This window comes from Oenanthe melanoleuca, chromosome 10, assembly GCF_029582105.1.
Source record: "Oenanthe melanoleuca isolate GR-GAL-2019-014 chromosome 10, OMel1.0, whole genome shotgun sequence".
Classification (NCBI taxonomy): Eukaryota; Metazoa; Chordata; class Aves; order Passeriformes; family Muscicapidae; genus Oenanthe; species Oenanthe melanoleuca.
The window spans coordinates 3,371,139-3,509,895 of NC_079344.1; the positions used below are offsets into that span (position 1 = coordinate 3,371,139).

A 138,757-nucleotide genomic window follows, 5' to 3' on the forward strand; every position below is an offset into this window, starting at 1 on the left:
GAAGCCCAAGACACAAAATACCACCACTGTAAATAGTCCATGAGGTGTAATGCCAGGGTGCCTCAAGTGTGACTGACTGATTCCTTTTGTAGTGTTTCACATGGTCCTGGTTTTGAAAGGGATGGACCTAATTTTCTCCTTAGTAGGTGGCACAGTGCTGTGCTTTGAACTTCATTGCATAACTGTTGATAACACTGATGATTTAGTTTGGTTAAGCTGTGCTTACCCTAGGCCAAGGACTTTTCAGTGTCTCATGCTCTGCTAGTGAGTGAGATGAACCATGAGGAGGAATACTAACAATAGTAAGTGCATCTTCTGGGCTAAGTCATGCCTGAGAAACAAAACTTACTTGTAAGTAGAAGTACAGAAAGGAAACATCAGGGGTATGCACTGTTTCCCAGCATTTAAAAAATACCCAACTTCTAGAACTTAATTTCCCTGATAGAATAATACTAATTAGCCATGGAATACTTCAAACAAACAGGCAATGGGATGCTGTAGGCATAGTAGAGTATTACTATGTGTAAGTCTACGTGCTAGAACACTACTATGGTTTTTGGAAGATTAGGTGCCACAGGTAAACATGCCCAACACAATGACCAAAAAGAGAAGTCTACACCCCTACTTGTATTGAGTAATTCCAATGGATCCACATTGGAGTTCATAATTTCAGAAGCCCTGCTGTAGACAGCTCCAGCTGACTCCACAAAGGAGTTCTGCTGTACATACGAACATATGGCAGAATCCAGCTGTCTACTTACACAGAAGAAATAAAATCAAAATTGTGTTATGTACACATAAATGCATTTCAGAAACAATAAGGTACTACAATCATCTTTATTATTTTAAAAACAGTTTTATTCTGTATATTTAGAAACGTGTAATTTTAATAACTGCAGAGAAAAAAAAAAATATCAGCCACACCTGAATAGCTAATAACTCATTAACAGAATGCAGTGGTATATTATCTAAACAGTAGTAGTGCCATTGTGCCGTAATAAATTGTCTATTAGTAAAAAAATACATTTCAGGGCACATAGTACAGCATCCTTATGACAAATTACAGTAGGGATACTTTTCAAGAATTTAATCAAAGTAGAGAATTCCGAGTTATATTCTTTAAATGCAGCACTTTAAAAGGTAACAATTTTGTGCATTTTTAAAAAATGTCCTCTTTCATATATTGTAGAAATGCTGCTTTATTGCTGCAGATGTCAAAGTTCAAGGCTCAAAAGGTATGAGAATACAAAGATATCCTTAAGAAACTTCGTTTGTTTTTATATATATTTATATATATAAAAAGGTAAAGCTTATAAAAGTTAATTTACAAACCAAAAACAAAAGTGGTATGCACGCATTATATACAAGCAGTCTATAACATCTATAAATTTTCAAATGCATAGCAGAAAACATACCATCATTTTCTTCTGGTTCTCTTCTGGCTGATGAACACAAACAACGCTCGTTCTCTAAACCAAACTCACAATTTTTTGTTGTTGTTCCCCCCCACCCCAGTCTCTCATGATATAATATCTAAGTAAGCACAAAAGCCATACAAACTTAATACAGAGAACTATGAGAGCTAAGACTATTAAAAACATGAGGGTAAGGCATCCCTGCTGGTTAATAGGTCTGTAATAATGTGGTTAATTTACAAATCCACAGAGGCATCTGAACCATAGTCAACCCACATGCTTTTCCCCCTCCCCCCATTCTCAGGGCAATGTTTCCATATACAGCAAGTAGATGTGTTTGCATTACCTCTCAGCAGAGGAGAACATCTAAACTGTGCTACCCCAAGATGACTGCCATTTCATTGGACATGTACACCAAAAGTCACTTAAAAACCAGAGACCAAAAGGTAGTCTTGTGAGTTAAGAACATACAGTTGCAAAAACGCAGGCCAAAATCTGTTTTCAACACTGGAGTATAAAACAAATTTAGTTCCTCTGTGTATAGTTCCATTGGTACTTTCAGATAACAACAAAATATTAGTAGTGTCCTTTAACAGAGAAAAAAAAAAGAAACAAAAGGAAAAAAAAAAGAAACAAAAAAGCCAACATACAAGAACAACCAAACCAAAGCATACAGAACCTGTAAAACCCCCATCTTGTTCCCACTGTACACTCCCTGCTTGTGGCATGTATTGTGACCATGGTTCAGAGTGTACTTGCTAATTCATTGTTAGTTAAAGCAAGATGCTTAAACACTAAGATCCGTTATCACTTATAGAACAGTTAATACTTGATAGAGTGGTTCAGTTTATATGTAAGGTCCATCTCAGTTTCAGATTATTTACTCAGTCAGCTAATTTAATATTTAGAAGTGGTCAATTAGGACTGAGACACAGTTTGCTCCAACAAGATAGTTTGGATCCCCGGGAAGAGACTTGTTCTGCCAGGTTTTGGGGTCACCTGTGGGAGGAAAACACAATGCTGGTGTTTAGTATCTGCTGTCACACAGTGTACATCTTGAAACAACCAAGCTTTTGGACAGGAGCTTTTAAGTTCTGAAGCAACACCTCTTTTGTTTTTTTTTCTTTGTTGCTGTTTTGTTTGAAGGTTTTAAAAAACATTGCAGTTTGCATGTTATTAATAAAAAAAATCGCTTAATTTTCATATAACATAGAATAGGTCAGTTATTCAAAACAGATGCTGTGGCACTCAGGAACTGGTTAATATAACTCATACTACTCTACAGCACCAACATAGTGCTTTCCATTTGTTAACAGTGAATCAGATGTTCACTGGCTCCTTCCTAAACTGCCATTGACAAAAAAAAATAATTTAGAAGCTAATATGGATAAGATGCATTTGAAGTGTCTTGGAACAGCTCTGAGCACAGATGAAGCAAATCAGAAATCATGCTGTAACTAAGCACTATGACACATTGGTAGTTTTATTTTCAGTGACGAAAATAATTGTAGACAGGATTGTAGACATTTTGCAGCTACATCCAGTAGATGTGTTTAAAAGTCTGAAATACTAAAAGGTATTCCAGTTAACTGGTACATAAAAATCATTACAACAGATTTTATCTACTCATGGTCAAAGGTTCTGGGTAATCATCTGTTACAACAGAATGTTATCAGCTGCCATCTCACCAGACCAAAGGTTACATTCCCTCTGCAGTTAATTGTCTCTTAAGTGGAGAAAGTATTCTTCATTTACCCACCTAAAATCACTATCAAGTGTTGCCAAAAGGTGTGATCATTCCACTATGGCAGAAAGTGAAAAATGCATTGAAGTTCTCTTAAGCCTTTCAGATAAATGACATTAAATAGCTTGGCCAAATAAAACTGCCATGAGGAGAAATGTGCAACAAGCTAAAGAACCCAGTCACACACCTGCACAAACACCTGAGACCTCAGTATTAAGTGAGAATGATACAAATTCCATGTAATTTTCTTGAACTCATGAAAACAAAATGAAGTACACAATGCACTGAGTGATGGCAACATCTAACGCAGTGACAAAGAATTGAAGTGGCCGGTGTATAGTTAGAGAACACAAACAAATTTACTGCAACCAGCTGTGACTGCTTATTTCAGTCAAAAACCTGAATAATGCTGGAGAATTTTTCCTTTTACAGATTCAGGAAATTCCATTCATGTATTAAAGGAGCAGAACAGAACTGTAAGACGGTCGGGTCCTAGTCTTGCACATGAGACAGGCAGACTTGTTTCCAACCTTTCCTTCTAAATACATAGTAAGGATACATAGCTATTGAGGATGTTCTTCCCATATTTTCCCATACAACTGCTTTGAAAAGGAAAATAAAGAGATCACTCAGTATTTTTTATGTTCTAATCAGCATGGCCATAGAAGGCAACTTTTTTCCCAGTCAGCTTTAATACCAGAATCAGTTAAGCTTTTGCAGGGGTTTAACAGTAAAATACCAATGTATGAAGCTTAAATGTGGCAGAAAGGATGTTAGTAAGTGCAAATGAATGTCACTTTCAGGACAGAACATGGATACATTGAGGAAAGATGAGGTAGAGCAGACGACTGAAGAGAGAAAAACCCCGGAATTGTATAAATTGTTATAATAAAGCCACCCCAAGAATCAGAGTCCCATAACCAACTAATTTAGAAAGAGAGAAAACAATTATTTATTTAAGACACAGTATGGTCTACTTACATATCATAAGACAGAATTGCCTAATTTTTAAGTTTGTCTCAAAAGAGCAATGTTATGATATACATCCCATTTCAGATTAACAGAATGTGGTGTTATATTTACAGTACAGAAAGTGTTAGGGTTTAAATATACACGCTCTTGCTTTCACCCACACATGCACACACACACACATCCCACTTTGGAAAGGGAGGAAAATGTCTCAGTAACTTCAGTTATTGTTTAGATCATTTGAGTCCTCTCCCTTCACTTCAAGTAAGTTCATGAACAGGTGCTATTAGTTACAAAGGAAGTGCTGTCTTGGTTTTGTACATAGTTGTCATATCTTTTGGGACCCTATAGTTTATGAGCCCGTGTTTTAACACTGCCATGTATACACACATTGTTAAATAGATGCATGCAACACATGCATAGAATAGCTTATAAAAAACAACTAAAAATTATTGCCTTTAATACCTCTAGATTATTGATTCCCCATGAAGGGGATTGATGCTTTAATCTTTCAAAGCATCAGCGCTTTGGTGTTGACAGTGATAGATACATTAGTGACAGAAAATATGCATACATGGTGGCTTAAATGCTGTATTCAGAAATACATTTTTCACTCAGTACTCAGATCACATGTGCACATTAATGGCTTGAATCTTCCACCATAAATTTTGAAAGTAGCTGAATAAAACCTTAAGACTTTTTCCTCACATGTGCGAATGTTCCTTTATAAATCTCTGTAACCTCACAGCCGTTTCATGAAATTGCTTGAAACTTGCCCAGAATTCTCAATTAGGCTCCTCACTGACAATTTCAGCCAATACATTCTCTCCCTCATCCCAGAAAGCCACAGTGAGGTAAAAATGAACAGGTAAATAAAATTGCAACCTAGTTGCAACTTTTACTATCAACCAGAGACTTCTGGATAAAGGCAGTAGAGGAGAGATAGGTAGGAGCAAGCAAGAAAAGTCTTTTGGAAAAACCAGCTACATTAGAATAAATTGTAAATGCTTTTACTGAACACTATAGTTTTCTTAAATGACCCAATTGTTAGCATCAACTTGCACACATGGAAACAGTTAACAAGCGTTAAATCATGATTTATGAGCATGCAGATTGTTAAGATTTGCCAGAGTCCTATATGGTTAATTAAGCAACAGACAAACACCAGTTATGATACAAAGGCCAATCAGAGGTACATATTCATTTCCTCTCAATTTTAGTGCGATTATCATTTCAAGTGTATTCAGCTGCAGCAGTCCTCAAGAAAGAAGACAGAATAGAAAAATACGGTAATATTTAATAGACTAGAGATATTACTCTTTTTCTGCTATCATGGTTCTAGCTATGAATTTGCACCATGAGTAAATGTAAGAAAGACATTTGTAATGAAAGTGAAATGGGAGAGTTCGACACAAATACAATGATTGAGTTTTTATATTACACAGCATCACCTTTAGCCAAAATTACTTAAATTATACGATAGCACCCAAAAGCCCCAAAAGGACAGAGGGAGGACAGCATACCCGACGAGGAGTCGGAGGATTTTAGAGCAAAAGACCAACCATCAGGGGTCATAGACGCACAGTGTGGCAGGCGCAGCTCCACTGGCTTCAGGAATTTTAGTCCATGAGGCCCACACATTACCAAGGGGCTAAGAAGTGTTTCACCTAGAGTTAAGAGAAAGAAAAATCTGTTACTGACTTTTCGTGAAATTCACTTAAAGTATAACACAATTACACAGCAGACCGACTCAGTAACTCAATTTAGAGAAAAATATGAAAATTTAGATCTGTCCGCAAGGAAAAGCACAAGATTGTTTCTCAATCAAGTGACTTTTCAATAGAACACACTACAACCTCACAATGAAAACTACTGAAGCATATTAAGGTTACTTTCATATTATGTTTTGCTCTTGTTAGAAAATAATTGTATTACATAACAGAACAGTGTACAGCGCCAGCTGTTACCTTTCTCTTTATCCAAAGGTGGAAGTATACTGTTGTCTCTGCAGACTTTGAAATATATTTCTTGCTCTATTCCCTCTGGAATGGCTCCTTGTGGTATAATAATACTAACTCCAGTCTCTATGGAGCTCAATACACCACCATTGCTGTTAAATACACCTCTTGCTGTGGCTACAACAGTGTGTCCATCTTCCTCCTCCTCATCCTCAAGTGCTGTAGGGCTGAAAAGACAGAAGGACTAGCAGTTTTATCAGTATTTCCTTCCTGAAACTCTGTGAGGGAAAAAAAACCAAACCTAACTCCACCCCAAAAATATCCAAAACAAAGAAAGAAACCCTCCAACAAACAAAAAAACACCAAATCTCACAAACTCTGGAAACATTTAGCAAAGTAGTTAAAGGAAGAATTCAGACCACCTGAATCTTGTGTTTCCAACTGCTTCTGGCATTATACAGAAAGAGCTTACCCCAGCTACATATTCAGTTTCATAAAAGTAAATGCAACTGACATTGGAAAGTTTATTTTTTGTCCCAAAACCCCATTCTGACTTCAATAACAGAAAAACTAGTAATTCTTACTCAAGTCACATTGAACCCCTTGAACACACACACACACACACATATATATATTTATATACAGAAAACAAACCTAGTAAAAAAAAAAAATACACACGTTTTTCCAAGTTGCCAGGCTATAACTAGAGAGAAACTTGTAACTTCAAGGTACCTTGATGAAGTTTTTAGAATATGTTCAAAAGAATTTCACTCAACCAGTAACTCCAAAATATAGATGTCTACAGAGCTACCTAGCATAAAACATTTCTCAGGTGCTTAAGAACATATAGGACAAACAGCAAAATTATAAGTCTGGTTCACACATTATTATTATCTTGAAATAAATTAGTAAAATATTGTTCTGCAGAAGCAAATAGCTTAAGATTGTAACAGTGTCTGTTGCTCTTGACATAGTTCTTGTATGATAAAGCATATTAGAAAAACGTGAGCTGCAATTAAGCAGCTGCTGGTTTGTCTCACAGTAAAGAGCATCAATATGAAACTGCAAAAGTCACTTTCTCTTTGCACAAGTATTTTTAAAGTATCCCTTATTTACTTGTCCCATGAGCTCTCTCTAAGCACATAACAAATACAATTTGGTGCAATAGTTATCTTTAGAAATTAATTCCATCTTCTGGAAATAGATTGTGAGGACAAATTATTGCTATCTACTAGAAAATTCAAGAGAAATAGGAAGTAAAAGCCATGCCATTTTCTAATGACAGAATGCAAAACAGCACAGTGACACAGAATACATTTTAAGCAGAACTTAGAGTCATAACATCAATCTTTCAACTATAACATCAACAGAAACTGGAAGCAGAATAAAAAAAGCTATATTTTTCACAGATGACCTCTAGATACACAAGTGGAAAGAGAAGGAGCAGCACTTACCTTACAGGAATGGCTTTAGGCACAGCATTAACATTATTTGGTTGATATTTAGGCTTGTCGACCTGTACAGCATAGGTGTCCATTCCACTCTCAAAGTCGGAAGGCTGCGATGAGCTATGTGCTTTCAAAATTGGTTGAGGAGAATTTGAAGATTTTGATGGCAACTCTGGTTTATGCTGAGATTCATTTGGCAAGAGATTGTGGTTGAATTTTGGACTCTCAAACTTGCGCTCGAAGGGCCGCGCAGCACTCGTGTAGGGTTTGGTTGAGAAGCGGTTGTAGGAAGGAGTGACTGTTTTCTGAACCTGCTCAGTTCCATTAACAGGGCCTTTGTCAGGGAAGCTTTTCTGAGGGTAGAAAGTAGACTGCACAGTGTCCTCTCTAGAGGATCTGAAAATTGCTGACTTATTCTGAGGTGGAGGAGGGTCAGACACAGAGTTAACTGCAACAAAAATGAAAATAACCAAACTTTTCAGTAACTACCAGAAATGTCTAGTGACATACACTGAGGCATAAAAACATTTTAGTCAACCCTTAATCTTCAGTATAAAATACATACAGGTTTAGCTTAGCTCTCTTAGATCACCTTTCCATCCTACATATCCTGCATTTTATACATCTGGGCAAGTCATTAAACATGTTGGAGACAATGGTATGTTTCTTTAATAAAAAGGTTAGACTAATTTATATCATAATCAAATCCTCAGAAAAATACTACTGAAATACCATTGTGTACTTGCAGAAAATTCAATTGAACTGGGCAATCCCCTCAAAGTGAAAGTGAAAACAACTTTTTCTTTTGTTTTTAGAAGCCTACAACTATTACTCATATCAGAAGAATTCTGGTCCAAAGCACAGGGAGTTTTACTTCATCTTTGCTGAGACAACTGAGATAGTTACAGGTATTACTATTACCTGGAAGCTACCTGGTTTCAGACAGAATACCAAAATAATTTCATAAAACTCAATCTAACTACAGTAAAAAAACCTATTTTTGGTAAAAATATTTCCATGTTTCAGTTAGAGAACATAGTTACTAGTGTAGACATGCTGCAACAACCCCACAAGCAGCTGACAAACAAAAGCTGCTCCCACAAAGGGCAGCTTTTTAACTGCTCACCTTCAGAAAGTGCAGGCTTGTGGTGTGCTGGGAGAGACAGGACAGGACTATTAATTGACTGTGGCTGTGTGTACTGGACGGAAGGAGCAGGAGGAGGAGTTGTAACTTGAGGGATTGGCTCATAGCGCTTGTCACCAGCACTTCTGTCCATCGAGTCAGTATCAGTTGGTTTCCCCCTGTTGAAACAGAATTAAAAACCAAACATTTGAATGTTCATTTTCCTCAGCTCCTGCATTCACTGCTATTTTTGTCTTCTATGATCACCTGATTTCCATCTCTTCCTATAAGCATTAAAACATTATTTTCTTGAATAGCCTGTCTCAAGTATAAAAACATTTATTGATAAGCACAAGAGATTCAGACAACATTGACCTTTAGAAGATTAGTAACACAAACCAAGGCAAACAAAATGCAGATGACATTTCAGGTGTATTTGCATAATTGCCTACTAGATATTAATTTTTCAACTTCATTTGGAGTAATTCCAATGAAAAAATGTTCTCTAATTTCATGGACTTTCGAAAGAAAAATGTAAATCCACTGCTTTTTGGGGTTGTTTTTGAAAAGCATAATTAGCCAAAAGGACAATCAATTCTAGTATAACTTCTTTAAATACACCTAGTACTTGAACAATGCCATCTTAATTAGAAATGCAACCAGCTTAAGCTTCACTAGCTTTATGTGCATAGTGTATATAACTTTAAAATCTTATTTTCAAAACATTTTTCTTATGCTAGGTAAGTTTATTCACAGGTTTACTTCAGAAAATGATTGATTAATAAACATTTGTAATTTTGGACTGCAATATATTTATTGCACTTACTTCCAGAATTTGATTGTCTCAAATTTTAAGTGCACATAATGCCTGTGATGAAATGTAACAGTGAGAGGACACCTGAAAACATCCTCACATCAACAACAGTCTTACCACTTGATGTTCCTTTTCAAGTAGTCATAGCTAGTGTAAGAGCCAAGAAATCTAGGTGATGGCAAAGCAAACAGCAATAGAAGAATGAAAGAAAACAGTCATTCTATCTTGAGCATATAATTTCTTCACACTTTTTATGTTAGTCCTAGAAGCTGTCATATGACGAGGTTGTTGAAACAGAGACACTATTCACAGACTTTACCATAAGCTTGTGTTCAATGATCACATACAATATTAATATATACATAATTATATATACAAAATATGAGATTTGGTCAGTGAATTAGGAGGTAGTCAAGATCTTGTATGGGCAGATATTAAGAGCAAGAATGAGATTACATGAAGCCATTTGCTACAATCTGTATCCACACAGTTATTCAACACATTGAGAGAAATTAACAACCTCTCACATGGTCCAATTTGAAACAACTTCTTCAGTCATAACATTCACAGAATGACAGTAGTTTTGTATTGTACTGAGATCATGTACTGAGGGCACATTCATAGCAACTGGCTCTCCAGCACTATCAGCTCATCCAATAGAGAGCCCATACCACAAAATGCTTCTGGTTGTGTTCAACAGTATCTAAAAAAAGATCTTAGAACTGTTTATGAATACTAGAAGACAGAGACCCATAAGTATAATGATGGCTTCCCTTGACTTATACACTTACTTTGCTTATATGTAGCAAGAAAACTGATCCTACATGAGGACACAGTTTTCCCTTATTCCTTCACTTTCTTTATGCTCATCAATATTTAACAGCAACAATAGACATCAACCATCTCGGTGCTTCAGAGACCTATGCTATGAAACTAAGAAAAGGCTGGTAACTGTTGAAAGTTTGCTTGATAACCATATGAATCAAGAAGACCAGTAATCTGAACAGCATTTGTATGAACATACCTCTAAAACCAGAGTTGCAAAAAGATTACTTTAGATCTATCTCAAGCTTCTATTCCCACTGATTTTATCTAAAGCCATTTATCTCATAATAGGAATCATTACTGCATTCTCACTCCCTGTTGCCTTTATTCCAGGTGGCTAATAGCTGTTCTCTCAGAAAAGTGCCCACCTGAAATCACTGCTGTCCAGAGGGAGATAGTAACCAGGGGAGGGCAGCCCTGCAAAAGCTTACAGAAAAAACCCAACACACTCCACACTGATCAGAACTGCATGCCAGCATCCCAGGGAACAAATAAATGAGGAAGGGTAGTACCTTTTGATGAAGGGAGGAGAGCACAAAGTTGTGTTTAGTAGGAAGCACATGCTGTCACAGGCTCTTGACCAAGGGTCAGAGACAATCCCATCCACACTGCTCAGAACCAGTATGCAGTGAAAGTGATCCCTCACAGCTTCTAAGTGTATAAATGAAGTTACCCTAACTACTGTTTTCTAACTTGTTTCCAACTTAATCTTAATTACAAAATCGCTGCTTTAATTTGAAAGGAAGCAGAAATGAATCCCTAGAATGAACCACTGGGACCCAGGTTAAAAGCCTACGGGTGCAACAGCAACCACTTTGCTGATGTTCAACAGACTCCAGCTAGCAGACACTCAGGAGTCTGCATGCTGCTGCTCACTGCCTCCTCAGCTGAGGCTGCAGCTGCTGCTGTGAGTACTCTTAACCCCACTCAGTACAGAAATTTGCAAAGTTACCTCACTCTGCAGCATGACAAGCTAAAGCAGCTAACTACATTGAACCAAGCAGCAACAAATCCACTACTCTCAGCGACAGGGATATCTGCTTCAAATTGCTTCAACTAGAACCACTGAAACACACTCATTTACAAGTCCTACTATTTTCTCACATCAAGAGAAACCTTATTTTACAGTTATCCCTTATTTTACAATTCCTGACAACAGTAACATGCAGATACGGCATTATCTGTATAAAGCAGCTTTAGCAATGGCATAAATTTCCTAAATTATGAAAATAAGCCCCTGACAAAATAAAGGAGTAAAATAATTTGTAGCGGGAAAAATACATACCGTCACCACTTTACTCAGTGGCAAAGAACTTTACATAATTTGATGTTTCACATTAATATTTAACATTAAAAGAGTTGTAGCTATTGCTCATGAATAAATAAAATCTGTCCTCTGTACCCGAATACATTACACGGATTATTCAGAAGAAAGAGATTGCATAATCAACAGTTCCTGTATAATCCAAATTTAGTCCTGTTTATTTTTAGAAGAGTTTATTCACAGAATAGCAATTACCATACAAATTCACTGGGAAAAAAGATTAATACTGAGCAAGTAACAGGAACAACGTGAAAGCTGGTGAAAGGAGAGCACTAAACACGAATGCTTTCTCAAGACAGCAGCTGGTTTGTGTTTCCACACAAGGACACTGCAGTGTACTAGAGGCAGTACTGTTCAACTGAACAGCATCCTTGTTTATCCTTTCCACTTGTATTAATATTTCAGTACTTGTCTATTTGCATTGGACTACCCAGGGTAAATTTTCTTTCCCATGTCTGTCCCTTCCTGTCAAGGGTTACATTCTTTCACAAAGCAAAAACACAACACATTTGTCCCACGTGATACATGAAACTGTCAGCCTTAAAACCAGTATTTTCTTACTCCTCTGTGGCAGTAAGAGGTCACTTTCCCATACATACAAGTCCTGAAGTTTTACACTAACTCATGATCAAAACAAAACCATAAATGAGCAGCCAAAGAATGAACAGCAGACAGAAGCAGCAGGTAGAAATATGGAACAATCTCTCTCAACCATGAGCTGTTCTGCACCATAAATTCAACAGTTGTATCTGTCTCATGCTTTTCACCATTACAACACTGCAGAATAACAAATGTACAATGAAAGCTTTTGACACTCTCCACCTGAAGAATTTTACAATCCTCACAATTACTTGATGAAAGCTCACAACACTTCTCCCAAAGCATGACTTGCATTTTCAATGGCAACACAATCCATGTCTACAGACCAGAAAGGATCATCTGTAGGTAACACTGGGTTTTTTATGTGAAAGTGGAATTTTGAAAATTACTGCTATGAGGCCAGTCAGGACAGTTTTTTTAGGTCTGTGCCTATGATGCCCAGAGAGCAGAACAGCTAAGCTCTCATCTTTCCACCAGAAGACACCGGGCAAGTGAAAAGGAAGGATAAGAAGTATCCTTGCCCAAGAATCAGAACTAGTTACAGATACCCAATAAAGTCATCATTAGGGGGAAAAAAGGTGAAACCTTTGAAACCTATCAAGTTTTTTTGGAGTATTCCAACATTCTCAGGTCACAAAGACAGACAAAGATAACAGATAAAGACCAAACAAATAAGAACTGGATTCCCAAGTCCCACCTCAAAACCTTTAAGACAAGCACTGGAACATGGAGTATCAAGGACATGAAAGACACCTTGCACATACACTCAACATTATAAAATTTCAGCTAACTAGTTCATTATTTCATTCTAAAGATCTCATTTACATTAAGGCTGCCAGGTTTTCAGTTTGACCTGAACAGTCCATGTTTTAAGCAGAAGTACAACCAAAGCCTTCAAAAACACCCAATTTTCAGGCTGCATGCAGCAAGCCAAGGCAGCTTTTCACAGTAACAGCTACAAACATCTTGTTACAGTTTCAAAACAAATGTACAGAATCAAAACAAATTTAGGTAACTGTGGAGAGTATTCAAAAAGTTTGTGTAAGTATCCTCCAAAATAGTCAGCTCTTTACCTGAGCTAAATCTGTGTATGAGCTTTCACACAATTTCTGTATCAAAATGTTCCAAATCAAGGAAGCAATACAATACAGGAAACAGATGTTTCCATCAACAGATTAAATTCTGGCCTCAGCAATATTCCCTTAGGGCTCAGTTTCCTAATGTCAAACATGGCAAACGTGCACAAGAACAAATGCATGCAGAGCTGGAATAAATCAAAACCTTTGCTTTGAAAGATGTGTAAGCACTACTATATCAGACTAAGAAAATACTTTGTTATGGCCTGCTTATGATCATAAACAGAACATGGTCAATGACCCTGATGACCAACAGCACTCCCCAGGAAGTTTACAGGTGACTCCAAATTAAGTGGGGGTATTGGTTTGCTGCAGAGTAGGAAAGCTCTGCAGAGGAATCTGGACAGGCAGAATCAGATTTCATTTGGGTACCACAAGTCCCTGAACTCCACTGAACACAGGCAGAATTTCTGTTTTAGTCTAGATGTCTCCCTCCTTTTTCAAACTAACAAAGCCAAAGAACCCGAACTTACTTAGAATAATTGCTGAAATTCAGCTGATTCTGTGAATGTATTGGTTTGGTGGGCTCAGAGTGATGGCTGGCAGGAACCTGCGCCGATGGCTTATTTTCAAAACTCCTGCGATCGAAGTAGGAGAGCTGCTTCCGGTAATACTCCTCATCTTCCTCAGGATCATAATGATTGGAACGCACAATATCTTCAGGTGGCTTCATTTGAGGTCTCTGTGGTTCTGGGGCCCTAACCAAGAAGAATATACAGTTGCCTTGCCCAGCTGAACAAGTGTAAGCGCCCAAATTACAATTCTATGTTATAACCTAGCTAGCAATAAAGCAGTGAACATGTAGTTCTTATAATAACAATTCCTGCCTTGCAATTTCTAATTGCATGGAAATTAGACAGTTGTGACATACCATAAGGAAAGAAAATCCTTATTTCCCTTATAACTTACCTTTTCCCTTTTGTCTTGCCTTCTAATTAGCTCAATTAAAGATAGAAAAATCTACTTAAGGGATACTTAAGTTTCTTCCTCAAAAATGCTGAGAAATCATTGTATCTTTCCCCCACCTCCCAGCAATCACACCCACGAGAACTGACTTCACTCCTACTCCTCTCTGCAGATTCCAATTTGAAGCACTAAGATGTGTTTCTGATTATTCTAAACTCATCTTGAAAACGAAATTTAATCAGTTGTGCATCTACCTGTAAGTTGTTTTCTCGTGCTCATACTGGCTTTGAGAAGGTGGTTTCGAACCACTCACACTTGTGAGTGCAGGCTTAGGTGCTAGTTCTGGAGGCTGTTAAGAAAAGCACATCATATTCTCTTAAATTCTAACATTTAGAAAGATAAAGCATTTTATGATTAAGAAAACTAAGACCACCTTCCTTTCTCTTCCCCCAAAAGAAAAAACAAGTACTAGCAAAAGAATTAGAGGAGTTTCCAGTACAGCAAGACCACTGTCAGTGTTCTCTCAAGTGTTCAGGCTCTGCATTTAAAACATACCACATTTAGGTTGTGAAAAGGCAATACTTCACAAGCAGTAAAGCTTTGTTTCTGAGACAATATTTTAATTCTTGAAGTGTGGTCTCATTAGCAAAATAGCAGGACTAAAATCTTAAAATTACATACCTTGACAGTTGATGTATCACTCACATCCTTCATTTTTTCCAAAGATGGGGATCTTCTCCTTTCAAATATCTTAACCCTACTTCGCACAGATTGTGGTTTCATGGCTGGATCTTCTTCTTCCTCAGCTAGAGATGGTGGTGCAGGCAGTGGTTTACTGTTGGAAGGCAAAACTTCTGGTTTGGTTTGTGATGAAGGGGGAGGAGGAAGAGAAACACCTGAAGTGCTATGAGAAGCCTCGTATTGTCCAGCTTTAGCATTATAAGCTTGAGGAGGACCTTGTTCATAGCCCCTTATGTGTGGATCAAAGTACTGCTTGGGTTCAGGAGACCGAGATATGGCTGACTGGTATGGCTGAGCTTCTGGCTTGTATCGACCGTGGGTGTCATATCCAACCGTGTGCTGATCTTCGTATCGCACTTGTGGTAGGCTGAAGTTTTTGGGTGCGTGCTCATAGCGAGGTCTGCTGTCATAGCTCATCGCAGGGGGCTCCTCAAAACGAGGTTGTGCTGGGTAATAGCTGCGTTCTGTGCTCTCTTCTAGATTTTGTCTGGAATCAAGATCCCTAGGAGGCTGGTTTTCATAAGCTGTTCTTGTTTGATTATAGGGCTGTTTCTCCTCATAGTATGTCCAGTGCTCCTCATAGGGAGGCACGCGGTCATCATAATGTAGGCGAGGGTCATAACCACGAGAAAATTGATCTACATAGTTTGTAGAGTCATACCTATATGTTGACTGCTCATAATCCCTACTCGGTTGCTTTTCTGCATACTGAGCCTGGGATTCATAAATCAGATTTGGGTCTCTTTCCTGTCTCTGTACTGGGTGATTAATTGCTGGCTGCTTTAAGACGTAGCTTTGTCTGGATGCTTCTTCATTAATGTACGGATCCTTTCGGTACACCTGTAAGAGAGAGACACTTCTCAGCTAAAATGAAGAGTAACTTCAACTGCAGTTGAAAGGTAGTATTTGAAACAAACCCAAGTTTTAAATATAGGCCTTAATTTCGTTTAAAAGCAGAATAATTTGATGCAGATGTTTGCAACCAGAGGAAGCTGAACTTGGTGATTCAAGAGATCCCTTTTAGTCATATTTTTAAGGAAAAAAACACGTAAATAGATTAGAAGAGAAAGACAAGGTAATAGCCTCATGTCTGGGGTTTGGTGTTCAGGGGGATACACGCACTTTTTTTCAGAATGTGGAAAGAGTGGAAGTGAAATATATAAATACACTAAGAGAGTTCTAGCATTGCTGAAGAAGTATAAAAAGTCACTCAATAAATGGACATAACTTCATGATCAAAAATTTGGCATGATTTAAATTTTAGGGAAATAAGATTTTTCTCAAGGCCTCATTAACAGGAGAACATTGACAAGCTAAGGAAGTAAAGTGAAATCAAAATACAGAATGCAGCCTTTTAAAAAAAGTCATGTTTTTGAGAAGTGAAAAGGATAGAGTTTGAAGCCATGCACACAAAACATTACATGATGCTTAGCAATTCAGATGAACTGTTTTTTGCAACCTGCATGATTCTCTTAGAAGAAAAAAAATTAAAATATTAGAAGGAATTCTTCAAATAAGGGCAAAACAAAGATCATGTGCTAGCTTGATGTACAGCAGGAAATCAGCACAACAACGTGGCACAGGTACCTTTGCTGGATCTATATGCGACGATAAGGATGATGGCTCTTGGTCTCTTAGCACTACATGAGCTCCCTCAGTACTCGGTGTTCTTAAGGGGCCCGCTTGTGGTTGGTAAGAGTTGTAAGGAGCAGCAGTAGGCTCCTCCAGTCTGACATTAGTTAGGTTTACATTAGCATTTACTGCAGAGGCTGATGAGGTTGCAGGGTTTGATTCAGGCGACGGGGAAAGGTAAGGGACTGCAGGTGAGGCTTCTGCTTTCTGTGAAGTGTTTAAAATATTTTAAATATACTGCTATTGAATCAATGTATGAATTTTTGATTTATATTAAAATAATTTAAGTGATGCTCTGACTAATGCAGATAGATGTAGAATGAAATGTACTGATAGTATCATGCACTAGCACTTCCAGAAATTCATTAGGATGAAGATTATAAAAGCAAAACATTTAATCAAAGTAGAATGGTACTTCAATCCCCCTCCTGTGAATGAGTCACTAAAATAGGCAGGGCAAGCTGATTCTCCAGTTCAATGTAATGTATTGTTGATGTTGACAGATTCTTGTATGCATACACAGTACTGGTAAGCAGAATATAAATGGACATTTCTTATTCAAGAGAACCTGAATGAAGTGTATAGTAGTCATTGTATAAAATGACTTTCTTACCGGCTGAGTAGTAGTTGCTTTAAATCCTGAAGAGTCTGTTCTGAGATTTGGCTGTGGCTGAGCTTGAGATGCATAAGCAGGGTAAGTCTGAGTCTCATGATGCATTCCAGAAGAATCCTCTCGAACAGGTTCAGAGGAGCGTGTAATAGCAGATTCAGGAGGAGTCCCAACCTCATCATTCAGAGTTTCATCCAGTTCTTGATCAGTATAAGCACCCCCTTCAGTGTCTGTGTCTTCATAGTCAGACGTGTGTCTGCTGTCTGTGCTGTACATGGAATACTCACTGCCAGGAGCGGAGAGGTAAGAAAGGCGGTCATCGTGTAAATCAAGATCATCACTTGTAGCACCATCTGCCTGTGGCAAACAAAATCAGGGCATGCGTTTATTGAAATACCTCTTAAAGAACACCCTCTCTCTTGCAATGTAGAACATGGGAGTTTTGTCAAATTCAGTATCAATACCATCACAGGGGACAAGAAGTCAGGTTTCCATCACTGAATATGTTAAGCTTAGACCTAAAAGATTATCAGCAGCCTAGCTCTTTGAATCCTTTTACTGAGGGACCAGATGATTGTCAGTGTAAGGCAGGGGGAATAGTGAGGTGTCCACAAATATCAAAATGCTTGGAAAAATATAGAGCTGCACTTTAAACTGGTTTTATGATATTGGAATAATTGCTTTGCAGGTACATATAAGGAGCTAAGGTCTAATCCAGATCTAATTAAGAAACCCATTGCAATAGCTGATTCATTATTTGCTTACTTTTAGTTGGCACTTCACTTGATAATAGTTCTTCAAGAGGATGGATCTAATGTGCATAGAGTAACATGCAGCTCAAGAAAGTAAGTGGAGTTGTAGTAGAGAACACAGAATACTAACTTGTGATTTCGCATGTTTTCTTACAACTGCTCTCAGGAATGTCAGAAAGAGCATGAATACACCATTTGCTTTTATAATAATGAAAACACACTCAATCATCAGGCAATCCCAGCCCTGAGTACTCGAGCAGTGAAATTCCCAGAAGTTCTTTGACGAAAATCTATCCAATCCCAGCAAAAACTCCACAGCATTAATATATCCCCCAGATAACAATGCCAATGAGCAAATGCTCCCACACTACACTGCTACATGCATAAGGACAACTGCATAGCTCTCATTACTAGAGTAAGTACTCTAATGTAGTGACAAGCGAGTTTTGAGCAGCTCACATAGCCAGGAGGCATTACTGCTTTAGATCTCCACAGAAAACCTCTCATGAATACTGTTTTGCCATTTCCCCCCAGACATTATTTCTTACCTTTCCTTCTGAAACCCACACTAGTTGGTTCTGTTGTTGCTGAATTGCTTCCTTAAGAGCTCCATACCATCCTTCATTCATTGAATTCAAGTTAATGGTAGCTAGAAGTACAGCAGATTAGTTTGACTTATGATTTTCTCAGAACTACAAGAGGGATCTGTACCATGAGTAACAGAAGCAGTATAAATTGGTAGGTTAAAACTATGAGATTTAAATAGTGATGTAAGCATCAGTATCTGAATCAACCTTAAAGCCTGACATGGTTTGGGACGTTTTATTGCACAGGAAACGCTGAAGAACAGTAGCCTGGAATAAAGACAGGCCTGAGTTTAGCCAGATTAAAGCAGTAAAATTACATCATTTTCCTATTTATTCAAGTTTTGGTTTTGGCTGATGATCCTGCAAAGCCACAAGATCTGTTAGAAACATCATTTTGATGTTTCTGATTGCTTTACATTTGTGCAGTAATGTGTAAATGATGCACACAACAATTAACTACTGGTTATTGAATAGGGAAGCCTGAGCAAGTCTGTCACTGCTTGACCTGCTCCATTACCTGCAGAAAATTCTGGAGGTAGAAACTTCTCTTCTTGCCTCCCCTTCCCTCTCAGAAATTCTCACCCAGTCTGTCTAATTACTTACTTGTGAAGAGATGGTGATTATTTTTGCGGAGCTTGTGAGCTCTTTCATACAGTTTTCTGGCACTTTTTCGTGATTCTGGGCACAACCTCATTCTCATAGTCTTTACTCCCTGCTTAGAATCAGGATTTAGGAACACTACAATTGGATACCACTGGGCATAATTCAGACGGTCCACTGCATTGGGAGTGACATCTAATAAAGCATGTTTGTCCTGTAGTAACAAAAAGGACAGAGGCAAGAAAGTTAGTAATTTATGTCCTACATGACATGTTTTTAACATCCTCCACAAACTGATTTCATATTACCTTTACAGAATTCAATGCTTCAAAGTATTGATTTAATTCCTTCTCTTATCTGAATTAACAGGCATATATATTTTGAACTGTAAGACCATGGTGTAACTCTAGAATTTTTTACATTTAATTCTATTTTTAAAATAGAATCCTATCAGTATTCTGTAAATAGGAAAAAAACAAAGACTAAAACACATAGTCCTGTTACACGCTTCTATCTTCCTTTTTACAAAAAAAAAACCCATTGTGAATGCAGATCTTGGCTAGCTTTTATTCAATCAGGCACACAGCATGAAGCATACTGACTTTGCTGCTATAACAGCTTTTTTCCCCTCTCATACTTCAGCATCTGAAAATCTTCCAGTAAGGAAATAAATAGGTGAGCCTCATGTAATATACTAATGGTAGAAGTTTTAAGGATATTAAGGAAGAGAGATGGAAGAACCCTTTCCTAGTCCTCACACAAAAGAATTATGTCAAGTGATCAATTTGTATACTGGCATGGGGCAAAACTAACAACTCCATAAATAAAGTAACTATTTCTAGCTATGTCACACCATGGCTTTAAATGAAAGAGGTAACAGCTTAAAAGAGCCTTAATGGAGAGAGGACAACAGCCTCTGGAACAAAGCCTAGAAGTATATCCAGGCTGCACTGAAGAAGAAGGGTGGTGGGATTTTTTTTTTATTAACCAACAGAGAGACAAGAAAGTTATTTTTGAAGCAATTACAGTAAGCTACCATTCTATATTTAAAACACCCAACACTTTACTTCACGTTATCAGTTTTACTTTTCTTGTGTTGAAAGTCCAGTGGCAATACAACACTTACTCTATCGATTATCTGCTTTATAGTGTGGAGACGAATAATGCCAGAACTACGTTGGTCAGTACCAGCATCTCTTGGTTCACTTTCTGGTAAAGAGGACACAGTAAAAATCTACTGTAAGTTTACAACATATTCTACATTCCCTTATTAAGATAAAACAAGCCATTTCATAGCTCAAGCTGTCAGTTCAGCTTGAAGACACTTCTGATTACATATCACACATTGATACCCACCATTATGCCCATAAAATCACATCTTTACAAAAGCACTTAGGATAAGGTACAGAATTAAAATTAAATTTGAGATGGATAAAAATAGAACGAATATTTCTTCAGAAAATTATCAGCAGCAATGTAGTAGAAGAACTTACATTTAGTCTGCTCCTTTACATTGTCAGTGTCTTGTTAAATATGTTAACTAAAGTAATAATGTAGAAACAATCTAGCCAAAGAAAGCTGATTATTTCCTAACTGCAGAAAAATGTGATCTCACACTTACTTGCAATTTGAAAGATATCTGGTTCTTCTCTAGCAAGTTTCTCCCGTGCAACATCAGCTATTGGACCAAAAATGGTTACAGGTCTGAGAAAGCCAGCTAGAATTGAAGGAAAAACAGAAGTCAAGACATATAGATTGCTTAAACCAAATGCAAAATACACTTAACTACTTTGGCTTTTCCAAACCACGCCACACAAACCTGTAAGGAGCAGTAAGAGTAAAGCCATACCTTCCCGAAGAACAACTCTTTCATAGGCAGGAAACTTGGTCTGAACAGGCTGGGCAGAAAGATCTTCTCTGCTTTTCCGGAGATTTCTTTTTGAGCTCCGCAAGCCTCGGAATCTCCAAAAGTCTGCTCGATCTCCTCCTGCTGTCTTTGGAAGCGTGTACTGCACACTAGCCAGCTGCTCAGCTCTAGGGTGACAACAAATCCCAGTTACCAAGAGATCAGCTTCTGAAGTAATGCCTGACTAGCAAGCTTACACTCTCAAAAACCACTGCCACTGGCTGAAGCAAGCCTTTGTTGCATTATGAACTACAGGACAACTACTGAGCCTGGTATCACATTTTTAAAACTTATTACATCTTGTCTCTTGTACTGAAAAAGAAAGTTTGTGGACTGTGCAAAGTCAAAAGCAAATCAACAGTATATTTCTTCGGTATGTTTTACACTCTGTCACTTTTTCTTACTGAACCAATTCTCCTGCAAGGAAGTCCAGTCATTCATTATACAGATACCATTTAAAATTGTGGGTTTGAATTAGCAATTTAACTATTGCAATACCGTACCTGTTTTTGTTAGGTATGATACCTCTTTCCACTTCCTTATGATTCTTCCCAATTCGAATGGCCAGCCATGAACCCAGTTTGCCATTGTAGAGAGTGTCCACCACCCGGAACACTTCACCTTTATTGAAACTTAGTCCATAAGGAGATTCCTTCTCATATTCAAAATGAGTTCTGATATAGAAAGAATCCCCTACATCAGACTCAACAATGCGACGATAAACTGAAAGAAGGAAAAGAAATGCCAAAATAAAAACTGTAACATAAGCAATGTTATAATGCTCACAAGAATTACACAAAACAATGCTTCACCTTAATTCTCCTTGTTCTAAATGTACATTACTTCAAGAAGCCTTAATGTCCCAGAGCTGCTCTATTTTAAGCAGCAGAACTCTTTATAGCAAACTCTAACAAAAATTCAACTTTTGTAGTCAAAAACTTGATCCAAGTGCTAGCTTGGATTCATCCTGGAAGGAATTAATCCCAAGAAAAGAACTCTGCATGTACAAACACATTAGTATAATACTCATTTTCAATAGCATAACTACAACTGTCTCTTCTACTTCCTCTAAGGATAATGCCAAGGCATTACTTAGGTGGTAGGGGTTATTTCTGAAGAGGAATTTTTTGTTTGGGATTTTGTTTGTTTGTTTAGGGAGGGTGTGGGTGTGTATACTGGCACCATACCAGTCTCTACTCCAACTGTAGCAGCCACCAATCCCAAAGTCAAAAGGACACAGTAGTCTAAGGTGCCAATTTCCTGCAAGCCAGCAGTTAGTTACTCCTCACTAGTCATCACTAGAAAAGTCATTAGACTTCTTAATGCTGTTCTAAGCAGTCTACTACATCACTTCCAATCTACAAATACTTACCATCTTTTTTCTTCTGTGCCAAAATGGTTACTTCTTCGCCTTTAGGAAGATCAAGCAAAAAAAGAACAGCTTCTTCTCTGATGATATTTGTGAAGTCTACATTATTTACCTGATATCAATGAAGCAATCAATCAGTTTGATTTAGCATGTGACATTATTACAGAGACTTAATTATACAATAAGAAATCTGAACCTATTGCTACGATTTTTTTCTTAATTTCATACATACCAAGTGCATGTATCTCAAGACGCCCCTTGTACTTCCAAAGAGTCCCACTTTATTTCTCAATAAAGGCAGAGCTTCCAGGAAAATTGGTAACTGTTCATTTTTTACTCATTATGGAGCACCTATATACATCAGTAGCCCACAGAGCACTCTAACAACTTAATCACCCCGCATGAAATCTAACAGCCTTATCAACTGAATTAGTCCATAAAATTTAATGTAAAAAACTTACTAACCTTCCTAGTACAGTACAGTATAAGGAGAACTTGCTCCTAGTAAGTCATCTAATAAATACACACAGAAAAAAACCTGTGTATAAACTACAAAGGCAAAATATTGAATCCTACAGAAAGAAAACCTATTTTGGTACAACAAAACATTTGTAATGCTAACAGTTTTGACATACCCTGAGAATCTGGTCCCCTTCCTCTAATCCTTCTTTTGCTGCAGGGCTGTCTTCCAGAACACCAGCTACAAATATGCCAACATCATTGCCACCTGCTAGTCGCAAGCCCACACTATCTCCTTTTCTGAATTTTACCAGTTTCATGCTTGGCCTAGAAATTTAGAAAATATTCCACTTACTTGTGTAATAGCATAAAATATTTTGGTAAATTTGAAACATATGAAGAAGTAATCTGCTTGTTAGTCAATTAGTGGTATTTTGCTATACATACCATTAAATGCTTATCAACTGCAGCATTACAACATGCTTAACAGCAGCACTCCAGAAAACCTACCTGCATGTACAGGTTTAGTATGGTTTGTTTGTCTTACACTCATAGTGTTTATGTGAGACACTCTCTTCCAAAAACATTCTTCCTTTTAAAAGAGCTGTGCTGGCATACATATCTATTTTGACTCAGAAGAGATCAAGATAACTTGAGGTCAAACCAAACCAGAATCTATTCTCATGTAGACTAACATCCATAAAGGAGATCCCAGTTGAAATAGACTTATTTCCATGCTGGGACATTTCACATTTCTGCAGTAACTTTTATTCACTGCTCTCCAATTACTATGATAGGTAAAGAATTTACTACAGTAACTTTCCTCTCTTTGGAGATGGGGACAGGAAAAGAGTGAGAGTGCCCAGGAAGAGACAAACCCAGCAAATTCTTTTGTTGATTATCCTAAGAGCTAAATTCCATAGAAATGAATAGACTTTAAAATGGTATTTCATACATGTAAATGACAACAAGGCTCAGGAATAAATCTCATCTTCATCCTATTATTTGTGAACAGAAGGGTCAGGACAGGATACTGGACATGATATCAGAGCACAGAGAGAGGTTATTGACCACCCTGGAGTGAAGTTTGGTTTGCTTGAGAACCAGGCAGATACAAATAGAGTTCAGAGATACATTACCGAAGCATTCCATCTTCATGGGTTGAATTGGGTAAAGGACCATCAGATGGACTGACTGGTAAATCCACATCTGGCTGCCCTCCTTGTGCATACACTGGCTTTGGTTCTATTAAAATACCAAATATTTCCAAAGTCCATTTGGTCATTTAAAGAGGAAAATGCGAAGTTTAACTTAGTTAAGACTTAGTTAATGACTTCTTCAGTAGTCTTCCCTCTATCCCACTTAGAGGCACTTAAAAGTAAAATACTAGAAAACTTACAACAGAAGACACACTCATCATGCCATTCAGAGCAGTGTGATTACTGGCCTAATTACTACTTCAGTAAAGATTCCCAAACTTCCTTTGCACTTCATTAAGTACTCTGAACACTGCAAAAGGATAAGACTAGAAGGCTTCATGCTTCCAAGACCACCTTCAACCCTTCTGTTTTTAACCTTGATTTCTCTGACCTAACTTCTTCATTTTCCATTGGTTCTCCTAACTCAAGAATTTTGAAATGAAAAAACCATAAAACCTCAGTCTACTATACATGTCTTGAGGTCCAGCTGGTGGTTCCTAGAGCTATGCACTTACTATGGCATTGCTGTAGAGCTTCTCTAAAGCTCCTGTGAGGAAACTGCTGCTGCAGGCTTCCCTCAGCAATGAGCACTACTAGGGACTCTTCTCTGATAAAGACTTGGTCATGTCACAAGAGTTTATATGTTAGGCTCAATTTTGCACACTAGAAATATTTGATTTCAAACAAGGCTGACTTTGAACTAGTCAAATATTCCTAATCTTACCAACACCTGCACCATCTTCCTTTCAAATCACTGAACAGACTAGTTTGAAATTGGGAATTTCAGGAAACAATTGGGTAATTATGCTTTTTTCTAATATGATTCTGGTTCTTCCCATACAGTAACACAGTATTTTCCTTTAAGTCTCTAATGAACCTTTCCTAGACTAAGCCTCTGATGATCCCTCCCAACAAACATTTTCCTCCCACCCTTCTCTGACACAATCAATGATGACAGTCATCTTATCCTTGCCCTTAGCCCAAGCACCAAAGCGTCACAGATTCTGCCAATCACTTCTCTAACATTTTTATTACAGTCTTGGAAGGATCCTCATTTCCCTAGAGCTTTTGTGAGGCTGTTAAAGGATTATGCCCTTTGCTATACTTTTTTGTCTCAGTTTATTTTGGGCAAGTGAATTTTATCTGTAAACATTAATTTAAATATTAGGTTTATGTACTGGCCTGCAACTCCTCCCACCCAAACTAAGTATTTCCACGTGCCTCTTCCTATTCATGCAAGAATAGAACATTTCTCCTTCCCCACCAGTCAACAAAATCCCTACACTATTTATCACTTGTTTGCTAGCCCCTCAGACCAATTATCAGTACATTATTTTGGATTAAAAACCATCTTAAGGGTCACCTATCTGGCTGGATTGGTATTATGCCAATTATTAATCTTCAATACCTTACAGAAGTGCAGAATTTATCTTTCTAATCTCACTATCACGTATTTTGCCATCTTGGCAAACATAAATTACTTCATTTGCCTCTCTGCATAACATTGCTGTAAAAGGTCACCTCTTATCACCATCTTTTTAATAATGGCTGCTGTATCAGAAAACCTACTGCTCATATTTTCAAGATCTTTCGGAGTCTATAAACATCACAACCCTTCCAGTTCTTCATTAATCTACTGACTACTACATGCAGAAGTGTCACTACTCATCCCTTAGGTCCTCACATATTTTCAAGCTTGAATGTGATTTCTCTCATTGCACCCAGCCTTTCAGTAACAGCTCCCTCTAAACCATCTGCACAGCTTCTTTTTCCACTTGCTTATCATTCCCTTTTGGGAAAAAGGAATGAGATTTTTGTTTTGATTTGATTAGCTGTACTGCATTTGTTAACCTGCCCTCTTGGTCCATGACTGTAGTTAAGTGCTACATGAACAAAGCATTTTGGACTGTTTTGAGTTGTATATTGGGAAACTACATCAATTGTTATAAATATAGTCTGCTGCAGTAACCCATAAGAGCACATTTACTGCTGAACAATCACGAAAGAAATTTTAACCTTGCCTGAGAAATCAGTACAAAACTCTTCAACCATCACTTATAATTACAACCCTAAACACTGAAATCTGACTCCTGTATAATGACAGACCCCACAAATCAGGTTTCCAGGACCAAAATTCTTACGTTATAAATGAGATTATGGTTACAAAGACTATTAGTGTTCAGAAATAAAAATAATTAGGACTTAGGTTTGCTTTAAGACTTGAAAATCATTCCACAAATATGCAAGAGCAGTAAGTCTTTACTGGTCACCCATTCCCAACAACATGCATAATTAATATATTTTAATATTTTTACCTGGGAGTGGTGGAGTTTGTTTTTCACTTCTTTCAACTGTCACCTCTTCCACTGTTTTAGAAATATCATCTGCATTCTTTACAGTTGTAGAGACAGCTCCTGATTTAGTTATCTTCTCATCTTCTCTGCTTCGATGACTATATTAGAAAAAAAGATTTGTCTCTGCATAGAGAACTGCTTCATGATCTCAGTCTACTAAGACTAAAGAATAAATAATTTCATTCATCAAGTTGAGGGTAATGTATCACCGTTACTATTTAGGAAGGTTTTGTTCTTAGACTATCACATTTTTTATAATTTTTACCATTTCTAAATCCTAGTGTGCTGCCCCTAATAGCAGGTTAACAAAGGACTTCCCTAGATAAGGCAGTTAAGAGAGCAGCAGCACATAGTGACACAGACTGCTCTCTGCTTCAAGCACACAAGGCACACACAGGTGCTGTATATTGATAGAGAAGGAATTGAGAAGCAAAGGGAAGAAAGGAAGAAAATGCACTACAATGGTCTTTTCCTCACCCCTTCCTGTAGAAAACATGTTTTTTAAGACTTAATCCTTAGGCTTTGCTGTGACCAAGCTAATTTATCTGCTCCTTAGTGTGTCAGCTGTCCTGAAACACAAGTGCTGGTGTGGCACCTTTTATTATTGCAAAGCCCTACCAAGACCCATGGAGATATGTTCCTCATTTCTCATCTCCTCAGAGAGCATAAGGCCTTCAATTCAAAGCTATGACAAGAGGAGAGTGCTTCTCATCTATACATTTTAGTCAAAAAACAATTTGTTGCTTCTTATGCATTTCATACACACACTTGGAGTGCAAACGGTAGAAATTTATGACAAGTTCAAGCAAGTTCTTGTTTTTAAATGACAAAAGCAAAGAAAATGCTACAGAATCTAAATTCTGTTCCTTGAGTTCAAAAGATCAGATATTCTTATACTGCAGTATTAAGGTAGAGCTACCAGCTGTACCACAGCAGAAGTGAACATGTTCTGCATGTTGAAATGTTAGCCACTACACTGCTATCTGATGAACACTAAATAATTTAATAGCATTGGAACAGATGAATATTGATAATGATCTAGAAAAAGAAAGTCTTCTTCCTGGGAGTTGGCAAATAAGCAAGAATTTAAAGAATATTTGAAATAAGACAGACACAAATAGCAGCCTTCCATGTAATACCAGACTGACTTGCCAAAGAGGAGAAAAAAAGGTATTTTCTCAAGGATAACAATGACTTGGTCAGTATGTCCATCTGCTCTCATAAAGGAGATGTCTGTACTGGAGGGAAAAAAGAGAGAAGTTCTGCACTACAAGCAGCTAGATGGTGCTACTGGGCAATAATGAGCATCACTGCCCATAAAGCACAAATGGATCAAATCTCCATCATACAGAGTTAAGACTGTTAAAATCCTAATCAGAAATAATGCTTCAAGAGTTGGAAATATGACTTCAGAAAACAGATTCCAGTAAGTCTTATTATCATCTGAGATGTGCAGTCAAAAGTAAAAGAAACTACAAAAATCAAAACACAAGTAGAATGTGCTTTCCTGAAGCAAAATGAAGTTTAAAATATGAGAAACAAAGCTTAGCTATTCAGTCAAGACATACTACAACTTCTCAGTGCATTCCTCTGCCAATTTGAAAACCATGTGCCCGAAGGCAGCTAAACATAATGCAGAAAAGCACTCCAATCACCACAACAAACTGTGAAGAGAAGCACTCTTGCATTATGAACAACCATCTTGTTGTAAGTCATTGATAAAAACAAGCACAATAGTTTAATTTTTGAAATCCCTGTTTATGCCATTTTTTATCCAAATAAAGCTTCTAGTGCCAGTAGCAAGACCAGATAGCTAAGAAAGGATATGATACTTGTCCTGAGGTATTCTCCAGCTTAGGTGCAGAGAACTCTTTTGCTCATTCTAACTTTTTAAGTACAACTCTTCATAGGTTATACAAAGCACAATTAGCCCTTTCTGTTAGTAAGTTAAAAAAAAATTTTAGAATTTGAGTTTTAAAAAGACTCAAGACTTGTTCAAGACACATCTGTGAACTTTCTTTAGACTAAAGAAAATTAAAGTGCTATTTAATGTTTGACAAAATGATCAAACAGCAGTTCTTATGGAAACCCCATGTCCAGGAACTTTGCAAGGAGCCTGATGTACATCAGTGAGGAATATTGAAAGGTGGACAACACTGAAGATCCTGCCAGATCCCAAAGCAATACTGAGGTAGATCTCTTAGCAGATTTCTGTACTCTGGTGCACATGCAGAAATGTCAGTTGTACTCAAGCTTGTATGAAAGGACTAAGAGGATTCCCCTGGAATTTCCCTCCTCATTAACATACAAACACTTGGCAGAACAGTGTCTAAATAAAGACTCATTATCTTTAATACATTTTTAACCTCCTTAAGCTTAGTTGGAAGACTTTTTGCACATTTCTAGCTCAGCCCTTTCTCAAGCCTTTTTCTTCCTACAGATTTCCCACCAAATTTAAGAAAGAATAAGTAGTTAACAACTAATTTGATCTTATGGTAGATTTAAACTTGCACAAACAACCATTACAAAGAGAAGTTGCTCTCAACATGTTTTTTTTCACATGGCTCACGGCCCAGATTTTCTGATCTTGAAAGGGACATGTCGCACAGGAAGTCAAGCCATGCCAAAACAGTTCTTGCTCATAAAGAAGATGTAACGGATGCATTCGGAGTTGAGATAACTTAAAAGTTCCCTCTTGGGGAGGATTTGATTCTTCCAACAGTTTGGTCTACAGGGAGGAAGTGACCATCTACCTAAGCCACTGCAATAGGACAGGAAAGCACTAACACTAGCCTAAGTCATAGCTACAGCTCTGACAGATTTTTTTTTTTTTTTTTTTTGGTTCCTCCCTCCACAAGCCCCATCAGACTGCACTACAAATGCATGTCAAGACAAACAGTTCTGAAATATAACAGATCTCACAACCTTCACAATCAAAGCCCTGCCTCTGGGACCCTGCTTTTAAGTTTTTTCCATGAATGTGGTTCCTGCTTGAAAACAAGCTTTCATGCCTTGTGGTCCCTCAGAACAATGTACACAAAAGAGAAGCAAAAATGTCTGTAACCCATAACCCCAAGCACGTGTACATGCAGGTACACTCTCTCTTGCAGTTGTATTGATCTTTAAAAGACTCAAGGCTTTTAAAGCATTGAAGGTATGTTATTTTTTCCTTGGGCAAACCAATTTTATTAATAAGTAATCTGGCATATCTTTAATGAAATGGCCAGCTGCAAGTTGTTTTTTCAGAGTTTTTGAACATCATCTAAAAATCTTCAGATAGAGGTTCTGAATTTGGAATCTGCACAGATGAATTCTAATTTCTGCTCTATCATATTATGAGCAGTCAGAAGAGAAACATTCCTCTTTCAAATATTTAGCAGAATTTGAAATCCAGCACTGAAACGCTATTTCAATAAGTTAGAATGTCTAGTTCCAAACTGTGGAAATGCAAAACTGGGCAGATCTGTTATTCACGAGTAAAGTCTCATATGGCAGGAGAAAAAATTCCAAACCATACAGCACATCACTCGTCTCTGAATTAATATAAAATTAGACTTACATACTAAAGAATTATAACAAATGTTCCATTACCAAGTTCAGATATTGAAAAGTAGAGTGTAAAAGCTAGACCTGCTGTGCAATGCACCTGGTTTTGTAGGAACTAAATGTATTCAGAAATGTAAGATAATCCCTATGCCTAAAAAAAGCAAGATTTCAACAAGTTTACCCAGGCTGGACATGCAACAGGAACTGTGCTACAGCTCATCTCAATTCCCCTCACAGCTAACTGCTTTCTAAAATCAAAATACAACTATGCATTATTCAGTAACATACATTACTATCAAGCTTACATTGTCATTAATACAACCATGCTCTATGATTATGTTAAAGAAAGATGCAATACTAAAGAAAGGTCCAGTTTCTTCCCAAGCCTAAAATACTCAGATCATTATTATCTACATCTCTTGAGACAAAGACTGTCATATCACCTCCATAATTCTGCTTCACATTTGTTACACCATATAAATCCAAGCACTCCTACAACTTATATGTTCCATTAATTAGTTGATTTAAAAAGAAGACAATGCTGCCATCACCTGCCGTTGCTGGGCTGCTGTGGAGAATGTCTGGAATGGTCTGAAGGCTCTGACCTCTGGTCAGGAGATCGTGAACGACTGCGGCGGGGCCTGTCATGTGATCGGTTGGAATGATCTGATGCCAGCGACTGAATTTCTGAAATGTCTGTTAAATAAAAGTTGTTTTGTCATGAAATGATTGTAATTTAAATGGTGGCATGACCTGCTTAAATGGGAATAAGCTTTTGCAGAGAACTTTTATGAAGATGTTAAATCTATACTTATTATTACACACAAAAAAGCCTTAATATTCCTGAAAGAACAGCCACAAGAATAGCGACTGTAACTTTTTATCCACGGTTTTTGAAGGTGTGGATTTCAAGCACATTCAAAAAAAATTTATCCATATTACAATCTTACTCCTAATTCTTCTCCTCCCCACCCTCTCACCCACTGAGGTATTTCACATCTTGACAATACAGGGAATTCTTTCCTCTTTAGAAATCAAGTTTTTATACTCACCATCTCTTTCTGAAGCATTAGCAGAATGAATACTGTCAGAAAGATCAGGGACATTCAACAGTGTGGCTCGTTCATCTCGCTGAACAACCATCTTCAATTTGCCTTTTGACCTTTCTATTAATGTTTTGGCATCTGCTAAGGACATATTTTCCGTCACTGTGCCGTTTATCTAGAATAGAGCAAGAAAAAAGAACAGATATAAACTTACTAAAAAAGCCCTACTGAATCTCCAGCAAAAAAGAGTGGTGTTCATTTAGAAATAGTTAAACTATTTACCAAATTACCATAATACAATGGAAGACCATTTGGCTCATCCCAAAATATTGTATTACATAGAAAATTTGATCTTTGAAATAATTTAACAAAAAGTTAAACACCTTCTATTAACTATAATCATGTTACTGATGTAGCCAATTCTAGGCAGAGTTGTATCAGTGAGTTTTGCCTTTGTACAACCACAGTCACCATATACTGTACCTTCAGTACAACATCTCCTTCCTGGATATTGCCATCTCTTGCTGCCAGGCTATCCTGTGATATTTCTTTCACAAATATGTGACTTGCCAACCGCAGACCATACTCTTTATAATAAAAGAAAAAAGAAAACTGATGAAGTTACAGTAGAAAAGAGAGAGGTATCTGGAGATTTACAGTACTGCTTTATACAGCATTTACACAGGCAACACAAGAGAAGAGTGAACTTTCAACATAATGGACTGTAGCAAAATATGTTATAGCTTTACCATTATATCAGTCTCTTTTTCTAACACTGCCTATAATCAGAGCTGTTGTTCAACAGCTTAATTTAAATGCTACCTACAATTTTTCCTCTTCCAAACAAGACACCAACTAAAAACTCAGCTAAATTGTAGGTATGTAGCTGCTGACTACCAGATGTTGGCTGCAGCTGGGACTTGTTTACAATGCATAATACTTTACCTTTTACTAAGCACACAGATTTTGGAATAGGAAATACAATAGCACTTGTTAAGTTTTGAGCCAGCAACTGGTAAAATGGTTAAACTGGTAACAACACTGTTCATTCAGCCCACACAGCCTCTAACACCACACTGAGTGAAGCAGCTGGCCTTTAAAAACCAGCAAAAGTTTTAGCAAGAGACGTACACACAAGTTACCTTCATTTTTCCTGGATTTCACCAGAGTGACTTTGGTGGGTTTTGCAGGCTGGCTGGAGGCGACAGACCTCCTGTCTGACCTGGGAGACAAGCTCCTCTCCCTGCTGGCGCTGCGATCCCTGACCCAGCTCTTCTCGTGCCTCCTGCTGGCGCTGGGGGCGCCGCGGCTGCTCCGGGGGTCCCGGATCTCCTCATCGTAGCTGTCGTCCTCGTTCTCAGACACTGGCTCAGGCTCTGGGCGAGACACTGGAATCTGAATTTTCTTCATCCTTCGGATAGTCTGCAACCCAAGAGCAGATATCAGCCTCCAGCTGGGCAATGCTAATGGTGTTACTAAATGTCAGAAGCCAAGCTAATCCCAGCATTCAAAACATGCAGATGTAATTGTGAATGCTCTGAGTTGTTGCATCCTCATTATAAAATTATATCCAATTAATACATCATCAATACAGATTACTAGAAACCTGTTTTTACAGAGTCCTTTTTAATGTTTTTGCACAAGTGGCAAAAGGGTAACAACCAACAGCCTTTGTAGCACAATGCAATATTCTCTCTTCAGAATATTCAGAATGCTGAATCTGAATGCCCTCCCTTTGCTTAAAACCACAAAATCAGTTACTGGCACTGCTAAAACCCTTTTTTGCTAACATGTAATCTAGTGTATACTCAGTATGCTACTGACAGTAATTCTCCTCAACTTTGAAGTCTCCCAGTCTTCAAAAGAAATGTTTATGCAAGACCTGGATGAAGGGGAGCAGTCTCTCTGGAAGGCCATAGTTGGTATGTACAATATAGACAGCTGGTTGCAGATTAGGAGCCAGCCTTGTTCAGAGATTTGTTTGCTATGAATTACAGAACCAAACTAAGTTCTACCATAAAGTTTCCATCAAACACTTTTTTTTTTTTTTTACATAAATCTACACACCATATATTTAAGATACGAAAAGCCCAGCACAGCTTGCCACACATTGCTTTCTGTAAGCTTTAAAGAATTGCTGCCAAATCTACAAATGCAAAACATTACACTTTTTTTGCAACTGTATTAAAGCACACAAATGCACCAAAAATCTGTCAGCAGAAAAGCTTTTCTACAAGCCCTAGAAGTCTGTTTTCATTAACTAAGAAACTTCTCAACATTGTGCATTTTTTGTTCTATTTTTTATAACATAACCCCCAAACTTCTACAAAAAGTTGGATTACTACCCTTTGGTGATGACCTGTTCTGTTCTGCAAAAGTTCAAAAACCACTTACAATAAGCTTACAAAATTATAGGAATTAAGGTAATTATACTTTATTTTGGCAAACTGTTTACTGAGCACAAAAAGAACTGTGTTAGTGCCTGAACAGCTTGTCCTTTAGCATATACCAGCCTCTCAAAAAGTCAGTAAAAGTGCATCCAACAGAGTAAACAAGTATTGAACAAAGCTGACTTGTCTCAACTTGGCAATCTGAGAAGAACTTTACCATAAAGAAAAGGAGTATGAATTAACCTGTGCCACACTATGTAATCATCATTCACATTTCAAAAAACATTTTGAGTGACCCACTTGATAAACATGCTGTGATTACCACTTAAACCTGAAATATCACACTTGTTATTCAAGTACCTTGCATCATGCTTGTATTTTATAGCAGACATTACACTATTTCACTTTTGCTCCAACTATGGAACTTTAAATCTTCAAGACATTCACTTACGATTTTGGCATTCTTCCCACTTTTCCTCAGCTGCTGAACAGCGAATGCATGCTCGACATTATCCATTGAAACTCCATTAACCATTGCAACACGGTCATTTTCTCTACATGAAAAACATCACAATGTACAGTATAAATACCTTATGACAGGAAGAAAATATTGATGAACAGATGACCCTGAGCAAACTGCCTGTACTACAAACCTACTACACCAACAGTTATAGACAGACAACTTGAGACCAAAACAATTAGGAGGTTAAGCTACTGCTAACAAAGACGAACGCCCCCAAATCAGAACCCAGGTATAGTCTGGCACTTACTGTAGCAGTCCTTCTGCTGGGCCTCCTTTCAGCACATCAGAAATAACTATTGATGTCTCACCACTCTGAAAGTGAGGATTATCTCTTCCTCCAGATATTGCAATTCCAAATCCAAATCCAGGGGCCTACAATGTAACAAGAGAAATATTTTTACTTTCCAATATCTAATGGTCACAATCTGCATTCTCATGCCAAACACAAAAAGGTCCCATGAGATGAATACAAGTTTTTGAAAGAAAGCAGGATCAATGAAATAATCAATGCCATGCAACCCAGTAACAGGAGATAGATTAAAAATAAACACTTTTAGAAGGCAGAGAGTTTTGGAGTAACTACCCAGTCTCTTCTAAGAGATTAGGAGTTCTCATTTGCATTTTTATGGCCTAGAGCTCAGGTGGTCATCAGCATGACCTCAATCTTAAGTAAGCACAACAAACCATTCCACTGAGCTGCAATTCTGACTCAAACCCTTATATGACTTCCTGCAACACTTTCTTTGAGTTTTCCCATTATGTTATTTACCCAGCTCGACCTCACTTAGCTCAGGAACTGACAGGATTGCAGCACACAGTAGTATGACTGCAGGCTCAGTTCTTACGAATAATACCAAGATCACTTGTACCATTAAATACATCAAAACCTTGTCAGCACTTGCAAATCATCTGCATCTTAACAAAAGTAATTTGCTTCAATCTTTTCCCTCTAGGGTGACCTGCCTCTACAGCAAGGTCAATGCCTCTGAAAAGTTATTCCTGTTAGATATTTCAAGATACAACAATGATGCTTACATTTCTGCCTGGAAGCATCAAGGGTGGGAAATAAGCTTTCTAAATATAACTGAGCTGCAAACCATCTAGCTCTTTCATCATTGCCCAGAAAACATTTTGAGGATATTACCATTTAAAATGCTGTATTTTACTCAAGCATTTATTTTGCTATTTTCAACTATGCAAAATGCAGTCACTGGGCAGAGAAGATCAGGTTTGGGTCAATCCCACTCCTCTATTTCACAGAGCACACACTTGGTGCTGGCAGACTTCACCTTCTCTTTTTCAGACTTTTTAACAAACATGACCCAGCTTTAGCAAGGAGTTTCATAACCTTACAGTGACAGCAGAGGCAACATGGCACTCTGCATCTGGCTGCAAAGACACATGATGTTCAGCTTTTTGGACATTAATTACTGCCCAAAACCAACCTGTTTCCTATTTCCTCCCAAAACACAGGCCACAAAAAGATGTTTCAGATTTGCCTGTAGGCAGCGAATAGGAACAGTATTAAAACACAGATTTGGAGAGTCAGTGTTCAGAAATGGAGCTGAGCAGTTAGTCCATACTGTTGCCAAGAATGAAGTTGTTCTAAGTCTGGGGGACTGGGGAAGGGCACACCTACCACAGATACACAGAACTTCGCTCCAAGTAGGAAAAAAAACCCACGTGATATACAAAGTGCATGGTTCCTCCTTCAAGTGCTTTGCAATTAAGTATATGACACCAGAGGATCTCTCATTAAAAGATAAACCTGATAAAGTTTGAGCCAGTCTGAAATTCAGTTAATCTCTAAAGAGTTAAGTAGCAGTCCAGTCCAGGAAGCTGGAAGGGTGGTAAAGAAAGGCAATGAAATCTGTTGGTGAGAAATTCCAGCCTCTACTTCTCAAAAAACTTTTTAATGAGTCTTTGACAGTAGTGCTGGAATTCACCAGTAAATCCTCTTCCCAGTGTTAAGGATAATTCTAAGCACATATTTGTTTAACTAGCATAAGGGGGTTGATTTTGTTATCTGGCAGATGGAAATAACTGCTTGTTTTTAACAGACTAAATTAATGCTGTTGAAATTATTAACAGTACATATCATCAACTTTCAACACCTAAGTAAGAGCTACTTAATCAGGTAACAAAACAGTCATACCAGAAGCGCTGGCAGGATTTTGGTATACATGATCATAACCAAAATTATAATCAAGTCATACTTTCACACCAATGCTCTAAAAAAACTTCTGACTATGCTGCAAGTGCAACCAAAAACAAGATCTCTGATTTCTATCAGTTACTTAGAATTTCTTTCAAGGTAACACCATATTGCAACATTTCATAATTTCTTTGTGCACTCACTAAACCTCTCACTTCTTGTGTCACTGAAATTACTGCTCCAATTGACCAGGAAAAGATTCCCTTCAAGAGAAAATGAGCTAACAGCAAGCTTACAAGCCACCCTTGTATTACCATGGCATTTTTTTGTTTGTTTTTGACTATAAAGCAGTACTGATTTAATCAGTAATAGGCTTTAAAAACCTGAAGTTTACAGAGACTACAGGGATGACTGGAGAGCTTCAAGATGAAAACATAAAGGGCAATTAATTATATATAGATATTACACTTCTTGCTCAAAAACTTGCTGACCTAAAAATTGTTGGAAGCGTTAGAGTAGCCTAGATAAACACCACTACACATTTTAATTTTTACTTATATTTTCCTTTCAACATGTGGCTGCAGTCAGAGACAAGATACTTTGTCAGCCTTCTGGTCAAAAACTGAGTGTAACTATTCTCTTCACAAAAAGGACACCTCTCCAAACAGTTACTTCGCATCAACAACATTAAAGCCTTTAGAGTATCAACAGCTAATAGGTCTGACAGAATTAACATTTTACCTGACCAACTGACCTACACATTGGCATTTTTGTCCAAGGTCCATTCACCCACCAAAGCTACAATTTTAAAATGCCTTTATTCTATGATGAACTGAAGACAAATGGTATTACTTGCCCCCTTGAGAAAATACCTCCACATCTCCCTGTTTTTGGGATGAATATAGCTATTTGGACCATGATTCCACAGCTGCTTTAATACCAAGCTGCTGCCAGAAATGGCATCCCACCCTGCTCTGACTTTTCCTAAGCCATTAATTCCTTACTGACTCTCTTGTACAGCTTCATGATAGCTGCATCAGAACTCAAGTTCATTTAGGAGTAACTCAAACAAGAGAAGTCAGTCTAAACTCAAAAGCAGTCTTGCTGTTCTCTGGCTCCCAGCACACATTCCTTTGTGCAGGGTATGAAAGTGGCAAGCAAATAAGACCGTTTTGAATACGTTTATTTCTATGCAACTACATTGTTTTATGTCCTTGCAAATAAAGTTTTAAAACTTTCAAGCATAGTTACAGCACTACCATGAATGAACACAGATTTCTACCTCCTTTCAGTTAGGTACAGATGTAATCTAAAGCTTTATTGCTAGCATGGTTATTCGTAGGCAGGCTTATCTCTGAAACCCAACAAACAAATAGAGCTATCACATGGAGCTTTTACAACACTTCTAAATTTAAACAAGGGAATATGACAGTTTCCTTTCCTTTTACTTCCTGACATCTGGCTTTTTCCTATTGTTTTCGAAAACTACCAGTATCCTGCGTTAGGCCAATTGTATGAACTCACCCTGTGAAGAGTCACTGTGTGTTGTTCCCATATAGCTGTTTCTTCCATTGTTGTGCTCTAGGGAGAAAAAAAACCCCAAAGATTAGACTTCATTTTCAATAGTTCTGTAATACCACGAACAAAAACTTACATTCAAAAGTAATATTAATATTCATATAGAATAGCTACAGAAGAAGTTGGCCTGGCTCATTCATTACACATTTCCTGCCTTTATATGTCACAGCTGAACTTCCTGTGCTCCTGTGGAAGGGGGGAATAATAGGCAAAATAGATTACAGAGCCTGTAGTTATAAAGAAGTTTCAAGGGAAGGACTACAAGCAGCATTTATGATACAGGCTCTCTTGATTGCTCATTAAGATCATAGTAGATGTAGCTGGTCCAATCAGTTGTATTTATATCCTAACACTCATACTTACACTCTCCTTTTGCTTGTTTTAATTATATGCATATTACCACTAATTCATGAACGTCCAGCTACAGATTACAGTACCTGTGCTACTGTATTATGCACACAGGTCACATTTAATGGAGTGCATTTTAGTGTAGGCTAATTATTTTGGTGAACAGTAGCACTGCAGAAATTACAAGGTCCTCTCTAAGGTAACTAGATTAAACAGTAACATTATGACAATATTGACATACCTGCATTTCTGCTTAAAAGTGCACTATTAGTGTGCCACGACAAGCAAACATTTGGCAAGGGGAAAATAGCATGAGGGAGGAAAACCCAGCCGAGCCCAAGGCCTGAAAACAGGCAGGAAGGCAGCAGGAAATGCACAGAGAACATCCTGCTGTTACATTTTCTACCTTTCCAGAGGGAGTGTCCAGTGCTTTGCTCCATACCCACCCCCCTCATAAGCATGCAGTCTGCTAATTAAAGAACAGAATCAGAACACAAACATCTCTGCAACACAGTGAACACAAGCATCTCTGCTTTTTGGAAAATCTACTTCGCTCTAAATTTGTTTCAGTTACAGTAACTCAGTCACTACAACAAAAAGTAACCAGAACTTTTAATCCAGTCCTGTATCTCAACGAACAGCAGTAGGAGTGTTTACTCTCACAATACCTCTGAAAATTTTATCCAATTTCAGAACATCAGAATTTGCAACCAGGTTCAGAAAGAGAGTTCTTTTCATAATGCCAAAAAGCTCTGCATTTTTCTCTTGAATTTCAAGGGTTGGGATGTGCCACATGACTGCTCATTTCTCTTTCAGAGTTCACTTCTCTTGAAAGTGTTGTTGCAACTTAATTGGGATGTATTTAATTCAAACAGCTGTAATTCTCCTCAATTCAGTACCAAATGTTGCTCCTATGCATTACAAATTGAGTCAACTCTACACCAGAATTGGATTATTTCTCTCCAGCTTTTTAAACTCAGACCAAATATATACTAAAACAGTAAGAATTTACACACACAGAGCCATCTTTGAAACAAAGCAGAATGTTTTGCTGACTAAACGGTCAAGGAATACTGATTTTCTTCCTTATTTCTGATGTTCTCATTCTGTCTTAGTTTTGGCAAGAGCTTCTCAGGCTAAACATCTCATCAACAAGTGAAGACACATCTCTGCAAGCAAACTTCTAAAGCAAAAAGCTCGAAGTAGCACCTATTCAGAAGAAGGTGCAACAGGAATCCACTAAAATCCAACTCAAGTTGTAATTTACATTGTAATTGAAATAAGCTGCCTCATTTCAGCTGCAATTATCAAGAGAAGTTAACTCTGCTCATTTACTGCACTTCTCCTGGCAGCACTGTGAAGGTCCAGCCCTGTGTCAGCACAGTCTGAGCTCCTTGGCAGGCAGGGCCTCTCATTTCCACGGCTCTGGGTCCTTCTGCTCCCTGCTGGAGCTCGGTGCACAGGGCAAACACCACCACCTGGGTATGGCACAAACTGATAAAACCCAGCTCAACCAGCTCAGCATGCTCCCACTGGATCCAGGGGAACTGGCAAACCCAGAGCTGCAGCTCTGGGGCAAGATAACAGCTAAGCTTTGAGTAAGAAAAAAAAGAAATTCCCTACGTAATATGCTTCTAAGAACTGTGAGAAGACTTACCACTTCACAAAAAAATCCAAGACAAATGCAAAATCCCCAAACCAACCTCACAAACTCACCAGCCTTTCTAAACGTGGACAGGGCACTCACTGCTCAGTCAGATTGAGGCTGCCATTTTTAAAGCCCTTCCACTTTGTTCTCCATTTTTCTGCTCACACTTGCTACCATCTCTCCTAGATTTTACTAATACATCCACTTCAAATGCACAAGACTTGAAAACACCAAATATCCATTAGTTACACAGCAAAGCAAATAATATGTTATTTTAATTCTTTCTGCATGCCTGAACAGTCCAATCAAGAACAGTGAAAACAGTTCAAAGGCAGTCTGAGGTGAGTGCTGTCTTTGACACAAATGGCTTACTTAAGTTAGTTTCTCATCTGCAAAGAACTGTATTCACTCACACAAGAGCAAGGGAAGTCTGAAGAAGACTTGTGAAGGTACTCACCCCACTTAGCACTGACAACTGAGGCAGAAGAATGAGCCTGTGCTACCATCAGCTGAGGTCCCTGTTGTGATGCTGCTCTTAGGCCATACTCAAAAGTGCTCTATTTTCCATGCTACTCACCACTAATTTAAGGGAAATCAAGGTGACTCAGCAGGAACTGAGAAATATATATAGCCTAACACCCAGAAACTTGGAATATAGGAGAATACTAAAATGCCCCAGATTAGAGTTATAATAATTTAACAAAGACCCTTTAATACATTTGAAATGCAAGTGGACAACGTTGCAAACTCCTACATCTACATTACCAATGACTTTACATCACAGAATCACACAGAATCACATAATTTTTAAGTCTTGAAGGGACCTCTGGAGATCATCCAGTCCAGCCCCCCTGCCCAGGCAGGGTCACCTGGAGCAGGTGACACAGGAACATGTCCAGGTGGGTTTGGAATGGCTCCAGAGAGGGAGACTCCACACCCTCCCTGGGCAGCTCTTCCAGTGCTCTGCCACCCTCCATGAAAGGAGTTCTTCCTCATGCTGAGGTGAAACAATTCTTGTGTTTTAGTTTATGGCCATTGCTCCTCAGCCTGTCACTGGGCACCACTGACGAGACTGGCACCATCCTCTTGGCACCTGCCTGGGAGATAATTTATATACATTAATGAGATTCCCCTCTCAGTCTAGTTTTTCTCTCGTAAGAGATGCTCCAGACCCTTCATCACTTTTGTGGCCAATGCCAGACCATCTCCAGCAGCTTCTTGTCTTTCTTGTACTTGAGGAGCCCAGAACTGAGCACATATATTAAGAACAAAAAGAACAGAAAGAATAGTGGTATCATGACACCAGTTGTTTATTTTATGATTTATTTTATTTATTGCTTTTGCTTTATTAAAGTGAAAAGTTTCTTTAAGCTCATCCTAAACACCTTTTTAGAGGCAATTAGTATTCCCAGCTCTGTATATGGGAAATGGATGTCTTTGTGAGTTGGGTGTTCCATTACTATTTAAAGGATAGAGTCATACACGACGTTGCAATTCATCAATATTGAAGTTATGAAACTTATCATTTGCTCAAAATCTTTGAAACATCAATCTTGTTCAAGTCTTTCATCTTTGGAATTGCCCTGAGAAATAAACATTTCAAAGTAAACATCTTCTCAGAAAGCTCCCTCTGTGGGCTTCATACAAACATTTTGTGTCCTTCAAACAAAAACAAATATTTTTTTCTTCCCCTTTTCAACATATTTATTTCCTTCTTCTCAAGCGATGTGCTTTTTTACTTTTTTTTAGGGGGTGTGGGGGTGGGGAGTGTTGTTTCTTTGTGTTTTTTATGCCATGCCTTTTTTCATCCAACTTTTACCTTCTCACACATATCTGGGTATGTGTACACATCCACACACATGGTTTTCTTTCAAGCATCCTGAAGGAAAAAACCAGCCTAACAAAACACTGGCTTCCGAACTGAGCAATGCAGTGATGTTACAAATAGCATTGCTCAGTTTACCTGCAGTGCAGGTGAAAAAGCTGTAGCCAGCAGCAGCACTGAAACCACCCACAGGCTTAAGAAGACAGTTCCAGTTCACATTTGGAAAGCTTCAAACAACAGCCACAAAAATTAGTATTCTACCTTAAAATAATGCAAGTTCCAGAGGGCAGCTTTCTTGCAGATTAACACTTTAAATTTCTATACCTCAGTTCATATTAAGGCCAGAGCTCCTACACATTCTTGAAATCCAAACCAGAATAGTTTCCCAGTGTTTCTTTTCAAGTCTAGGGGGATTTACCAGGGGAATTTTTGTTCCCTTTTCAACTCAACTGCTTTTCATAGGAAGCGAATTGTGTTCTGAATGACAAGACAGATTTTAAGAAATTGTTTCCTCAATTGTGATCAAATTTTGACACGAGGTCAAGTGAGTTTTTAATCATGTTATTCTCAGTGAAATTTAACAGTAATTTTTGATAAATATAAGTGTTAAATGTCTACAGCTGCCATCCATTCCTCACTAAGGTCAAGGAGATTATTGCATTTTCAGAGAAAATATCTAGATATCTACCTAAAACAGATTGTCCTCTGGACTACACAAGAGGAACCTCCTGTAGGAAGCAGTAAGTTGCATTTAGCATCTTTACCAGCCTGGTTTTGCAGATCAGCACTGACAGCTGTCCTGAAGACAATAAGATGAAGCAACTGCTTCTGCTGCCTCAGGGGGCATATTGCTCTTATTCTCCACAGAACACAGTGGGAGAGGAAAGGTATCTGTGAGCTCTTTCAACCACAGCATGCAAACCACATGAAGTGAATGGTCAGATCACAAACTCAATGATGTAAAGAACATCAGGCTTTGCTTCAAGCTTGCAGTCCCATGTTGTATACACCACACTTACAATAAAACGCTCATGTCAAAAAACATTCCTATTTATCCTGAAAAAAACCCATAACAACTGTGACAGTGTTCTTATTCAAGACACAAAAAACAAGAAGGAAGAACTAGTATTGAGCTGTGTCAAAAAAGGGAAAAATACTATATTTACTCTCTATATACTAAAAAATACTATTCTACATAGAGTATTATCTGTAAAATTATATTTAGAGTGAGTTCCTCTTCAGATTGACACACCAGACATACATACACCTCACCCATCTTGCTGCATTTCTCTTTAGCTTCTAAAACTAATTTTCCATTATTCTTGGGGATGTTCAGTTCAGCAGTAGGATGTTATTGAACTTCCAAGTTCTAAAGGGTAAATGCAGAATTAGTACATTTTGATTGCACTTGTAGGAACAAGAATTAGAAGTGCTTATCAAAACGATCAGAATTTGAAACTCTTGTAAGAATTTCTTCAGTGTGCTATGTGTCTGGGGAGTGATATTTATCATTCACTTAAAAAATCAACATAATCAAAGTCAATATCCAAAACACACAGCTTCCTGAGGAAGTATAAGAAAAGAAAACAGCATCTTCCTCAGCCAGCCCAGAACAAGGAATGAGAGGTCACTTCCCAACACACAGCATCTTTCAGCACTCAGCTGCAGCACAGTGCTGTTTCCAACACTGACCAGGATGACTTCCTACGGACACTCACCTTTGTCCTTGCCTAGTTAAACTACAGCCACCTTAAATTCCAACAGATTCCCTCCAATTGTCCTATCATAAAAGCCTTCAACTGACTGGGGGCAGGGGACCCATTTTTTAACAGTTGTTCACCAGCAATTAGTGCAATGAGGTCAGAATCCCATTATCTGACTGATTTTATCAACTGAAAGGAGAGCTTTGTCTTCCATAGTCTAACACATACACAATGCACCACAGCCTCTCTACAGGGAACCTTAGAGTTACTTGAGGTATTTCAAATACTGGCAGCCAACTCCTGGAGCAAGTGCAGGCAGTCAGGAGGAGGGGAGCACTGAGGCAGGGTCACCACTGCATTGCTGCAGCTACAATCCCACCCACTGCCCTGCTATGTCTGTCCTGCACTGTGCCAACAGCCTGTATCATTAGTTTTTCACTTGATCATCATTCCTTCCAAGGAGAAGGACTGTTCCCCTGAATGTATTTTTGAGAGAAGAGTCAAGAGATCAGATTAAGACTCAGGGACTGCCACAGAGGAATGTTGTTTATTTGATTATCTCTTTTACACAGCAGTGGGAAATGCAAGAGAAAACACACACTAAAGGACTCCTTCACAGAATCACTGAAGCTGAGAAGCCAGCCTTTAGTCTCACCTTCTGTCTGAGTGTACATCCACAGAAGTGAGATCAACCATCTCTTAAAACAGAAATAATAACCTTATTCTCTGAAGCATAGGTACTAACCACTGAAAAGTAAAAGCAGCACTCATTGTAAATTTTTTCCATTTGGTATCTTGAGCTCAAAGCTCTAGTGAAGAGTTCCATTCCTCTCAAACATTCACCTATATTAAACAGCCCACCTCATGAAAGTCTGTATAAGGAAAACCACAATTAAAGCTGCTTTCCAGATGATAGTGAACAATCCAAGTTTTAAAAAAACAGAATTTTCAACACTGCATGTCGGTAAAACGAATCTACTTTGATTTAGATCACTCTGGAAGTACAAAGTCTCTATAATAGTATACACATGGACAGTTTCAACAGTACAAGTCATCTTTAAATCATAGAGAAGAAAAAGTAGGACTAAATACATACATGTAGATTTTAACAATAACTAGGCTGATTAACCATTCCATTCAATTCTCCCTGTGCTTCCAAAACCACGTGCCACTCTGCAAGACACTAGCTTACTAAACACAATTGCCACTACCTCCTGATCAAGAATTCCAATTGGATACCTTTTGAACATAAAGATACTGCATGTATCTAAAAACATTCCCTAATCACTAGTTTTCTTGACGAATTTTCCTACAAGAGAGATTTTTGGTCCAACTTCTGGGCACTGTTCTCTCCAAGCTAAAAAAGTAGTCAGCATTTAACTCACCACATCCATGTATTACCCATCGTGTTTAGCATGACTCACTTCTTGAATGGCCTTTTAAGCCCAAGCTTCACACATCACAGACAGGATCATAAAACCTTTTGCTTGGTGGTACTGCTGCTCAATGCAAAAAATGTTAAGAGTTCTCTCTAAAAAGCCCTAATCAAGAACAGTATGTACAATTTTGGAGGGATGCTGCTTTTTAGTTAAATAATTAAATACTGGATTACAGATCCAGTTAAATCTGAGTATTTATAGAAGTGTTTATGACACAGGCCTAGTAAATCACATTATCCATGAAAGGCAGAAGGCTGACACTCAGGAATAAGGCAAAACAAACCAGAGTGCAAGACCCACATGCAGATACATCTCAAATGATCTCAGGTCAAGTTACTTCAGATAAAGAATACCACTAAACACCCCGGTAACAGTATCAGCCAGCAGCTAAGCAAAGCTCACTAGCTCCTGATGGCTAAGGCGTGGGAAAACTGTGCTTCAGAGGTTGGGATCCTTGTCTGTTTTGCTTCTTTCCATTTTGCTTTCCAGCTGGCAGTGAAACCACGTAGGATCACAAACTCCAAAGTGCTGGCAGTAGTGTTTCACAGATCACTACTCCAGGCCAGTACACTAGCAAAAGATAGCAAAACCACATAGAACAGAGAAGTTAAAAAAGCAAAGTGGCAAGCCATGTTTGTCCCCCCAGCAGGGAATGCTGCCACAGAGAAGCACAGACAAGTTGCACTTTGCTTTTGCTTAAGTCATTTCTCTACCATACTGACCTAGGTCAGTACTATAAGGACCTAAAGATTCCTAATTTAGAGTACAAATTTTAACATGTAATTGAAAGGATTTATCCTCTCATTATTTACCTCAAATTTGACTTTTTTTCTGTATCGTTTCAAAACCAAGGTCTTCAAGGAACTCATGATGGCACATGCTGCCATCCTCAAAAATATCCCCTCCCTCATATTTTGGGCAAGTGTTACAAACATTTATATGGTCATTGCTGCCCATATCCCCATCAGTTCATCTCAACTCCAACAACAGCAGTTGGAAGGCAGCCCTGGGAATGTAAAAGATCAAGCTACAGCCTCCCAGCAAAGGGAAATAAGTCCAATTGAAGAGCACCAGTGGAGCTCAGCAGAGCACACAGCTGGGACCAGTTTTACATCAACTGACACAGCGTAGAGCAGCAAATCCCAGTCACACACGACCTGCCTGGTGGGTTTGTTTAAAAACCACAGTGGTGGTCACACGGTGGAGCAGACTGCCCAGGAAGGCCATAGAATATCAGCCTTGGGGGTGCTCAGAACTGATCTGGACAAGATCCTTGGCAGCCCTGTAACTAACCCAGCTCTCACTATGGGGCTGGACTAGATGATCTCCAGAGCTCTGTTGAGCTCTAGATGGTCTGACCTCACTCTTCTGCAATTATTCTATAAATCAGATTTGGTGAGAACTGCTTTGAGCACAGACTTGGACTAGCTGATCCCTAGAGTCCCTTCCAACCCTAATTACTGTGTGATTCTATGTAAGCCACATTTCCAGCACATTTCTGAAACCAAATCAAATCATCCAACTGCAGACACAACCTCCATCTCTACTCTTAAACACAGCTTGGTATTAGTGTTTTATCACTCCAGAGCATCAGCTGGAGTTACTCCAGTTTGGCTTTTCCCTTGGGGGAGGAGAACAGCACAGTACCATATCAAAGAAAGCAAAATGATACTGTATTAGCTTTATATAAGAAGCATAAATAAATCTTCTCTATGGCTTCTTGCTAAAAAAAAATACAAAGCCAAAGTAAAAGATATGTCCACCAAGAAATTACTAACATGAATGGAGACATAAGAGCAGCAATCAAAGCATTCAAGCACTTCACCTGAAGATAGAATATCTCTCAACTTGCTTTTAATCAAGAGAATCATAATCCAATCATTACCAAGAATCATTAGAGAATCATTACCAAGCACTGCACCATATAAATTTTAGATCATTATACTTTGAAGATATGTCAAATGAGAGCCTCAGGACAAGCAACAGTATCCCACTAAGACAGAGCCAGGCTGATTTGCTAAGATCAGAGCTTACAAGTATGAATAAGTGTTTAAGAGGCTTGCATTGCAATTCCAGTTACAGTAACAGCCTTGATATCTTCCATTGTGACAATAAAAGAGTAGCCTACCTAGGTTAATTTCTCTTTAAAATTCTGAGTTGGAGGGAGGGCATTGCTTGTTTTGCTTTAGCTTTTTACAGCCAACATAGCTACAGCAAAACTATGTATTCTATAGTTAATTTACCAAATTATTCTAAAATTAACATTTGCAATGCGGGTGTTCTGAACATGCACACACACTGCATTTTGCCTCATGGAAACAGCTGACAACTATTTTTGTAGTAGCAGGATTAGCAGGGTGGGAGTGTGTTTCCCTGATATTTTACCCCTTGAATCTTAGTATGAAGAAATACATCACTGGGTAGTAAGACTTTCACCCCTGCCCTGCTTTTAGGTACAGAATTTCTTTCTCTAAATCTCAACCAACCACTCTTAGTAAGAAACTTCAGGAGAAGTGTCCTTCCCTAACCTGAACAACCACACACCCAGATGGCATCTTCCCACCCTCAACTTGGGTGTCAGTTAAGAAGATTCAATTTTAGCACTCACATGGCTACTAGAGCATCTTCAGAATACAGTACAACCATGAGCTCACACTGACTTCACACATCCAAAGAAAGCAAATCTCAAATCAAGGATACAGAAATACAGGAGTTCAAAAAGGAAGAGAGGGTAAATAATGTTAAGTCTTACAGCTTCTTGAAAAAGAGTAACTTCTTGTGTTAAAAGTTGTTAGTGACTTTGGAGTAAGGACACAATGGTAACAAATAGTTTGGCTTCAAAAGCACGTTACAGGGAACACAGCAGGGTTCTGTTTTACTTTCAAATGCAGAGCTTGTGAATTGAGAGAGGAAGAGAAACAAGTCCAGGAAATCACTGGGAGAGAACAGAATGAGAACTAGAGCAGCCATACCCCCCTGGCAGGAGACGGACATGAGACTCAGATTGGGGGACAAGGTAACAAACACCACCACAGCATTCAAAAAAGGCTTATTCACCTACCAGGAAGGTAAATATTCCTAAACCTTCCTATCAGGCAAGTGTAGAAAGCAGAAAACACCCCTCCTTTTTCCTCAGCAAAAGCGACTAATCCTTCTATTAACATCTAGCTTCCATATTACTTCACAATGAAATGTATTTGTCTATTTTTTGAAAACATGTAACTTGAAGAAATATCTGTTTAAGCAGACAATCTACTTCACTTTGAGAGACAGTTGTGAAGTGTCAGTCTCTCCTTGCTTATATGCACATCAGTCTGTTCCAGGATTTTCGTGCTGAATAAACTCTTTCTAAAGCTAACACATTAATGATTAGTAGGTGTCACAGGAAAAAAAACCAGCATGCTACAATTGTCCTTGCATTCAATCTCAAAAGTGATAACATAGCTCTGACAGAACTCAAAACCAGGTAATAAGTTGAAGGTGTAGAAAGAAAAAGACACTAAGAAGTGTTAGTCAGTAAAACCAGTATTTAAATTCTGAACAATATAGTGCAGGAGAAGAGATGGGGGTGAAAAGTCGTTTGCTTTTTTATGCAAAGTCGTTCCATTGCATTCAGCAGGCCACAGACCTGCAGATGAATTCTCACATCCCAGGGAGCATCTTCCTACAGCTCAATCAACTCAATCTTAATTTCATCAGTCCTTTATACCCTTTTTGTTTAGTGTCTATGTAATATAAATGAAATTTAACCACTACTACTATGAAAAATCAAAGTGATTATGAAGGTTCAGTTTCCAACAAATGGTGCAAAGAGGTGAATGGGGTCTAAGAAAAAGCAATTCAGTTGTGTGGACCAAGTGCAGAGATGTCCTACAACATAACTGAGGCAAGGCACAGCAGCCAGGGGACTTGGAGCAAAATCTGTTGTCAGCCCGAGTATATAGAGCATCTCCTCAAAACAGCACCTGGAGGCCACTACTCAGCAACACAAAGGGTTAAGGAGCAGCAACAGCCTGAAGCTTAAGTCTACTTTCATTCTCAGCACAGAGAACCTCCTTTATTCAAAAAGCTACTCTGAACTGAAACAAGGAAAGCCTGGCACTGATGATGGCATTCTTGGGATGGAAAAGGACCAGCAGAGAAGCTAGCAAAATAAAAGCAGGTGGGTTATTCATTGACTATGAATGTAGAAACACTGCCCATACAACAACATAGCTGCAGACACTCTGATAACCCTCTCTGCTGCTTTCATGGGTAACACAATTGCTTATTCACAGCCAGTTGGAGTGGGATTTTTATTTTTAACTCTTAATCCTGGCTATACTATTAGATATTTGCAAAATACGGATGTTTCATTTCAGAAGGCAAAAGAAACCTCATTTTTACCAAAGATTTACAAGCATGTTTTATAGAAAAAACATACATATTTTTCTACCTTCCAATTCATTGATATTTTCCTTTTTTTTTTTTTTTTTTTTTCTTAGTGATCTATTCCCTTCTCTTTAGGAGTCAAGGCCACTAACAAGCAGAAGAGAACGCAAGAGCAGCTCCAGAGGAATCAGCCAGCAGGAAGAACCAGTAAGACATGTCCACACTTTTTTCCTTTTCCTTATAAGGACACACAGCAGCAATAGGGGTGACCCTGCCACCCAAAACATCTTTTTAGGTCTATCATAACTCCTCATCTTCTTAAAGAGCAGCAGTGAAACCAGCTCCACTGGGGAGCCAAGAGTGGACAAGAAGCACTAAAAGCAGGTGTGAATCACCACCATCAGCTGCCCTGATCACAATTCTCTTTGATTTACTACTGGCAGCAGTCCCACCACTGTCTTTCACTACACCAGTAGCTCACAACCAGACCTCTTCAGAAAAGCTGGATACAAAGCACTATATACCAACTTAAGAAAAGCACTTTTTAAAAAAAACACCATGTTCTTGGTTTTGGGGGGCTGGATTTTCTCTTTTGTAGACTGCATCCTTATCCCACTCCAAACAGCTGAATTCCTATGAACCCCAGGCTGAAGAACCACCCCAGCCATTTCTCACTCACTGAGTCAGGAGCCAACACCCAGTCTCCCTTCCCTCCCCTCACAAAGGGCAGAAGAGACATTGGCTACAGTCACTGGAAAAAAATGACACAGTAATTACTGGACAAGAGGCTGTACAGAGGCTTCAAACTGACCTCTGCAGGTATTCAGATTTACATAACCATCACATCGTTTCCCATCCCACCCTACAGACATACAGCTAGGATTTCTTTCTTTCCTGTTTGCACATCAAAGTAAAGGAATGGAACAAGGGAAGTCACTAACACCTCAACAGCAATAACTGCTGACCAGATCAGAACTTCCTAGCAGCAAGTTGCCTTATACATACCATGCAAACAGCACACTTCAAAAGCAATTCTTCTCATGAAAATCCTTTTGGTAGACTTACAATTATTTCCATCATTGTAGAACTAACACTGATTTTTACATAAAACCCAGAATGCAAATCCAGAAAGCTTAAATTGCCTAAAATTACAATCTTTCAGATCAAATAGCTTCAAGGCCTGCCTTTTGCAGTTTCAACTCGACCTTCCATTTCCCCAATTCAGTTTTAAGGTGACAAAAAATCCCAATTAGACCTAAAAACACAGTCCCTTCAAAGGGGAAAAAAGAGCCACACACAGAAAGCCAAAGGTTAACTGTAAAAATGGTCAAAAAGCTACTTTTGTATTTACACCAGCAATTATGAATAAACTCATTCCAGTGAAACAAACTGCCTCACCAACAGCTTTAACCACATGACACTAACTTCTATTCCCACAACTTCAAGTATATCAATGATACAGGATTATGTTCTTGACCAAAAGTGCATCATGTCCATTCATCACCACTCTGGAAGGCACATTCCCAAGTATGCAAGAAAACTATGTGGGCAGAAATGATCAAAGCCATTTTAAAATATGCACTGGGCTTCTACAGAACTGCATCTTCTAGCTATCTAAAACCATATTTAAAAATGGAGTTGGCAAACCCAAAGCCCTTAAACAAGAGCAAATTTCTTTATTTTTTAAAAGTTATTCTGATTATACTTCACATTAAAAACTGCAAGGAAAATCTGCAAAACTAATCATCAGGTGCATATTGGCATCTGCAAGGAAAGGATGCAAAAGGCCAATTTTGTGACAACATGGGCCTTGGATAAATCAGTAACATATTTTTAGGATTACTTTATGACTTTTTTTAAAGGAACTCAGTTTTTACAAGGCAATACAGGAATAAAAATGTACTTAAAAGCTCTTTTCCCATTCCACCTCTCTTTACATCTTGCAACTATACACAGTAAACTCAGGATTTTAGCTGCTCAGTCCTGACAAATGGAACACCTCAAAGGTTCCACAAGCATGTACCAATTATCAGTTTGTGTGCATTTATCAGACTGGTAACATTTCCCTTGACAGTGCATCATCAGCTGAGGAGTCAGGGCTCCCAAGCCATGTTCACCCTCGAGAGATCAAAGGAACATTAACTTTAACTTTACCATAACAATAGTGCAGATTATTGACGCACTTACTCAACAGACTTCAATACAGCAGCCAGTGACACTTCACAGAAGTGTAAAAGTGCAGTTTCTGCTCCTCTCTCCAAACTGGAGGGAATGCTGGTGGTAAAGCATTAGCTATAGAACAGATTAACATCATTACTTCAAATAACCTACAGATACCTACATAGAACACACGATTGCATCTGTACAATTAAATGAAAGTATCAGTAGTACTTTGAAATAATTTTCAAAAGCAGTATTTTAGGTTTTCTTTTTTTTTTTTTTATTAGGATACAATGCAAGCATATTTTCAGTTTGGCTTTGTTTTTGCTACTGCTATTAGCACTGGGTACACACTTTTTACACTATGAAATCTGAGCCTCTCATGTAAGAAAGTGATAAGCAACAAAACACAGAATTGTAGTATCTGAAGCTTGCACTTGGAACTCAGCCTAAACAAGGCTGATAGAATGGTAAAGTTAGATTGCAAAGCATTTTTACTTTTTAGGGGGTTCACTTTACATTTGTTCCATAATACATTTTAGAGGCTCTTTTCTCTACCACAAAAAAAAAGTCTACTCCAGTGCAAGCCAAAAGAACATTTAGCCATTTACAGGAGTCTACAAAAAAAAAAAAAATCATCCAACTTGAGCAAAAGTAATGTTCTTATTTAAATGCATGTCTGTTACTGTCATAGACTTGTTTTCAATACTGAAAAGAGGAAGAAAAAATTGCACACTCTACAAGCACTCACTAAAAAAATATAAAAATTGAGGTATCAAAGAAAGCTACAAATAAACCCCAGTAAATACTGGCAGAAGTTTGACAGCCATTATGTACGTCTGACAATGAAAATCTAGACACACCAGCTCTGTAGGTAATACCAAAAGCTTTCTGCTGGCAGATTGAATAGAAGGAGAATGCCATGGCATTTTTAGAATTGCCTTTACAGTTAAACTGCTGGTGGTCTCTCTTACTGTACAGGCCTGAAGAACTACCTTTACACTCTGCTCTAAGTACCTAATACACATCACAAATTATAGCAGTCAGTTTGGTATCTTTTAGAAATGGAAACAGAAAAATTAATTATGTTCAAGTACATTTTTCTGATTCTGCACCGATAATACACCAAGCAAAAAATCCCAAACTAATCACTACACCAAGACGTGTTCACAATGTAATAGTGGATGCCAAGGTTTCAACTCAACTTTGAAATAAATCAACTATGCAGTAACTCAACCAGAGCCAGACCTGTGAGAAGCTGCTCTCTCCCTCAGTCATCATCACTTCATCAAGATTAATCCCTGATTGCAAGCCAAGCTATGCTGAAGATGAGAAGCACGTAGAGTATTTCAGAAGAGGAACTCTGAACACAAAGACTAAAAATAAAAGTCTATACATAATTACTGAGAGATGCTACCCATCAAATCCACCTCTTTGCAAGTATTTCCCATCTGTGCTTAATGGGCAGATGTCTTTTTCGTTTACTCAGCACATTTTTTGAAATGGAAAAGTATGAATGACATTCTAGTTGTTTATCCAACCAGCTGGAGAAGAAACTGGGTAAGCACTTGGTTAACAGCTGAAAAGCCTTTATAATTTTGGTGAATTACCTGTTTATCACAGATTATAGCTTTAGTTCATTTAACTGTTGCCCCAAAAAGCTATCAAGTTACCTGTCACTGAGAAGGAGATACTGGGGAAGAAAGCAACTGAGTTATCTACAAACCTGCAAATTCAGCAAGTCATAGTTTTTTTCAAAGGTGCATCCCCCTAAATGAGTAAGAAACTAGAAGAGTTTAGCTTCAGGACACCAGACAAATCTGTTTGATGAGTCAGTTCAATGGAAAAACCTGTCAGAAGGCCACAGCTTGCAGAGAAACCATTCAATCTAGAGTATTCTTTGGAAAAAAAATCCCAAAGACTAAATAAGTGAGGACAAAAAACAGTGAAAAACTTCATCAGAAAGGTGAGACATGAAAGAGCAGTTCCAGCCAAGATAGCTGTAGAACAATTTTATCATTAAAACAAGAACTGAATAGCAAAACAAAACTTACAGCCAGAAGGCTTCCAAAGCTTGACTGATAATAGTCATATCTTCACAGCCATGCAACTTCTAATGATTTGCAGGAGAAAATTAAGTGCAGTGCCAATATCTAAATCTGTACCTCCTGTATCAATGTATTGATTTAGTTGCATCTTTTCCACTTGTTTTTGTTTGTTCACCTTCAGAAGTCACTTATTCTGAAATGTAATCCTCTCAAAGATAATGTAACATTATCAACAGGTGTAAATTATGCCTCCTGTTTTGCCTCTCTGTGCCATTTAAGTCAATCCACACTAACACATGTTGAACTCAGCTATGGAAAAGTTTTCTTCTATGAAAGTACATATGAAAACATACACAAAACCCAATTATTTTTGTCCTACCAACCACCACAAGTACAGAGCTCACATCCAAAAAAGAAAACGCTCACTATGTAACTATACTGTTCTGCTAGTCTCCTGCTGTAAAATCATTACTCATTCTACTCTCTTCACTGCATTGTTGTAATAGGAAAAACATTACATTCTTTTACAACTTGAAATTTCTGTTTTAGTGCACTGTCACTATATAGTATGGGGTCAAAGAGCAAAGGCAATTTTAAGTACACCAGTGCTTATCCTTGCATACACAACACTACTGCTTCAAGAGCTTTTAGGCACAGGTTGTGTAACAGTTTGCAGTTACTGGAATTGCAGTAAACAGGTGAATTCCTAATGTCACACTCCCCCCAAACAAGGGGACAACAATGCCACACTGTTCAGCAGAAGCTCAGAATGATATAAAATGCCATACATGATGCATACAGTATCAATCACGTTACCTCTTTATTTTACACTTCTCAGCAGAAGACAACAGAGATGCTTCGTTTTTGATCCAAATGCACTGAACTCTAACAGGCTTAGAATCTGAGATACTGGCAACCAATAGAATATATTAATATAAATGTATTCCTGGAAACAAAGATTAAATAGTGAATTGCTAAACTTGCCCTTCATAGGTAACAAGCTATCATGCTCCTTATGTAGTCTTACTTGAATTGTCTACTTCCTCCAAACATCCAGCACCTTATTTTCACAGAGAACATGGATTCAGTGTTTTGCAGAAGAAAAAAAAAAAAATCCAATTTATCCTTCTAACATTCTCACCAGGTTAGTGGAATTAAAGATTTTATTCTTTTGTAGTTATTTCTCCTCTTCCTGTGATCTCTGCAATTCAGGCACTACGTGATCTAACAACTATTAATAAAACTAAATAAAAGACAGCAAACAAAAAAAATCAAGTCAGCTTAACCTCTATTCATGTTCTAGTCCTGTGTCTAATACTGAAGAAGGTACTGGTATAATTACCATGTATGATGCCCATTAAGCTTCAGACATTAAAAGAAAATATTTGTCAAATTCTTCTTATTCTTCACACCAATTCAAGGAAAGGCATTAGAGCTCAAACTATAGAATATACTTTCCACCGTACTCGTCATCAATAAAGGACCATTGTTTTCTAATCCCTTCTCTCCCCTGCTCCGCCCGGTCACACACACTTTCTTCTCCCTAATCCACCCACTCTTTAAAGCCACCGCAGGAACTTTTCAAGGCTGCTTGTTTGCAGCAGCTCTGAATAAACCACACACCGCATCTCTCACACACATGACTGTTTTTGAAGTGAAAATTAATACAAATACAATTTAAATGGAGACAAGTCAACAATTGGGCCCAGATAAGAACTGTGTGCGTAGTCAGCAGGGAAGAAGTGTTGTTATAGAAAATGGGGGCTAAAAGCATGGAATGAGAGCTGGCTTTGTTCACAGGCAGTAGCCTAAGTGCCTATCAGTCAGCAAAAGCATTTTTAAAACAGCTGCATCAAAGCTTTCTGCAAGTTAGTCAGCATGTGACAGGCCAGCACATTACAACAGTGCCACAGCAATCTCTGCATAATAGGAGTGCTCTGAGTGACCTGAAAGGTCAGTGTTTTCAAGCATTCCAGTAATCTGTAAATTGCCTTGGCTTATCACTTGGAAGCAACATAATTACATTGCTTGAAGGGCTAGGACAGTAAAGACAGTATTTTAGGTATTATGTTTTGGTCAGCTACACACTAACCTTTACACTGTAAGCCTACCCGAAAAATTCAGAATAATGCACAAATTTAAAAAAAGGAAGATTAAAACATCAAAGTCTGCTCTTCTCACAGAGAGAAAACTATTGACAAAGTTTTGTAATCATCTATTGTAGTTTATGAAGTAGAAATATCTTTGAAGGTTTTTTTTTTAAATCTTAACAAGTGTTCCAAAATGTTTAAAGTTACTTCGTACAAATTTTTTTTTTTTTAAATGGAAATAAATGCAGTCAGAAGTTCAGGCTAGCGAAATGCACGCTGCAAAAACATCACATTTATGTTTAAAATGCATCTGCCTGCTCAAACTACAATGCCAGCACAACTTCAAGTGCAGGACATAAACCTCACATTGTAAACCAAACTAAGTTTGCAGTCAGAAAAACAATCCTAATATTACCAATAATGCAACTGACTTAAAAGATGCCCTTATCATGCAGGAAGGGAAAAAAAAACCAAAAAACAAACAAGCCACCAAAAAACACCACCACTGGTCATTCTAAAGGAGAAACTATGCCAGTTACTCTCAACCACTGGCTCCTTGCTATTCCTTACACACCTTCCCAGGGCAGAGAGATTTACTCATTGCAAATAAACACAACAAGTAAGGAAACCTTTTATGTTAGCATTGGTATTCAAACTATTTAAACAACAGATCCCCTCATCTGAAACTCAGCACTTTCCTGAGCAGTTCTAGGGTGGATTTACTATTGAACTACCAACAATAAAAAACACCCACAATGAACTACATGAGCATTGGAAAAAATAACCCCACAGAGTGCTTCTACAGCACTGCATCTGATTCAGATGAAACATGTTCTTCATTCAAGCCATCAACATTGTTTCTGTAAACCTGTATACCTTTCTTGTACTTCCTATCTAAATGCTCCCTGCTTTAGGAATATTAATCCAGCCTACATTATCCATAGAGAGCAAAACCCAATCAAAATGCAAGTGCATTTAGTTCTCTCATATGGGATTACGCTCCAGGAATTTCAATTCTTACATAGCTGGGTTATTAACTGAGAGGTTTATCCTGTATGCAATGGCCAATCACTTTCCACAATTTCAATTCTGGAGGAAACACAAGTTCTTTGTCAGAAAGCCATGCCTTTAAGCTTGGCTTCAAGATCTTAATACCCACTGAAAAAATTATTTTGGGAGTCGAGGTTTACAGGAATAGCCAGTACCCCTGTCACCTAACATTGTGCTGAGAAACTAATTCACGTGGAGGCATTCATGGGAAAAGGGGCATTTTTTCCCAAACAACATGTAGAAATAATGCTGGGTCAAGTGACATGAAAAGATTTTTAAACAAGCATCCTGTGATGAGAGGGTTAACATGATCTGGCCTTCTCCCAGATTTAATTCTGGGGAAGCCAGTCATCCAAAATGAACATGAATTACATATTTATTACAAGTCTTTGAATTTGTTCAGATAAACAATAACTGGCAGAATTAGCCCCAGGTACTATCCTGATTCCATAAAAATTACAGCTAACTAATTAACTGATACCACGTTGTCAAGCACCTCCAAGTTACTTCTAGAGCTTTACAGCTACAGTCATTCCAATTGTTACTTTCTATTAAAACCAATAAATCTTTAGATTACACAATTTACACCTACATTTCCAATGAAGCTGAAAGCATCTGCGTACCTATTCTTTGTTTTGGTTTCTTAATTATTTTTTTTTTTTTTTTACTTTTAAGTTTTTATATACCTTTTTATAGCAACATGTGCCAGGTCAGTCCTTTGTCAAAGTAATGTCACCACTGCTGTAATTTAAGTAATAGAAAAACTGACATCATTGTTCGAATTTCACAATCTGTCCTGTTTCATTATGCTGCTGCTTCTGGTTATAATTTAAGGTTATTGCTTCCTTTTAATTAACTTGAAAAAACTGAGCAGTGTCTCTTCAGCTACAAGTTACTTCACAGTAATTTTTGTGTTACTGAATTCATATTGAATATAGCTAAGTCATTAATGCTGCTCCAAGAGCCCCATGGCTGCCCAAAGAAAGGGACCCAAGAAGGTTTGCAGGAAAGGGCAGTGATGTTATTTCAGCCGAACAAACTCGCCTCCCAGAGCACGTCCAAACGCTTGACCATATGTTCTGAAGTGTATTAACAAGTCTCCAAGCACCTTACTCATTCTATCTCCCATCTGGATACATCCTAAGAAACAGTCACTAGCCCAGAGTGTAAATAGCTGGAACACGTCCATTTAATATTTACAAGAATTTTTAAGCTGGATACAGAGAAGGGGGCCATCTGTTAAAGTGATTGCTGACCCAGTGGGGCAGAGGGGAAGACATTGTAACTGGACCCCATTCAAACTAGGCAAGGAACTGCCCATACAGTCCCAAAGGATCACAAGTTGAAAACTAATTACTGCCTTTTTAGGAAGGGTGGGGGAATATTTTATAATTAAGTTCCTAAGAAGAAGTCGAATGCAAAAGGCAAATGTGAGGAAGACAGAAGCTGTTCCGCAGTGCGGTACATACTCGGAAAAGCCTTGGGAACTACAAATCAAACAAACTGCCGACTTTTGCTCCACTTCTATTTTCAGCATATCAGTACTTTGTGTATGTGAGGATGGGAAGACAAAAAGGCCATCAGGGCCACACCAAATTCTGCTGTTGCTTCTCTGCTATGGGAGGTTAACCATACACCTTATGATGAGTTACGTAGGCCAAGAAGGTCACGTTTGCCCGCCTCTCCTAAGAATGTGAACCTCCAACATAACACTCCCTACTGCTATCATCTTACTGAATTTAGGCTGCCCTCCCCCATCACAAAAGGGAAGAACACCTATTTATAATGGATTAGGAAACAAGAATCCTATTAGAGATTATCAAATACTCTTGAGAAAATAAATACTTTTTTAATGTACATCCAATATTTAAATTTTTAGCACCAACACTACAGTTAATTATTCCAAGCATCTAAATAAATCCTGGTGTGTAAATGCAGGAAAGACCTTTGAAGAACTACTGAAGATCCTACACAGTCAGGAATAGTAAACATAAGCCAAGTGCCCAGTCCTGCACACACTGGGGCAGTTCTCCAACCCTGCAGTAGCCCATCCACATAACCCAAAGAGTCTACAGAGCATGGGGCTGTTTAAGAGCACACCACAGCAGGAAAATCCCATGGATAACCAAGCAGACAGCATTGTTCCTGGACAGGTCACCACACTTGTGGCCTCAGCAGCACTTGTTACTCAGCAGCCTCCAAGGGATGCATGCTGGACCTTAAACATTCAGCTGAATGTGTCCCTCCATTTTCTCAGATCTTTCACTCAAGCACGTCACAGCCCCTTGAAACAAGAGCACCCCTACTATTTATGACTGCACAGTGCATATTTGAATAATCTGTCCCTAAAATAGCATAATTATAAGACAAGACAGTGTTTTCATTTCAGGACTTTTTGGACTCAGCATAAATACACTGCACAGAATCATGGAATTCATTTTAAGACTTCCCTACGGCTGTTTGCTTAATCAGTACATTCAGTGAAGAAGTCATTAGTAATATATTTGCCTGAGAAAATACTGGGCATAGTTTGATATTAATATCTGTTATATTTATACCATGATAACACAGAAATATTTGTGGGGATATAAAGGACAAAGGTTTTTATTAACCCATAACAAAACCGAAAGCATTTGTTTCAAATAGCATCCCTTAACTCAAACTGACACTTAGAATTTAACAGTGTTACAAACCAAATATTGGGACTATTAACTTTGAAATGGGCATGTACATGGCTTTACTCCCCCCATACTGTGACTAATCAGATTTCCCTACCACTCTAATGTGTACACAAGACATGGCCCTTCCCCTGGGTATAGAGGACAGGAGAAGAAAACAGAAAGGAGGATCCTATTTCACACTGAAAGCTTATTGGCAAAAAAATGGGTGAACACTTCAGTCCTTGGTGAGAACTTCAATTTTGATACAAAGCTTTTGAATGAGCACTTTGACCTGAGATGGACAACACTTTTGCATAGCATTTCAAGTAATAAACCCAACATATTTAGCACAATTCAGAGTTTGAGTAGTTGACTAGTTGCAGTTCTGTTTCTGACTCAGTACCTTATGCTGAGTAGTTAAAAACCAAGTATTTTCACAAGTATCCAGAAGGCTTTGACAACAATGGTACATTGCAGTGTCAACACACACACATATTCAAGCTCAATAACTACTCTTGACTTCAAGCACAAATTCAAAATACTATGTTTTGAGCTTTTTTTTTTAGCACAGATAGAAGCGCAGTAACTTATCACAGAACGTAAAAAGCAGCACAATGTGCACATTAGAGTACCTATGACGTACAATAACCCATTTCTACATGTTTTCCTTGACACAAAGATTAGCTAGCTGGTAGCTGATAAGCTCTTACTGATTTTCCACTCTATAAAGGTGGAGCCAGTTGCCAGGCACCATCAGATTTCAAGCTCTGTTTACATTACAGTAATCTCCATGCTGCACGTTGAACCAGAAGCAAACTCCAGAATACACTTCATAATGACCTACAGAGCCTGGAGCTTGCAGCTCTTCTCACCTTGCAGGCAAAGTCATACTGAAAAATGCAGCTGAAATATCATCTGGTAGTTGAAGTTGCTGATAGTCCTAACTGGAACCATGAATTCAAGAAAATCCAAGCCTCAAATACAAGTTACTCTTATAGATTATTTTTTTAAAAATACCTACCAGAACATTAAAATTAGTATTTCCTAAGGCCTAAATACAACTTAAAAGAAACAGTAGCAAAATTAAATGTATTTATACTTTATATATTGCATGTATTAAATGTTTTCTATGTATTTATTTCTTTGTGGCTACAGTTGAAGAATCCCACAAACAATCAAAGAAGAATTGATCTAACTTTACAGTGCCCATATACAAACTTACATGGGAAAAATTAAATACTGCTCCAAACTTAGCTATCTCACAGACTGAATTAAAAACCATTTAAAAATATTTGCACATATGCTCTACAAGAAGCCAATCCGTTGGTGTTTTCAAGTAAGATTTTGGGTACAATGCTAACCCACACTTATGAAAGCCACAGGTCACTCCCTTTATAACAGAAAACCAAGGAGTCCCTGCAATCAGCATGTCTTGAACCATTAACACTGTCTTGTTCTCAGCTCCTGGTTCAAGGGGTAGTTAACAGACACATGCCTGGAGCTAGAAAGCCAGTTACAATACCCAAAATTCAATTAGTTACATGACTGAGGTGAAAGACTGAAGTACTCTTCATGAATGCATTTAAAAATAGAAAGAAGTCTCAAGAACTCAGGTTCAGCATGCAAAAAGGCTCAGGGATTCAATAAGCTCTGTCCCAATATTTACAATTTAAAAACTTTTCAGGGTGGTTTTTATTATGTTTGGTTGGTTTTTTTACCAACTATATTTGGACTATATTTGAATCTCCAACTTACAGGCAGAAAGGAAGTTTACATCCCATTATTAAGACCCTGATACAGTCATTTCCACAGCATCCATTAGTACTGTTTAAAAAGACATCAGAACAGATTAGGCTCCTTAAATTTTGCAGTAACAGCCACAACCAGATTAAACTTCCAGCAAGTCATCATTTCTCCACCATTTTCTATTGCATATTACCAGCAGCTACAACACACATGTAACATCTTAATGAAATCACATTTTTTTACAGCATAGCAGGGGAAAAGGCTAAATAATCAAAACTGAAGTGCAGTGAAACTGTTTGTTAAAGACTGTTGATAACAGGGCGTAACACAATCAATCACAGCAGCCAAGATTATCTCACGAACAAATAAGAATTATTCAGCTAATCAAAATATTTTTTTTCTTTTTCTTTTTTAGTTTTTTTCTGATCAAGTGTGCCAACCTAACTGTGGATATGGACACAAAACTCAAAAGTATATTAAGTAAATGTTAAGAGAAAACCATTCACAGAGGCTTTTTTTAATGCATTACAACCCCAAAAATGAGACACCGGATACCAAGTCCAAAGGGGTAACTAAAGGAAACAAGATCTGGAATGTGACCACAGAAATTCCCCAATATTCTAGTATTTCCAAAATACTTTTTAATCTCCTTGTTGATAACTATGAAAACTACATGGAGAGCAAGAACTAATGTTGAAATAGAATTAACATTATCCATAGAATGAAAGTTATGGATACTCTGCTTTGACAGTGAAACTCCAATGAACTGTATACATCAGATTCTAGTCTCTAAAGGCATTTCTATAATGAAGATAAAAAGGTAAGAAATAATTTTGATAAAAAGCTATCACAGATAAAGAATTTACACTGACAGTCACAGGGCATACAAAATGAGGTTTTATTCCAGAGAAAGATTCACTGTTTTAATTGCATGACTTCCATAAATCTGAAAGCTTCCCAGTGAAGAGTTAAAGCCCAGTGAGACTATATTTTGCAACACTCTTATATTAACACACCTTTCAGTATAATGAGTTTGGCTGATATTGTATGCATGTATGCAAGCTCCAAGGGCCAATGTGATATGGCCACGAGCAGAAGGAGTTTCAAATAACTGCTATGGCAAGATACAACTTCCAATTAACACAGTCTGTACACCAGTCTACAGCCAAAACAGATACACTTTCTGAACACTTCTGCAACTTTAAATATACTTCCGTATTTAAAAATAGAAAAACACTTCAAGACAGCACATGCATGTGTGGAAGGCATATTTGTCCGCAGCCTCACAAAATAGCTGTATTTAAAGAGAGCATTTTGAACCAGAAATGAGAATTTTATACCCCGATTTTACACAAAATAAAAAAAATCTGCAAAATTTAAGTTGATGCAATTTCTCGCAATCCCTGTCACGGAATTCTAACACAACATTTATCTTCAACTCCTATTTGCTGTTAATATAAACAGCCCTTTGAAAAGGGCTAAAAGGTATGTTTTATCTGTCTCCATAGCTAGGTGATAGCAGACGTGTGAAATATTACCCAAAATAAGTTACTCTTCCAACAACAAACATTTATTGTTGAAATGTGTTCGTGTATATGTTAAAATGTAATACAATACCTATGGAAGCATACGTAAAATGAGGCATGAAGCTCAATAGTCAACATTAGCTTTTAAGTTCTTTTAATTCCATTCCGTAAGCTGAGGTTGACTCGAACACACCTCGAAAGCAAGACTCTGGAGTTGGTAAAATCGCCAGCTAACAGTATCTTACAAGTGTAAGTTTGTTACTCAGTTTCTGAGGTGCCGAAGTTTTTCAGTAGTAATAGAGCAAGGTGTACCTTTTACCTTTGCCTGTAGAACACCTCTTCTGAGTAAGTGCATACCAGCAAGTGACATCAGACCGAAACCACATAGTTTCACTCGAAAGCAACCACACTAAGCCGAGCTCCGGTAACACCAGCTAACACACACGACGGGAACTCGTCGCGCTGAAGCCGGAGCAACTGCTCCGGCGCCACAAGCTAAAAATTACTTCCAGATTCAAATTCGAACTAGTTTCAAAGCAAACCTTTAATTTTACACGAAGGAGAAATAACCTGTTGAGCGTTCCTAACTCCACCTCTCCGCCGCGGGGCCGCTCGGCATTAGTCACCGCCGCGCAGCGCCGGGGGAGGTCAGAGTACACACCCCGCGACGTGCACCTGCACCGGCAACACCTACGGATCAGGTGGAGGACCGGCACAAGTTTCTGACGGATTACTGCCGCCCCAAAGCTGTTTACCGTATGTCAGCAACAATCATCCCCAACTGATTCAGCGGCCGCAGAAAAAAATCCTGCAGTACTGGACTCTCCCGGTTGAATCTTTCCTAATTGCTACCCGGCTCCAGCCTGGAACAAAAGGGCACGGCCAGCGCACCGGCGGGAGCTTCTCGAGGGGGCAGGGCCCGCCTGCCGCGGCCGTCCCGCGGCGGGGCCCGGGGCCCGCACGTCCAACAGGTGAGGCCGGGCGGGGATCGCCGGAGGGGCAGCGGCCCGGGCCGGGGTCGGGGGGGTGCGGCCACCTGCGCGCCCCTCCCGGCGGGCAGCAGGGAAGCGCTGCGGGGAAGGCGGCCGGGAGGCTCCGGCCCTCCTCGCCCACCCCCTCGCTCCGCACCAGCCCCTGCCCTCGGGACGGGCGGGGGTTAAAGCCGAGGCCACCGCGCTGCGGGCTCGGCGGGGCGATGGGAAAACCGCGCCGGGGGTACCGCAGGATCGCAGCGGGCAGGGAACGCGGCCGCCCCGGGCCCGAGTCTTACCTTCGTGGAAGCCGCCGCGGCCCTGGCAGACATTTTGTTTCCTTCTCTCCCCCGGAGCTGGGCGAGCGTGTGCGCGCCTGCAACTCCTCAGGCCGGGGGAGAGAAACTCAGCGCCGCCGCCCGCGCCTCACGCAGCCGCCCGAATAAACATCCCAGGGCGCGGGGGGGAGGAGGAAGAGGAGGACGGCAGGGAAGGGGCGGGGACGGGGACGGGGGAGGAGGGAGAGAGGAAGAAAGGGGAAGGGGAGCAGAGGCTCAAGTTTGATAAAAGTGCGGTGTTTCTCCCGCGGAGCCGGGCGCGCCGGGGCCGGGTTCCGCCGCCGGGGCTCGGAGCGCGGGAGCGGCCGCGCTGCCCCCGGGCCCGCCCGCTCAGCGGCCGCGCCGCCCGCCCGCCTCGTGCCTCTCCCCCCGCGCAGACACCGACATGTCCGACTGCCGGCACGGCCCATCCCGCCGCGGGGGGACCGCCCGCCCCGCCGCCGCCCGGCCCCGCTCTGCCGCAGGAGCCGGACCCCCGGACGGCGGCGGAGCGGCGACGGCGCGGCGGCCGGTCCCGGCCCCGCGGGCTCTGCCGGGCGCGGGGCGGTGCGGTGCCGCCCGCGGGACTCGCTCCCCGCCGGATTCCCCCGCGCCATGGTCGTGGCGGCGGGGGCCGAGCGCGGCCGGGCCGGCGCAGCCTATGGGAGCGCGGGGGGCGTTTGAACGCGGGGAGCGGAGCAGGCCGGGACCGGCACCGGGACCGCCCCGAGCGCCGCCGGGGCTGCGGGACGGGCGGGGCGGCGCTCGGCGCGGCCCGCGCTGCACTCTGCGCTCTCCGCCGCGCGCGGTCCTGCAGCGCGCACGGCCAAGGAATTCTCGCCCCCGTGGAGCCGCAGGACTGGGATGTCGATCAGTGCGGGCTCAAACCTCCTTTTGCGTTTGCCCATTGTTTGAAGGGGCGGGACGTTAGTTTTCGAGTTCCTTAATTGTACATTTTGTTCTTGAGATAAAAGCAATAAAAACACAAAAAGAAAACAACTTGGGAGATTTGCTTTGCTTTAAGGTGGTGACTGCATAGCCTTAGCATTTCCTATAGCACGATGAACTGCTGCCTGTAGCTTTGAAAAATAAACTTTTCCCAGTATTTAAGACAAAGCGTTTCTAGTGTCTTTTACAAAGTAAGTATTTACTTAAGCACTAAGAGAAATACTGCAAGCTGTTGTGTTTTTTTCTTTTAAAAGGAAAGGCTTTTAAAGATGTTATTTTACTTTTGGGCGTTGGATGCCCAACCCATGCACGATGAGGCTGTTTGAAAATGCAGCTGGAGATCTGACTTTTGAGATGGCTCATGCCACACAAAGCTGAGCACACTCCCAAATTTTGAAGGGCCGAGTCATAAGTTAACCAAACGACTTCCAGAAGCACCATCCATTAAAGTGCTTCAAACCTCAGTGAAAATATGGTACACTCTGTTTATTAGCCGCATCACTATGGTCCATAGTCTACGATGTTGATTAATTTACTCTTTAGAATTAGATAAGAGCCAAAGTGGCATGACTAATCAGGTACATCAGGTCCCAGTGAAAGGAAAGTAGGTGAGAAAAATCCCAAACCAAAACGCAAGTACTTTTGCACTCACTTTACAAACATTTAATGAGTTATACATGACAGTAAAAGCCATGGTATTAGGGCCACGATTTTCTTGCAGTTGTACAATTTATGTGCTACCAACTGCTTCTCAGCTCCATGCAATCTCCAGAAGTACTTAAATTCTTAAAAAGAGGCAATAATTCAACGATCCAAATCACTCTTCCACCAAGAAACGCCCTACCCAAAGCTACTGTGTGAGTTCTACGTTTGTTCTCTTTTGAAAATAAACAAATTCATATTCCAGGAAATAGCTGAAGTCAATTCCCAATGCAGCAGTCCGAAATCGGGGGGAAGGGCCAGCTCGTCCACCAGGGCGCGGGGAGCGCGGCAGGGCAGGGAAAGCGCACCGGGGCTCTGCCACACACACCGGGACACCCCACAGCTCTGCCACACACACCGGGACAGCCCCACAGCTCTGCCACACACACCGGGACACCCCACAGCTCTGCCACACACACCGGGACAGCTCTGCCACACACACCGGGACAGCTCTGCCACACACACCGGGACAGCTCTGCCACACACACCGGGACAGCCCCACAGCTCTGCCACACACACCGGGACAGCTCTGCCACACACACCGGGACAGCCCACAGCTCTGCCACACACACCGGGACACCCCACAGCTCTGCCACACACACCGGGACAGCCCCACAGCTCTGCCACACACACCGGGACAGCCCACAGCTCTGCCACACACACCGGGACAGCCCACAGCTCTGCCACACACACCGGGACAGCTCTGCCACACACACCGGGACAGCCCCACAGCTCTGCCACACACACCGGGACAGCCCCACAGCTCTGCCACACACAGCGGGACAGCTCTGCCACACACACCGGGACAGCCCACAGCTCTGCCACACACACCGGGACAGCCCCACAGCTCTGCCACACACAGCGGGACAGCTCTGCCACACACACCGGGACAGCCCACAGCTCTGCCACACACACCGAGACACCCCACAGCTCCGGGGGGCTCTGCCAGCACCATCCCCGGCCCTCTGACCCCGGAGTGCCCCAACAGCCGCTCCGCCCTTCGCTCTCCCCGCAGCCCCGGCCGGAGGGGCCCAGCTCCATGCGAGCTCTCCCCGGGCCTCCTGCCAGAGCCCCTCCGCTGGCGCCTTCCATGAAAACACCAGCACATTTTTTATTTCCTAATTGCTAGATGTAACTAAGCCTCCGATTATTTTTTTTTTAACTCTATCTACACATGCAGAAGGCGGAATGTGACGTTTCATATGCCCACATGCTTCACTGCCAGAGTATTCACCAGAGGAGGCAGGAAGGAAAAGGCTGAGATCACAACAGGAAGGAGGGGGAAGATTTCAAGGTGTGGAGACGCATGAAAAGGAACTCAGGGGAGGATGACCTGATAAACTGTAGGGTAAAATAATCCCTCCCTTTCATCTTTCTCTCCTTGAATCGTTCTGGGGAGAATGGACAAGACCCACAGGTTGGGGAGAAGGACAAGCTGCGAACAAAGCGTAAAGATGATCAACCAAGATGAGGCAAAGGAATGGAAGAGGACTAAAGGCATGGAAACAAGAGGTGGAGATGGATTCCCTAAAATGAGGGAGAAGGACGATGGGAAAGAAAAGCACTTATTAAAATATTGAGTGAAAGATGGGAAACAAATAAAAAGGGGAAAGAAAAATATTAAGGGAAGAAAGCTCCAGCAAAGATAGATGTGCCATTTCTGTATCATCTTACATTGGATGAGAAAATGCTATCAGTCCATACACTGAATTTAACAAGGACAGAGACCATTTAACAATGAAGGACTTCTGCTAGGGGTTTAAAACTCCCTCCCTCCCTCCCTCCCTCCCTCCCTCCCTCCCTCCCTCCCTCCCTCCCTCCCTCCCTCTCTCCCTCCTCTTCCTTCTCTTTCCATCCAACAGTTATTTAAATCTTCCTACTTTTGATACAAATTAGAGGAGCTAAAAATGCCATCTTATTCTATTAGCATTGGTAAAATGCATATATTTTTTGGTAGATACAAATTATTTTTTAATGAATGGTTTTGCTTGTTTTAATAAAAAGCAACAGCAGAATCACATTGCTGTCCTTTGGAATTCTTCCTTCAGGAGAAAATTGCTCACAAGCAAATCTACAATCAACAGTACTGAAAATGCCAAATCAAATGTTGGTCAAGTCAACAGAGAATTATTATCACAAGTGCAAGTAACTTTGAATTTTATAGTCCTATTTAACATTGGGTGGGTTTTTAATTTTTTTAAAAAATATTACAAAATTCATGTCTGAAAAAGCAAGTTATATATTGTTAAGACTGTTAGGATTCCAGTGTATTCATGTGTTCCCTTTAAAAATCTTTAATGAAACAGCAGATGTCTATATATTTATATACACATACTGATATATAGCAAGAGAGATGAATGTGTTAGTGTTTAGGTATATATATATGTCTTAAATACATAGTACATTCAGTAAGACACAGTTATATAGCAAGTCCCATCTGTTAGGTAAAGGATAAGAATTTTAGAGCATATTCCTGATTCTACCCTTATAGGTACTGAAAACAGGATCATCTTTAACCCCTACCTTTAGATAGAAAATTGTCTTAGAAGTCAAGGGCTGAAGAAAAGTAATTTATTTACTCATCCTTTAAATAACTGCTGCTGGGACATGTCTAAAAAAAGTACTATTATATTTTCTTGGTAGGAAACCTAAAAATAAAACAATCATTTAATAAGTTCAAACCATAACCCTACATTGCTTCAAAGGACACAGAAGGACAGTCACATGTGTGAATCCTTATTTCTGAGGGCATGGGTATCTGTTACACTGCAAGAACAGGAAGTCTATTCTCTACTTTGTGTTGACTTAACTTTTTAAGAAATGTTTCGACCACTTAAAGATGGGGAAGAAGGAAACTGCAGAACCGCAGCCACTACAGAGACAACTTCCTGTGGGTTTTGTGGTGTGTGTGGCTCAGAAGGAGAACAATTCATGTAAGATCTTTCAGAGACAGTAGACAGTTTTGCTTCCCTATGAGGTAGTTTTGGGATGCTTGGCTATAAATAAGCCAATATATTACCAATTATGTGATAATATAATGCAGTTTAGTTGATATTGTACGTTCTGTATTTGTAGTGGCCACATGATTTCAGCATTTCAGGAACAAAAAAAAAAGGGGAAGAGAAAATTAGAGTTTACCATATAAACCACAATAGAAAAAAGCATCTGTTTCTACCTCAAGATGTAAAAAAAGTGCTTTACAGAGAGCAGTGGGAAATCCACAGAACTTCAGTGTCTTGATGAATCAAGTTCCTAAGAAAAAAATTAATGTAGTGATAATGCCTAGTAATGGTTCTTATCTTCCTCCCACTTCCACACAGTTAAAAGCTTGGTTCCTGTACCTACTGACTCTTTAAAGGGCTGTATACCACTGCAGTGCCTCTTCTGAAAACCCTGCAGACAATTGCTCAATATACAGGGAATAGAGTCTTCCAGTAATTCACTGCCTCTCATATACTGGAACTATTAGACAAAGACAAAATCCCAAAATCTGTACTTCACCTCTCATTAAGAGGTTAAAGCACATACCTCAAGTACACTCCAGAGGCTGGGTATGCTCAGAATGGGAATAAACCCAACATGTTCATACAGGTGGCTTGTCTTAACTCCTGCTATTTAAATTCATTGTTATTTCCTTTTTAACACCTTAAAAATAGTACTAGGTTTAACACAGTGCAAGGGCATTTTTTCTGTTCAGCCTGAATATCACCTCAACTTGTAAGCAAATGGGAAACGTACAAATAGAAATAAAAGTAGGTTGCATGGCAATGCAACATTACTTTCAGCCTTAAAATAATTAAAGAATGTATCACTGTAGAGCTGAAATCTAGTCTCCTTGGTTGTCATTTTGGGATATCCTTATAAAAAGAAACTCATCTCCATGGTTTGGACTAGGTCTTGGAGAAACTTTGTCATCTGTAAAATTGTGTAGCGACAAGATCTGAGACTGCTGTTGAAAAAAATATTATCTGTGAGTTTTAGTTGTGCTTCACAGCAGCAGAGCTGATTTATTACAGAAATTAATTGCAGAAATGTTATGTAACTATTTTACTTCCCATCTCAGACATTTTATGAACGAGACTGTAAAGTTCAATGCACTGCAGCTGATCAAGGCTGATTTTACAAAATGCTTCACTATTAAGTAGCCACTGCATGTCAAAATGTCAGATATTTGGAAGTGTTCTACTTTCTCCACGTTTATTTGGTAGAAAGAGGACTGTTAATGTAATTGAAGACAGCTGTGATACTTCAGCAGGCACAAATTCAGTGCTGATGTGATTCCAGCTCCAGAAACAATCACACTGCAGACAGCACCACACATGCTCCACTGATCTAGAATTCTTATTTATCATATTTAGCTTTTAGAGAACATGACTAGCAGCTCATCCTAAAAAGTGCTTGCCCAGACAACAAACAGCATGCACCAAAGATTAACTGCACAGGCAACTTTAGAAAGTAAAAGTGAAGACTGAAGTGAAGACACAGGCTTGGTTACTTACAAACACTGAGTGATTTGGTAGGCAAAGGCTGTCCAGAGCCAAATTGATTCATTTAATTACCTTTCTGGCAAAAAACTGTGTATTCAAACCCAGAAATTTTCCAGGAACTGTTGCACAAGATACAAAGTGATAAAACTTTGCTCTCTGAAACCCAAACAGAATCACCACTATAAGGATGATGGAAGATGGGGAGGACAGGAGGTTACAGAGGTGTGGTGCTCTAAACCAGATAGTTTTAAAAGGTGAGATCACTTCTACAGTTTCTTCAGCACAAACATCAGACTTGAAATGAGCATTACAGGAAATTATCATGACTCATTTTTGTTAATGAGAAGGGCATGCATACAGAAAATGAAAATATGTACTGAAAATTTTTACATTCAACACAAAAATATATCATGCAAATTGTTACACTGCTAAAAATGTTTATAGATAATGATGCAAAAGTGTGAGCTCATCTGCTTCTTAATTCTTCATACCAAAAAGACTTTATTGCATAATTGCAAAAAATATAGAAACTTAGATTTCTGAACTTTATAACCTATAATCTATTTTTATTACCACTCAGCTTTCGTCTTTCAGAATCTCAAATGTATTTTTATCCTCTTGCCTTTCTTACTACAACTTGTACAAGACTCCATCTATTCTTTTAAAATTCACATGCACAAATCCATCAAGTTAAGGAACTAACAGTGTGCTTAAAAGTAGGAACAGAAGATTACACCCAGTTAATTCTAGTGTAATCTTTACCTTAGTTGGTAGCTCTGTCCCAGTAGCACCTCTTTACAGGAGCAGCTTCAGTAAGGTTTAGTGGAAGTAAGTAAGGTGAGTAAACTCCTGATGGTCATGCCCATAGGGTTATGAACCTTTTCCATCTTGGTATTTGCTTTTGTTTCTACCTCCAAATAATAAAAATTACTGAAAAAAAAAAGCACGTAAAAAAGATCACTGTGTCACTGGAAATAACTCAAGTTACCTTGTAGTTTGTACCCCTTGCAGGTTTCTTAACTGTATATTATTGGCTGATTATATTACATAGGGATGTCACCACTGGTCTGAGACGGTTTTGTTGGGGCTCCCTTTCAAAATCATTATCATTCTAGAATATACAAGCCTGAGACATGAGTGCATAAAATATTATTTTGTTATAAAACACTACAGCAGAACATAGTTTTATGAGTTTTAACTGCATAGTTCAATAATTCAGACGACACCCTCAAGGGATCTTATTTAAGACACATTCATTGAGCACCACATACTTTCCATCTTAAAGTTGAGTGCTTTTCAGTTACTTTTAGTCTGTAGCAACTAAGCAGACATCTGGTTATCTGTGATATTACATATTCTATTTTGGCTGTGTCTGCAATCAATAGCAAAATTTAGTTCCCAGGGACAACATGTTTTGCAGTATGCTCTATTTCATCTGTAACTGTTACAGTTTGGTTAATACTAGTAGTTTTAATTATATAAATAAATGTTGCTACAAGTTTTTAAAATAAGATTTAGAGTTTTCAGTGTATGTAACAGTTTCAACATGGCAATTTACATGAGAGGCTACTAGAACAGAAAGTGCTTAGTGTGGAAGGATATTGCATTATTTCCTGACCTGTTGTCAGGAAAGAAAAGCACGTCATGGGCTGACTTCTAGGCTTTGGTGTGTCACAGCACATGAAATAAGTAGGAACATGAACATGATGAAAGCCCCACATTCTGCTCATGTTACTTGGCCACTTGTTTCTGCTCTGGCACCGTGTCACCCCCTCCATTGCTGCATCATGCTAACTCTGTATGGGGATACCTGAAGTGACACTGCTTTAAAAAATATCCTTGGAGCACAGAGGCAGGAATAAGTAGCCAAAGATGGGGACTTTTTAAGCTGAATTTCCTGGCAAAGGTAGCATGGCTGTGTGTCTACACTCACACAGCATTTACCTACACTTCAAGCACAGAGATCACTCGGCTGCAGGTTTCTGACCCTGTGAGCAAAAGGCATCCTCTGCCTTATAGAGGTAGGGCACCTGTACCTCATCTGAGACAGGAGAGCTTGCTTCACTCCTTGGATAACTGGATGACATTTTCCCAGTATTCTGTATGATATGTCATCATGCATGTGCAAGAAATTATTAGATGCTCATTTTTTTAGTTTGGAGATTTATACAGTATTGGCTGTATGAAGTTACAGTGAAAGCAATTCTTACTGAATCACTCAGAACCTTCAAAAAGCATGCAGGAATTTTACACTTTGTCCCATTAACTGCAACCTGTAATGCATTTTCAGTAAGACATTTTTCAGAAAAAACACTAGATATGATTTCAGTTCAAAATTTACAAAATCAAGCTTTGACCACAGACTAATACTGGGTATGCTTAACACAGTAAACAAAAAAATGTGAAGTAGTACAAGAGATTTTTTTTTTTTTATGAGTCATCACACTGCCTATACTGATACAGAGTCCAAACTTCACTTCTTTCTCTCAGTTGATTAGATTCAGTCCAGCTCTCTAGGCACTTATATTGCAAACAGATCTGTAAACTGATTAACATCTGCCAAAAGAGAAGTTCTTCAGAGAAACTCACACTTGGTATCTATCTCCAGTACTCTCAGGGCTCAGCTCTGTTCTGCTAAAACTGATTATGCATTACCCAGGAAGCATTAGTATTTGGTAAGTTAAATATATATTACTACAGGTGTATCTTTACTCAAATTCCAACTTTAAGAAATACACAGTCAGGAATTCTCCTGACTGCCTCAGTACCACAGAAACCATCCCTTTAGTAAAGGACCACACATTCCACAACCTACATTATAGTGAAGCCCAGAGGCTGCAACCAGAACAATGCTTTAATCTAGCTAAACCTATACAGTCAGTACAGAAGGATTCAAAGCAAAAATATTTACAGTGCAAAGCTCAAAGCTAACAGGGCAAATGCCACACTTGGATGGCTGTTTCTCATTGAAGTGTTTAGGCCTCACAGAATGCACATTATATCAATATCATTAGCTAAATCTTTTCTTTACACATCTGTCAGTTCAACTCTATGTGCCAGCTGAAAAACTGTAACTGTCACATCCTTTTTTAAATGTGTGAGATTATAATACTTGTGAAAAGTGCTAAAGCAAGAGCCTAGAGACTGAAATTCTTCTTGTTCTCCAAGCAGGTAAAGCAAGGACAAACATCAAAGCAAGTTTCCCAGTGAAGTCCAGTCAGTGTGACTGTCTTCAGTCCCTCAATCCCTTTGTGTGAAAGCTTGTCAAGTATTTCCAGTGCTATGCTTTAGTCTAATAAAAGATACAGGTTCTCACCATAAAACTTGCTCCCTAACCAGCAAATATTTCTGAAAGCCTTTTCAAAGCTGGAGAAATAAATTTTTGCCAAGTGTGCAAACTTCCATGAGTCACATAACACTCTGACTTCTGATTTAAGATGAGTAAATATCATAATTGACAACAAGATGCTGAAGTGATTTATACAGTATTTTATGATAAATGTAAGAAGTGTTTTACAGAAGGTCTTCCATAGAAACTTTATTTATTTTCCCATATTTTCAAAAGCTTCCCATTAGAAGCAGCAGCCTTCAAAACACTTTTTTTTTCTCCCTAAGACACAATTATAAATACAGAATTTGAAAGCAACAACTCTATGAGACTTCCCTGGCTGTGTGTCATACTGACATTTAACATCAAATACATGCACTGCTGCTTTTTAGACATGCACTGCTGGACAAATAGATTGCATACTACTTCTAAACATTTCTCTCAGGGTACTCATATGCTGTTTTCACAAATGGGCATCTCTTTGGTTTCTGAATAATATATGTCAAGAGCAGGAAAAAAAAAAAGAAAAAAAAGAAAAAAGAAAGAGCAAACCTAACCCCTAGGTAACCACAGAAAGCATCCAAAACTACTTTACTAGAAGAAGCACCTTTTTTTTACACTTGTCTTACAGTGTGGACTTATTTTTTTCAGCCTACTTTTTTTTATTTCTCTAACTGTATCACTGCCCTGGCTGCACTAATAGGCCTTAATAGCCCTGAAAAATTGATTATGAAGATAATTATTTCTCTTTCAAAGCACTGTAATCTGGAAGCAGCAGGAGGGGTTGACAGAGATTTACATGGAAGAGAAAAGAAGGTGGAGGCATTTTTCCTCCATGAACACTATAGTATTGCCAAAACTCACATGAAACCTCCTCTCTGTTCCCCAGCCAGAGCTGCATCATGAGCAGTTAACACACTCATTTTTCTTGGCACAGAAATAAATTAGAGAGGTAACCACTGAATGCTTTTGGGAAAATCAGTGAAAAAATCTCTACCTACATAAGCATATTCGAGAAAGATCACAAATCATGCACAATGTTTATTATATCTGCAAATGCACAAGATAATACAGTAGCTGTTGCCCTCATTATATTAAAATGAACAAATAAAATGTGAGCTTTGCAAAACCTTTGCTCATATATATGCAGGGTCAGCTTTACCCATGCATGGTCACGAAAAGCCCAGAGAAAGGGTGTGAACAGGGATGCTTCCCTGCAGCAGCACAAGCCCCATCTTGTACAACCTGCACAACCTGAGAGCCAGCAGAGCAATGAGGTGAATGAGCCTTCAGAACATGTCAATATCTTGGTACTTTATAATGCTACAACACAAGTAATGAGATCTTATCAAAACATGATTTAATGTCATGACTCGAGCTGGATGGTGAGCACAGGAACATTGCTATTTGAATTTAAATTAAAACTTTATTAGGTATCATATTACATTTTAAAATTAGTATTTTGTTTCTAAGTGAACAGAGTTGATTGTGTAACTGAGGGCTATCTACATCACAGCCTTTTCCATGCCACTGCAAAAATAATTCCACTGGTCTCAAGGATAAGTTGACTGAGGTCTCTCAAATGTATATGATTTATTAACATTGTTTTTTAATTAAAATTATTATTTTCCATCTTCCTGCCTGCACTGAAAAGGCAAATATAGTCCTTACATGACCCTCCTCCAAATCTCCTCCCAAAAAGAGTGCCATGTGTCACCAGTGGGGATGGCAGTGTCCCTTCCTCCCTGATACACTACTGTGTGGCAGTCAGGGACAGAGAAAGGAACAGTCTTAGTGAGAAGTACACCTGGGGACATTCTGCTCTACCAGGATTCTATTCTTCTCTAGACAGAATGAAAAATAGCACTCTAAAGCATCAGCAAGTTCCTTGTTTTTAAAGGATGGTGCTTGTATTTGAAACTGAAATAAATTCAGCCGAGGTACGCAGTGCTCTATAAAAAGACTCTTTGAACATAAGGAAACAGAGACACTTGAAGAAGTCATGCATCTGAAGCTGTTTGGGGTGACTTCTTGCTCATTCAGAGGGTGCACTCAGCCCTTGAATGAACAGTCCCTCGCTGTGCAGGGAGGCACCTGCAGGCTCCCAGCCTGAGCAAAGGCAGCCCCCAGCTCTGCCCAGGACTGCACCCAAAGGCTCCCAAGGAGCTGCCAGAGGAGCAGTGAGTCAGGGCAGCACCTCTGGAGCACCGTGGCAGCCCTGACCTGCTCTGCTCACCTCACCCAGCTCCATCTGCCCAGCACAGCCCTGCTCGCCCGGCAGCAATCCTGCCAGGGAAACCTCCTCCAGACTCCAGAGGAGCCTCACTCCTGCACTGCTAATATTTTTAGAAATGATCCTGTTGCTGCAGTGTATTGCAAATGAAACAAATGCACCCTTATATAACATTATTACAATTATATTGCAGTGTTTGCCTCTGACAGCAGCACCTCAGCTACCAAGGCTCTGCCACATTAAGGGGCAGAAGACACGACACAGCTGGACACCCAGTGCTTTGTATCTTGCACAAAAATAGAGGTATAATGGGACACTTGGATTGAGGATATCCCCTTACTCCATCAAAAAGTTATGCTTATATAAATCTTAAATGACTTGCAGCATGAAAACAAATTGCTAGGCCGCCAGCTGAGATTTCAACTCATTTTGAGTCTCTAATTATGCTTGAACAGCTCTTGAAAACACTGAAATCTGTTTCTGACTGCATAGCAAAGCATGGAATGGGCAAGACAAATATTGTAGTAACCTTCATAAGCAACCTGATAGTTATTGTGGAATCTGTCCTCTCTCCTTTATCTTCTTTGGGTAAGTTGGTGCTGATTATGAAAACACAATCAATAATAAGATGTTCCAGAAATTGATCATTTTGTTTATCTATTTTTAACATTTATTTCAATATTTTAACCAAATACCTAATTTTCTGATGTTATCTTTCCATTTCCATTCTCTGAAAGATGGAGGAAGTACTTAATAGACATACTTTGATGTTAGTGCAGATTCACAGACAGATAATTTTCTTCTGAACAAACTTGTTTCTGTAAATATAAATGCAATGCAAACATAACTGGCACAGTCCTGTCTGTGGTAACAGCTGTTATTAAATCATACCTGTTTCTATTGTCAGGGATGTTTAATAAACTCCACTTTGTAACGAAAGGGCAAACTGTGACTACACCCATATTTTAGCAGCAGCAGCATACAGATGTTTAATTTTGGACTGTACTAGTCTCATATTCCTCCAGCTTTGTAAATGGCCTCAAAGTCAGTGTTTTTCCATTTTTATCTTTTTAGTTTTTTGTGTCTCTTTATATGGAGATAATTTACTAGGCTCTTAAACTTTGCTATGCCACATACCTGAGGAAAAATCAGTGTGAAACATGAGCATGAAGCATACCATTTTTCAGTATTCCTTCTTCAAGCATTTTCTGGACCTTTTCAGGAGAAAATATTCAATGTTCACATAGAACTCTCTTGTATGACCTTATTATTGTCACTGAGGTACAAATAGCACAAAACCTGTGTTTTACCACCCAGCTGTCACCTGCATGCTCAGGGACCTTGGGTAAACCATTTCTCTGTACATCAGTAAAACATCAATGGGGGCTATATGGCCAAATAAATACAATGAAGAAGTTTTTACATGCTTTAAAAATTAACTGGTGGTACATAAATGTACAGTCTAGCTGTAAACTTGTAACTGAAAAAGACAAAATTAGGACAAATATTTGTAGCTATCCTCAAGAACTTATGAGACTTGCACATTCAATCATTAGTATTTTTATTTCAGTTTGTCTTTCCTGAGTGCCTTGAAGGGCTTGTTACTTCATCAAAGTAACTTATTGCAGCTCATTAAATACTGGCAAAATATGGGAATCTGTTGAAACCTATGTTACTCTGCAAAAGACAACCTGATTTTTAATTTCTGCATTATTACTGCCTCGATTCCTCCTTCAGCATCACAGTTGTGTAATCTCTACCCTTGGAGGCTTTCAGGAGCAGACTGGTTACAGCCCTGAGCAACCTGGTCTGGCCTCAGAGCTGCCCCTGCTTCGAGAAGAGGCTGGAGCCTTTGTTAGGTCCCTTCTAACCTGAATTATTCCATGATCCATTCTGGCATTTCTTTCTGTCTTCTCTCTGCTGTTTTTCAGTATTTCCTTTATAGACTTGGGACTTCAATATTTGTCTTGGTAGAAAACTCAGGTGCCCAATCTTTCTTGTTGTTATGAAAGGTTCAGTATATTGCAGGAAAATCAGTACTTCTGGCAGATTTGCATATTATTCAGTTTTGATTAAAATGTTGGTTTTGCCAAATCTCCTGGAACTTTCACAAAATTGAAGGAAAGAAACCACCCAACTTATTTCTGTTCTTCTCTGTAATCTCTGCTACTTTTTAATTGCTGTCTCTATGTTTCAAATTTTAGGTACTGCCCTGTTGTGCCTGATCCATTGCCTTCTTGGCTTTCCAGAAACTAGTTTGTAGGAACTTGCTGAAACTGGTTTTAGGAACTTCAAAATGTCTACAACTTAAACAGTTTAAGTTGATTAAAGCCCTGCAAGGAATTGTGAGTTACATGTGAAAATCTCTCTTCTGAATTAGCTTTTTCCTCGTGAAAATTAGAGTTTCTTGAGGTTTCCACCTCTGTATTAGTTTGTGTTTACAACAGAATACTCATTTTGTGTTCTGCACATTCTCAATGTCCCTAAATAGCTTCCTAAAGTATTTTCCAACTCCATTAGAGATCAGTTTTTCAAGCTTCTTAAGTAATAGCAGTGAGTTTTATTATACCTTTTCCCCCTCTCTCTACTGACAGGAGGCATTACTGCCATTTGGCAAACACTGTGCTTTTACTTTTTTTTTTCCTATTCCTTTCTCAAAGGGATTTTGTAAGACTAATAAAAAGCAGGTCATCTCTGAAAGCACCTATATAGAAGTTTCTGCTGTCTCTAAAAGGTAATGTGAAAATAATTTACATTCAAAACTTATTAAAAAGATTGCTGAAACCAGGTACCAGAAGAAAAAAGATGGGAAATTATCAGCTAAGATCCAGTTGTTTTTACTTCCACCTTATCCATACTTAGATTTTTCAGCAAATTTCATCAGATTTTTCAGTTGTTGCTATTTTATCTCCTTTAAGCACCATTCAATATACAAACATAATCACTTTCAGTATTTTTCTTTCATGGATTTAAGATCTGTAATGCTAGACCAAAATATCTTTTTTTCCCCCTGCTTGCAAATACAAGCTGGTATAAATGGCTCCAGTGAGTAATTTTCCTTAAGGGCCACTACATAAGTCTGGCATATTCTGTGACCATCCACATTACTGAAGGTTGCTTACAGCTCTGAGCAAAACACTGAGTGTACTGCCATCCTCATGATCAGGCATCCAAGGAGACAACTCTTCTGAGAAGTTACAGAAAAAAGGAGTCTCTGTTTGCTCAAACACTTGCGCACTTCAGCTTCCTGCCAAAGCCTGTTCACACTCAGGCTCCTGGTAGATTCTGGATATGCAAGCCCAGCAATCTACCCATGATCAGTGAGTCACCATGGCATGATTATCCTATGATAAAACCACTTCTACTTCCTTTTGCTGTGGCCACTCCACACTGGAACCTTTTCACATAAAAGACCACATCCTCCTGCTCAGAGATCTGTTGATCTCTTCAGTACACCATGTTTGAGATTGCAGCACCAAGGATTGCTGGACTGAGCACCACTGACAGAAAAAAAGTACAATGCCAAACTTAATAATTCCTATGATTATCTGTTCATCTTCCTAGCCAGTTCATCCAGGACAATCAGCACCATTTTCCAGTTGTGACAAGACTTGTGGAAGAAGCACTGTTAAGATTTTTAGTGCCACAATAATGACTACAAAGGAGCCACTGCACAAATGAGTAGGGAATACAGGAGAATGAGCCAAAAAGATGATGCTAAAATGAGAAGCTGGAAGGTGGGTTACAGTTGTTTGGGGGGACTGGAATGCACTCAAGTCTACTTTCATCTGTGCAACTTAATCAACAAATCAAACTGAATCCAGAGCAGTAATAAAAGTGAAAGATAACTCACAACAAAATAGGGGCATAAAATGGACTTTCTGGTAAAAGCCTCAAACAACTTGAGTAATCACATAAGCAGTCTCTAAACTCAGCCCAGCCCTGCAGAAGTATGAAATGGTGGGCAGCTGAGGATGGACAGGCACAGCAGCACTGCAGCTCTGCCTTGGAACCCCAGTAATGGAAATGGTCATAACTCTCTTTGGATCCTTTTTTGAGATCTGTGGCTCTTTCTTACATCCCTCAAGGTTTTTGTGCCTTAAAGATAAATCTTGTCAGCCAGAGACAGTAACCCTGTGTTTTATGAAATGTTCCTTTTCTCTTTTGTCATGTACTGAGAGGTATTTTCCCTGTGTTTTGTAAGCTGGGAGCTACTATAACCTAGGCAGTACAACAAGATGCTTGTTTTCAAAGGGTGTATTTCAATTTTTTAGATGTTTGCAAAACGGTGATGTCCTTCCATCATGCAGAGGACTGAAAGAAAACTCTAATATAACTAAAGAGCCCTAAAGCTGCCTCAGTTCAGACTTGTTCCCAAGAGAACATTGCTGGGAGCCAACTACCACCGCTTCCTTCTTTGCTTTCTGTTGCTGGCAAGACTGAATCTATTTTTTTACTGACATGCCACTTATAATATGCTGTGAAATGCAGACAAAATGCAAAGAGAATTGCAGACATCAGTTTCCAAAGCCTAGAAACAGTTCTGTGATGCTCTGAACTCAGGTAAGGCAGCAATGGTGTTACAGCAGTTCAGCATTTTTGGGGTGTAATTGCACAGAAATGTCAGTTGTGAGATGAACAGCTCCCTGTGTGAAAGCAAATTCAAACATCTTTATACTCAGACTGTACAGAGCAGCTCCTAATCAGTAACATGCCTGCACTTCTGACTTTCTCAGTAACTGCCCAAGTCACTTAGCTTGTTGTTTGATCAGCTATGAAGTAAAAATAAAGTCTGCAAGTACCATTGTAAACCTGGTCAAGATCTTGTGATGGATATATTACACAAATTATATTTATTATGGTAAACATTTCTTTGCTACATTCACAATTTTCTTATCTAGGTCCAAACAGAATTGAAAACATCTCATTAATACTTCATTGACAACCTTTACTTTGCAACTTGGATTTTAAACATGGTTGTCCTCCCCTGCTCAATCGACTTTCAGCCTTGTTCTCTCCAACCTTTTTCCTGATCCCCTGACAAGAGTTGCTCTGTCATTTGTGCTGCTTCAGCAGTCTCAAACTCCTGACTGCCTTTAACCTACTGAATCACTTCCTGACTTTATGTGATGCCTGTAAACTTCTCTTCACCTGAATCCAGAGATGAGCATTTCAATCAATTTCTTCACTCTAGCAAACTCAAGGGCTGGAGTGAATTCTGTAAGATAGTAATTTTTGCTGCATTTAAAATCCAGCTTTTCTTTTGCCATCCCTGTCCTTTTCCTTTTGCCTTGCTACGCAAACTGCCTGCACTAACTTTGATAGAATTTATACTTCTTTCCTTCTGTTTCTTTTTGCAAATAGCTTTGAACAACAACAAAAAATATTATCTGAGGATGCAGGTACATTTACAAAATGTCACAAAAACATACTTTTGGCAACAATCCCAGAGCAAAACAAAGATATTCTGGGAAGGCGTCCATTTAAAAATAAATTCTATTCTAAACCAGGGATCCCTGTGCTTTGTCAGAGGAATGAGTTCTGTCATTCCTTACCCACAGCTAGCAAAGGTCCTCACTGAGACGAGTTAAGAGTCACAGAGTCACAACACTGCCCCATATTTACACCTTTCCTCAAACTGCCCTGAGTGAAGCCTCCCCTTTGCTGCCAAAATCCCTCTTCCCAGCTCACAGCAGCACATTAACCACAGAAGTTATGTGCAAGGGGAAAATTATAAGGGTACTACCTAATTTTCAACTGTCTTTTAAAGGGGTTAACAGCTGGAAATAAAAGGAAAAAGCAACAAATGGTTATTTCTGTGAAGTAATAATGAGGAGAGCATTACAGTAACACTGTGGAAGAACCTGTGGAGTTTGTTCACTGAGTGCAGGAGTAGAATCAAAGGATTTTGAAAATGTCCTTCCATTCCAGTCCCCTACCCACCAAGAGAAAATGAACATTTTTACCTGTCTGTATTTCTTTGGGCAGACATAGCCTATAAATCCTTCTGGAAGGTGCAGCTCAGGGGAAGGCAAGTCCTGTCAGTATTGTCTGGACACTGCCCATGACTGTGTAAATTAGCAGAATGCTACCAGCACACTTCCCTATCCTCAGTAGATGTCCTATGATGTCCTGGAGTGGGGAAAAACAGACCTCCTAGCATCAAGCATCTGAGGGGAATTCTCTCCTGGACTCCCACAAGTCCTCTGAATTTCTCCATGTCACTGCAGCATAAGGGAGGAAACCAGATTCCCAGTTGAGCTAAGGGGAAAACAGAACCCTTACTCAGTAAGACAATGTATTTCTCTGACTGACTGACTGACTGCCAGAAGTAAAAAAGGGTTATAAAAAATACACTCATAGCCTGAAAAATAAAACTTTATGTAAGCTAAACCTGAACAGAGGCCAAAGCTCTAGAAAAGCGCTGGAGGACCAGGCTGGCAATGGGATACTTATTGTGAATGCCAGGCTTCCACATCCCTCTGCATGCCTGCTGCCTGTGACATTGCTGGGGCCTTAGAAAAAAAGACAGCTGCAGCCCAGCCCATTGTAAATTCTGCTTTATTGCTGACTCCTTGTTATTTTCCTTAGAATAAATACTAATATTTTGCATGTTTCTATATCTGAAACAGATCATATAAAATAATGATCTGGTACCTTCAGACATGCACAGGAGACACTCCTAGAATATATTTGCAACACCAGCCTCATAGCCAAAACTGCAGTTCTTCAGAGGGATTGCAGTGCCATGTGGGATGAATAGATGCTGTATATGGCATTGCAGTGTTTCCAGAATTCCACCCTGCAGATGGTCGTGCATTTTCCACATGACTCCTACTGTAATACCAGAACCACATAAGTAATTTATAAGAAACTGATATGTTCCAGCACCTTATAGTGCACACTGTGCACTATATTCACAGCTGAACAGACAATGCAAAAGGAAAATTAGCATATCTCCTTGTCTTAATTTTATAGAGAGCATCCAGGAAAAGCAGAAAAGCAGAATAAATACTGATAAATGTTCGCTAGCACATGAAAATGTCAGAACCTCCATTAAATATGATAATCTGAAATGCAACAGAACATGCCCAGAGAAAATAAAGTATTATTTTGTGTTGTGGTCAAAGCATCTGAAAATACTGTTATCATTGATCTGAATTCACTTGTATAATTGGCAGTTACTTTGTTAGTGAAGAAAGAGGTGTCTAATTGCTGAGAATGACCCTTCTGTCTTTGTTTTCCCTTCTCTTTCTTATTTCATTGGGGTGGATAGATGTATACTTTATTTTTGTCATTTCTTAGGATAAGACGTAACAAATAGCTCCTATAAAGATAGTAACAGGAGATATGAGTTGACAAATACAAAATAAAATGTATGGCTTTTGTTGGTAAGAAAATATGGGGTGAAGAACAAGATCCCACCAGCTTTTAACCTTCAAGTATTCAATGAGTTATGCAGAATTCTCACCAAAAAACCCCAAAAGAACAAAAAATAACAACCTAAAGCCACACCCCAAAACTCCAACATCCACCAACCAAACACTCAGGACACATCAATACCTATTTTCCTTAAACATTTTCTGTTTGATTCTTTTCAGTTTGCTTCTAAACATATTTCATTTCAAGGCAAAGCATCCCAATTATTTTTTTTTTCTTTAGACTCCTAACAAGGCAATTCAGGTATTAATATTTCGGGTTTCAGGATCCTGGGCACACAAAGAAACAACTGCAGTACCCCCCACTCCTTCCAGCTATAGCTGAGTGTGGGCCCAGGTCAATCTCAGTAGCAACAATTTTGTGCTTCCATCTCTGAAGAAAATTACTAAAACATTTCTTTGAGCCACCATAAGAAACCTGCTGCAGGTGCAGGGTGGAAAGACAGAGCCATTAGAACACAGGAACTGGCTGTGAGTGTCTGACACCACTAAGATAATAAATGATAATCAAATTGTAATTCAAATCCACTGTGAATACACTGCCTTTAAGGAGTCTGATAAATCTCCACTGTGCTTTGGTGCAAGAGCAACAGTCAGAAATCAGAATATTTGATCTTGTTCTGGAAATGTGCTTGCTTGTGAGTGCCAAACAACTCCAGTTTGGCCAGAACCTGGGCTCTGTGAATGGTGAGCAGTTTCAGAGTGGAACACAATCCCTGGTGAGACTGCAGTATTGGAAAGGATTCACTTAATAGCTGGAATGTCTTTACTTCAACACAGCTCTCCTTTTGCAAGGCCAATATCAAATTATCAACAATTTTTTTACAAATACAAAAGAAGAGCTCGTTAAACAAACACGGATCACTGAAAAAGGATAGCTTTCTTGTCTAGTACATGAGAAATAAGTTAAAAAGAGTTGCTCTTACATTAGTCTAGAGATGAAGATTTTGCTTACGGAGTCCTGGGCATATAAAAATAAATCCATAGCTGCAGTGTATGTAGGTTTAGTGCCATCACATCAGTGATCATGAAGAAAGTGGATTTAAATTACCCATTTTCCCCTGGAGTTTAGTCTCCAGCATAATTTGGAAAGAGATCAGCACAACCTAAATTAAGTGTATCAGTAAGGACCTTAATGGAATTTCACAGGATCCACTAGAGTACAGACTCCAGAGCAGATCTGAGCTGGAGTCTTGCTTTCTCCTTCCCACCTCTGTGATGTGAAGCTGGTGATGACAGCAGCAGCTGGGCTGCTTTTATTTCAATGTGCCAGTTGGGGAATCCTTATGGAACTCGTCAGGCCAGTTCTGAGGCTGCACTGTCACTAAAGCACTGAACTAGCCAGTCCAGTTGACTGCAGTAACTAGATTATGCTGTGGAATGTTTTCCCCTTTTTTTTTTTTTTTTTTTTTTATCTGCTTATTAATTAGGTCCACTAAGAATACAGCGCTTCTGAGCATTAACGATCCTAGCTCAGTTAGGTAGACATCATGCCTTTAAAGAAAATTTGACATTCATTTAAATGATGGAGACAGCTTTGTAAAGAAACATGAAGAAGAGGGGAACATTCCTTTTTTATTATGTGAACTCCCACATTAGATGTCATGAGGAATTTGAGTGGGAATTTATTTACAAAACTGGGACTTACTGTCATTACACTGCACTGAAACAGGGGAAAAAATTACCATGCTATAAGTCAAATGTCACAGTAGAATCTAATACGCTGGAATTCTTGGAAAGTGTTCTAATGCTTTCGGCTCAAAAGCAGCACAGGCTGCTTTTTATAGCAAGGAATTTTAATTATTATTAGTTTTTGGCAATCCCCATAGTCTGCTGGCATTTTCTAAGCCACAGAGATTAAAACCTGAAGAGAAACAGAAGGTGGTAGAAAAGTGAATAATGCCTAATTGAAGTATTCAACATCTACTTACCCATGACATGCTAATACAGATATGTGAGCGAGAGTTCAAGATCAAGACATTATTCCTACCTTCCCCCCAGATGTGCCATTATTAACCAACTGCATTCTCACAACAGCCAAAATAGGTCAGACAGAAGTGGGCAAGTGACTGCATCACGTAATGGATGGCAGTATAGTAGCTGGACTAGCAAAGAGCAGCAAAACAGTTTGCTTAGAGAACAGAAATAAATTCTGGAAAGGTTGTGTCTTTAACCAAATCACAACTGGGATCCATGGCACTCACATGCTATTCTTTGTGGATTTATGGGTAAACAAGTTCCTGCCCTGCAGTACTTCCAATATGAAGACATGCTGACATGACCAGGTTCCACAGTCTCCACCTCCCTTCCTCCCCTTCTAACATTTCTATCCATACTTTATCTTACAAGGCAAATACAGCCTCCATTCACCAGGTCCATCTGTGTCCACTGCATCTTCCCTGGTCACTGTGGCTGCCACACAGCTAGGAATGAAGGACATCAGGTTCAGACAGGGCAATCCCACAGCTTCCCCCTCCTTTGCTCTATGAGCCACATCCTGCACCCCTTCACTGAGATCCTGGCTGCTCTTCAGAGCCTCCTGCCTACTCATGAACCCTTTTCTCACGCTGCCCCAGACTCCAGTGTGTACCTCCTGGCTTCAGACTGTTGACTAACTCTTTCTCAGCCACTCTGAGGCTGTGACTCAGGTTTGCTGCTAGTGGCAACAATGCACTCACATTGTGATGAATACCTGGAAGGAATATTTTGGACACTGTAATTTTGACCAAGGCAGCAAGGGAATGATTGCAGTACCAGTTCAGGGCAGATTGCTCACTGTGTGTATGCAGCACTGACTTGTAGCAGAGCTGTGTATGGAGAGGTGAAGCAACTCTACCACACGGCTCCATGCCTGTGTCTGATGATTTGTTCATTCTGAGCATGAGAGACAGTTTCCCCAGTGATGCCACTGACCAGAAGCCTTTTTTATTGGGGGAACAAGGAAAATAATTTTGGGAAAATTCCTGGGATGCAACACTGAGAATGGTGCTCCTATCCCAAGAAAACCCTGAGCAACAAATTGTCCCTCTGAATATTCAGGGAAAATATTCTGAAGAATTGTTCAGCTTCAGATTGATGGGATGCCCTATGTTCCCTCTTCTCACTTCAAAATTAAAAGAAGGACACAATACTAGAAGCTAATTAGCACTTCCTATTACACTTGCTATTGCTGATTCCAGATTAAGTATAAAGAGACAGCAATTTCCTACTGAGTGACCAAGATCACAGAATCCCCTGCACTTTGTCATTTAATGAACTGTGGCAATGCAGTATTGCCTGTAACAAAAGGATTTGCTCACTACAGGGTACTCTCTGCAGCACCTCTGTTTCCACCTTTACACTTTTGACATTTTCCCTAAGAAGAAAAACATTTGCATGAAAGAAACATCAAAAATGCCAGAGTATAAAAATATCCTCCAGGATTCATTATATGCTATATGCTATAATGCTGTATGCTATATGAATAATAAAGCATTACACAACTTGCAAAACTGCTATATTCATAGATTTGCAACATATAAGTTTTATATAAAATTAAAATTTTGATTTGTCATGGAAGCTTCTTCAATGATTAACATTTATCAACATCCAACAGTCAAAAGCTATCAAATGTCAGTGTTGTCCTCGTTAATCCTTTTCCCCTGGGAAATGTCTTAAGGATCTGTAGGCTGCTATACTAAGCTCCCCTTCAGCACACAAAATTCATCCAGATATCAGCAATGACAAAGTTCATACCAGATAATTTTTGTTATTCTGGGAGGGACAGAACTCCTTTCCACTGAAAAAGATTGCTTTGTACTTAGCAGTCAAACAAGCACTCACAACCTCTTATCGATATTTCTATGGGCTTTCACCTACCTTCACCAATCTCCCTGTAAACTTAATGCTTGAAATTTAGTTATGCAACTTGAATTTTCACTGATTGATTAGGATAGATGATAAGAGAAACACTGCTCTTGCACATCATTGTTTCTGCCACTTATTTTACCATACTGACATCACAGTACTTAAAATCTTCTTTGGAAAGCCTGAAAAAACTGCCTTCTGGACACAGAACGGCATCTAATTTACTTAGAACAGCAGAATTCTCTCTAATGTGCTCTTTAAACCAGTCATGAAACCCAAGATGGATAACATATGGTCTGCTAGGAACCACCTTGCCCTTCTCCAGTCTCCGCAGGCTAAAGCTACGTAAATATCTACCTCTACTGAAAGTCATTAAACTTTAATACCAAGGAAAACTCGTTTGAGTGTTCTCAGCCTTAAACTTGCTATTTGTCACCTGCTACTCCTAGACAGATGAACTCACAGATGGGAAAGACTGCAGATCAGAAATTATAAACCTTGCAAGCACTGAAGTACAGAAATAGCAATGCAGAAATTCATTGTTGCCATTTCTCCTGTTCCTGGGGAAAACGGAGACCATAATATCGATATTTATTGACTTTTTTTTTTTTCTTTGCAAGCACTTCAACATCTGAAGGGGCAGCCACTGCACCCAGGAGCAGGAGCAAACCCACTTGACTGCAGGAGAAAACAAGTGAGCCATCACTAGCTCGAATTGAAGAAATGCCAAAGTGGGGCACCAAATTTAAAGAGCTACTACAGGTGTGGGAACTGCATGAGTTGATGTTTTTGAAACGATGGAAAACTGAAAACAGAGTTTCTTCAGATCACACACCCTGTTGAGCATCAGCAAATCCTGCAGGTGCCATGAGCAGTCAGCATCTGCACAGGCTCTGGTCACTCCACAGGCACTCCCAGAGCACGGTGCTGGCATGGCACCTCTGAGCAGCACACAGGGATGTGCAGAGCCAACAGCTCCCTCCAGCCCAAGGAGTGCTGCCAGCCCTGCCTGCTCCTCCCAGCTGCCCACCACCACCACCTCCAGCTATTCAGGACCAATGCTGTTCCATGACCCCCAGGAGAATTTGAGCAAGTGCAGAAGGCACATGAGGACCTGGCACGTGATCTGCACAAAACACTGTGCCAAAATACTGCAAGGAGAGGTAGGAGAGGAAGAAAAATAAAAGAAGCAGCTACTACTCCATTTAAGATGACTGATTCAACAAAAAAAAATGACAGGTTGTTGTTAATTCCTTGTTGGCAGTAGCTAGTCTCATTACACTGCCTTTAATTTCACCTCAGGTCTACCTGCAAGTTTAATAAAGGTCTTTGTGCATGCTCAGGACTTGTTCACTTAATTGAGTGAAACTAGAAACCACAGTTACGCCAGAAGGCTTTATTAGGATATTAGAGAATAATCAGCAATCTTTTCCCAACCTATCCCAAATTAGATTCCACAAAGGTTCAGCTCATATTTTATTTAAATGCAGCCTTACAATGTCCACTGCAGTTCTTAAAATCAGACATGAAAACCTTCCCAAATACAGGGTCTCCCAGTCAAGGAGATAAAAGAAAGCAGTTAAAAAACCTGTTAACATTGGTATTACCACTACAATGGTAAGAAGAAGAAATCCCAGTCCATAAAGCTGTGTTTGTATTTATAACCTCTCCCAATGAGTCTATGTCACATTTATGAAGAGTAGGAAAATATAATACTTGCAAACTGCAGTGCTGTGCCACTGTTACATGTTGGGATGTTTTTCATTTGTGTAAACTTGCTAAGAAATTCACTTGTCTTTCCCGTCCATCCCCATTTTCTGTTACACTGATAACACACCCTGATCCTTTAGTCACTGGTACACTACTTGCAACACTGCTTCAAATTATTTTGGAGGTAGAGCTTTCTCCTTCAGCCTTCTAAAAATGGACTTTACCCCCCACTTAGCAACTGAATAGTTACTGGCTCCATGTTGTCTGGGGGCTGGCTTCAAGAGCAGGAAAAATTTGGCAAGATGCTCCACTGCCAGTTTAGGCTTTCTTCACACTTTCTCCCTTGAATCAACATATTCCTAATCGTTTTCCCCTTTCTTTTCCATTGTTTTTATTATACTTGATAGTCATCCTCTGCCTGTGTTATGCTCTCTTATTCTGAACTTCTCTACCCAGGTAACATTAACTATTTTTAGGACTTGTTATGTTTACATCCTCTCTTAAAATGAACTCTGAGGATGAGAAGCAGGGTGGAGCAGGCCCACGCTGTTTTAGGAAAGGCAGTTTGGAAAGAGGGAACAGAAAGCTCAGCTCCTAAATGACTCGAGCCTGCACGAAGGCGTTTGATAACAGCGGCATCTCGCTCACGCTGCTCTGAACAGACTGACTGTGCAGTCCCTCCAGACCAAAGACCTGCTCCAACAGAGCAGAGCAGCAAGCAGCTTCTAGCTTTAACAGCTGGTAATGCAGTACACAGACCTCTCCACCACACTTTCCCTGATAGGCTCCCACTTCACTAGAGGCTGCAGTTTTTAATTCCTTGCACCAGAGCTAAGGAAAACCAGGTGACCTTGGCAACAGCTCAGCATCCCACCCATATGAAGTTCAAGAACAGCTGCAGAACAATGTTCAAATACAGACCAACAACAAAAAAAAAAAAATCAAACATAGATTTGTAAGACTGGAAATGTAGTTAGACCATGCATGAACATTATTCTTCTCTGACTTCAAGAACAGTTCACAGAGCCTAGAAATAATTTATATATGGTCTTGCAATTAAACACTACCATCAATCACCTTTGCCATACAAAATTTTACTTCACACACACACACACACACACACACACACACAACTTTCCTCAAAGGATGCTTCTGGAGAAGCTTTTGCTCTTAATATCTGTACTCAAAATAATTCATTTTGAATACAGTTTGCCTTTATGATGACCATTTTTTACACTAAATGTGAAAGACACCAACCTGGTCAGGATTGATGGTTTGTGTATAGGCTTGGCACAAATCTCAATCTGAAAGCAGTGAAACTTTTTCATTCTGCTGATGTGTTTTCAACCTGTCCTCTGCCTGCCAAAATATAACCCTTGAAAGCAGACTCCGTATGACTTGCCCCTCAACTATAGATCCTGTCAACTTGCATTATCCATGGTAACAGTAATTTTTAAGAAACACCCTCTAGCAAAATGCTTACACTGTTTTTCTGGCTTGAGCCAAATAAATAGCAGATATCAATGGTACCTCAAACTTATTTTAACGCTGATAAACAGCTCCAAGTGGAATTTTGTTTTTCTAATTCCTTAAACCTATTAATAGTTTACATCACATTCTTTACTTTCATCCAAAACCTGTATTTTTAATATTAAAATTATTTTATTCTTAGTAGCAGCCATTTGTAGGAAGAAAAGTAAAGGAAACTAGAAAAGGTAAACAGTACTGAAGGGCTATTTCTTCTGCCATCAAAGTGCAGTTAACCATTTTATATTTCATCTCAAAATGCACTTTTGACTGCCTCTGTCAAGTGTCAGTTTACTGAGGAAAATCTTTGTAAAAATCTTTGTAACTTACATTTTAAAATCATCCATGTGTTTTAATGACAAAGACAACAGAACTGCAACCTGGAAAAACACTGGAAATACAAAATGTTAATTGATTATCACGCCAAACTGATCTCTCCAGATGAAGTAAAAGCAAGTTCTGACAAATGTATGTAGCTCCTGATTATTAACAGCCTCCAGTGAAATGATGACAACATGACTACATTGCTTCCTTTTACAAGCTCATTTACAATACACTTTTTGATGATATTTAAACAATAGCTAGTTGCCAAAGGGGCAATGTTGATTATATCAGCAATCTTTTTTCTTCAAAATAAGGAAGTGTAGGTTCATCATGTTCCTAGGTTTCCTAGGAAAACAAACTTATTTTATCATCTAACAGTAGATTGAAACTCTGATGAATATGGAGGGCAAGTAGCTGTGAATTATGTACAATTTAGAGGCCATCATTATGGGGAAAGACATGGCTGTAAGAGGTGTGGGGCATTCAGGCAGTCACTCAGAAAATGGCAGATCAGTATTTCTGCTGCTCAAGGAGAAGCTTTTTCCCAGCTGCCAAACTTTGGAGAATATTTTGGTTTTATTCACTCTATGAGGCTCAATAAAAAACAACAGCCTTCTTAATCTCTTTTCCAAAACTGTGACAAACTGAAGCACAAACCTACACACACATACAGGAATGCAAACAAAACTGAATACCAGCAGAATTCTCCTATCCAGGAAGCCTACCACAAATTTCAGTCATTACTGCTGCAAAGGATATAATCCAGTGCTAAGGAAAAAAAAAAAAAAGAGACAACAAAACCAAGATAGATGTAGAAAGAGAATTGCTATTTTTACTGGCATCAGTAAAAAATTACTTTATCTACATACAGATAATGTAGAATCAATTTTGCATAGCATCAAATGACAAAAAAACCCTCACAGTTCCTCAGCAGAAGCCTGACATTACCACCTCGAAGTTTAAAAGTAAAATCCACCTTTGAATGGGAGCACACATGCTTTGAAAAACCCACAGAAGGTTTGTTTGTATGCTGGCCAAAACAGGTCCCCGAATGCAATCTGTTCCAGCTAAAAACCTGTTAATCTGTTCCAGCAGAAACCATTTCTGTCTCAGTCTGTGTGCAGGGCCCTGGCTGTGTGCAGGGCCAGGGAGCAGGAGCCCTGCACTGGTGACCTACACCCTCAAATACCTCCCCACAGCAGCAGCCAGAAGGTGCAGCACAGCCACTACAAACACAGGGTTTATATCATCCGGCTCACTTGGCTCCCTTACTTTGCAAATTTTATTGCAAATAAGAAACAGTTGAATGGAATATATTCAAATATGCACTAGAAATCTAGGAGGTATCATTTACAGGCAGTTTGTGTTATTACAAGCTCCAAAGATACATAAAACAACTTGCATTCATAATCTTGACATGAAAAGGCTAAAACATGGCATTTTTGCCTGAAACTCTGCTAATGACACATAGTTGCTGCAGTTTAAAAATATCCCCTCTACATTCTCTTTCGAAAAACTATAAATAGCCTGTTATAAAAAAGTGACTTTAACATCTCTGTTATTTGAACAAATAACAGTGCAATTCAACATTAGGTGTGGCCTTAAGGTCACAAATTTCAAAGGCTATTAGGAAAACAGAAAATTGAGGACAAAACCTTGCATGAAACATGCAGAAGGAAGGAAGGAGCAAATATGCTCTTGATAATAAATTGCTACCATCAGCAGACAGTGCATAAATCAGCACTGCTTAACTGTGAAGATTTCTGGATTATATATCAGAGTTTTTAACAATTTGCTTATATAGCTCAGGCAGTACAGAGTTAAGAAAGAAGCCTCTTTTCAAATAATTCCATTGGACCTGTTCCTGCTGCTACTGATGCCAATAGGAGTGTTGCCCTAGAATTCAGGAAGAGCAGGAGTGGATCCAAAGTTGTGGTATGATCAGTTTTACTGTTTATATTAGTGCTGTAACTATCAGTCTCCAACTGGAGATGATGGTAATGGTAATGAGACTTATCAACACCAATTCCATTTGCAGCCTGGCCTTCATCCAAGACATCTACAGCAGTGAAGTAAATTACATTCAGGCAAATTAAAGAATCCATCCACTAATCAGATTTTAACTTTTATTGTCATCAAAAAGTTTCCATCAATGCAACTTCTATTTTAACATAGTTCTAAAAATGTACTCACTAAAGTGATCTTTTGAAAATCTTATCTATAGATAATGCACAGAAATTCCTCATGAAAATGTTAATTTCTTTGTTATTGTTATTGTTATTGTAAATGTTAATTTTCAGTCTGCCACATAGGTTTAGAAGAAAGCTGTTTCTAAATTAACTCAAAATCTTTAGTGTTACTTGATCATGACATAGCTTATTAAACAGGTTTTGACAAGAGGTAATGTTGTATCACCACTTGCAGTTTCCCCTAGTAAACTTTTCCAGAGAATCAGAGAATCAATTACAGAATGGCTGGGGTTGGAAGGGACCTCTGGAGATCATCCAGTCCAATCTCCCTGCTAAGGCACTTTCAACTAGAACAGGTTGCACAGGATCAGTTCCAGGTGTGTTTTAAATATCTCCAGAGAAGGCAACTTGACAACCTCTCTGGGCAGCCTGCTTCAGTGCTCAGCCATCCTCAAATAAGAGATTTTTTTCTTCATATTCAGGACCTTGTGTTACAGTTGGTGCCTGTTGCCCCTTGTCCTCTTGCTGGGCACCACTGAAAGGAGTCTGCCCTGTCTTGTGACACCTTCCCTTCAGACATTTGCATGCACAGATGAGGTTCCTCTTCTCAGGGCTGAACAGGCCCAGCTCCCTCAGCCTTTCCTCCTAAGGGGGATGCTCCAGTCCCTTCATCACCTGTGTGCCCTCCGCTGGACCCCTCCAGGAGCTCTGTGGTCTCTGTGCCCTGAGGAGCCCAGAACTGGGCACAGCACCCCAGAGTGGCCTCACCAGGGCTGAGGAGAGGGGCAGGATCACCTCCCTGGTGAGCTCTCCTGCCAGCACTGCTCTTCCTGATGCAGCCCAGGATCCCACTGGCACTGACCCCTGTGGACACTGCTGCCTACAGCCTCCAACCACACTGTCCTGCTGATCACAGCCCCTGAGCTCTGCCATTCAGCCACTCCCCAGGCCCCCTCACTGCCCACTCATCTAACCCACGCTACCTGAGCTAAAAGTATGTTATGGCAGAGAGTTTCAAATGCCTTGCTGATGTCAAGGTAGACAACACTCACTGCTCTCTCCTCATCTACCCAGCCAGTCAAGCCATCATAGAAAGCCATCAGATTAGACAAACATGATTTCCTCTTAGTGAATATATATGGAATACTCCTCATAACCCTTTCTGCCTGCACATACTTAGAAATGACATCCAGGATGTGTTGTTATCACCTTTCCAGGGACAGAGGTGGCCTGTAGTTTTCTGGGTCCCTCTTCCTGCCTTTTTGAAGACTGGAATGACATTCACTTTCCTCCAGCCCTCAGGCTCTCCTGTTCTCCATGACAAAGATGATGTGGAATGACATAGCAACAACATTTGCTGGCTCCCTCAGAACTCATTAGTGCATCCCATCGGAGCACATGGATTTGTGGGTATCAGCCTTGCCTAAATGATGTCTAACCCAATCTTCCTACACCAAGGTTAAGCCTTCCTTTCTCCAGACTTTCTCTCTTGCCTCCAGGGTCTGTGAGTCCTGCGCCTTAGCAGTACAGACTGAAGTAAAGAAGTTTTCCCTGGTTTGTCATGCCAGTTCCTGGCAGACCATGCTCTCTAACTAAATGACATAGTTTCCAAAGCTAAGCTATGTTTTTATGCTGCACAGTAAACCATGTTTTGAACTGTATGCAAACATTTAGCTAAACTGTAATTTAATTGTGGACTCAAACTCACAGGGATCATGCAAGTCACTGTTAGAAGGACCAGTGTTCTAATTAGCAACTGGCCCTGTGCACCTTGTCTCCAACAGAGCCATAGCTGCTCAGACAGTGTGGTGCTGTGTGGATCTGGGAGGACTTGACAAGACCAAGGCATTTCTGCACATGCATGTGGGATGGATCTGACCCTTGAACTTCTGCCCAAACACCACACCCTGACTTCCACGCAGAACACTTTTTTGGCTGGCTTTAAGTAACACCAGGACAGACATCTTTGTTTTGATGTGCATAAATCTTAGCTTGCCACGGCATGAGAGTTTGCAATAATGAAATGCATAGTTTGCCTCACCCAGAAAGTGAAAAGTTATTTTTGATTGTGTTAAAAAATCTTAAGTATAACTTAGTTAGACGTTTTATAGGACTCCTACTCACCTCCTCAGCACCACATGCAGCTTTCTCTTTATTTCATTTCTTGGCAGACCATCCTCTCCAGCTAAGAGGACATACTGTGTCTAAAACAAAACTGTCTTTGTACACCACATAACAAACCAACTTCTGAATTTGCCACAGAGTTGACAGCTTAGGAGTTTAATTGATGGATTTTTATACCATTATGTAATTATTGCCACAAAATCAAATATTCATTTTGGGTAAAATTCTCAGGAACATTCAATCAGTTAACACATATGTGTTAAACACTGAAAGCCCTGAGGATATACAATGTAAAAGAACATTGTATATCTGTTGAACATCGGGTTCAGTTCCAACTCCACCCCTTTGGCATTAATTGGAAAGGAAGATGAGATCTTTCAAAGTAAACTGGGGATTCCCTACTGATTGAGAAACACTGAGGTGATGAAGAAATGACATATTTCATGCTATGACACCACACCGTGGCTTAGCTAATACAGAAAGCAGCAGCCACAGGATGCAATACAGGTTTCAGCACTGTGTATGACCCTCCTTCACTACTGGTGCACAAGTAAGAATCCAGTTAGTACTTTTAACTTTCATTTTCTCTTGATTTCCCTGTTCTTCATGCTCTCTATTCAGTTGGTGAGTAAAAACTGTTCTGTGGTCATAATATAACTGTGTCTGAGTGACTATGCAGACTAAGATAGAACATATAAAAGGCTTACAGATATAAAAATTAAGCTCTCTGCTTTCTAGGTAGTGCTTTAGTGCTGTTTCTCCTGCTAAAAATATAGGAAACATCACCAAAATAAATGACTGTTTAAGAAACAGTTAGTTGTCTCACACAGTCACTTTCTGCAACAAATTAAAAGCTCTCAGATGAAGAGAATTTGTTTGCAAACAGTTTTTAAGACACATCTTTACCCTGCCCAAGAACCTGTCCATCTCTGTTTACTCCACTGCCTGTCAAGGGGAACTGTGGTCGACTGGTATCAAACATACATGAAACACTTTCTCAGCACTTCTTAACAGCTCATTTCATCTTCCCTTTCCCAAAGCCTGCTTTTTCCAAGGCTGTTAAGCATAGTAAACATCTCATTCTAAGGGCAGTCAATTTACACTAAAAGCTAATCTATGATATTGGTGTTGATTATTAAAAGTGACAAATGTTTGGAGGATCCTGATCCAAGATTCTAGAAGTTCAAAATAGCCTGTTCCAGTATCTTCCTGTACAGAGACTAAGGTACTTTTACCTTGCACTAAATCTGTCTGATGTCAAGCCATGCCTTTTTTTGAGCATCTTCAACTTCCACTTGGTATCTCTAGGCTAAATAAATTTTTAATACCAGTATTGAAGGAAGTCAGCATTACTCTTTACTAGGAACCTCAGAAACTTCCGTGAAAGGTGCAGGCTGCTAATATGGTTTCAAAGGCTGGCCTGGGAGAAGTTCTCCAGGGAATGCTGCTGAGTGACAGTTTCATGTGGGATTATATAAGCTTCAAAAAGAAACTACAGTGCTGCCTGCAAAATCTATCTTCTGAGAAGGACCAGAGTGCTTCAGCTCCCTTGCCAACAAAACAACATTTTTGCACTAGATAGTAATCATATAATGTTGATTTCATTGCTCTTAGCAAGAATTTTACATTAATACAACAGTTTGTATTTTACAAGCACTTGAAAAACAGTAAGATGTGAAATTTCAGTGTGTGAAAATATATTTAATAAAGTCAATGACAAACCCCTCTAAAGAAACTGAAAAGCCCATTAAATGGAAGAATCTGAAACAGGCTAAGACAACAGTTCCTTATATGATGAAAATGTTCCCTTCCTCTAGGACTTGTTTAATTCCAAGTGTCATGATTTAACAAAAGAGAAATGTGTGAGACTTGCAGTCACACTGCATTAAATACGTTTACGTAAGTTGGAACTCTCTCTTTAGTAATCAAGCACTTTCTTAATTCCATGGGGTTGGACTGAATCCTCACTGATTATTAGCACTTCCCATGCAGATACTAAAATAGCTCCATATGCCTGGATATACTTGCAAAAACGCCTGAGGACTCACTGCAGGAGTTATCTGAGCAGGCTCCAGAGCAATGTTACACAGGCCCATGTACAGTGCTAATATTGAACATCTTCACTCACTTGACCTCCAGCTGCTCCACAGTCCAATATGAGAGAACACAAAAATTTACAAAGAAGTTGTATAAAGTTGCAAACCTTAAATTCTTTTGTGATGCTACAAAGAAACCTGCTTAAGCCTTTGGGGCTGATGGAACTCATCAGTAATGTAGGACAACTGTGATGGGTGAGATATGACTGTATAATAACATCAGAACATGGAAATATACTTTAATTGATGTGTGCTTAACCAGAATAGGCATTAATTAGGAATTAATTCCATATATTAAGGCTATTTAACATGAATCACCAAAAGAACAGCAGAAGCCCCAGTACAAATATTCTGTAAATATTCAAAAAGACTTGAAGGTTCTTACAATCTATTTTATTTTGCCAGCTGCAAAGCATTAACAAAAAGAGAAGCAGAAAACCCCTTTGGTTGGAGAGAAAATGAGAGTGCCATTGCTCAGGGACTGCTTGACAAGCAGGAAAGAGAGAAGCTCTGCAGAGGAATATGAAGAAGCTGGACTTACCACAGTAACATGTATTGAAATAGTATTTTCTCTTCTACAGATATCCAGAGCCTCCTCTCCTGAGCTTTTCCTCATATAAATGAAAAAGAAAGTCCATTTTGTCCCCATGCATACATGTATAAATTCCTGTATGTAGCATGTAAAACACAATATATTTTACAATTATCACATTATTCTGCCAGCAAAGAGGAGCACAACCACTGCAGCTATCCAAATACACCTAGCCCTCATGTGACACTTGAGCTAATAAAACTATTTGCATTTATACTACAGAAACATCTAATGACACAGTGAGAATCAAGCTTGCTTCAAACAGCCTACCACCAAAATAGGAAAGAAAAAAAAAATAGTTATCAAACCATTTGGACAAGTGGCAGAGAAGATGAAAATAAATAAATAAATAAATTACAAAAATGGGTTATTTACTTCTATGCCTTCACCAAGGTTCTACTTCCTCACATGAAAATGGTCTTCCTCTAGAGCCCTGATGCCATATAGTAAAGACAGAGTTAGCTTTCAACAAAGCTAAGTAGTCTTAAACAGGGCCACTGCTTGGCTTGAAGCTATGCTACTGAATGGTCTTTAAATATGGAAGGAGTTGAATGCTCTAGAAATAGAAGCATAAGAAATCTAATGAAAATGTGAAGTATTCACCAGGGAAATGTAGAAAAGCTACCATAGCAGTTTATTTAAATGGCTCTGTGAATTTTATTCTTAAAGATCAATGAAATTAGTTATTTAGTAAACTTAACAACGAGTATAAAAATAGCCAGTACAGAAACCAGAAACCCTTTCTTTTTAAAAAATAATTTTACAAGGTTTTTTTTTTTCAGTAATGATGACTTTCAATGCCTTATAATTTCTCCTGCTTCCCTTTTCACTGGTGATCTTTAGCATAACTGCAGCAGAGTTGCCCCTAAATGATAGTGCTGTGAACTGAGGGAAATCCTAAGGTGCTAGCAAGGCCTACACATGATGCACTCAAAATTCTTCAATTCAATGCCCCTGTGGCAAGGTACAAGGTAGCAGTGTGCTAAAAAGACAACTCTACTGACAACCTACTACTTGGGAATTAACTCATTACAGTCTTAAAAACCCTTGGGTTTTGCAGCTTCATGGATCTGGCCATTAAAGCAAAGTGCTATTTGCACCTGGAGTAAGCAGGAAAAGAACAAGAATGTGGTTGTCCTGGGGTGACTTTATGACACTTGTATCTCAGTCAATTCTGCACCTTTAAGACTGGTTTTAGGAGTGAAGGGAGAGAGAAGAGGTGCAGAGTTTGTTATCAGAGACTGCACTTGCTGCCCTGCATCCTGCAGTGGACAGCAGGAGAGAGCTCTCCTTTGCTCTTAGTTAGTTTTTGGCCAGCTGAGGCTGGACTGTATTTTTTCCTTTTCCTTGGAATTGTTTGAACCTGCTCTGGACTGAAATCCCAGAAGAGCACTGGGAGCTCACACCTGTGGCTCACCTGGGCTGTGACATTTCCCAGAGCCAGAGGCACTGAGAACAGACTGAGTGAGCCGGGCTGTGACCCACGAAAGAAGAGGTTTGGCTGTACAGTATGGTTCATTTTTGTGCTGGGGAGTGCTTTGCCTGTTAAATAAACAGTTTTTTCCACTTCTCTCCAAGGAAATCTTTTCCTGAGCCAGTCGGGGGAGGGGCCGCCTGAATCTGTTTCCCAGAGGGATCTCATTTGGAAGTGTCCTCCCAAATTTGCCCTGAACCAAGACAGTGGTGAAACTGAAGACTCAGAGGAGTATCACCCTACTAATAAAAAAAGACTGCTGCCTTAATTCTGTATGACCCAGTGCAAAATCTTTGCTACAATACTGTATCTAACTTTAGAGAAGCAAAAGAGGATGAATGATTTCTGAAGCATGGGATCATTGACTTTGCTAACAGGAAAATACACAACTCCAGTTCATGGTTTGGCATTTTTCAGTTTTAACACCAAGACGGAACATGATTAAAAGAATAGGAACGAAAATACTGAGAAAAATGAAGTCCCTGGTAAACTCAACTTAATCACAGGGTCAGTTTAGGGACATTCCCTCTAATTTGATCTTTCATTTCTCTCAGATAAACAAGCCTAATTACTTCTCTCCTTCAGGATAAATTGAGGGAATTATGGTACTTAATTTAAAGCTACTGCTTCATCTTAATAGTCCCTTGGTATGAAGAGACTTTAAAATTGTTAATATCTAGACTGTCAGTGAGCCAAAGGCTTCCTCAGACTCTTAACAGCAGCAATCATTGATTCTCTTGTCATATTTCAAAAGCCAAACCAGAGATGACTAGTTTAAATTTAAGACTCCCAGTGGAATAACCTCTTTAATCTATGCTATGATCTGAGTAGCTCTGCTATTATAAACTCCTCAAAGCAGCCTTTGTAAAGCGAGAGTGCTTTACAAATGTTAGGTTTTACTGAACTCTGAACCTATTTTTTATTTGTTTGTTTGGATATTGGGGTTTGTTTGTTTTTGTTTGTTTGTTTTGTTATTCAGGGTTTTTTCTTTTCAATAAAAAGTATTATAAAGCATTTTTCAAAAAATGTAAATTATATTTTTATTTTCTATGCATTTAAGCATATATGTGTAGCAAGTACATGTGACTGACAACTAGAGAGTGTCATAGCACTGTATAAAAATATGCAATTCACTCTCAGTAAAGGAATGGTAAAATATTTGCCTTTCTTTCCACATCCTTCACTTACAAGAAAACTTCCTCAATTTCTTTATGAATCAGATCTTTTTAAACACTGAAACAGCAGCTCTCTCTGATTTGGCTAAAATGCAAGGCTCTATTAAGGTTCATTATGTTTTCACATCAGCATTTTTGTGCCTCCTTGATTCTTGAAAAGATAACCCTTCAATGAAACTCTTCTTAACTTCTTTGTATACAAAAACTTGGCAGGCATCAGACAACGTGTGCTGAGAGCCTTCCTCTCACACTGCCCAACTCTGTGTCCCTGTTTCCCTGTGCTGCCCTTTCTGTACCATCATTTGCCTCTCATCTTTTCCCTAAGTTGTAGGATCCTGAGGAGAAACCAAGGTATCATCCATATCTGTGGAATCCTAATTTAGACACCTGTCTAAAGAACAGCATCATTAATATCCTACTGCTTCTTGCAGATATTTAGAATTAAAGTACAGTCTTTCCTTCAATTCTGCTGTATTACTGGGGATTTCATTGCAATAGTTTACTGTATAAATACTGTAAAGAAATTAATTTAACAGCATGTGTTACAACTACAGCCAAGCTGCAGGAAAGGATTCTCTATTCTGCTTGCTCTGAAGTCTGGATGAATGATTTTGCACAGTTGTAAAAGCTCCCCATCTTAACCTTGACCTTGGCTGGCCAGCCAGCTCACTGCAAAGTTAATTAGGGTAGGTGCATATAAAGGACATCCTTTCCTAGGTGCACAGTCATGAGCTCAGCAAAATAAAGAAAACAACTCTGCTGCAAGCACTCGGAAGTCAAATTCCACATGCTCACAGATCAGGCAGGTCAAAGCCAATTTGTTATAACTTTCATCTGGAAATGATTCTTCACAGATGATATTTCATTTTATGATTTAAGTGTTGTTCAAACAAGAGAATGCATAATCCTCTAAAATAAAATAATCAATAAATCCTCAAAGTCTTGCTTAGCCTTTCCAAAATATAAATTTTAGGCAAAAACAAAATGAATGGAATATTTCAGCCCAAATGGATAGGTTTTGAAAGTAATATAAAGATCAGTCTAATGAATCTTTAACCAGGTTCACAGTAACCTGCATTCATAAAACTTTTATCTGCATCTAAGCAATGCTAAATGAGACACATATTATCAAATTTTAAAAGTCAAAAATTAAATAGTATTGTTAGAACTTTTTTAAAACTATGTCCTCACAGTATTGTTCATGGACTTGTCAGAACTTAAATGGTTTATAATTGAATAAATACCTTAAAAGTTGATTTTGAACTAAATTCTATAATTTGTGTGACTTATGAAACCATTCATTTTCTTTGCACATATAATGAGGAATTTGAAGTCCCTAAGCAAATGCCAGACAATTTTAACCTGTACTGAAAACACACTAAGGTTACACCATTGCTTGCGTGTCTTTTCTATTTGCAGCTAAGTATAACAGAGTCATATGCACAATCTGAAAAAACAGCAGTGTTGATAAATCCCTGGTTGTGTGTACCAGAAGAATAGCTCTTGGTCTGGTTTGGCATTTAAAGTCTGACTCCTTTTCACACACCCAAAACCCCACACACATTCTACTGCTAATACTCAACACAATAGCACTAATACCAGCTGATTAGAACATGCTTCAATAGCATAATTGTCTAAAGGCAATGAATATCCTATAAGTTAAATGATGACACTAGGTTATATGAAATCCCAATTAGCTCAGCAGAAAAGAAGAAAGGCTTTAGAGATATGAAACTGTCAAAGCAGACCATTCATAAAGAGGTATGATTTCCTCTTTGCTTTTCAATCTCATTTTCAAAACAGCTTCTTAAACCAGCATTTGAAAATCTGTCTGTTTCTGTACACAAAAAGGCTAATTCCACACCCAAGTGCTTGCCACCAGATAATGTAGCAAATACATGTAGTCTCACAACCACCAGGAATTAGATTCCTGTTTTCAGCCTTCTGGCCATTTAGTCCTCAGAAGTTATCTCAGTGACAATGCTTTGATACTATACTTAAAGAACTTTTCAACAAAGACCAAAGCAATTTTTCACACAATAAAGTGAACATTCATAAGATATTAATTTGTATTAGTTAATGGAAATTTTGTCTAGGCACTGCTCTTTTATAATTTTACAAAGTGTATATCTATGTTTTGAGAGGCTCTCCTGACATTTGCAATCTCCTGTCCTTTGTAAAAAATTCCTTCTGAGTCTGAAAACCCTTTGGGTTGGATTGTGCCTGTAAGTCCAGAGGCAGGACAACACTGGCTGAATGAACAGTGCTCTGTCATCTCCTTGGTCTCTCTGCAGTTCTGCAGCCCAGGGACTGAACTGAGACTGGAGCAGATGGATGGAAAAGCCATCCAACATGTACTTCACAGCCCTGTGGAAGTCACCTGGAAATTACAACGTCACTTATGACTGTACTACCTGGTCAAACTTGCTTTACAATGAGTACTAGGGAAAGAGTAATACTTCCACAAAGACTTGTTGTAGAGCTAAATGTATAGCTTTTTTATGAAAGATGCTCTGTGTGCTGTAGACGAGTGTGAAAACACATGAAAAGCAGGAGTGTAAACATTGACTTGGACCCACTGGTCACTCCTCTTTGGGAGATGAAGCTTTTGAAATGGATATTGTAAATTGAACTGGCAATTGCCTCTGTGCCTTCTTCTCAGCATAGTCAAGCTGTTCAAAACTGCAGCACTTACAAAACAGAAACTGGACTTACTTCACATATATTGCTCTTGCAACCTAGAGTTTTAGAAGCAATAGTGATTTTTTGAAGAAGTGGTAACCTGAAGCCACTTCCATAACAATTGTTCTCACAGAGCGCGTCAGCAACAAATTAGAGGAAGTCAAGGCAAAAGAAGGGGCACACAAGAATCTCTGGCTGCAACTGATTCTGCTACTTCTTTGTTTAATCATAATTCCAAGTGTCGGAAGTGGGTGTAGCAGGAAAAGCAAATAACAAGAAGCTGAATGATAGATTAAAGGTCTTTAATTTGGACTTAAAGTTTAACCATACTACCATGGAAAATGCTGTGGCACTCTTGTTTATTTTGATGCAAATTTTTCTAACATGTGGCTAGGAAAATTATTATTTTTAGCATAACAATCAGGGATAGCTACAGCAGCCTTACAATTTTTTGTTCTGATGGAATTCTCCATGTTTTTGCTTTGAGAGGATAATTTTCTGTATGGTCACACCCTACACCAAGAAGCAAGAAATAAAAAGGAACAGAAAAGGAAAAGGGAAAAAGGAAAATGGAAGAAAAATCACCTAAACCTGCTATTATATTTTTTAGGTCCAGTGGTACAGCACAACTACCAAATCAGTAACAGGAAATAGGCAATGAAAAGGTACCCATATGTTTAAAGAATCTGTGAGATGTTTTTGAAGTCAGGGAGCACTGCTCCAGAGCAGGGCTTTTCTGGCAGGCTCAGCAGAAGGAAAACACCATCTAAAAGTGAATGCATGAATGAATGACTCCTCTTGTTGAGTACCATGAATGAACACCATGATCACAGCAAGTGCAACACCACTTTTAAAGAGAAGTGCTATTCTGTGTCCCTCTGAAACCCATACTAAAATCTCTGGAAAAAAAAAAAAAAGCATTCTTTCAACATGAAATAGCATGTTCAGATTCATCAGTCTGACTGAGCTTTAAGATGCTATTCAGATTGAAACAGCTCATTTCCCCTACTCAAGTATAATTGTAACAGTGTGGCTGCAATGTAGCCCTAACACAAGTTCCCAATGGAACCTGCATCAGCTCTAACATGGATGTAACCTGCTTTCAGTCAGAGCACAACTTCATTTTAAATGGATAACAGTAATGGAGCCAATAATTGTGGAAGTAAATCTTAGAGAAAAACTAAGCTACAACCACATGGTTTCCCCCCAATATTCACATTCTTCACTTGCTCTCATTTATAAATCAATGTACAAGGCAACCTAAGTATATTTGTGCTCAGTGATACCCTGCCTATAAACTCTGCATTGGTAAGTACTGCACAGCAGGGAGAATTACAGAATACCAGGTTAGAAGGGGATCTCCAGCATTACCTGGCCCAACTCAGGCTGACAGCACTCTGAAAGAGGCCACTTTGAAAAGAGAGATTGTTGCTGCTGCAGAGAAAACTGTAGAAAAAGCCACAGAACAACAGTGAGTTCACACACTCCCAAAGCTGCTGATCAGTGAAACTGTCAAACCCAGCTTTTGTTCATGTAAACAGAGGAAGACTGTTCCTATAACAAACTTGCCCCAATGTGCCCTGCAGGGATTCATGTTGCAATTCTTTATCAATTCCTGCCAGGCATTATTCTGTCAGCCTGTAATCCTATAGGAGGAGAAATCTGCATAAAGAAATACTCAGGAAAGAAAAAGTGCAATAGCTTGACTTTCTTCATGCCATACATACCAAAGCAACAAGAAAGCATTTTGTAAACATGTAATTGGCAATAAACTGGAAAACTGGAATTTTTTTTTTTTTTTTTTTTTTTTTTTTTTTTTTAATTTGCTGGCTGTAATATATACAAGGGGCTGGATTCAAAACCTTTCTGAAGGTGGCTTGAACAGCTTCTTGGTCACTTCTCAGTTACAGTGTGGAACTGCAGGAATAATCAAAGAAGTTGGGAGCACCCTGGAGGAAGCTTTGAGGGAGCATAAGTAAGGTTTTGAACAAAGACAGGGGCTCAAGATGCTAGGATAGTTATGCTTCTCATTTTCCTAAAACATGTTTGTTATTTAGGTAGTAAGTATCAATTTGCTATGGCAGATGCAACTATATACTAAGAAAATGCATATTTATTCTCTCATGCATTTCAATTACTTGGAAAGTAAACATTCCTGCTTTCACATGCATATGTGCATACACACAGCTCTACATTTCTCAACAGTCTGAGTCCACTGTGGTGTTTGGGAAACACCACATGGCCTGAGAGAAGAGGGATGAAAGAGAATACCAAAGTCAGCCCAGCTCCAGTGAAAATTGCCTGCACCATTAACCTTACAGAAATGGCATGTTATTTTTACATTAAGCTCATTGAAGGAATTAGAATTAAAAGTATGCATTTCCTGTTCATACTTTTAGAACATTTCAAGACAGTGCTTTTTTTCTCCTCCAAAGTCATTCAAGCACAGCATCTATCCAGAAAAGAATCTCAACTCTGGCTGTCCTAATCAAATCTTCATGGGAAATTCCAAAAGACAGTTTGCAATGACAGCACTTACAGTTTCACTGCATTATATAGACAAGTTTACTTTGACAGAAGCAACAACCAAGATTTCCACTGCTATTCATCTTAGTGGTCAGTGGCTCAGAGTCCCAACAGGGATCAGTGACAAATAGGGTCCCTCAGGGGTCTGTATTTGGACCAGTTTTATTTCATATCCTCATTGATGACATTGACAAATGGATTGAGTGCACCCTCAGCAAGTTTGCAGATGACACCAGGCTGACAGGTGCAGCTGACAAATGTGAAGGATGGGGCTGTCCAGAGGGACCTGGACAAGCTGAAGAAGTGGGACCATGGGAATGTCATGTGGTTTAACAACACCAAGTGCTGCTGCTGCACCTGTGTCCAGGTAACCCCCAGCACCAGCACAGGCTGGGGTGAACAGATCTTAGTCTACTCTCTTAGTCTACTGCAGTTCATAGAATTCAGAGACACAATTAACAAGAATATCCAAACACTGGAAACAACTCTAGCCCTAGACAAGATGCAAGCTGTAATGCTCCCTATCCACCCTGCATGAAGAGCAAAAGGTTAACATGTGAACCAATTAGTGTCTGACAACTCCATTTAGTCCTAAACATATGCCATCATCTCATTCTGTAAATGTCATCTGTAAACTGTTTCTTCTCCCACCAGGCCCTGTGCAAAGAAATTACTACTAGGATTGCAGAAAACCATGTATGGCACTTAACCTCAGGAGAATAAGGAGGAAAGGGTAGATCAGTAACTTCATAGTACTTACACATAAAATGAAAAGCAAGTGCTGCAACTGAGCATTTCCAAAAATATTCGTCTATGGCAAAGCCATCACAGCCATTGGATTTTTATTGTCCAAAATGCCACATGTGTCTGTGGAACTGTGTGGGATGTGGTGATGTAAATGTGAGACTATGCCATGAAAAGAAGGAAAGGGAGAGGAAAAGAGAACAACAGGAGAGGAGCCATGTAAATTTTCTGCTTTGTCTGTACTGGGATACTTAAATTAATAAAAATGTTTGTACATGACTCAGAAAAATGACAGATCAGAAAAATGACAGATGGATGAATAACCTCCAAACATATGAACTGATATTTGTTATCTAAATGAAAACAAAAAGGAGGTCTAATGCTTTTCACTGAGTACAGTGGACTGAGAGGGTTAGATCCATCTCTTTCTTTCATAACTTTTGAGCTTTTTCTACTTCTTATGTAATTGGGAAAAGGCAGTTACATGAAAATATCATTCCCACCCAAGTTCAAGCCCCAATACCTGAAAGTTTGCCAATTTTTTTTGTGTATTACTAGAAAATAGCACTGCACTATTTTCCAGGGTTGGTCTGCCACTCCTATGTACTTTTCTCCATCCAAATATTTTCTCAGAACATTTTTTTGTTGTGGTATTTTTACGTCTTTCAGAGTGGGGAAAGTTTATCTTACTGACAACTAGCCCAGGCCATATTAAACTGCACAATTTATCTCCCAAGTATAAATACTGCTGCTATTGTTTGCAGTTGAAGACATAAATAATGCAAAAAAGCACTACTAAGTATGCACAAAGTTTGATCCCCTATGCCCAAAACATTTTAAATTTTCATAACTCAAAGCAAATATATTTTTGCTATCAGAGTTGTTGGAAAAAAGTTTCCTTTAAATTACTCAGGATTAGCTTCACTGTCTCCTTGTATAAAATGTCAGCAGGGAGAAGGTGCAGGTGTTACTAGAATGTTCATGGTTATGATCCAGTTAGCCAGTCAGTTTCTCTCTGGTGCAAATTGAATAAATTCAAGCAGAACCTTACTGCTTTCAATCAGATAAAGGAAAAAGTATCTTGGAAATGCATGGCCATGAAAAAGCAATCCATACATGTCTGGGTGTCCATGCACACAATGTATTAGCAGGTAATTTTTTTAAAAATTAATCACTATCTTACACTTAATATTTTCCTGAAGTCGTAAGTGCTCTATTCAATTGCCCCTCCCCATTAAAGAGTGACAATGTTGCAGCCTAGAGGTAGCTTCTTTTCAGCGATGGGTGAACTGATTTTTGTGTTTTTTCCTTGTATAATTCATAAGTTAGCATGACCAGAGTGTTGAATTGCAAAAGTAGGACATCTGTCACCATAGGGAAGCAGTGGGGGAGTACACAGCGTGCTTCTGACAGCTGTGGGCTTGTTTGTGGTCACTTAGAAAGGTGCTTAATTGATTTTTTTTTTCTACTTTGGCATTCCAGACATTGGGCTGTGTCATCTTTCAAATTTTTTTCTATAGAATATAACCTTCCTGATTTCTAGCCAGTCATATTCTTTTCCAGCTTGGCCACTGATCCTTCCTTTGAGTTCCTAGGACTCACCAAAGCACATTGAATCCCCTCACAGCCACTCTTGTCTAGCAGATAATGCAATATCTCAAGTTACACAACCACTGCAGAGAACAGGAGCTGGCTTAATTGATTTTTTGGTAAAAGGATGAATTCCAAGTTTGCTGCTAACATAGGCAAAGATGGGCTGAGCTGCAGTGTCACAAGTACAAAGGCATGAAGGAAAGCAGCACATGGGACAGAGTAATCAGACACAGCTGCCCAGGCGAAATGAAATAGAATGAGGCAGATTTATTTCAGTAAATCCTTACCACAGGAATATCTAGCTACTTACACTAGTTCTCTCTATGATTTCTCAGTGCAATCAACAGAAGCAGCTACACAGATTTTATTAATGGCACATATATTTTCAGTCTCTTTTGAAGTTTGTGTCTTATTACTGCCAACCTCTTTCTGCCTCTGCAAATGCAGTAGGAATCATGAAAGTAAGTACTTGGTCTCCTCTAGGACCTTTGTGTTTACAGCTCAGAAGTACTGCTGCATTCACTGCCACACTATTACACAAGTATGAGGATCAGGAGACTCCAGCACAGGAAACAGTTGCTTCCTCAGCTGCTGAGGCAGCTCCATTTGTGGCCACACACAGTAACACAGATTACTGATCTGCTCTATGGAGCCATCCAAAATGTGGTTCTGCTTTACTCGAGGCAGCTGCATAGGATGTGCTCAGCAGTTTGCAGAGATTTGCCCTGTTTGTCAGCACAGAAACCCACACAGAGCCTGTATTTCAAATGCCACAGGGCGACAGAGCACGGCTCACGTCCAGAGCTGGTGGCAGCACGGACAGACACACGGACAGGAAGCGTGGCCATGGCAGGCACTGACAGACACACGGACAGGAAGAGTGGCCATGGCAGGGCATGGACAGACACACAGACAGGAAGCGTGGCCATGGCAGGCACTGACAGACACACGGACAGGAAGAGTAGCCATGGCAGGGCATGGACAGACACATGGACAGACACACGGACAGGAAGCGTGGCCACGGCAGGCACTGACAGACACACGGAAAGGAAGCGTGGCCATGGCTGGCATGGGCAGACACACGGACAGGAAGAGTAGCCATGGCAGGGCATGGACAGACACATGGACAGACACACGGACAGACACACGGACAGACACACTGCAGTTCCCACCCGGCTCTTCCCCAGTGCAGCAGGCAATGAGCAAGGGCTGTACCAGGAGGGGCTTCAAGGAACTGCCCTGGCCAACAGGCTGACATCTGGCATGGCCTCAAAGCCTCCCCATGGCCTGAGTATGAGAAGGAATTTCAGCCTGGGGACCTCGTGTACTGCCGTTTCCAAGGCTCTGTTATCCTTGGGCACCATTTCACCCTTACTATTTAAACTGAGAAATATGTGATATTCCAGGAACAACTACATATCAGGCAACTATCTTCTACAGCAGCACTGCAACTACGTCATTTGAGAGAGGAAGTTCTGTGAACCACTATATTTTTATATTCCACCTTTTTCCAGGAAGTGCTTTTGCTTATCTCGATCTTTTTTTCATCAATAACAAAACAAACACTTCAACAATTCACTAAAAACAAATTTCTCTGCTGGAACTCAGCTTTGAATCAAATCCTGATGTCAGTGAAAGGCAAGGAGCTTGCCTGCACCCCAACATGCATAAAGCTATTTCTATTTTTATATTCTACCAATTATGTTTGCTACTATTATCCTTGCTTTTAATACTATGTTGTAAGACACCTTCTCAATTTCTGTAGGATTTTTGGCCTCTTAGAACATTCAAGATAGGAACCAGAAATACCCAGTATTAAAGAAAACACGTTAAAAACTGAAAAATTCTCTCAACACTCAGAAAATCAGCTGAGGTGTAAGAAATCTCTTGCTTCTTATTTTCCAAAATAATTAAGTACCTCCCTCTTGGGGAATCTTAATTGCTCTGCCTACACTAAACTAAAATCCCTCTTACTTAATGCAGTCTGTGTCTGGGAAGCACACTATCCCAGAGAGATGCACTTTCTCCATATCTTCTAATGCAGTCATTCTCTGACAGCATCACCCAGCTTCTCAGACTGTGACCTCTAATCATGTTCTCCCTCTCTTCAAAATATTCTAGGCTGGAAGTCTGAATCTTGCTTACTGCCAAATTAAAACAGTAAGTGATAGAAATGATTTAATGTCACTTTTAAGGGAAGCTTTCTACTCTATGCTTTAACAGCCTGCAAGCTGCTACAAGGAATATTTTTGTAATTTAACTAGACAAAGAATTCATGTTACATCATTCCCATGAGGCAGTTAAACTCAGATATTTCAGTCCAGTATACTTGAAATAACAGCAATCAAATACAAGCTTGGCCTACACATCTTTATCTGTCCATCTGCCTGGACTTTGAACATGCAGAAATGCAGCTAACCTGCATTCTGAGTGATACCTTTGTGTATGGAACAGCCTGTTAGGTATTTTTAGCAAAACACTAATTTAGACATTAATGTAAGTCAACCATTAAAAATTATTTGCTACAGTCACAGTTTGCCTTAAGATGCAACATTTGGGTTTTTTCAATAGTATGGAAAAGATACATGCAAGAGATTTAATTACCTTAACATACACACTTATATTTCATATACTTTTATCTCATCAATTATAGTAATATTTAAACATAATTTTGTTAGTATTCTAAACTTCTCTAAGTCTCTGTTTTAAGAAAATAGACAGAAACAAAGAGTTATTTTAACTTGAATGCTGAAAAAATATTCTTTTTCCCTTTTCAAGTACTGACTAGCTACACATTTATCACCCACAGTAAACCAACAGACCAGAACGGGTTTTTTAGTAAATGAACCATGAAGCCTAAATAGAACTTACTGTTTTAGCCTCCAAGTATGACCACAGAAAATGATGTTTAAATAACCAGAGAATCATAGAATTAGAGGCTGTAAGAGATGTCAAGAGACCATCTAGGCCATTGGAGCTTGATTGACAGCCTGAAGGACAAATTCACCCAAGCCAAAATCCATTCCTTTTTCCCAAGAAGGCACTAGGAGCAAGCTGTGAGTCACAGGAATTGTTCTGTGGTGCTGCACTGCTCACCACCATCTTTGCTGGCGACTCACATCCCTTATAGATGACAACAAATAACCTGGCAAGACTGTACCTGACATGGTTAGAATCAGGTATGGCTCTAGAGCAAAATCCAGCCCTTATTTCATTAAAATGTTCTGTATGATTTAGTCCATTATGTCCCAGGGTGTCCAGATAAACACAACTAAACCTCCCATAAGTGTTTTTCAGACTTGTTTTCAAAAATCTCCAAAACTCAGCACATGCACGTGTACCTCAGCACAAACGGCAGTTCATGACTTTGCTTAAATGTGATGGGGGATTGAAGAGAAAATGATGCACTTTGCACTGACCTGTGTCAGTCACTTTTGCTGCAAACAAAGCACTTTATATCTCTGACCCTACAGCCAGTGGTTCTGGGGAACAATGGGTGCTCGTTATGTTTCAGCAGCTTTTCACCTATTTGAAAGCTGATGTTTCTTTTCTTCCCTTTTCTAGGTCTAGCAAATCCCATCTGGCTATTTTTTGTAAACATTCTGGATTTGCTGTACATTAAGTTTTCAATGTTTTCCTCCTAAGAAAGGAGTTTAAAAAGCAAGTGGAAGTCACATTAATACATATGATATTGGCAAGCCTATGAATATATTGCAGAACAATGTTTGCTTTTTTTTGAAACAGCATCACAGTGTTGGCACACTCAGCTTGCAGCCCTTCACAATTCCCCATTCATTCTTTGCATTATTGCTGCCAAGCAGTTATTCTTCATTTAATGTTTTGCATCTGATTTATTCTTTCTCTGCTTTTGCGTTTGCAGAATTATATGTTATTGATCTCAGGTTATTTCTTCAATGAATTCTAAATTCCAATCTATCTCTCAAAGAAAGGATTTAGAAGCAGTTCCAGGTTGTTATCATCCAGATGTTTTATAAGCATACTCACTGCTCCCTTAAACTGTGCATGAAAACTATCCCCAGGGGGATGGAAGGACTTCCTGAACCCCAACTGAACCAGCTCCCCTTTCTGGCAGCAAACCACTGGTAGCTGAATGCTGAGCATGTTGTTTTGAACAGTTTTACAGTGGACTTCTATTTTTACCTCATTAGATTGCTAATCAGAATTCTACACAGAGTTTGGGTCAAAGCCTCACTGAAGTCAGATATGATAGCATTTGGACTTTCTCTTATCTACTTAACTATTAAAAAGAGCAAGGAACTTGTCCTAATACTTGTACATCACAAAGGAACATTTAATGTTTTTACCTCTTTATTATTCTGAAGATGGTTGTTCAACAGTTTGGTCTCATATCCTGCTGAAGCTAGCAAAACTCTTTTGCCTAGGATTCCTCAGCTCTTCTTTTTCACTTGCCTAAAAAGAGATCCAGCATCATGTGCATCTCCAGACCACCGGGACCTCTACCATCCTCCATGGGCTTTCAGAGATAATTGCTAATGCTTCAGAAATTGCTTCAGCTACTTCTGTAAGTAGTCTAGGATGAGTTCCATCAGAAATTGCCAACCTCATTTACACAGTGATATACACTTAATTATTAATACATTATGATCACCATTCAATGTCATTTCTACCAAGAAATCCCAAGAAAAACAGCACACTGTCACCAGTTTTTAATTTCTTTGGCTATATACTATTTAATTAGTTGAAATTTTAATTTTGAGATATTATATACGGAAGATTTATCTAGCTAAAGCCTTTTAAATATTTTGCCAAATTGGTGGATATAGCAACTTCTCCCCTGCCCCCACCATTATGTGTCTCTGCAGCCTGCAGCACACATTAATAGTCTTCCTTTGGCAAACTCTTTACTATTTTCCAATGAGAACCAAGCTTCACAGCTTTTCATTTTGAATTGTTAAAGCAGTCCTTTGGCAGATAGGGTATGCAAGTTACACAGAAAAAATGCTAAAGGCCAACTTCAATCTGTACACCCTTTGCCTATTTTGGTCCAGATATATAACAGCAAAGAGTTTGTATCAAATGTGATTTCTCATTTTAACAAGATTTCTGTTGATATTTTGAGCAACTATTCACACCCTTTTGAAATTAACGCAGGAATTAATGCTTTTCAACCATACTTACTATTGGTTTGCAAACTATTTACAAGTGTGAGGTCCCAGGACCTAATTCTATAATTAGAATTCTGACCAAATAAAAAAACCTCTAGAACTGCTTTATTGCTCTAATTAAATGTAATGTGCCATTAACATAAAAACTATTTATTTCAAGTTTTATTTGCCAAACCATGAAATCCCTGGTGAAGAAAAAAAAAAGTTGAGTTGCTCAAGTTTTCCAAATTTTTTGTTTTACCAATGAAAAATACCTACTGAAGGTGTTTGTATACTGAGATGATAAACAATGGCTAAAAATCACATGCAAGTTCATGTGTTCCTTTCCCTCCTTTTGCTGATCTCCCTGGAATCAGAAAAAAAAGATAAAAAATGATAGAAAGAATCAGAGCTAATATAAAAAAAGCCTGATGGATTTATAAAGTATATTTTCAGATCTGTTGACACCTGGGCATAGCAACTGACAGAGAGTATAAACCTAAACCTGAATTACTCTTAACTTCGTTTGAGGAATGAAACCAACTGGTCCAAATTTCCTTAATGGAGCAGATTTACCAATGAGCTTCTTCTCCAGAGGCAGCTGCAGTTTCTCTTTTGCTTTCTCATCCCCTGAGTTTGCATGAATGACTTCTCAGCCAACTTTGTGCTGATTTCTCCTGTCACAGGCAGTGGAGTGATCACCTGGGAGCTGCGGTCAGGGCGCAGCGTCAGCATCTCGTGCCAGCCCCCAGTGTGCTGAGCCAGCAGGCCCCAGCTGTCCCTCGTCACTGCTGTGCCTGTTTGCCTTCAGCAAACATGCTGTGCATCCAGATGTGTCAGAACGTCTCTCAGAGCACAGCCTGGACTTAAACAAGGGACAGTTCTGGACAAGCATCTTTCAGGAGCATTTCATGTTTTATTTAGCAATATGCTGCTTTAGAAATCATTCCTCATCATGCAGGGCTCAGAAGCAAGAGTGGAGGGATGCATGTATCTTACCTGCTGCCTCTCCACAAAGGAAGGAGCCAAAGTGAAAATGCTAAAATGGCATGGATACTCTCATTCTGTGGCAGATGGACTATCACTTACCTGCAGCATAAATGCTGATCATGTGTAAGGACTTGGAGAGTTACAGAATTCTCTTCTTTTTTCCTGCTGCTTACAGCAACAAAATTGCATTAGAAGATATGTGAAATGTATTTAATAATTTCATGGTATGACCATCTCTTTAGAAATTTAAGTCCATATTACTGGCTAATGAATGAGAAATCCTGAAAAGATAAAGAGATTACGCATTATCCAGAAAAGCCTCTTGAGGAAGCTGAGAGATGATAGACACAAGAAGAGTCAAAGCATATGATGACATACATGACAAATTCCATATTCCAAATTTGTGTTTTCAAATGTGTTTCACACATTTTTTGTGTTTCTCTTCATTGAGAGACATTAAGCAAGGGAGACAGGATTAAATTTTCCTTTGCAATTACAGTGCACTCAGTAAAAGGGAAGTGCCAGAATAGAATTTGCTTCATGTTGTGTTTAATTTTGAAGAGTTCCTACTACTACTGCTGTTCTGGGAGTAGTAAATGGAATGTGCAACATGACCTGAAAACATCTGAGACAGTCCTCATAAATGCCCCTTTTTTGTGCTGTTAATGAAATCTGTTATGCCACTCCACACATAAATAAGTTTGATTCTGACTTTTTGTTATTTAAGAATAGAACAAGGGTACTCAGTCAGCACCCTGAACAAAACAATCAAGTATTACTTAGACTGTGCAATTTCCCACAGGCTCTGATCAAAATTGCCTTCAAAAATCTTTAACTCAATTCAGAACCAGGAGCGTTTTGTAGTGAGGGATAAAACTATATCCCCATCTACTGTATGTACACTGAAGCAGTTATTCTGCCATCTGGAGGATTTTTCTAACGTTTCAGAAAGTTTCAATCCAAACATAGTCCACTTTGCACAGTGCTTTTAAATTATATATTAATAAATATTCCACAGAACAGACATAAATCATCAAGAATTAAATCTTAGGGGTAGGTTTGTAAAGCCAGAGTATTGACTCTCTCAGAATAAAAAAAAAAAAAAAAACAAAAAAACCCACAGGTTTACTGCTCCTATTTCTTTTTTTTTCTGGTTTGTTTTGGTTTTTTATTCCCAAAGCACTCTCCTTTAGTGTACAGACCCCTGGCCCAGACATCCAGCACATCCTGGATGGCTCTCTTGTCCTGGTGAACAGCTATTTGCATGTTTCCTTCCTTTGCTTTGTTTATCTTTTATATTTAACTCAGTAAACTCTCCAGGGCAGCCACACAATTACAGCTCTGAGCACAACCAGAGGCTCTCACCAGCTGAGGTCTCCCAATGCCAGCCCTGCAACGAACAGCAAACAGCACGAAGCTGGAAGCTGTCCCATGGCTCTGCACCACTCGGGTTCAGCAGCTTTTCCTTAACATACAGCTTGTTTTCAGCCTCTGAAGGAGGACTTTGCTACAGACACAAGAAATTAGATTTGTACAAAGAGAGCTTGCCTTCTCCATTTCTCTATCTAACACTAATTTTGGTGTAGTTTTTCTTGAGCTGCTGAGAGGGAGGGCTGAAGGAGAAGACGATATACTCCTCCTCTGAAGGTATCTTTTTTCAAGATAAAGATGACTGCTAAGTAATGAAGTCACTTCCAGAAAGCTTTCTGCAGTCTACATCATAACTTTTTCTTCTAGTGGCAAACAACTGGCAAAGGCTGCAAATGCTACCACTGAGCCACTGGAGGAACAGAATATTCTTATTTCTTCCTCTTCCTCAACTAAAACTAAAGAATAATTCCACAAGAGGGGCAATTAATTGAAAGAGAAATCATAGGAACTATACTTTTAGAGAATGCTGCAGATATTAGCTAATTTTTATTTCAGACTAGTGAAGTGCAAGGTTCTGACATAGTACATAGAACTCTCCTCTGAAATAATCGTATAAAAAGTGTTTCCCAAAAATCAAATAAGGAGTGCAGAAGTTCTGTCTCATAGATTTTATATTTAAAAGTAAGCATACTAAAAGAAAGACATACAATTTTAGAAACTGTAAAGAGGTTTACCTAACATATATAAACTGCCATTTTTAATATGACAGGAATGTACATTTTGCTCTCTATATAAGATTGGAATTAGTAATGTTTCATGCTAGACCATCATTGTGGTAATAGCAAATACATGCCTAAAAACCTCTGGTTGTCTGTGTAAATACAAAACAGTGAGGAGGTGTCTGCAATCTGAATAATGTGCTTCAATTCAAGAGATTAAAATAATGAGAAGAAGAATAAAAAAAGAAGAGATATCAGTAATTAATTTTGCTTGATCTCTTCTAAGTTAGAAACTATTATTAGCACAACACGTCTTTTCCCACTTGCCTGTGGAATTGTGACTCTCTCACACATCTTTCTTACGGATACTGAGCAAACTTTCCTGTAGTACTCCTCAAATTCTAACAACAGTTATGGAGATTGAATTTGTCCCTTTGCATTTTGGTATCCTGGAAATGGATTTTTACACTGAATATTCAAATATCTGGATCTACCACACCCACAAAATCTCACTGACAGCCAGGGGAAATTTGGCATAGGCCATTAGCCATGGTAGTACTAAACTATCTACAGTCACAATGAAAATGAAAATACAGAACTGCAGCATTAGGTGAAATTGCCAATCCTGGAAACTGGTCTTAGGTATCAGCTGTACAAAGCAGTGAAAAGGTCCTTTATATAGCAAAGATAAGCATTATTTATTTCTACAAAGGTCTATAGATTATAACTGTGATTAAATTAAGCCAAAACATCACTTTTATAATTTGCTTTAAAACTTCAAATGACATAAAAAATCACCATCAAAATCTAAAGAATATAAAATATTTTTAACTGAATTATTCTCTTATACAAAGAGACATGCCGTGACTTAAAATTCAGCAAAGCGTTTCCACTTCTGAAATCACCCTGAAATACAAACTGCAAGATATTAATGGAACACAGGATATTTATTCTGCTCGTGGAATCAACTTGTTGCTAAGTGTTAAAGGAAATGTGTTAGTCACCATTATTCCCTGTGACTCCACCTTTCCCTGTGGGAATAATAAAAGGAAAGCAAAAAATCACCTTTCTACTTTCGCTTCATTTTACCTTTCCTTACCAGGATTCTTTCTGGCAGGCCAGTACCAACAATTTCATTGTCCCAAGAACCATTCCTGGTGGAGAAATTGTTTGACATGCAACTTTCATTCCATGGAGAGCCTTGTAAGGAAAGCACAGTTTGGAACACAGGCCTGCCCAGCTCCTCAGGTCCTTCACAAAGCTCTGACCAACTGCAGTACTAACAGCATGAGAATGCCAGGAATCTGTGGTATTTCATAGTTTGCATAATGGTTCTACTTCAAGACATCCTTCAATGTAATTGTTTTTAAATGAGATTTTTATCATTTTTTTATCTTTCAAATGGATAAAGACTTACTGCAAGCAAGTACCTTCTAGCACTTTTTCAAGAGACGTTGCATTGATCACCTAAAGTTAAATGCACAATAGAGAAAGAGAATTTTTTCTTCTGTGTTTTCTTTTAAGTTAGTCCTTTTCTTTTCTCTCTGCAGTTATGACCAGAGTTGCTTTTTGAAAAGTGTGTCTTTCTGTTCTTCAGTCTGTTTAATCACTTCTCAATATTTCAGTGTTATTGCTGTAAGCCTTATTTTATTACCTTTCTAATTTTAGGGTCTGTTTCTCTGTATCATTTAATTTCAAAAAAGATTTTCTTAGCCCTTGATTATATTCTTGCTTTTGGAAAAATCTTTTTCCTCAGTATGCCACATACACATCTCATGCCTTTTATTTCCCAAGTATTTCACTCAACCTCAATGAAATCAGGGATGAAATACTTTAGTTGATAACATAGGACAAAAGATACCAGTCACATCATCAGCAAGATCTTTGCTTCATATGCTCAAATGACCTAGAAAAAAAAATCATGCTTTACTGAGTTATCAACTGACAGATCTAACAGAAGCTACTTTTAAGGGTGGCATCTTGCCTTTTGGCAAGAATTTTAATTTTTCACTCCATGAGCATTAGTGATAAATAAGTGGGACGATTAAAAGTAGAAAAGCTCACTAAGCACTAGCCTAACTGCTCCCAGAAACCTAAAAAAAGAATCTTTTCCATGGGGTATATTTTAGTGTTGAAAATAAACAGAATGTCTTTACTTCCTTGACTAGTTTTACATACTTGATATCCCAAACCCATCAAGGGTGGGTGGATTTCACAACTGTCTGCACCTTGTCACCTAATGAATTTACTTGGGAAGAATATACTTGGATTCAAACACAAAATAAAATAGACAAAATTCTGAAAACTTTTAAAAATTCCATTTGGTGGTTCTTTAGTTGCACTAATATGTAACACAGGCATAAGCTAAATTTTAGTTTCACTGTTAACAGCCATGTATATCTTCTGAGAGTACAAATCTGGCATATCTTTTAAATGTGGTTGTAGTCAGAATTATTTGCTTAAAGGGGGCAGTATATGCCCTTAAACACAACCATCATGAAACTTCTGATTTTACATGAAGTGTAAACCAAATATTACATCAGTCTGCTGCATCTACTTGTCCCCTCTTTTTTTAAAAAGAAAATCTAAATGGAGTTGGCATATATCACAAAATGTTTACAGCCTTTGTGGGTCCCAATGACAAGTTTTTTCTATCAGGGCTCATTCTGTCATATCTAGAAACTTTATTTTTAGCCAATGGCAAGTTATTTTGGTTTAAAAGACCAGTCTCAGTACCAGTACTTCACTTGTATGTTGCCAAGTTTAGATACAGTTACTTAACAGAAACTTCCTTGGTATCCTAAGGACACTTCCAGCTCATCAGCAGTACTATCAGCAAGCTCATCTCTCTGCTGGAGCAAGGAAATACCCATGGATACATTAAGGGGGCTTGTTCCTCCATTTCCCAGGAGAGAGGGACAAACCTCCTGCCTTCTGGTGCTGTAGTTCACTGGCTTTTATTTCTGCTCCATTTCAGAGCAGGAACTACTCACTTACTGAGGTAGTCTAGCAGAACAAAGGAACCAAGTGTTAAATTAGGAGTATAAAGCCCTAATTTCTCTCAAGATTTAAATTTCCATTCCCAAAAGAGAGGTGAAATTTCCAACTCAGCAGCTAATGCAGCAATAATTGAACGAATGTTTCATGTGTTGATTACTTCACAGACAGCACAAAACCTATGCAGGTGACTAAACTTATTCAATAGTGAATACAGATATTTCAGATAATTGGATTGACTCCTTAGTGGATGGTTACTGTCACCAGCACACTCACACTTTGGCCAGAATTCCTACAGCAGAACACAGCAAATCAAAGTAGGAATGTCTCTGACTGATACCACACCACTTCAAAGACAAAACACAACTGTAGCTGGTATTTCTGTGTAAATGGGAGTAACTTAGCTGTATTGTTCTAAATTAATTAAACTACCTTCATACCAAATTTAGTGTAGAAATATCTAAATCAATTTAAATAACACTCTGAGGAATTAGATTCATCCATTAATTCATTAAATCAAATTAAAACTATATAAGTGCTGAAACAATTTTAATTGCATTCAGAAAAACTAAATCAATTGCACTACATGTATAAAAATTATTAATCTAATAATTCCTTTACTGATTGCTACAGATTTATTTACTAGTAAAACAAATATTTTATAATTGGCATTTTGAGCCAACTCCTGTGACTTCTAGTTTCCATACATGTGCACACACACACACACACAAATGAATGTTTGCACCCATCCATGGCAATCTTTAGCCAAATGCCTTGGGGTTTTTTTCAGACCTGAAGAATAAGCAGCTTCTTTTTACCAGGGTTAAAACTGGAACCCAACAGTAACAGAGTCACAGCAAAACTTTTGAGTTGTTGCACAAACTGGACATACTTGCTTTAAAATTTGGCATTCAAGAATTACAATTATCAAGAATGGGAATTAATTGCACTTCTGGACTGTATTTGGTTAAATCTGTCCCTGAAGAAGAAAAAACCCATACAGTATGCAATGTATAGAGTGCTATCTACATATTCCATTAGTAACTGAACAGACATGTCTGTTGGGACCCCTTGGGATTTTTCACAGGGTGTTTCTAAATTTCCAGTGTGAGGGGATGCTTCAGACCTCTGCACACAACTTGTGTGTTCAGGCCCCTCAGTCTGACAACAGCCCAGTGCCACCTCCTGCCTGTGCCCTGCAGGCAGACAACCTGAGCAGAAATAGAGGTTAAGTAATGAAAATATGTAGTATGGTAAAAAAAGGAAACTGCCAACTCTTCAACAGAATAAAGTTGTTATATCAAGTATCTGCTGCTGATCCTGCTCACACTGGCACAAGTTAGAAAAGAGACCATAACGAGGTTACCATTATTAAATGAGTTGATTCTAAAGACAGAGGAAAATAGCTTGTTATTTTATAAATGCAAATAGCTTCTAAATATTTTGCAAAAAATTTTTGTAAAATTCAGCTCCCAAAAAAACTAATTTAATATGACTTTGTATATAACACATAGCATTAGCAAAATTACTACAGTAAAAAAACTTGGCTTCTAACAAGTGGTTATTTAAGAATTGGATTTTAAACCTGGAGCTCCTTCTCCATCTTGTAAATTCTCAAACTTGTTTCTGTAGAAACACTATTCCTTTATTCAGCAGAGCAAAGATGGAGATCTGCCAAACTGTTATGCAAGATAATGAAGCAGTTTCTCAGAGGGTGAGAGATCACATGAAATCACATGCACTACAGAAGGATTAAAATTTCAGGAATGTTGAAAGTTTTACCTTTCATTAACTTCATAAATTACATGACATTTTAGTTTCAAATAACTACTTTGCTCTCAAAGTTTTAAGAGAAAATAATAAACTAAGGACTCATGTTTTCAAAATTCTATTCCATTTTTACCATTTTTCACCTGGGCAGTAAATTCAAATCCTAGATGGAAGAAAAAAGGTAAATTTTCTCTAACAATGGCAACTGCTGAAACTGAAGCAGAGTTTTTCATTTATTCTTTCCTTTTCTTCTGCTGATGAAAATTATACAGATAAAGCAAATATTTCATGAAAATCCAGATTTCTGTATCGAGACAGTTTTCCACACTTGCTATGACATATTAGCTCATATTTGAAAGGCTCTTTTGTTGCCTGAATTCCTGTTTTGACTCTGCATGTCAGGATACTTTTGCCCACGCAGAACTTTGTATTTATATTTCAAAAGACCAATTTTGTTAAGGATTTTGTAAGTACAGCCTGTCATAATGATAAGCACAGAACTGATACTTCACATAGCACAAGTCACAAAAAGGCTGCATACATATTTTTACCATCAATCTACAAAAGATTTTTAACAGTTGTCCCTGGTCCAGCATTTCCTCACAAGGAGTTCAAAATTTACCTTCAGTATGAATCACTTTTCTATGACCTGTTTATGAACTGCAAACAATGAGCTTAAATAATTCAGTCCTGCAAGGCCTAATAAGAGAAAGTTCTCATCAGAAGTTTACTGTGATGATGCCACAGGAGATAGACATGGTCTTCTTAGATGATGTTTGCAGAGACAAAAGATGTTTTAAGGCTATTTTTTCCTTTAGCACAATTAAACTAGGTTTTAAGTTCACGAGCTTTTTATTTTCACTCTTAGAATACATAATAAAAAGAATTAAGATTTTGCAATTTTTTTAACAGGAAAATGTACACCATGAGACCAAAGACAATAAAAGGTGGCACATTATATCTTCTATCATGAATCTTAAGCTTTTAAAGCATTAGTTTTCCTATATACTACTAAGTAGTCAAATAAAACCACTAAAAGAAAATTATACCTTAGCTGTCCCTTTAGAGCTTTTTCCTACACTGGAAGAGACAGTTCTTTTAAGAATTAATTATACACATGTAATTCAAGGTACTGACTGTCCCCAGAGCCTGCAACACACAGTTCCAGTACACAGGTTACTCACTAAACATGTAATAACTGGTGTACGTTCAGTAATCTGCCAGAGAGGTCCCACAGACTGCTCCAGAGAACATCCCAAACCCCAAACCCTCTATCAGAGTTATGAGCTGTTCCTTGAGAATCACTTTTTACTTCAAGTAAGACCATTACAAATAAACACTTAAAAGCCTCCAAAATTAAAAGCTCCAAATCGCAGCCCCAGCTCATCATGGTTGGTGCAGATGAGAAGCCTTCTGCCCCAGGACCAGTGAACCAGTATTTCTCCTGGGAATCTCTCAACTTCTAAAAGGTGTATATTTTATTTATTTTAAATAAACAGATTCTGAGATGTATATAGAAAGTTCAGCTGAGACCTCTGTGAGCTAGATAGCTTTTCAGTACTATCAGTCCATAATTGTTTACTTAAGATCTTCCAGTATCACAAATGGCTTCCAAACATGAGACGTACAACAATCCTACTCTATAGGTAACCTGAAAGAAATATATGACTCTGCTAATCCCAGAATTCTACCAATATAATATACTGAGATACTTGAGAAGACAGCTGCCATAGTATTAAACTAAAACACACAGCCACTGATACTCAGCTTCTTGGCAAGAACTGCCTGACAGTGCAGAAATAGGATGCTGGTCTGCTCAGTCATGTGTCCCTTTAGACATTGGTAATATTTTGTCATTTTGCCAGGATTCATTCATGCCTTTTGGATATGATACACCACAGCCACCCACACACAGAGATGCTCTGAATCAAGAGTCAGTTATTACCTGACTGCTCTGCAGGTCAAAGTTTAAACAAAAACAGAGGAGAAATGCTGCAATGGGATAATTATATGTACAATGGATCATTCTCAGGGTTTCCAGCTGAAGAACTACAGACTATTCTCAAGTAGGCAGAGCATTAGAGAGTATCCCTGCGGAGAATCTTGTGCTGGCAAGAGATGGACTGGATGACCTAACAGGACTTTTCCATCACTAATATGATTCTCTGAATTTCATGCTTTTTGACAGTATTACAAGGTTCGACAGGCATTTCTCTTCAGAAGAGGGATTAAGGTCAGTAAGAATCAGCATCAACTAAAAAAGTGCACATGAGGCAACTGTGATTGCAAAAAGACATTCACAGTCAGAAAAGTATACAGTGCTTGTGTCTTCTGTATAGGCTAAAATCTATGATGTAATCAAAGATCTATATGGAGTAACAAGGAATACGAGACTCAGGGTTCCACACTGGTTTTCCAGGTGTAAGATGCTATAAAATAAAAGCAGTAAAGGTCATACACATAGCAGAGGCACAAAAAATAAATACTGATTGTAAAATGGGTTTGGAGCAAATTCCATAGTCATGTTAATGAGTATTCATCACCAAAAGCTCAAGGCCTACTAAGAATTGAACTGCAGAAAACAAGTTTTGCTGTAGAATCAAAGCAACACAGGAAGAGATTTCAGAAAACCATGAAGTATCTTTACTTCATTCTCATCTGTGTTCTTTCACAGGGATTATCACAGGGATATGCTGTAATCCCCACTAAGGCAGTGGGATAACATACCATATCCAACAACCATAAGACATAACAAACTTGAGCAATCTATGCCAGAGGGACCAACGCGTGGCTCTTGAGCTACAATAGCTCTGAAGCAGCTCAAGTCAGCTCTGATCCATCACAGGGTCAGCAGTGTGGCTGTCCCAGAAAGTGGCTGCTCCGGAACTGGAGTGTGACAGTGAGTCACTAAACAGCTTCTGAGATGCTTGGTCACCATCCAACCCAGCTGCACTCCCATCCTACTATTTTTAAAGCTGCCCTTCCTTTCAGTTCTCTAAATGTTCCAGCAAGATGCCCCTGCAGTGTCCATGGAGTGTTGTATAAACAACAGATAACAAACCCAAATATTCAAACTTTAATGTTGAAAATGTAGCCAAAACATAGTAATAAGTGTAGAAAGATTGATTATGTAACTATTATACTCCCATCACTATATGATGTTACACATTCCATCTTCTCCACAAAACATCACGGAGATCTACTAAACTTCAAAGAGAATCCAATGTGAGAAAAGAAAACGTTTAGTCCTCTGACACAGAAGATCACAGCTAAAATGGTACTTAATCTGCGATGGCACCTCATCCTTCAATAAGTTACCTGCATGCTTAACCTTGAACATGCTTCTTTTCCAAACTGTTTTATTACTTTCCACTCTCTATAAGAAGGAATTAATCAAGCTAATTTCACCAGTCAGTTGCATAACTGTCAATCTATAGGCAGCAGCTTTGGCTCAAAAGCCAAGTGCATCTACTTGGTGAAATCACTAGTGTTTTCAGGAATCTTAGACGCTACAGAGGTAAAAGAGTTAGAAATTTTCCAGAGAATATTCAGAAATTCTCTGAATTATTTTGTCACAGAATTTACCCAACTTCAGTTCTAGGTTACTGTTTTTCTTTCACTAACAGTTTTACATTTTGTTTAAAGCACTCCCAAGCATATAGTTCAGAATAAGAGACAATATTAATATTTTTTTCAAAGACAGTCTGCAGGTTTCTTCATGACTCCTACTGTACAGCATTCTGCTGCATTCCAGGATACAATGTGAACTTAGGCCTTAAACTGATACTAAAAATTATTTATCTGCAACATAATTTGACATTTAAGACAATTTATTCATAAAACTGACAAAATTCCTCATGTCAGCAGATTTTTGTAGTTTTCCTTAAAGAAACATTATTAAAGGAATTACAAGTTCAACACAGAAACCATTAGCCAAGACACATGATTGAAGCCAGCTGAGGTAAAATAAAACTTGGTTCAAAAGGGTTTGAAAATAGTTTCTATACATATTTAAATACTCTGGTATGTGTGTGGGCAGGGTTAGATCTCAAGGGAAAAGTAATGAGATAAGCCCCTTCCTGATGGTAAAGGTAACTGCAAGTCAGCAGCTTTGTGATTCCAAATTCCCTGGACTTTGCCATCCTACTGCTTGTCACGCTGTAAAAGCTGGTGAAAGCAAAGCCAACCTGCTCAAATAAAATAAGAGTCCATAAAAATGTAAAGTGTTAGAAGGATTTCCTGTAATCCAGCCATTTAGAACATTTAGAACAAGAACAATAAAAGGAACATGCATAAAAGCCAAATTCTCTGCTCTCTAACCTCTGTGTCAGATCTTTTCATCAGCCACCTTCCTTGCCATCTGTCAGGAGGGTGTGATTACCAAGTATTCCAGCTGACATTGGTGGGAGCAATACTCCCATTTTTAAATTGCAACAATTTCCACTTCTGAGGATTCCCTCCTGACTCTTGGACACCAGAAGAGAGCAATCTCATTGGAGTATTGATGGATTTAAATAAAATCTATTAAAAGTGAAGCAGGACAGCACTAATGAGATCTGAACACTATGTGGCAATAAAAAGACAAAGCAAAGTAAGATTAGAAGTAGGTATTGACACAATTGAACCAGGATTTGCACCCAGTTAATGTTTGGTATTATTTTATTTCACTCTTCATTTATATTATTATTAGCAGCTTCCTTTCTATTGAAGCAAGGAAGGGAGGGATAGAGCAGCAGAAATAAAAGCAAAGGGATGGTGAAAGGTCCTTATTGAGCAACATGCCTCACTTGGGTTCTGGATGTCCCTATGCTTGTAAAAAACATGCACAGGATTACAGGTTTGCTGTTTGCTAGGAAATACGAAATACTGCAATATATTTTGCCGTGGCATATCGAATAAATATACAGTGAAGTTCTCTAACACATGAAAAAACTCGAGGCTAGCCAAGACAATTAAATTTTATGAAACCTGTGCTTTTCACAGAATTATTCTCTTGTGCTAAGGTAGCATACGAATGTTTTAGATCTCTTGATCAAAACTCTCCTTAATGGGAAAGGCATATTTTGGCCCAATATAGAATTGTCATATTGAGTCAAAATCTAGATATAAAGTGAAGAATAAAAAAATAAACATTTATTTTTACTACAGCAATGAATTGCTCCATAATTCTGGCTAAATCTCCTCTGAATAACTGTAGAAAAATAAAAAATACATGCGACATAAAACAATTGTCAACTCACAATTAAAAAGTGCCACAAAAGCTTTAGAAATCCTAAACAATCAAGCTGAATAGGCAACATAAAGGCAAATAAAACTTAATGTTCAAAAACACCAAATAAATTTTTAGTATGACAGTTGTAAAAGAATACTATAAAATAAAAAAATTTTGTGACCATTGATGTAATGGCAGAAACCTCAGCAGAAACAACTGATCATTGTACCAAAAAAAGGTAACAAAGTGTTAAGATAGGGAACTGAATGAAGATTAGCACTGAAAACATTCTAATTTCCTCAAGGAATAAATAATAGGTCTTCACCTCAACTCTATGTTTATGAGTCATTGCTTCTAAAAAGGGAACTGCAGAGGCAAGATTAAAAATTGCACAGAAAAATCTCTCAAGTAAGAGAAGGACTACAACTGGGCAAACTGGTATGTTTTTATGATGGATAAAGACTACATTTTTGTCTCAGATCACCAGAAAGAAGATTTAACAAATGAATATCTGAACTTCCTAAAGCCAGTTAAAAAAAATCATAAATAGAAAAAGACTTTTTAATTCAGTGAAACTATGGAATTCATTGCCAGTGGAGGTGCTCAGGGCAGAAACTTCACCTCTTCTGCATGTATGCATTTCAAAACTATACAAGCACTGTCAATAGCTTTGAAAGAGATGTTAAAACTTTGGATTAAGGTCTAACCTAATTTCTTCTGAAATAACAGCAACACAGAGTTATTTATGGGAAATATTTTTCTACCCATGTAGAAACCAGTATCTGGTTCTCACTGTTCCCACAGACAGGAAGCTGCACCAGTGTAATCATTGTGTGTTATCATTTGCTACCCTCAGTGACATCAAGACTACATAAATAGAGCATTTAATGGTTGGGAGAGACCAGGGCTTCCCTTAGGGACAAACTGGTCATCTGCTAATGATCCACCACAAAGACAATGCAACCCAATGCACATTTCTGCACAGAGTTCCTTCTACTCCTCTGTACTGCAATGTGCTCTGCAGCAGAGCAGTTCTGCCTCACAATACTGTCCCACTGATCACTGCTATTGTAGCATTCCCTTCCCTGCACATTTTCAAAGACTGCATTGAAAAGGGACAGGGGAAGCAGAGATGCAACCAGAGATGGACTACTGCAGGATGCATTCCTGGCTGATGAATACTCTGAGCTTCTAGGAATTATGGAGAAGCAGATATTTGAAGATATGCCCTATAAAGTTAATTTTCCAATGTTATTGCAGCACATATATGAAAGTACATGTATTCTGTAAGAAACTATGCTATCAGTATGTGTGATTAAAGAAGAAGAGTTTATATATCAGTCCAATGTATGAAAAAATTAATTAACATATTTAGCATGCAGAGAGATGGATTTCAGCCAGCACAAGACAGAAGGAAGGGGATTCAAGCACTGAACATGGTGTGAGACAGTCAGAACTGGCATTGGGAAAAAGCAGGTAGGAGGCTAATTAGCACAAGATTTGGAGAATGGGAAAAAAGCCCTTAATAAGAAAACTCCAGTAGGCTTTCCTATGAAAATATTCCTCCTTTTTAAATAAAAGTTATTGAGTATTTCCTAACAAATTATATTAGCTTCTCAGATCCTATATATTTCCTGTGAGCAGATTGTTTGTGATACAATAATTTCAGAGCACATAGGCCATTCATTTGTGGTAAAGCATTCCCTTCAAAAACTTTATAATAGGGTTCAGCATTAACCTACATATTTGTGAGGTACATCTTGTTTAATCTCTTACACAGACACACATGTGTGCAAACTTACAGGTGGCATCAGCTAACAGACTGTTTGTCTCATCAATTCTAGCTGCTTTTTCTGCTTAAAACTTCATTTTTCCTTGCATTCAAACTGATGGTAACACCCCTTGCACCACTTCTGCATTTAACCTACACACAATTGTGGAAAGCTGGTGTTGTCAAAGCTGCTGCTGTGAAGGAATTATCACAAGCTCTGAAGTTTCTCTTGACACTGAAAGTGTAACAAAATTAGTATGGAAACATGGAATAGTTAAAAGAAAGGAAGGAAAAGAAGAAAGGAGAGTATAAGCCACTATGCACCTCTCCTGGATCAGCACAGGGTGTGTCTTAACTGCTGCACAAGCAGCCATGGATGTGATGTGCTCTGTAACCTGCTTGACATGACCCCTCACAGACTGTGACACTGGTGGCTCTTAGAAGGGCAGAAGGTTGGGGTTGTTCTCCAAAACAGTTACAGGATTTTCCTAAATGACTTTTGAAGAGAAAAATACTCAAATATCCAAAGAGGTCAAAAAGCAAAGTCAAGAGGGCTGGATTACAATATAATATTATTTACTTATTTTGTAAGTTCATTAGTTTGATTAACTACATATACTGAAAATCATGGCAAAGCAAAGTGCAAGTGAGCAAGTCACAGAACTGTCCCTATGGGACATGAAGTAACTGTTTACTAAAAATTAATCTAGTATATTTACAGAGCAAAACAAAAATTTTGAAAAATCAAAAAGAAGAAAATTGTTCATTGTGTCTAAAGCCTCTACCTTTGCATTAAGACTGGTTCAGGACAAATCACCTTCTGCACTTGAAAATACTGCAGCTCTTTTACTTGTGGTACTGTTCTGCCAATATTCAAACAGCTTCAACTAAATATCAGTGGCTGTTTTTTGTATAAAATATACACAACTCTGAGAAGAAACCTACCCGAGTTTATACTGCTTTATCCATAATATCCTTTCAACACTACTCTTCAGACTGTGAACTGAGCTCTGAGAGGTTTAAAAATGACTGAAGCCTTTTATTTGACAAAATTTGATTTCATAAAGGATCTTTGACATATGACAATATTACTGCACAGTACTTTAACACCTTCTTTAAAGTCTAACATACCTTATTCAAATGCATCTTAAGTAGTTTAATCTAGGAATGGAAAGCAGGCTTAGATGGTGCTCCCTCCTTTGAGCATCAGAATAATTTCTTGAAAATCTTTGTCAAATATTTAATTTCTGCAATTTACTCTAATTTAACAGAAACACCATTTATTGGGGTTCAGTACTTGGACCCTGCCTAGCTTTGCAGCTGATTCACCCTCCTACTAAACACTTAAAATCTTGAGCATCCTTAGTTTTTTCTGCTGACTCCTCCTAGCAGCTAGATTAGATGAGTCTTCTTCCCTCCAAGCAGGGCAGAAATCCCTCACTTGTGCCAGGGCTGGGTTATGTAAGGGGCCCCGAGCAGGGCAGAGCTGCGTGCGGGGTCTGCAACAGGCTCTGGCCAGCACTGAGGCTGCAGCTGTGGGGCTGACAGTGCCACCGAGCCCCAGGGGACCTGCCAGCGAGGGGAGAGGCAGGATGCTGATGTGGGACACAGCTCTGCAGAGAGCTGTCCCCGAGGACAGGACAAGGGCAGGGAATGCAGCTCAGACCACATGCAGGCTGGCTCCAGCTGTGCAGGAGAAGGTACAGTCTGGTTTGGTCAAATGGCTGCTGACAGTATGCCTTGCTTCCCACTGCTTCTGCCCCTGCTCCTCAAAGCTGCATACCCTGCTTTTGGCTTATTTCCCTCCACCTCCTTGTCTGCTCAGGTTTAGACTCCAAATTCCCTTCCCTCTTCTATAGGAGGCACAGTCCCTGCCAACTTCTTACTTCTGGCCCTGCTCCCAGGCTTTCTGCCCCTTATTAAAGGATAGAAAACCTCCAAAGGAGATCACACTTTCTTTACATAATCTATTTAATAATACTTTTCAAGTAATTCAAAGCTAACTCTCACTCCTGAAAAGATCTCAAAGGACTCCAACAATTTAAATGACTAAAATCTGTGCTGAATTATTGAATACAAAGGATGACAAAACCCACTATTGTGGGCTTCCACAGATATACCCAAAATACCACAAATGCTGCCAAGTTCAGTCAGTCAAAACTGTGAGTCATAAATGACTTAAAAGGTATAAGGGCCAAGTGCTTGAGTTTCTTTCACATTTTTTTCAGGTCTGACACTTTACTTTCTTTGTCCTTTCTCATTTGAGCTTTTGGTATATACTATAACCAAGTTCTAAAGCTGTTTCCACAGCTACAAGGGAGGAAAGATCAATGAAAACTTCCCCCAGGAAGAAGAACTTTAAAAACCCACATCACATCAGATCAAAAAGTTTGGACTAAAACTACAGTAAATGGCAACACCATATCACTGTGAAGCCCAACTATGCACCCTACTGGTGTTTTTCCAAAATGACTGTGAAAATGCACCGTGTTAACTGAAAGGAAGGTTTTGATACATTCCAACCCATTTGATTCAAGGAACCTTCAATTAGGCATGCATCTCTCCATTCATTTTATCATTTTTGTATATTGTACAGTTAAAAGTAGAAATTATCTAGTTTATCTGCATCAAAGATGGCACACAGAGGAATCTTGATTAGACCACAGGCTCTCAATTTTTTTATTTCTTCAGGCTTCTAGTTGTAAGCAGCAAGGTAATTACTGCCCACTTCTGAGTTCAGCCTACAAACTAATTTACATATCACATTTTTCTCAATGCCAGATAAACTGTGGTAGAATTCCAACACACATACTGGTATTTTCCTCAATGCTCCTTAACAACTCTTCAATCAGAAAGGTCTAAGAAACCTTTCCTGTAGAAGAATAATTTGCTATACCCACAGCTTCATAATTATATCTAACAACAACAGTTGCCATGACCATTTTTATTAATTTTGAGCATCTCCACAGGTAATATTCAGATGCAATTATCTTTAATTAGGTGCCATCCTACAGCACTATCAAAATCAGGCTCATTCATTAATCAGGGAGCCTAAAAACTAATAATTAATGGGAGTCATTCTTCTCATCTTTTTCCTTGTCAGCAAGGAACTGTCTGAAAGTACTCTGCATTCCAGAAAAGAGAAGCAGCTGCATAAAAGAGAAAGTCACTTTTACTTTCATATGTTCTGCTGAAATTTCTGCTTCCCCTGCACCATTACAAGCAAACAGTGTTTCCTGACACTTAGGATTCCAACAATAGCTTTAAAACATATTGCTTTATCCTCTAATATCGCATTATGAAACACAAGCACAATTATGACAACTGAAATTCTCTGATTTTTTTTTCCTTTCAAAGGGCAAATATTTTAAAAAATATCTACACCTCAGTCCTCTTCCTCTCAAATGTAGTTTATTTCACTTGAGGTGTTTACTCAATGATATTTCTACTAAGAACATTCGACCTTTAAACAAACATTCCAGACTATGTCCTTTGGGTGAAAACACACTGATTGAGTTTCCTTCCACGTGCTCCCCTCCAGCATGTTTGTTTAGTTCAATGCCATATTTATCCTGCTCATTGATTCTGGTCTGCCAACAATACCTCTTTTCAACAAACTCCCTTCTAATATCCTTATACAAGGTCTTCCCCATTGCTGGGATGCTGAACATCCACTTCACTTTTAATTAGAGCAGCCACAGAAAAGGCAGTATGGGTGTCTGTTTTAACACCAGAGGATGTACAGATCCTGACAAAAAATGATTTCAGGGCAAATTGTCCCCAATTTTCTGAATATTTAGTGTACCAAAGTGAAAATGTAGAAGAGGAAAACATTCAAGAGTTCCATGCAGTGCCTTGAGTTAAATTTAGGGGCACTATCACTGTGGTGATAAGCCATCTTTACCTTTTTAATTCTACTTGACACATCTGTACTAGCACAAATGTGTGAGTTTTTAACACATTTTAACATATTTGATACTTGGATACTTCTGTGTTTGTAGCTCATCTGATACAGTAGGACTCTGATGCTAACAGGGTGCTCTACTACTGTAATACAAATAATAATCACCACAAAAGCTGAAAATGAAAGCAAGAGAAAACAAACTGTCAACATTAGTGTAAAAGTCACTGTAAGCCCTGAGTAAGGAAGACCATTAAGGGATAAAACATAATTTCAGATCTTCAGCTGGTCTTGCTAGAAGTCATGAAGTATGATCTAATCAAGGACACCTAAGGCTCATGCCAAGCCCACACAGAGTGGTAGCCCCACCAATGAATTAAAGATGCTTTTTGAAGGTATGGTCTGGAAAGAACACAGTCCCATATGGAAAATCCTAGATTATGAGCAGAATCAGTGTATAAGTAAGATTTATGCTGGAAGGAATCACTTATAATACTCTGCCTGACACTTTACATTTGCAATAGGTGCCCACAGTGGTACATATCCACAAGACAGTATCAGCAGAAGATGCATAACACTGCAAATTGTGCCTTATCACTTCTGTGAGCACTCCACAGAGTGCAGGTGCCATTCTAAGTACCATCTTAAACAGAAAGGTTTGCAGTGGTAGAAGAAAAATGAAGCTCCTGTCAGGAAATTTTAGGTGGCTGGGATCAAGTCCAACAAATCCTCCTGACTCATCCATTATCTTCCTAGTTTTGCACTTGTTCTTAAAAATTGTCTGTTTTCCACCCTAAACTGTATTTCTTCATGGGCCCATCTTAAAGCCCTAAAATGCTCTCACAGAATGCACAGCAGCAGATCTGAATCCATGAAGCAGATATGGCAGAGATTAACAACGCAAACATGAGATTATAAAGTATTGGCTGCAGAACTTTCAGATTAATGCATCACATTTCTGGGCATGTGTCTGAACTCATTCTAGCTGGCCTGTGAGCACTCACAAGAATTGCTGTGAAGTGAAGAAATGAAGGCAGGCCAGTTCTATATGCTTGTGTCCCTGGATTGTTACTGCCTGGTGAGGACTGGATTCTGTAGTAATCAATCATCCAGGTATCCAAAGCTATTTTGTTACATTGCCCAAAACTGCTGTGAATGAAAGCAGAGGAAATGCTTCATCCAGGTACTGGAAACTGCTATTAGTTAAATGGTGCAACATGAAAACACCTGATTTAGGCCATCCCTGCACTACCTTGAACGTAGAGAAAGGAAAAGCCATGTAGTTCTATGGTTATGTAAACACTGGTAGATAATCAAGAAAGGCAAACTTGGTTAATTTGGCCAAGCAAGTTTCACAGGGATCACATATTTAAGAATGAAATAATATAGACTGCGTATCCAATTATAAATTCTGAAAAGCTTTCTAGTAGCTGTTGAGAGTCTTGATCTGGGAGCTCACATCCCTATCTCTTTACAATAAAAGAATCATGCTTTCACAAAGCTGTATTTAACTGTCCATACATTAAAACATGCCTAACAAAGGCCAGCTGAAGTGCTGCCTGAGCACTCAGGCAGCATCCAACTGTGATGTGCAGCTCAAAAACCGTATTATTCTACATTATGAGAGTCAAGTAAATAATTATAATATTATAATATTATTATGAGTCACGCCTCCTTCCTGAGAAGAGGAAAAGAATTGTGCTTGTAGCTGAATGTTGAACATTCTCCATGTCACACTAGTATGTGACTTCAGTATTTTTCCTTTATCTGAAGAACTGCAAGAAACCCCACTGAAAAACATATTGCTCAGTTTTGCTTAAGTACTGTACACTCCCAACTTACTTTTCAAGCAGGCTGAGAAAGCACTTTCTGGTTTCTGAACATCTGAGCAGTTCCAAGAGCAGATCTTCTTGCTGGTTTTTCCCCTTCTTTGTCATTACTAGCCTTTAAGCCCCCTTTCCCTGAGCTGTCCTCAAGGGCAATGAAAGGCAACACACTATACAGCTGCAGATGTCAGTATATACCAGAAGTTAAATGTCAAATCTTCATAAAAATACAAACACTATTATTTGCTTCCTTTCTATTTGCACAGTATTCACCACAGTGAGAATAGGATATGTACTTTCCAAATTCTGTAGCTCTGAGGGGTGCTAGATAAGTATAATGATAGTGCAGCCAAGATTGCTAAATTTATTACAGAAGCCTGTGATCCCAATAGTATATTGCTAATAACAGTGCCAAATATCCAAAGGCAGCTGCTCTGTAGAGGTTATCCAGTCCTGTATGCTCCTTCACAGAATGCTGCAGAGCAATAGGCAAAGGCATATTATACCAGTGGGAGAAGCAAGCTGCTCTTCTTAGATATAGAAGAGTAACAAACATCCAGTATTTCTTTGAAAAATCAAGGAAAACTGTGCCAGAGGACAAAGAGGACATCTGTGCCAAAAGGAACCAGAATCTCTGCAAACTGAAAGTGTCTCTACTGCTGCAAGAACGATGAGGCAGCCCACGCTAACTGCCCTATTCCATTAATGCAGTCTAACCCTTTTTTTTAGTCTAAGCACAGCTTATAAACAATTTGTTTTCCATTCACAGCCCCAGACTTCAAAAATAAATTTCTTTGTACTAAAAAAATACAACATTCTCCTAGAAGTTCGCTATGACATTTTTGCAAATTCATGCAGTCTGAATTCCAAGGTGCTTACAATCAATCTTTTTTTAATTTTACTCTGCATTTAGGTTGAAGACTTGGGTGTTGGGTGCAATGTACTTCATTTACAACTTTCAATGCATACAATTATGTTTCCATTATTTTCACAACATTTTCAGTTAATATTTTTCCAGTGACTACAGCAAAACCTTACGCCACAGCACATATTTCTTTTTGTTTTTGTTTTTTTTTACTGCTGAGAGTATCCTGTCAGTTCTTCCATTAGTACTGGTGCATCCTCTTAAAATAAACCACCTGCTAAAGGCAAATTGCTTTGTCCCTTGCCTGGGCACACTCCCCAGCCATTTGGACAACAAAGATGGGAAAAGGGCTAGATGGAGAATTCTTTGGGATGGTGAAGAATATTCAAAAAAATAGCTGTATTTTACTTGGGTGATAAATGACAAATTCCTGAACGTCCACTGGGATTTTCAGAGAGAAAAGGAAAAAAAGGTTGGTAAAGGCAGACCTTGACAGGGTGATGATGACATTTTACAACTGTAGTTGAAGGACTGCCTGGGTAGGGTCAGGCCCTGCCCTTGGAGATGTTTGCTACTGGCAGAGATGGTACAATGTGACAGGCAGAGTTTAGCCAACAAGACTCTAAAAATTTATGTAGAGATAATGCTCACAAAGAGTGACCCTAACCAGTTATACTTTTTATATTAAATGCAAAGTGCATGCAAATGTGCACATATGACACATTTATGTTTATATAATTTATAAAGACAGATATGCACATCAGCATCTGGATAGTGACAGATAAACTTGAGCATGGCTGACTTTAAAAAGAGGAATTCTGCAGCTGCTTAGGCACTCACACTATCTTCTCTCTTCTAATCCCTTTGTGTAACTAAAAAAGACCTTCTTCCAAAGTGTAAGGAAGGAAATATAAAGCAGTACTGTGAAATCCTACTTTGAAGTATTCCAGTAGCTATTCTTACTGGAGTATCTGAGTAACAGCTATGCAATACTTTGATTAATATTTCTTTTATTGTAACTTGAAAAACTTAAAACTTGAAAGAAAAAAAATAATAATTCACAAGACCTTCTAGGGAGGCCAAATGTATTTCAAGATCTTGCTCAGCCCGCCCTCAGCATTTTAGTATTTGGCCAAGAGCATCTTCAGGCTTATCAAAATAAAGCTGAGTATTACTGCAATACTTGCAGACATTCTGTCTGCATCACTTCAACATTCCTCTGTTCCTCTGGAACACTCCTGAAGTATCTCCACACCAAGCTGGCCTGTCTGACTGTGGCTATTGTCTTTGTGCATAAGTTATGAAGATACTCTGATTTTTCATGTAGATTAATTCCCCTATTTCAGGAAGAAAATATGTTTCCATTCTTTCAGTGCACAAACAGGTTTTAAGGGCATGTGGAATACTAATATTCCCATCCTTAACCTTCTGTAGTATTGCCAGGCACAGATCAAGGAATCCTGTTTCTGAGACAGTAACAGAAAGTGTCTGAAGGTCAAAGGAAACATTCTAACTTCTTTTGCTAGAAAAAGCAGCAAGAAAAATTTCTGTCCCCACCAAATCTGCATGCTGACACTGACCATACCTGCATTACAGGATCATTATTATTTCCATGAAATTATTTTATCTTTGCAGACAGGCCAGTGGTGACCACACACAGACAAATATTTAATGACAGAAAATTCCAAGCAGCTTTTGCAAATATAAACAACATATTTTGCTTAATAATAAAAATCAAATATTAAAACCATTAGAATTAATCACCCAAACTCTAGTTTCCAAGGGAAAACCGTTCTGGTGAGGCAAAAAAATTAGCAAAAGCTAAAAAACCCCAAACATTCAACAAACCTTAACTGAAAAAACCTCCAGCAATCTAATAAAATTATTAAAACAGACATGCTACTAGCATATACAATCTAGTCATCTATTTGAAAAGCCACTCGTACTGACACTTTTGTTATTTGCTATTTTTAATCACAAGGCTGAGAACCTGCAATAGAAATTGTTGCAGTCTTTGCTTCCTCATACATAACAAGTCTGCCTCTTTTTGAGCACAACAGAGGAGAAAGGTCAAACAAATAAAATCTATCAATAACACGAAAACAGATTGAGCAATATAATCTTAACTTCTACTCTAGAAATAAATCTGGGAAGAATTTTTGGCATGAAAGATAAATGTACTTAGACTCAAAGCCAGTTTAGACTCACTCACATAAAATTCTTTTGGACAGAAACAATTATTTACTACACAAGTATCTGATGCCTAACAAAACATTAAGGTGTCTAATCAACAATAAGAAACCTTGAGATTTCAGGAAAAAAATATATTAGCATTGACCTAGAGAAGCTTACATTTATATGAGTGTTACTCTTTTCCCTGAGTCATCCCATCAATTTGCTTTAATACAACACTGATCATGATGTGGCTCCATACAGAGTTCAGTTCAGAAATTGAGACATTCAAGGCAGCTCAGAAGTATCTGAAAAGCAGGGATAGTGGTCATTCTAAATCACCTCTCTGCTTTCCCTGCATCTCTGGGCTAGCTGAAGGACAAACAATTGGGCCCTTATTCTGCTCAGGGCTGCAGCTCACTGGCAGGTGGGCTCTAATATAGAGACTAAATACATGACAATAGCATCCTACACCAGCACACAAAAAGGAGCTGATATTATGTAATCTAAAGACAAACTACACAATGGCCTACATATCTTTTGACATTTTAAGAGATGATGGACCTGACAAGTCACAATCATCCGCCAAGTCTAATGGTGGTGGAGTAATCAAGCAGGTATTACTCTAACAAATGCCAAAGAGTATTTCAGTACAGCTCCATCTGTCCAAATTCACAGTGCCATTCTGAGAAGAAATAAAAATAACCTACAAGATGCACTCAAAAATATATTTCTAATTAAAATTAAGTGTAAACATAGTCATCAGTTAGCATCCTTGGTAGACTTAAACTGGAGCACATTTGCTGAGAAACATAGATCAATCAGTCTGAATCAATTCAGAAACACCAATCAAAGTCAATCACAATTCAGAATTTAGCAAATTAAATTACTTGTTCATTTATGGTTAAATTCCTTAGGTTAATCTTAAGGCTGCATAAGCTTCACCTAGTATTATGCTTGAAACTTAATAATTTGCCTTGACATTTAGAATAGCTCTTACATAAAACTTTGGATTTGTTTTTAAATAAAAAGCAAGATGACATAATAAATAATGCTGAAAATGTACTCCTCTTTCCCAGTAGAGTTGTAATCTTGGATCAAAAGCCTCCAGTTTCTTTTCCTCTTTCCACCAGAATTGCATTTCCAAACTTGTTCCAATTAAACTCTTTTTCCCTCTCTATTTAAAACTATTAACTATATATGTATTAGAACCAGCAACATGTACATTTCTGGTTTTTTCTACATACTTGAGCAATAAAAATACACATGTAATTCGTAAAGTATCTTCATTTCATTAACTGTAAAATGTGTTAATTACTTAAATATTCCTTTTTTTTCTTCATTATTTAAATTATCTTGGGTAAAATAAACTGGCCAAAACTGTATGAAGTCAGTACTGTATTCATACGCCATCAATAGATTAAATTATTAAAATAAATGGGTTACAGTACAACAACAATATTGTGAAGCAAGTCTAAGCTACCAGAGAGGATTTAGATCTTGGAAACAGCTGCATAACAACCACACTTCTCTGAACAGTAACAAATTAAGGGCATCCACAAGACTCCAGCTGTGCTAATGAGTTCTTCCTTCCACATCTACAGAGACGATCAAAATACCTGCAGGACTTTTTAAAGAACATGAGCACTCATGTCTCCATTCTAAGAAATTCAGTCTGATACATACCATTTATGTTATTATTCATTTCTCATTTTACTAGTTTTACAGACATAATATTCAAATATTCAAATTACATATTCAAATTAAAATACTCAGCAGGAAAATCAAGATAAATGGAAGTATAAAACCAGAATAATTTTATTTTTAAAAAAGAAAACAAAAATCAAATTACTGAATAATATCTACTACCTCAGAAGTCATTTGTAAGATGACTCAATGGGAAAATGAGTTTGGATTAGATTAAATTAAATAAAAAACTGCAATAAATTTGTGCTTCAGTACAGACTAGACTGCCTTGCTCAGCAATATGCTCCATGACAATACAACCAGTATAGTGCAGTATTATGTTTGGATCACTACATTTTTTTCACTGGGGGAATGGGGCTACTCACAGCAACAGTTACCCAACGCACTGGTAAGGACATCAACAACAAATTGATGCTAAGCCTGCTGTATGCTATAAAAATCTACCATGGAGATTGGGGAAGTGAAATAAGGATGTAATCACAAACATCCATTAAAGTTAAACACTAAAGCCTCTAAAGAGCCTTGAGACTTCATTAAAAATCATAAAGCACGTGAAACTGCTGGTGAGAGCAGCCACAGCCCAACGACACAGGCGCTGCCGAGTCGGGGAGCTGCTCCCGCACCCCGGGGCAGTCACTGCACCCTGCTAACGAGAGGGCGAGCACGCAGAAACACCGAGCTTCTGAGGCTCCTCCGCAAGAAATCATACAAGCTATCACCCCCCGTTCAAAGGCTTAACATTTACTACAGTGCACTAAAAATTACCATTCTAGGTGAACACGTGTGCTCCCCATCTAAAGAAGGCAACCGCACATTAGCTAATTCTCACTTTCTGATTATCTCTTCCTTTGTTGCCTCTTCCATTTTGTCACGCATTCCACAGTGCTTTATTCAGACTGCTCTTTGTACTTAGCTGTCTTTCTTTTCTCCTCTTTTCGCTAATCTCCTACCCTACTGTGTTACTGTTGTGCTTTGCATGC

At 38.9% G+C, this 138,757-nt stretch overlaps 1 protein-coding gene across 5 annotated transcripts; it reads right to left on the minus strand.

Moving 5' to 3' along the window:
- Positions 1-818: 818 nt before the first annotated feature.
- TJP1 (tight junction protein 1) lies at positions 819-63,965 on the minus strand. Of its 5 annotated transcripts, none has more exons than XM_056499549.1 (28): positions 63,594-63,965; positions 37,656-37,712; positions 34,224-34,348; positions 33,905-34,007; positions 32,206-32,485; positions 31,547-31,650; positions 31,070-31,238; positions 30,569-30,713; positions 26,433-26,569; positions 24,058-24,163; positions 23,095-23,245; positions 22,463-22,571; positions 21,594-21,813; positions 21,034-21,218; positions 20,806-20,901; positions 20,311-20,393; positions 19,188-19,398; positions 18,546-18,646; positions 17,249-17,602; positions 16,591-16,842; positions 14,944-15,843; positions 14,517-14,611; positions 13,830-14,054; positions 8,661-8,836; positions 7,541-7,982; positions 6,096-6,313; positions 5,712-5,795; positions 819-2,414 (listed from the first exon to the last, which is right to left on the minus strand). In XM_056499549.1, the coding sequence occupies exons 1-28, from the start codon at positions 63,624-63,626 to the stop codon at positions 2,320-2,322; spliced, it is 5,256 nt and encodes a 1,751-aa protein (XP_056355524.1). In that variant the 5' UTR covers positions 63,627-63,965; the 3' UTR covers positions 819-2,319. The 5 variants fall into 5 exon arrangements, with proteins under 5 accessions (XP_056355524.1, XP_056355523.1, XP_056355522.1 ...); XM_056499548.1 differs by having other exon boundaries at positions 5,691-5,795; XM_056499547.1 differs by having other exon boundaries at positions 5,652-5,795.
- Positions 63,966-138,757: the final 74,792 nt, after the last annotated feature.

What these genes read in the sequence shown, in the direction of transcription:
- TJP1 (XM_056499547.1), bottom strand. Translation starts at nt 63,626, where the DNA reads ATGTCTGCCAGGGCCGCGGCGGCTTCCACGAAG. An exon ending in TAATGCTTCAGAAAGAGATG is followed by an intron (nt 30,714 to 31,069) that starts GTGAGTATAAAA and finishes TTTATTTAACAG; the next exon opens with ACATTTCAGAAATTCAGTCG. An exon ending in CGCATATAGATCCAGCAAAG is followed by an intron (nt 15,844 to 16,590) that starts GTACCTGTGCCA and finishes TCTCTCTTACAG; the next exon opens with GTGTACCGAAAGGATCCGTA.